This window comes from Physella acuta, unplaced genomic scaffold, assembly GCF_028476545.2.
Source record: "Physella acuta isolate Inbredline_101_S28 unplaced genomic scaffold, ASM2847654v3 ptg000058l, whole genome shotgun sequence".
Lineage (NCBI taxonomy): Eukaryota > Metazoa > Mollusca > Gastropoda > Physidae > Physella > Physella acuta.
The window spans coordinates 776,402-920,580 of record NW_026731578.1 but is presented as its reverse complement, the minus strand read 5'-3'; the positions used below and the strand labels follow the sequence as shown (position 1 = coordinate 920,580).

At 41.4% G+C, this 144,179-nt stretch overlaps 5 protein-coding genes and 1 non-coding gene across 7 annotated transcripts; 2 read left to right on the top strand and 4 right to left on the bottom strand.

Moving 5' to 3' along the window:
• Positions 1-6,262: 6,262 nt before the first annotated feature.
• On the bottom strand, positions 6,263-16,585 carry LOC131948336 (uncharacterized). The gene is made up of 4 exons (XM_059309915.1): positions 16,539-16,585; positions 14,762-14,945; positions 6,685-6,847; positions 6,263-6,510 (listed from the first exon to the last, which is right to left on the bottom strand). The coding sequence occupies exons 2-4, from the start codon at positions 14,936-14,938 to the stop codon at positions 6,404-6,406; spliced, it is 447 nt and encodes a 148-aa protein (XP_059165898.1). The 5' UTR covers positions 14,939-14,945; positions 16,539-16,585; the 3' UTR covers positions 6,263-6,403.
• Positions 16,586-24,889: 8,304 nt separating this feature from the next.
• LOC131948316 (uncharacterized) lies at positions 24,890-29,624 on the bottom strand. Its single transcript, XM_059309894.1, has 4 exons — positions 29,392-29,624; positions 28,996-29,256; positions 27,558-27,720; positions 24,890-25,761 (listed from the first exon to the last, which is right to left on the bottom strand). The coding sequence occupies exons 2-4, from the start codon at positions 29,170-29,172 to the stop codon at positions 25,664-25,666; spliced, it is 438 nt and encodes a 145-aa protein (XP_059165877.1). The 5' UTR covers positions 29,173-29,256; positions 29,392-29,624; the 3' UTR covers positions 24,890-25,663.
• A 6,396-nt stretch (positions 29,625-36,020) lies between these two features.
• LOC131948196 (keratinocyte-associated protein 2-like) lies at positions 36,021-41,061 on the top strand. The gene is made up of 5 exons (XM_059309739.1): positions 36,021-36,091; positions 38,389-38,543; positions 38,784-38,847; positions 39,994-40,060; positions 40,309-41,061. Exons 1-5 carry the CDS (start codon positions 36,088-36,090, stop codon positions 40,415-40,417), a joined length of 399 nt encoding a protein of 132 aa, XP_059165722.1. The 5' UTR covers positions 36,021-36,087; the 3' UTR covers positions 40,418-41,061.
• A 1,340-nt stretch (positions 41,062-42,401) lies between these two features.
• On the top strand, positions 42,402-52,672 carry LOC131947684 (4-hydroxyphenylpyruvate dioxygenase-like protein). 2 transcript variants are annotated; one of them, XM_059308958.1, is made up of 7 exons: positions 42,402-42,532; positions 48,623-48,857; positions 49,222-49,670; positions 50,271-50,441; positions 51,093-51,255; positions 51,598-51,731; positions 51,858-52,672. In XM_059308958.1, the coding sequence occupies exons 2-7, from the start codon at positions 48,657-48,659 to the stop codon at positions 52,009-52,011; spliced, it is 1,272 nt and encodes a 423-aa protein (XP_059164941.1). In that variant the 5' UTR covers positions 42,402-42,532; positions 48,623-48,656; the 3' UTR covers positions 52,012-52,672. The 2 variants fall into 2 exon arrangements, with proteins under 2 accessions (XP_059164941.1, XP_059164950.1); XM_059308967.1 differs by having other exon boundaries at positions 50,271-50,449; positions 51,101-51,255.
• Positions 52,673-55,118: 2,446 nt separating this feature from the next.
• Positions 55,119-122,407, bottom strand: LOC131947662 (uncharacterized). The gene is made up of 7 exons (XM_059308919.1): positions 121,858-122,407; positions 72,282-72,417; positions 63,636-63,732; positions 60,667-60,796; positions 59,510-59,665; positions 58,398-58,561; positions 55,119-58,111 (listed from the first exon to the last, which is right to left on the bottom strand). The coding sequence occupies exons 2-7, from the start codon at positions 72,380-72,382 to the stop codon at positions 56,183-56,185; spliced, it is 2,577 nt and encodes an 858-aa protein (XP_059164902.1). The 5' UTR covers positions 72,383-72,417; positions 121,858-122,407; the 3' UTR covers positions 55,119-56,182.
• Positions 122,408-133,358: 10,951 nt separating this feature from the next.
• Positions 133,359-133,431, bottom strand: Trnav-uac (transfer RNA valine (anticodon UAC)). Its single transcript has one exon. It is a non-coding gene; the product is annotated as a tRNA-Val (tRNA).
• Between the last annotated feature and the right edge of the window lie 10,748 nt (positions 133,432-144,179).

Genomic DNA, 144,179 nt, shown 5'->3' with positions numbered 1-144,179 from the left:
CTATGTCCCAGGAGGGACGACAGGCTAACCTAACATTTGACCAATATTTGACACATATTTAAGGACATCATTTAATCTTAGGAGCACGTTTACAACCGGATTCCCTAAATTATAATCGTCACTATTTATATCTCAAGTGTAGGCCTACTAGAATAACTATGCAATCTGTGTTGAATCCACAGTCGAAAAGGTTCTTTTTTTATTAACAAACCAGCAGGTAAAAGACCATCCAGATGAACTAAGGTAAGTGGAATCAAAGCTGATTGAAAATAGCTTTTGAAAGCCTACCTGTTACCTGTGAAGTTTTCTTTCTAAAAAATATCAAATTACTAAAGTATAATTATGCTTGGATATAATCCAACTCCAACAATTTTAATGAGATATTTTGATTTATCTGAAATTGCGTTGGTGTAAAAAAAAATATGAAATTTACTTTACAAATCAACAACCTTAAGCTTACTTCCCCTGACAGAAAAACAAAACTGGCCCGGCTTGTCTCCCTTAGCAAGTTAAATTCAAAAGTTTTTTCAAGTGTGATGAGTGGATCACTTGAGGTGTAGCCATTAACATAAGCTGTCGTGTTTGTGTCGAACTTGGGCGACAAGACGTCGGAGACATCTGCGAGAAAACGGTGACTCTGACGTACACTTCAGCACGCAGGAATTGATGACGTCATCGTGGTGTAGCCGTGGGAACAAGCAACAAGCAGTGACGTCAGAATATCAAAAGCCTCAAACAGCTGTTGTTGTGATGATCAAAGTTTACAAAGTGCAAACCATAAAAACTTTGTCGGCTTGCCAGATTAATGCCAGTTACATGCGCAGTTAAGGACTTGGTTGGAACTTGTCGACTTTTGAGCACTTAGATAGAACTGCTTGGTATTTGACTTGCGCAGGATTGCTGATATTTGATTTTGTGTATTTTTTCTCTTAATCACAACTGTAGTTTTAAACTTGTTTTTTTTTACATGTGCGTACTGTGTGTGCGTACTACACATGTGTGTGTTGTACATGTGTGGGTGTTGCACATGTGTGGGTGCTGCACATGTGTGGGTGTTGCACATGTGTGGGTGTTGCAAACATGTGTGTGTTGCACATGTGTGTGTTGCACAGGTGTGTGTGTTGCACATGTGTGAGTGCTACACATGTGTGGGTGCTACACATGTGTGTGTGTTGCACATGTGTGTGTGTTGCAAACATGTGTGTGTGTGTTGCACATGTGTGAGTGCTACACATGTGTGAGTGCTACACATGTGTGTGTGTTGCACATGTGTGTGTGTTGCACATGTGTGGGTGCTACACATGTGTGAGTGCTACACATGTGTGTGTGTTGCACATGTGTGAGTGCTACACATGTGTGAGTGCTACACATGTGTGAGTGCTACACATGTGTGTGTGTTGCACATGTGTGTGTGCGTACTACACATGTGTGTGTGTGTTGCACATGTGTGGGTGTTGCACATGTGTGTGTGTTGCACATGTGTGCGTACTACACATGTGTGAGTGTTGCAAACATGTGTGTGTTGCACATGTGTGTGTTGCACAGGTGTGTGTGTTGCACATGTGTGAGTGCTACACATGTGTGTGTTGCACATGTGTGTGTTGCACAGGTGTGTGTTGCACATGTGTGAGTGCTACACATGTGTGGGTGCGACACATGTGTGTGTTGCACATGTGTGTGTGTTGCAAACATGTGTGTGTGTGTTGCACATGTGTGAGTGCTACACATGTGTGAGTGCTACACATGTGTGTGTTGCACATGTGTGTGTGTTGCAAACATGTGTGTGTGTGTGTTGCACATGTGTGAGTGCTACACATGTGTGAGTGCTACACATGTGTGTGTGTTGCACATGTGTGTGTGTTGCAAACATGTGTGTGTGTGTTGCACATGTGTGAGTGCTACACATGTGTGAGTGCTACACATGTGTGTGTGTTGCACAGGTGTGTGTTGCACATGTGTGGGTGCTGCACATGTGTGGGTGTTGCAAACATGTGTGTGTTGCACATGTGTGAGTGCTACACATGTGTGAGTGCTACACATGTGTGTGTGTTGCACATGTGTGTGTGCGTACTACACATGTGTGTGTGTGTTGCACATGTGTGTGTGTGTTGCACATGTGTGGGTGTTGCACATGTGTGCGTACTACACATGTGTGAGTGCTACACATGTGTGTGTTGCACATGTGTGTGTTGCACAGGTGTGTGTGTTGCACATGTGTGTGTGTTGCAAACATGTGTGTGTGTGTTGCACATGTGTGAGTGCTACACATGTGTGAGTGCTACACATGTGTGTGTGTTGCACATGTGTGTGTGTTGCAAACATGTGTGTGTGTGTTGCACATGTGTGAGTGCTACACATGTGTGAGTGCTACACATGTGTGTGTGTTGCAAACATGTGTGTGTTGCACATGTGTGTGTTGCACAGGTGTGTGTGTTGCACATGTGTGAGTGCTACACATGTGTGGGTGCTACACATGTGTGTGTGTTGCACATGTGTGTGTGTTGCAAACATGTGTGTGTGTGTTGCACATGTGTGAGTGCTACACATGTGTGAGTGCTACACATGTGTGTGTGTTGCACATGTGTGTGTGTTGCAAACATGTGTGTGTGTGTTGCACATGTGTGAGTGCTACACATGTGTGGGTGCTACACATGTGTGTGTGTTGCACATGTGTGTGTGTTGCAAACATGTGTGTGTGTGTTGCACATGTGTGAGTGCTACACATGTGTGAGTGCTACACATGTGTGTGTGTTGCACATGTGTGGGTGCTACACATGTGTGAGTGCTACACATGTGTGTGTGTTGCACATGTGTGAGTGCTACACATGTGTGAGTGCTACACATGTGTGTGTGTTGCACATGTGTGTGTGTTGCACATGTGTGGGTGCTACACATGTGTGTGTGTTGCACATGTGTGTGTGCGTACTACACATGTGTGTGTGTGTTGCACATGTGTGTGTGTGTTGCACATGTGTGGGTGTTGCACATGTGTGCGTACTACACATGTGTGAGTGTTGCAAACATGTGTGTGTTGCACATGTGTGTGTTGCACAGGTGTGTGTGTTGCACATGTGTGAGTGCTACACATGTGTGTGTGTTGCACATGTGTGTGTTGCACAGGTGTGTGTTGCACATGTGTGAGTGCTACACATGTGTGGGTGCGACACATGTGTGTGTGTTGCACATGTGTGTGTGTTGCAAACATGTGTGTGTGTTGCACATGTGTGAGTGCTACACATGTGTGAGTGCTACACATGTGTGTGTGTGTTGCACATGTGTGTGTGTTGCAAACATGTGTGTGTGTGTTGCACATGTGTGAGTGCTACACATGTGTGGGTGCTACACATGTGTGTGTGCTACACATGTGTGTGGTGCCCATGTGTGGGTGCTACACATGTGTGAGTGCTACACAGGTGTGTGTGTTGCACATGTGTGGGTGTTACATCTTTGCCCTGTGTTACAAAAATGTTTTATCCTGGCAGTTACTAACACCAAACCTATGTTTGTGTAAAAGGAGAGTTTGTTTTTCAGACCTAACTATCCATAGGGCAGACTCAGGTCCGAACGTGATTCAATCGGGCTACCAGTTGAGCTCTCTACCACCCGCCCACACTGTCCCACTGTGCTGGTGTCATTTGTTGAATACACGGGATCCGCTTTATAAGGGCCTGCTGTTCTTAAGCTCGTATGAAGGGCCTGCTTACAGAAGCTAATGTCGAGTGTAAGGACCTGCTTACAGAAGCTAATGTCGAGTGTAAGGGTCTGCTTACAGAAGCTAATGTCGAGTGTAAGGACCTGCTTACAGAAGCTAATGTCGAGTGTAAGGGCCTGCTTACAGAAGCTAATGTCGAGTGTAAGGGCCTGCTTACAGAAGCTAATGTCGAGTGTAAGGGCCTGCTTACAGAAGCTAATGTCGAGTGTAAGGGCCTGCTTACAGAAGCTAATGTCGAGTGTAAGGGCCTGCTTACAGAAGCTAATGTCGAGTGTAAGGACCTGCTTACAGAAGCTAATGTCGAGTGTAAGGGCCTGCTTACAGAAGCTAATGTCGAGTGTAAGGACCTGCTTACAGAAGCTAATGTCGAGTGTAAGGGTCTGCTTACAGAAGCTAATGTCGAGTGTAAGGGTCTGCTTACAGAAGCTAATGTCGAGTGTAAGGACCTGCTTACAGAAGCTAATGTCGAGTGTAAGGGTCTGCTTACAGAAGCTAATGTCGAGTGTAAGGGCCTGCTTACAGAAGCTAATGTCGAGTGTAAGGGCCTGCTTACAGAAGCTAATGTCGAGTGTAAAGGCCTGCTTACAGAAGCTAATGTCGACTGTAAGGGCCTGCTTACAGAAGCTAATGTCGAGTGTAAGGGTCTGCTTACAGAAGCTAATGTCGAGTGTAAGGGTCTGCTTACAGAAGCTAATGTCGAGTGTAAGGACCTGCTTACAGAAGCTAATGTCGAGTGTAAGGGCCTGCTTACAGAAGCTAATGTCGAGTGTAAGGGTCTGCTTACAGAAGCTAATGTCGAGTGTAAGGACCTGCTTACAGAAGCTAATGTCGAGTGTAAGGGTCTGCTTACAGAAGCTAATGTCGAGTGTAAGGACCTGCTTACAGAAGCTAATGTCGAGTGTAAGGGCCTGCTTACAGAAGCTAATGTCGAGTGTAAGGGTCTGCTTACAGAAGCTAATGTCGAGTGTAAGGGCCTGCTTACAGAAGCTAATGTCGAGTGTAAGGGCCTGCTTACAGAAATTACGATACCTTGATGTAACGTGCACTTTGAACCCAGCTTAAAAAGCGGCGGATGGTTGAACTTTGAACTTTGGATCTTGGACCTGACTAGCTCAGCAGTTGACATAAGTCTGACAAATGGCACAATGTCAGACAAATGGCACAGTGCCAGACAAACGTCATCGCCTTTGATGAATGACAGATTACCACAAGCTTTGGCTTCTTGTCTCTCCTCGCGTGTGTCTGGGCCGTCTGCTCAAATTTGACAACTTTATTTTCACCCACTTTTAAGACAACCATTTAATTAGGGATTAATTTTTCCATGATAACCAGAAAAAAAATAATTACTTAATTAAATTAATGACTAAACTATTCAAAAGGTGGTCTCAGCCTACCACGTAAAATATATCAAACAAACGTTTCAACTGCGGCTAAAGATGACGCACTTCCTGTGGAAAGTTTTCCGACGATTTCAACCAGTGGTTCGTTCGGCCATGAACTTGTTTCACCCAGCTCTAGCCACAGTAAACAAATTTCTTACCCCATCTCGCCCCCCCCCCCCCCGTCAGTCCACCCCCGCACACGATCAACCTGCTATTTTGGTTTCAAAGGTAAACACACATCCCCATTATCTCTGACGTAATTATTGAAACAGAAACAAAAGTTTGTGAGCGATAACTCGATTCGTTCAAACATTGTGTACTGAGCTAGGTTTTCAGAGTAAAATGTATGATGCACACATGCTGTTCATAGAAGTCTGCTGTAGCGAGGGTTAGTTAGAGAGGACATGTTTTTATTCTTATTTTTAATTTAATCGCTTTTGTTGGTTTTCCACTTGGTGCATTCATCCCGCTTAAATTAACTTTTTTATTCAAACAGTTCTTAAATTGTAATTTATAATAAGAAAATAAGAGTTTATAGATTCGTTTTTGTTGTACCAACAAAAAAGAAAAAAAAAAGTCCATTAAATTCTTTTAAATCATAAAATTGAATTCATGCCTCTTCTTTTTAAGGGAGGTAACCACATAAATAGGTTTTGTTTAGTAAGGTGTGGGGTTACGGGTACTTACTAAGTACATTTAGTCGTAGTTCAGAAATAAAATTGACAACAGTTTCTATTGTCAGCAGTCAGGCGCACGGTGTGGATACCATTTTATCTAGCAGCATCATTTTAGGTCATCTTTACAAACCAGACATTATTTCTTTAAACCAGACATAGCTCACTAATTCTTTAACCCAGAGCCATAGCCCACTAATTCTTTAACCCAGAGCCATAGCCCACTAATTCTTTAACCCAGAGCCATAGCCCACTAATTCTTTAACCCAGAGCCATAGCCCACTAATTATTTAACCCAGAGCCATAGCCCACTAATTATTTAACCCAGAGCCATAGCCCACTAATTATTAATCAAAGACATAGGCTACTGATTATTTAGTCCAGATTAACCCACTACTTATTTAGCCAAGACAGATTAGTTTAGTGAATCACACATAATTATATTACTCAAAAAAGCTACACAGACATTTTGTTTTCCAATATATTGTAATGTATTTTATTTTATTCGATGATTAGCATATTTCTTCGATCAGATGACAAGTATAATGACGATTCAATCAACCGATATATTCTAGTGGTGAAGAATGGGACCCACCAATTCTCTTCTGACACGGATTTAGACAACTCCACCTAGGCTACAAGTGTTCGTCAGCCACGTAAAAATATTTTTGTCCAAAAACGGACAACCATTTCTGGGAGATCTTCTGGTCTTCTTTGTATTTCTTCATGTACTCACACTCCACTGGGGACATATATAATATATAAACATATATATATTATATAATATATAAACACACGGATAAATGGATTGTGTGTGCATGTTTGTATGTACACACATTGCACGTGTATTATTGTGTCAATGTCTTGTGTACGTGTAAGTGTAAGTGTACGTGTAAGTATAAGGTCAAAAACCCACCTGTGATGTCGGGGTAGATCGGCTTGATGCCAAAGATGTTAGGAAATGGTGATGGGTTCGGATGGTAGTTGGTGACATCTCGGAGGTTGGCCGGCCCACCTCTCAAGTCATGGAAGTCAGGATGTGTCAGTCCATCAGTCATGGGATCCCGGAACTGCCAGTTCTAAGCACGAGCAAACATTTGCAATTAGTGTTAACGTGTACAGATCATGTACCCACCCCACCCCACCCCTGTACCCACCCCACCGCTGTACCCACCCCCCCTGTACCCACCCCACCGATGTACCCACCCCATCCCTGTACCCACCCCACCCCTGTACCCACCAGACCCCTGTACCCACCCCCACCCCTGTACCCACCCCATCCCTGTACCCACCCCCACCCCTGTACCCACCACACCCCTGTACCCACCCCCACCCCTGTACCCAACAGACCCCCGTACCGACCAGACCCCTGTACCCACCCCACCCCTGTACCCACCTCAGCCCTGTACCCAACAGACCCCCGTACCCACCACACCCCCGTACCCACCCCACCCCTGTACCCACCAGACGCCTGTACCCACCCCACCCCTGTACCCACCTCAGCCCTGTACCCAACAGACCCCCGTACCCACCACACCCCCGTACCCACCCCACCCCCGTACCCGCCCCACCCATGTACCCACCAGACCCCTGTACCCACCACACCCCTGTACCCACCACACCCCTGTACCCACCAGACCCCAGTACCCACCAGACCCCCGTACCCACCAGACCCCTGTACCCACCACACCCCTGTACCCACCAGTACCCACCAGACCCCTGTACCCACCACACCCCCGTACCCACCACACCCCTGTACCCACCACCCCCCTGTACCCACCAGTACCCACCAGACCCCCGTACCCACCAGACCCCTGTACCCACCACACCCCTGTACCCACCAGACCCCTGTACCCACCACACCCCTGTACCCACCAGTACCCACCAGACCCATGTACCCACCAGACCCCTGTACCCACCACACCCCTGTACCCACCAGACCCCTGTACCCACCACACCCCTGTACCCACCAGTACCCACCAGACCCATGTACCCACCAGACCCCTGTACCCACCACACCCCTGTACCCACCAGACCCCCGTACCCACCAGTACCCACCAGACCCCTGTACCCACCAGACCCCTGTACCCACCAGACCCCTGTACCCATCAGACCCCTTTACCCACCACACCCCTGTACCCACCAGACCCCTGTACCCACCACACCCCTGTACCCACCACACCCCTGTACCCACCAGACCCCTGTACCCACCAGACCCCCGTACCCACCAGTACCCACCAGACCCCTGTACCCACCAGACCCCTGTACCCACCAGACCCCTGTACCCATCAGACCCCTTTACCCACCACACCCCTGTACCCACCACACCCCCGTACCCACCAGACCCCTGTACCCACCAGACCCCTGTACCCATCAGACCCCTTTACCCACCACACCCCTGTACCCACCAGACCCCTGTACCCACCACACCCCTGTACCCACCACACCCCCGTACCCACCACACCCCTGTACCCACCAGTACCCACCACACCCCCGTACCCACCACACCCCCGTACCCACCACACCCCTGTACCCAACAGACCCCCGTACCCACCACACCCCTGTACCCACCCCACCCCTGTACCCACCCCACCCCTGTACCCACCACACCCCCGTACCCACCAGACCCCCGTACCTACCAGACCCCTGTACCCACCACACCCCCGTACCCACCACACCCCTGTACCCACCCCACCCCTGTACCCACCACACCCCCGTACCCACCAGACCCCCGTACCCACCAGACCCCTGTACCCACCACACCCCCGTACCCACCAGATCCCCGTACCTACCAGACCCCTGTACCCACCACACCCCCGTACCCACCACACCCCTGTACCCACCCCACCCCCGTACCCACCACACCCCCGTACCCACCAGACCCCTGTATCCACCAGACCCCTGTACCCACCACACCCCCGTACCCACCAGACCCCCGTACCCACCAGACCCCTGTACCCACCAGACCCCTGTACCCACCAGACCCCTGTACCCACCAGACCCCTGTATCCACCAGACCCCTGTATCCACCAGACCCCTGTACCCACCACACCCCCGTACCCACCAGACCCCTGTATCCACCAGACCCCCGTACCCAACAGACCCCTGTACCCACCACACCCCCGTACCCACCAGACCCCTGTACCCACCAGACCCCTGTACCCACCAGACCCCTGTACCCAACACACCCCCGTACCCACCAGACCCCTGTATCCACCAGACCCCCGTACCCACCAGACCCCTGTACCCACCAGACCCCTGTACCCACCAGACCCCTGTATCCACCAGACCCCTGTACCCACCAGACCCCTGTATCCACCACACCCCTGTACTGACCAGACCCCTGTATCCACCAGACCCCTGTACCCACCAGACCCCTGTACCCACCAGACCCCTGTACCCACCAGACCCCTGTACCCACCAGACCCCTGTACCCACCAGACCCCTGTACCCACCAGACCCCTGTACCCACCAGACCCCTGTACCCACCAGACCCCTGTACCCACCAGACCCCTGTACCCACCAGACCCCTGTACCCACCACACCCCTGTACTGACCAGACCCCTGTATCCACCACACCCCTGTACCCACCAGACCCCTGTACCCACCAGACCCCTGTACCCACCAGACCCCTGTACCCACCAGACCCCTGTACCCACCACACCCCCGTACCCACCACACCCCTGTACCCACCCCACCCCCGTACCCACCAGACCCCCGTACCCACCAGATCCCTGTACCCACCAGACCCCTGTACCCACCAGACCCCTGTACCTACCAGAACCCTGTATCCACCAGACCCCTGTATCCACCAGACCCCTGTACCCACCACACCCCCGTACCCACCAGACCCCTGTATCCACCAGACCCCCGTACCCACCAGACCCCTGTACCCACCACACCCCCGTACCCACCAGACCCCTGTACCCACCAGACCCCTGTACCCTCCAGACCCCTGTACCCACCAGACCCCTGTACCCACCACACCCCCGTACCCACCAGACCCCTGTATCCACCAGACCCCCGTACCCACCAGACCCCTGTACCCACCAGACCCCTGTACCCACCAGACCCCTGTATCCACCACACCCCCGTACCCACCAGACCCCCGTACCCACCAGACCCCTGTACCCACCAGACCCCTGTACCCACCAGACCCCTGTACCCACCAGACCCCTGTACTGACCAGACCCCCGTACCCACCAGACCCCTGTACCCACCAGACCCCTGTACCCACCAGACCCCTGTACCCACCAGACCCCTGTACCCACCACACCCCTGTACTGACCAGACCCCCGTACCCACCAGACCCCTGTACCCACCAGACCCCTGTACCCACCAGACCCCTGTACCCACCAGACCCCTGTACCCACCAGACCCCTGTATCCACCACACCCCTGTACCCACCAGACCCCTGTACCCACCAGACCCCTGTACCCACCAGACCCCTGTACCCACCAGACCCCTGTACCCACCAGACCCCTGTACCCACCAGACCCCTGTACCCACCAGACCCCTGTACCCACCACACCCCTGTACTGACCAGACCCCTGTACCCACCAGACCCCTGTACTGACCAGACCCCTGTACCCACCAGACCCCCGTACCCACCAGACCCCTGTATCCACCAGACCCCTGTACCCACCAGACCCCTGTACCCACCAGACCCCTGTACCCACCACACCCCTGTACCCACCAGACCCCTGTACCCACCAGACCCCTGTACCCACCAGACCCCTGTACCCACCAGACCCCTGTACCCACCAGACCCCTGTACCCACCAGACCCCTGTACCCACCAGACCCCTGTACCCACCAGACCCCTGTACCCACCAGACCCCTGTACTGACCAGACCCCCGTACCCACCAGACCCCTGTACCCACCAGACCCCTGTACCCACCAGACCCCTGTACCCACCAGACCCCTGTACCCACCAGACCCCTGTACCCACCAGACCCCTGTACCCACCAGACCCCTGTACCCACCAGACCCCTGTACCCACCAGACCCCTGTACCCACCAGACCCCTGTACCCACCAGACCCCTGTACCCACCAGACCCCTGTACCCACCAGACCCCTGTACCCACCAGACCCCTGTACCCACCAGACCCCTGTACTGACCAGACCCCCGTACCCACCACACCCCTGTACCCACCAGACCCCTGTACCCACCAGACCCCTGTACCCACCAGACCCCTGTACCCACCAGACCCCTGTACCCACCAGACCCCTGTACCCACCAGACCCCTGTACCCACCAGTACCCACCAGACCCCTGTACCCACCAGACCCCTGTACCCACCAGTACCCACCAGACCCCTGTACCCACCAGACCCCTGTACCCACCAGACCCCTGTACCCACCAGACCCCTGTACCCACCAGACCCCTGTACCCACCAGTACCCACCAGACCCCTGTACCCACCAGACCCCTGTACCCACCACACCCCTGTACCCACCAGACCCCCGTACCCACCAGTACCCACCAGACCCCTGTACCCACCAGACCCCTGTACCCACCAGACCCCTGTACCCATCAGACCCCTTTACCCACCACACCCCTGTACCCACCAGACCCCTGTACCCACCACACCCCTGTACCCACCACACCCCCGTACCCACCACACCCCTGTACCCACTAGTACCCACCACACCCCCGTACCCACCACACCCCCGTACCCACCACACCCCTGTACCCAACAGACCCCCGTAACCACCACACCCCTGTACCCACCCCACCCCTGTACCCACCCCACCCCTGTACCCACCACACCCCCGTACCCACCAGACCCCCGTACCTACCAGACCCCTGTACCCACCACACCCCCGTACCCACCACACCCCTGTACCCACCCCACCCCTGTACCCACCACACCCCCGTACCCACCAGACCCCCGTACCCACCAGACCCCTGTACCCACCACACCCCCGTACCCACAAGACCCCCGTACCTACCAGACCCCTGTACCCACCACACCCCCGTACCCACCACACCCCTGTAACCACCCCACCCCCGTACCCACCACACCCCCGTACCCACCAGACCCCTGTATCCACCAGACCCCTGTACCCACCACACCCCCGTACCCACCAGACCCCCGTACTCACCAGACCCCTGTACCCACCAGACCCCTGTACCCACCAGACCCCTGTACCCACCAGACCCCTGTATCCACCAGACCCCTGTATCCACCAGACCCCTGTACCCACCACACCCCCGTACCCACCAGACCCCTGTATCCACCAGACCCCCGTACCCACCAGACCCCTGTACCCACCACACCCCCGTACCCACCAGACCCCTGTACCCACCAGACCCCTGTACCCACCAGACCCCTGTACCCACCAGACCCCTGTACCCACCACACCCCCGTACCCACCAGACCCCTGTATCCACCAGACCCCCGTACCCACCAGACCCCTGTACCCACCAGACCCCTGTACCCACCAGACCCCTGTATCCACCAGACCCCTGTACCCACCAGACCCCTGTACTGACCAGACCCCTGTACTGACCAGACCCCTGTATCCACCAGACCCCTGTACCCACCAGACCCCTGTACCCACCAGACCCCGGTACCCACCAGACCCCTGTACCCACCAGACCCCTGTACCCACCAGACCCCTGTACCCACCAGACCCCTGTACCCACCAGACCCCTGTACCCACCAGACCCCTGTACCCACCAGACCCCTGTACCCACCAGACCCCTGTACCCACCACACCCCTGTACTGACCAGACCCCTGTATCCACCACACCCCTGTACCCACCAGACCCCTGTACCCACCAGACCCCTGTACCCACCAGACCCCTGTACCCACCAGACCCCTGTACCCACCACACCCCCGTACCCACCACACCCCTGTACCCACCCCACCCCCGTACCCACCAGACCCCCGTACCCACCAGACCCCTGTACCCACCAGACCCCTGTACCCACCAGACCCCTGTACCTACCAGAACCCTGTATCCACCAGACCCCTGTATCCACCAGACCCCTGTACCCACCACACCCCCGTACCCACCAGACCCCTGTATCCACCAGACCCCCGTACCCACCAGACCCCTGTACCCACCACACCCCCGTACCCACCAGACCCCTGTACCCACCAGACCCCTGTACCCACCAGACCCCTGTACCCACCAGACCCCTGTACCCACCAGACCCCTGTACCCACCAGACCCCTGTACCCACCAGACCCCTGTACCCACCAGACCCCTGTACCCACCAGACTCCTGTACCCACCAGACCCCTGTACCCACCAGACCCCTGTATCCACCAGACCCCTGTACCCACCAGACCCCTGTATCCACCAGACCCCTGTACCCACCAGACCCCTGTACCCACCAGACCCCTGTACCCACCAGACCCCTGTACCCACCAGACCCCTGTACCCACCAGACCCCTGTATCCACCAGACCCCTGTACCCACCACACCCCCGTACCCACCAGACCCCCGTACCCACCAGACCCCTGTACCCACCAGACCCCTGTACCCACCAGACCCCTGTACCCACCAGACCCCTGTACCCACCAGACCCCTGTACCCACCAGACCCCTGTACCCACCAGACCCCTGTACCCACCAGACCCCTGTACCCACCAGACCCCTGTACCCACCAGACCCCTGTACCCACCACACCCCTGTACTGACCAGACCCCCGTACCCACCAGACCCCTGTACCCACCACACCCCTGTACTGACCAGACCCCCGTACCCACCAGACCCCTGTACCCACCACACCCCTGTACTGACCAGACCCCCGTACCCACCAGACCCCTGTACCCACCAGACCCCTGTACCCACCAGACCCCTGTACCCACCAGACCCCTGTATCCACCACACCCCTGTACCCACCAGACCCCTGTACCCACCAGACCCCTGTACCCACCAGACCCCTGTACCCACCAGACCCCTGTACCCACCAGACCCCTGTACCCACCAGACCCCTGTACCCACCAGACCCCTGTACTGACCAGACCCCTGTACTGACCAGACCCCTGTACTGACCAGACCCCTGTACCCACCAGACCCCCGTACCCACCAGACCCCTGTATCCACCAGACCCCTGTACCCACCAGACCCCTGTACCCACCAGACCCCTGTACCCACCAGACCCCTGTACCCACCACACCCCTGTACCCACCAGACCCCTGTACCCACCAGACCCCTGTACCCACCATACCCCTGTACTGACCAGACCCCTGTACCCACCAGACCCCTGTACCCACCAGACCCCTGTACCCACCAGACCCCTGTACCCACCAGACCCCTGTACCCACCAGACCCCTGTACCCACCAGACCCCTGTACTGACCAGACCCCCGTACCCACCACACCCCTGTACCCACCAGACCCCTGTACCCACCAGACCCCTGTACCCACCAGACCCCTGTATCCACCAGACCCCTGTACCCACCAGACCCCTGTACCCACCAGACCCCTGTACCCACCAGACCCCTGTACCCACCAGACCCCTGTACTGACCAGACCCCCGTACCCACCACACCCCTGTACCCACCAGACCCCTGTACCCACCAGACCCCTGTACCCACCAGACCCCTGTACCCACCAGACCCCTGTACTGACCAGACCCCCGTACCCACCAGACCCATGTACCCACCAGACCCCTGTACCCACCAGACCCCTGTACTGACCAGACCCCCGTACCCACCAGACCCCTGTACCCACCAGACCCCTGTACTGACCAGACCCCCGTACCCAAACGAGTTCGGTATACCTACACTAGGGGGACTCACCAATGTGTACGGGGGGGGGGGGGGGGCTATAACTGAGGTGGCTCACCATTTTGTACGGGGAGCTTGTGGTGGACTGAGATTGGGGTGACTCACCATTTTGTACGGGGAGCTTGTGGTGGACTGTAACTGGGGTGTCTCACCATTGGGGTGACTCACCATTGGGGTGACTCACCATTGGGGTGGCTCACCATTTTGTACGGGGAGCTTGTGGTGGACTGAGATTGGGGTGACTCACCATTTTGTACGGGGAGCTTGTGGTGGACTGAGACTGGGGTGACCCGTATGTTTGTCTCGAGCGTTCGTACGCGTTCATTGGCCAGCTCAAGAGACCGGGGTAGCTGGGTAAGGTTTGCAGGTTGCCGGGTTGTCTTCTGGGTGGCTTGGTCACGTGACGGATGTTATCAGTAGCCATGTCCGTGCTGTAGTGGGAGTCAGTGGCCAGGTTAGTGGGAGTCAGTGGCCAGGTTAGTGGGAGGCAGTGGCCAGGTTAGTGGGAGTCAGTTGCCAGGTTAGTGGGAGTCAGTGGCAAGGTTAGTGGGAGTCAGTTGCCAGGTTAGTGGGAGTCAGTGGCAAGGTTAGTGGGAGTCAGTTGCCAGGTTAGTGGGAGTCAGTGGCAAGGTTAGTGGGAGTCAGTGGCAAGGTTAGTGGGAGTCAGTGGTCAGGTTAGTGGGAGTCAGTTGCCAGGTTAGTGGGAGTCAGTGGCAAGGTTAGTGGGAGTCAGTTGCCAGGTTAGTGGGAGTCAGTGGCAAGGTTAGTGGGAGTCAGTTGCCAGGTTAGTGGGAGTCAGTGGCAAGGTTAGTGGGAGTCAGTGGCAAGGTTAGTAGGAATTAGTGGCAAGGTTAGTGGGAGTCAGTGGCCAGGTTAGTGGAGTCAGTGGTAAGGTTAGTGGGAGACAGTGGCAAGGTTAGTTGGAGTCAGTGGCAAGGTTAGTGGGAGTCAGTGGTAAGGTTAGTGGGAGTCAGTGGGAGTCAGTGGTCAGGTTAGTGGGAGTCAGTGGTCAGGTTAGTGGGAGTCAGTGGCAAGATTAGTGGGAGTCAGTGGCAAGGTTAGTGGTAGTCAGTGGCAAGGTTAGTAGGAGTCAGTGGTCAGGTTAGTGGGAGTCAGTGGCAATTTTTGTGGGAGTCAGTGGCAAGGTTAGTGGGAGTCAGTGGTCAGGTTAGTGGGAGTCAATGGCCAGGCTAGTGGGAGTCAGTGGCAAGTTTATTTGGAGTCAGTGGTAAGGTTAGTGGGAGTCTATGGCAAGATTAGTGGGAGTTAGTGGTCAGGTTAGTGGGAGTCAGTGTCGAGGTTAGTGGCCAGGTTAGTGGGAGTCAGTGGCAAGATTAGTGGGAGTCAGTGGCAAGGCTAGTGGGAGTCAGTGGTCAGGTTAGTGGGAGTCAGTGGCCAGGTCAGTAGGAGTCAGTGGCAAGGTTAGTGGGAGTCAGTGGCAATGTTAGTGGGAGTCAGTGGTCAGGTAAGTGGGAGTTAGTGGCAAAGTTAGTGGGAGTCAGTGTCGAGGTTAGTGGGAGTCAGTGGCAAGATTAGTGGGAGTCAGTGGCAAGGTTAGTGGAAGTCATTGGCAATTTAGTGGGAGTCAGTGGCCAGGTTAGTGGGAGTCATTGGTCAGGTTAGTGGGAGTCAATGGTATTTTAGTGGGAGTCAGTGGCAAGGTTAGTTGGAGTCAGTGGCAAGATAAGTGGGAGTCAGTGGCAAGATAAGTGGGAGTCAGTGGCAAGATTAGTGGGAGTCAGTGGCAAGGTTAGACATAGTGGTTAGGTTAGTGGGAGTCAGGTACATGTGTAAAAAATTAAAAATGTTTTAATTAGATCTAGATCTAGATATTCTACAAATGCTCATCTTTCATTCAGTCCCCATTTTTCAAAGCCTCCATCTTTTTCTCTTTATTCTGTGTAAAAATTCAGGGACATTAAAACACTCAAATATTTAGCATGCCACAAACACGTTTTTAACCTTTCCTAATTTTATTATTCATTCACTCTTCGTGGTGCTTTAATTAAAAATTTTTAACCCACCTTCGTAAGTATATCACTCAGTACCGGAAGAGAAAAATTCTGCGTTCTCTTTTCAAAACAATTTTCACCAAAAAAAAAAAATGGTGCGCAACAACGCCTAGTGCGTAGACCTAGATAAAATTGCTTTTATTTAGTAGATGTAGATAAAATAACTTTTATTTAATTTGAATGAACGTGGTTAGGCCTACTCTTCCGTATTTTTACTTTCTCGTAAACAGAGTATAGGGGAAGTATTGTAGTCATATATATATATATATATATATATATATATATATATATATATATATTGTGACCTACTTAGGTCGAGTCATTTTTATTTTGACATTGTATAATTCCTTATATGGAATGATTGTGTAACACCTGGGGTTTTTCCATTGACTATTAAGGTGTTTGAGACATAGAAAATTTCCATTAAAATCTGATTGAATGATTCTGATCAGATGATTATCCCAACCAATGGCGACATGAGTTGAGGATAACCTCCCCTGTCACAGAAGTCTTTAATTGCCCCGCACACTCGCAACACGAGGCAGTTTTTCTTGACCTAAAAGTCTACGAGGCCGTTTTACCTTAGTCAGGCAGCCGTCCATATTGTCCGGCTATAGACTCTGACCATTTGAACGTGAGAGTACTTAAGACCTGTGTGTGCCTTGCTTTCTTCAGTTGATTTAGTCTTCTAGTTTAATATTACTTGTCGCTAAGTAAGTCTGGAAGCTACAGCAGTGTTGTGTGGCCTGTAGCTGTTCTTAGGACAGTGTAGAAATCTGTGATAGTGTTTTTTCCTACATTGTGTAAGTTGGGTTTTTGATATTTTATACATTAAATATTTTATCTAGTTCATCTTTGTGTTTTGCCACATCTGAGTTCGCTGATTAAATGGTCGTATGTAGATTGGATGAGTGTTAATTACAATAGTATCACTAGCTCCCCTAGACATTAATTTCGAGCCCTAGTGGTCGTTGTGTTAAGTGTTCATCCACTTAGGCCGTAAGGCATTTGCATATGACCCCGAAAAAAGAATCCGGGGACGTTCTCCTTCTATTTGGCTGATAGAAAGGTTAACGTTACAAAGTGGGGTCTCGCCGAGATTTAATCTGTCGTTCCAGTTGTTGGTTATATCAGTTGAATATTAAGGTTAGTTGGACTTAGTTGTTTTTATATCCAGTAGCGCAGTGTTCTTACAACGCGCGCTCAGGCTAGAGTATCTAGGTCAAATAAGCAGACGTGTCACGTCCTACATTTAGAGGTCAAGTACACGGCCCAACGCTGTGTATTAATTTAAAGAATCTAGGCTTGTTGTGATTTTCAAGTTAGTGTTATGGAGTCTTTTTTGGCTAATCCTACTGTTGAAGATGTAGAAAAGTTGAGTAGAAAAGTTTTGGTTAGTGTTGTTAAGGAATTGAAATTGGATTATTCTGTTACGCAGAAATCAGAGGTGTTGAGAGATAAAATTGTTGTTCATTTCATTAATGAAGGAGTATTTGATGAAAGTTTGTTAGCTAGTGTGTTGCTCCGCGAGGAGAAATCTATAGAAGAGAGGGAGCTTTTATTAAAAGAAAAGGAGTTAGAGGCTAAAATTGCTTTAGATAAGAGGAGGTTGGAATTAGAGTTTGGTCAAGTTAGTGATGTCACTTCTCAGGTAGATCCAAAAAAGTTGTCAGTAGGGCAAGTGATTGCCAAATTTGTGAAATTAGTTCCTAAATTTGATGAAACAGATTTGGTCGTTTTCTTTAACTCGTTTGAGAGTTTAGCGAAGACATGTGAATGGCCCGAAACCTCCATTACTGCTTTATTGAGCTCTGTCCTTACTGGGAAAGCTGCAAAAACATACCAGGCACTCTCTCACGACGTTCAAAATAACTATAGTTTGGTCAAGACTGCCATTTTAAAGGCCTACGCACTGACGCCCGAGGCCTATCGGACAAAATTCCGAACACTCCGCAAGTTACCCACACAATCATATGTGGAATTTCTCTTTGAAAAGGAGAAAATATTCTCAAGGTGGCTACACTCTGAGGAAGTTTCTGAGTTTGAGAAACTCAGGTCACTTATCCTAAGGGAAGAATTCCTATCGTCCCTGCCTGAAGAGATACGACTACACATTCTGGATAACAAGATAACTGACATCCAGAAGGCTGCTGAGTCGGCTGACACATATATGTTGGTGCATAAGAAACCACCGGTGTCAGGAAACCGCCTCAACCCCGTGCTTCCCCTTTTTGGCAGCAATCATCCTGTTGGCCAACATTTGAAGGCATCACAGTCCAGAGAGAAACCAAGATCAACTCTCAATCGTCGAGCAGTATGCCAGTTCTGCAAAAGGTCTGGGCATCTTGTCAAGGACTGTTACAAACGTCTTCAGAATAACAGAGAGGTGGTGCGTACTTCCGCGCACTATGCTCTATCCCCTCAAGCAGCCAGTTCAACTATGAACTCTAGAATTGTAAAGGACTCTAACCCTAAGTGTCCGCAAGAAAGTAGTCAAGTCTCCACACATTATGTGCAGTCACATTTTGACTGTTCTCGCCACCATCCAGTTTCTTCCGAGTCTACCGATCTCGAGAGATCGAGAAAAGTTGACTTTTCATCTTTTATTGCCGAAGCCATCATTAGCAAACCAGGTGATCCGTTGTCTCAGAAGAATATCACCGTTCTAAGAGACACAGGAGCGTCACAATCACTCCTTTTGAAAAGTTCAATGGACATTACACCAGAGACGAACACCGGAAGGATTTCCATTATCCAGGGAGTGGGGACAAAATCTACTGTCGTCCCTCTACACAAGTTTGCCCTGAAACATCATCTCGTCGAAGGTGAAGTCATTTTAGGTGTGATAGATAGTATTCCTGTCCCAGGAGTACACCTACTTCTTGGGAATGACCTTGCGGGAAGCAAAGTATACCCCTGTACGGTTTCAGACCCTTTGTCAACAGTTCCAGATAATGATAATGAACTGTATCCTGCATGTGCGGTGACAAGAAGCCAGACCACACAATTGGCTGACACAACGTCTGAACCACACCCGCCATCATCGTCAAGAAATTCGACTCCCAAACTGGAGTCTATGCTTCCAGAAAACACAAGTCTGGGCTTACCCCTGAGGATATCTCAGGAAGACATCATTAAAGCTCAACAAGTCGACGCGGAACTCAAAGCAACGGTCGAAAAATCTCTATCATCTGACGATGGAGAATATTTCTCCGAGAACGGCCTCTTCTTTCGTCGCGCTATACCAGTGAATGCCTCACCAGCCGAACCATGGTTGAGTAAAAACCAGCTGTGGATCCCTCCACCTTATCGGCATGAAATACTTAAGCTGGCACATGACCATCCAATGTCAGCGCACCCAGGTGTCACTAAAACGACGGCGAAGATCAAAGAACTGTTCTTTTGGCCCAAAATGAGAAAAGATGTGTCGCGTTACTGTAGAAGTTGCACGAACTGTCAGTTGGCCGGAAAGCCAAACCAGACAATTCCTAAGGCCCCTTTGAGTCCGATTCCTGTATTAGAAGAACCTTTTTCTAAAATTGTCATGGACTGTGTAGGTCCCTTGCCTAAAACCAAGACGGGCAACGAGTACCTACTTACCTTTATGTGTTCAAGTACCCGTTTTCCCGAGGCGATTCCCTTACGGAACATTAAGGCAAAGACTGTAGTCAGAGCCATGACCCGGTTCTTCACTACCTTTGGATTACCTAGAATCGTGCAAACAGATCAAGGCAGCAACTTCACCAGTCACCATTTTCAGGAAGCACTAGCCAAGCTAGGCGTTACCCACATCACCAGCTCAGCCTACCACCCTCAGTCTCAAGGCGTACTTGAGAGGTTCCACCAAACCCTCAAAACCATGCTAAGAACGTTCGCTAATAGTAACACCCAATGGGATGAGTCTGTTCCTTGGATTATTTTCGCCGCGAGGGACTGTGTCCAGGACTCTTTAGGCTACTCGCCTTTTCAACTTGTGTTTGGACATTCTGTCCGTGGCCCCCTGAAGCTGATACACGAACGTTGGACAGGTACCAGTGATCATCCAGTGGAAAACTTTGACGATTTTCACGTGCGACTGAAAGCCGTGTGCGAAATGGCTCACAAGAACTTAAGAAAGGCCCAAGTTAGAATGAAAGAACTGTATGATAAGAGTTCTTGTAAACGAACATTCAATCCAGGCGACAAAGTTCTTGTGTTAGTGCCTAATCTGAACAATGCGTTATCCTTAAGATATTGTGGACCCTTTACTGTGCATTCAAAATTAAGTGATTTGAACTATGTTGTCAATACGCCCGACAGAAGAAAGAAACAGACAGTGTATCATGTTAACTCACTGAAAAAATATTATGATAATTGTAACAATTTTCATTCCACAGCTAAAATTACTTTACCTGTATGTTCAAATGTTTCTGATGATGTGATACATGATAAATTGAAACCCCCAAAATTGGTAAATTCTTCCTTTTTAGATAATTTGAATGTCCACCTTAGGCATTTTTCCACAGAGAAAAGCCATAGGTTGTCTCAGTTATTTGAGACATTTCCCTCTATTTTTGGGGATGTCCCCAAAGAAGCGAAGGTTCCACCTCATGATGTAGACGTAGGTGACGCAAAACCCATTAAACAACACCCCTAAAGAGTTAACCCGGAAAAAGCTGCTTTGATAAAAGATGAAATTGATTATATGCTCAAGAATGATATCATTGAGCCCAGTTTCAGCAACTGGAGTTCCCCATGTCTCCTAGTCCCGAAAGACGGTGGATCTTTCAGGTTTGTGACCGACTTTAGGAAGGTGAATGCGCTCACCAAAGCTGATTCCTATCCCTTACCTCGGATAGAAGACGTTATTGATAAAGTTGGTCAGGCTAAGATAATTTCCAAAATTGATTTACTTTCAGGATACTGGCAAATCCCCTTATCTGACCGTGCAAAAGAAATATCTGCTTTTGTAACCCCTAATGGTTTTTATAGATACAAACGCATGCCCTTTGGTATGCGAAATGCTGGTCAAACTTTCCAGAGGGTCATTAACTCTGTCATTGCTGACATAGACCAATGTGAGGCCTACATAGATGATATAGTTGTATTTTCTAATACTTTTGAAGAACATATTGTTCAATTGACTAACCTTTTTAGAAAATTGTCTGAAGTTAATTTTACTGTAAACTTACATAAAAGTGATTTCTGTAAAGCTTCAATTACCTATTTGGGTTATCAAGTGGGAACGAACCAAGTTCGGCCCATTGAAGCTAAAGTAGATGCTATTGTAAGGTTACCACCTCCCAAAAATTGTAAAGAGATCAAAAAGTTCCTTGGGATGGCTGGTTACTATAGACGGTTCTGTCAAAACTTTTCAGCTATTGCTGAACCTCTTACTGCATTATTGAAAAAGGGTGTTGAGTTTGAATGGTCAGATAAATGTCAAGAAGCTTTTTTAACCATTAAGTCATTTTTATCAAATGCTCCTGTTATGGCTGCACCAAATTTTAGCAAGCCCTTTAAACTTGCCATTGATGCTAGCAACTTAGCCATTGGCTCAGTCCTATTTCAAGAAGACAACATGGGAATTGACCATCCCATTGCCTTTTTTTCCAGGAAGTTAAATGAAAACCAAAAGAATTATTCTACTATTGAAAAAGAAGCTTTAGCTTTGGTTTTATCATTACAACATTTTGAAGTCTATGTCTCTTCTTCAACCAATCCAGTCAGAGTGTTTTCTGACCATGATCCCCTGAAATTTACCTCTAAGTTAGGACAGACAAATCAAAGAATATTGAGATGGTGCTTATATTTCCAAAATTTTAATCTGGAAATTTCACACATTAAGGGTAGTGATAATGTTGTGGCTGATTGTTTGTCAAGGATGTAAAATCTTGTTACACACATTGATCATGTGACATGCTTTGTGGTTCATTAGGACCATAAACAGGTTTTGTTTGAGTGTCACTCATATGAAAATGAGTGGTGTGAGTTTTGAATTTTTTTCAAAATTCCAATCCTGTTGAATATTTTGTTTATTTTCAGGTGAACCTTAATTAAAGGTAGTTTTTGATTATATGTAATCTTTTATAATAATATGTCTCATATGACTCAATTGATATTGTAGCTAGTCATTGAAATAAAGGTCTTACCCTGGCGGGTTTACCACTTTTAATATTCTCATGGAAAAATTGTAATACCCTTTTTTGAGGGATTTTGATGTATAATTACTTTTTGAAGGGTTACTCCCCTTTCACCAATTGTAAAAGTTGGAGTTACTTCTCTTTTATGTTCAGGGATATTTTCATCTGGTATTATGATTTTGATTGCCTACATTTGTAAAACATTTTTGTTATTTCATTGCCAGATTGGTTCCTTATGTATGTTTTTGTGGAACCTATCTGTCACTTCCAAAAAGGGAGGGGATGTGACCTACTTAGGTCGAGTCATTTTTATTTTGACATTGTATAATTCCTTATATGGAATGATTGTGTAACACCTGGGGTTTTTCCATTGACTATTAAGGTGTTTGAGACATAGAAAATTTCCATTAAAATCTGATTGAATGATTCTGATCAGATGATTATCCCAACCAATGGCGACATGAGTTGAGGATAACCTCCCCTGTCACAGAAGTCTTTAATTGCCCCGCACACTCGCAACACGAGGCAGTTTTTCTTGACCTAAAAGTCTACGAGGCCGTTTTACCTTAGTCAGGCAGCCGTCCATATTGTCCGGCTATAGACTCTGACCATTTGAACGTGAGAGTACTTAAGACCTGTGTGTGCCTTGCTTTCTTCAGTTGATTTAGTCTTCTAGTTTAATATTACTTGTCGCTAAGTAAGTCTGGAAGCTACAGCAGTGTTGTGTGGCCTGTAGCTGTTCTTAGGACAGTGTAGAAATCTGTGATAGTGTTTTTTCCTACATTGTGTAAGTTGGGTTTTTGATATTTTATACATTAAATATTTTATCTAGTTCATCTTTGTGTTTTGCCACATCTGAGTTCGCTGATTAAATGGTCGTATGTAGATTGGATGAGTGTTAATTACAATAGTATCACTAGCTCCCCTAGACATTAATTTCGAGCCCTAGTGGTCGTTGTGTTAAGTGTTCATCCACTTAGGCCGTAAGGCATTTGCATATGACCCCGAAAAAAGAATCCGGGGACGTTCTCCTTCTATTTGGCTGATAGAAAGGTTAACGTTACAATATATATATATATATATATATATGGTGGGTTATCGTCCTCAACGACTTACTGATAGTGTTTTAAAGCAAATATTTTCAGTGACAGCAGTGGTACTGTTGAATTCACAAATAATGAATTACTGAAAAGTAGAAAATAAAACAACTAAATAGCGGCGTATGATACGCAGCGGGTCGGCTCGTTAACATATATTTTGACAGTTTCAAGTTTGACACCTCCATACTTTATTGAGTACGGAACATAAAGAAAGCAGTGTAATTTTGGAAAAATGTGTGTGTGTGTGCGCGCGTGTGTGTGTGAACATGTGTGTATAAACATGATAACTTGAGTACCATTTCAGTTAAGTTGACAAAATATTTAAAATATAAGTATGACATTGTATACGAAGGTTTCCATCAACTTTTCAAAGATTTCCGGTAACCGCAAAGTGGTACTTTGCTCTATTTCCTTGGGTATATGATTACGTGAGTACTATCTCGACTAGACGAAATTTGAAATATAAGTATTGTAGGTAGGTTAGTGTCACCCTCCTGAGACATAGGCCGTTGACATTAGCTTTTATAAATATAAGATCTTGTAGTTTGATTACTCTCAAATTTTGAGTGACCTCCGATTTCCGGAAGTGCTACGTTACGATTTCTAAAATACCGAAAACGTAAGTACCGTTTCGAAGAGGTGAAAAAAATCATAATTATACATTTCTTATTCTCTGCTGGCAAATTTTGAGTGAGTTCCGGTGACCAATGAGGTATCTTCGATTTCTTAAAAAAATGTTATATCTCCCAGAAAATTTGTTTCTAGCTTTACACGTAGATCAAGACTCGATGACGTTGCCCGCCTAGCACCATGGACACAGGACCTTACACCGTAAACACAACACCCCACACCGTAAACACAACACCCCACACCGTAAACACATCACCTTACACCGTAAACACAACACCCCACACCGTAAACACAACACCCCACACCCTAAACACAGCACCCCACACCGTAAACACATCACCTTACACCGTAAACACAGCACCCCACACCGTAAACACAGCACCCCACACCGTAAACACATCACCCCACACTGCAAACTAACACATTGTTTACAGCAAGTCTCTTAGTTAGTACAATACACATTCCCAGTAGTCCTTGTGATATTTCAAATAAAAACTAGACACACACTAAGTGGAGTGTAGATCCAAATTTTAATACTTGGGAAGTACAAAGATGTTAAATGATACAGAGGTTTTCTCACAATATGATGTTACAACACATTATATCACAAAATGATGTTCTTATATGATGTTACAAAACGTTATGGCTGAAAATTATTTAGTAGGCTATTAATTATTTAATAGACTTGTATATGTTGAATACATAAAATATTTTTAGCGCTTTTGATGTTATATTTATAGAATATAGTAGCACTTTTGATGTTATTTCATATAGAATATTTTAGCGCTTTTGATGTTATATAATATTTTAGCGCTTTTGATGTTAATTTTATAAACTATTTTAGCGCTTCAGTGAGTTACTTTATAAAATATTTTAGTAATTATATTTATAAACTATCAAATATATTTACCATTCAAAAACTATTTCTATACAAATGCTTTATAAAGAGTATTGATGGAGGCGGGGGGGGGGGGAGTCCAGAAAGTGTCACAGTAATCTATATATATAAATATTTTTCGCCGTAGAGCGCCCTCTAATCTTTAACCTAAAAATATTTTTTGCCGTAGAGCGCCACCTAATCTTTAACATAAAAATATTTTTTGCCGTAGAGCGCCACCTAATCTTTAACATAAAAATATTTTTTGCCGTAGAGCGCCACCTAATCTTTAGCATAAAAATATTTTTTGCCGTAGAGCGCCACCTAATCTTTAATATAAAAATATTTTTTGCCGTAGAGCGCCACCTAATCTTTAACATAGAAATATTTTTTGCCGTAGAGCGCCACCTAATCTTTAACATAGAAATATTTTTTGCCGTAGAGCGCCAACCAATCGCGTGAAATTCTCTTGTCCTCAGCCATCATGCGGTTGTAACGAACGCCATCTGTTGACCAAACAATGCGAGAACGTTGTCCGTGTTTAGGTTATGAAAGCAGAGGCGTAGCGACCCTCCCCGGCGCCCGGGGACAAACTTTCAATTTGGCGCCCCCCTCGGGAGCAAATTTTCAATTTGCACCCCCCCCCCCCGTCAACTTTTCGATTTGCATCCCCCCTCAAACTTTCGATTTGCACCCGCACCCCCCCCCCCCTCAACTTTTCGATTTGCACACCCCTCTCAAACTGCAAAAATGCAGCTAAAATAACAATTTAATTTGTTTTTACAACCCATTTTGGCGCCCCATATGGTCGGCGACCGGGGACATATGTACCCCCCCCCCCATCGCTACGCCTTTGTATGAAAGTTTAACTATACCTAACTATATCTACAACACAACAAGGTGTAAACACATAGAGGTGTAAACACACTGAAGTGTCAATACATAGAGGTGTAAACACAACAAGGTGTAAAGACAACAAGGTGTCAACACATAGAGGTGTCAACACATAGAGGTGTAAACACAACAAGGTGTAAACACAACAAGGTGTAAACACATAGAGGTGTAAACATATAGAGGTGTAAACACATAGAGGTTTCAACACATAGAGGTGTAAAGACAAAGAGGTGTAAACACACAGAGGTTTAAACACATAGAGGTGTAAACACACAGAGGTGTAAACACACAGAGGTGTAAAGACAAAGAGGTGTAAACACATAGAGGTGTAAACACATAGAGGTGTCAACACATAGAGGTGTCAACACATAGAGGTGTAAACACAACAAGGTGTAAACACAACAAGGTGTAAACACATAGAGGTGTAAACATATAGAGGTGTAAACACATAGAGGTTTCAACACATAGAGGTGTAAACACATAGAGGTGTAAAGACAAAGAGGTGTAAACACATAGAGGTGTAAAGACAAAGAGGTGTAAACACACAGAGGTGTCAACACATAGAGGTGTCAACACATAGAGGTGTAAACACAACAAGGTGTAAACACAACAAGGTGTAAACACATAGAGGTGTAAACATATAGAGGTGTAAACACATAGAGGTGTCAACACATAGAGGTGTCAACACATAGAGGTGTAAACACAACAAGGTGTAAACACAACAAGGTGTAAACACATAGAGGTGTAAACATATAGAGGTGTAAACACATAGAGGTTTCAACACATAGAGGTGTAAACACATAGAGGTGTAAAGACAAAGAGGTGTAAACACATAGAGGTGTAAAGACAAAGAGGTGTAAACACACAGAGGTTTAAACACATAGAGGTGTAAACACACAGAGGTGTAAAGACAAAGAGGTGTAAACACATAGAGGTGTAAACACATAGAGGTGTAAACACATAGAGGTGTAAACACATAGAGGTGTAAAGACAAAGACGTGTAAACACAACAAGGTGTAAACACAACAAGGTGTAAACACATAAAGGTGTAAACACATAGAGGTGTCAACATATAGAGGTGTAAACACAACAAGGTGTAAACACATAGAGGTGTAAACACATAGAGGTTTCAACACATAGAGGTTTCAACACATAGAGGTGTAAACACAACAAGGTGTAAACACACCAAGATTTAAACACAAAAGGTGTGAACACACCAATTTGTAAACACACCAAAGTGTGAACACACCAATGTTTGAACACACCAAGATTTAAACACAAAAGATGCGAACACACCAAGATTTAAACACCAAGGTGTAAACACACCAAAGTGTGAATACACCAAGATTTGAACACACCAAGATTTAAACACAAAAGATTTAAACACACCAAGATTTGAACACACTACCTTGGAACACGGAAAAGTCCCTGTGTATGCCAACAGCCTCAAGAAAGGGGGCAGGCTCTGGTTTATAGGCTGTCACGTTATGAACATTGGCGGGGCCCCCCCTGAGGTCAACAAATGGCAGGGGCACCATCCCCTCCGTTGTGCGGTCCCTGAATTGGTAGTCCTGGTGAAACAAAGTTAAATTAATTAAATTGGTAGTCTTGATATGCCCAGTGTAAAACAAAGTTAAATTAATTAAATTGGTAGTTCTGATGTGCCCAGTGTAAAACAAAGTTAAATTAATTAAATTGGTAGTTCTGATGTGCCCAGTGTAAAACTAAGTTAAATTAATTAAATTGGTAGTTCTGATGTGCCCAGTGTAAAACAAAGTTAAATTAATTAAATTGGTAGTTCTGATGTGCCCAGTGTAAAACTAAGTTAAATTAATTAAATTGGTAGTTCTGATATGCCCAGTGTAAAACTAAGTTAAATTAATTAAATTGGTAGTCCTGATGTGCCCAGTGTAAAACAAAGTTAAATTAATTAAATTGGTAGTTCTGATGTGCCCAGTGTAAAACTAAGTTAAATTAATTAAATTGGTAGTCCTGATGTGCCCAGTGTAAAACAAAGTTAAATTAATTAAATTGGTAGTTCTGATGTGCCCAGTGTAAAACAAAGTTAAATTAATTAAATTGGTAGTTCTGATGTGCCCAGGGTAAAACTAAGTTAAATTAATTAAATTGGTAGTTCTGATGTGCCCAGGGTAAAACAAAGTTAAATTAATTAAATTGGTAGTTCTGATGTGCCCAGGGTAAAACTAAGTTAAATTAATTAAATTGGTAGTCTTGATATGCCCAGTGTAAAACAAAGTTAAATTAATTAAATTATCTCAAAATTATCTAACAACTGTTAATTTTAAAAGATGTGTTTTGATGAACATACTTTATACCCCGAATCAGGCATAAAATGAAAGGGGAGCCTTAAAGTCATGGTTGAGGGATGAAAAAAAAATGTTCAGTGACCATCTCCTGATACATAAAGTAGTCGACCGTACCCTATACAACTTCATGGGATCGTTGACGTCACTCGCGAGATACCCAAAGACATTGTAGCCGCATCAGTATACTTTGTAAGGCGTGCAAAACTTTCCACAGGACGATTTGTTCGGGCTCTTTGTACGAGAGGCAATTGTTTGTAGTTAACAAAGGAACATTTGCTTTTCCCTGCACTTTGAAAATGTAGTGTAGTTTCTATGCCAACTGGCAGGGCATATCGGAGCTATTCATATGTTGGTATCTCTGCCCAGACCCTAACTCTACAATTTTACTAATCTTTAACTGTAGGCTTACCGTACCAGCTACCCTTGGATAAATCAACTCTATACAGTATCCTATTTCCATAGAAAGCGGTCATACAAAAAGTATTCAACCACATGTTTTGATGTACATAATCCACTAACCATTTTGTAAGGATGATATGACCTTGACCTTTCGCACGGAGCTCCGTAAGTTATCCTTGACCTCTCGCTGGCGCTCATTGGCCAGGTAAACATCCACGGGTAGGTGGGGAAGGCGTTCAGTTGCCCGGGCAACCGTCTGGCAGGCTTGAAGATGAGTTGTTCATTCTCTGTAGCCATTGTTTTATTGCTCAGCTGGTTTAGTCAGTTATTCGATATAGGTCACTGTTTGCAGACTGTGTGTATCTCTTTATAAACGTTTTTCTAAAATTGTGATCAAAAGTAATTAACTTCTGAAGGAGTAGAAATAAGCTTCAAAAGTCATGAATAGCAAAATAGAAAAAAAAAAAACCTATAAGACTATAATAATAAGAGTAGCCTAGATCTCGAATATGTCACCTGTTATGCCTCTGCCTTATTTTAAACTAAAACTCCTTCAATATCTCTTATTTACACTGGCTCCAATAGTTGGCCTGCAGGTCTAGTAGGTCGCCCTAAAGGGCCCTAAACTTTAGATTCGTTTCGTTGCTCTATAATGTTCTTTTTGATCTGTAAAAATCTATTTTCCTATTTTCCTATTATTTAAAGAATTTTGATAAACAAAAACAAATGCAATACTGAACAAAGTAAACGGAAGTAAAATAAAACGAGGCTTTTGACTTTTGAAAACAATATGATAATTTAAAAATCGACTTTTAATTTGGTGTGCAGCAATGAGCAAAAAATGAAGGCCTTTAAAATAAGATTTGAAAAAAAGTAATTTATTTAGCCTGTTTGATGTTTCTATTCACAATAATAGTTATATTTATCTATTACATGTTGTGATGGGTGGGGCATATGAAGTTTCATACTAGAATTGTTATCATTGCTTGGACATATGAAATTTCATTTGATCTCCATCCCAGAGTTAAATATTGAAACCTTCATGGACACGTCTGCTAAAATATTGAGTTTGATATTGGTCACGTGATGATATGGTAGTCACGTGATGATATGCTAGTCACGTGATGATATGCTAGTCACGTGAGGATATGCTAGTCACGTGGGGATATGCTAGTCACGTGAGGATATGCTGGTCACGTGATATGGTAGTCACGTGAGGATATGCTAGTCACGTGGGGATATGCTAGTCACGTGAGGATATGCTAGTCACGTGAGGATATGCTAGTCACGTGAGGGTATTCTAGTCACGTGATATAGTAGTCACGTGGGGATATGCTAGTCACGTGAGGATATGCTAGTCACGTGAGGATATGCTAGTCACGTGATGGTATGCTAGTCACGTGATGGTTTGCTAGTCAAGTGAGGATATGCTAGTCACGTGAGGATATGCTAGTCACGTGAGGGTATTCTAGTCACGTGATATAGTAGTCACGTGGGGATATGCTAGTCACGTGAGGATATGCTAGTCACGTGAGGATATGCTAGTCACGTGATGGTATGCTAGTCACGTGATGGTTTGCTAGTCAAGTGAGGATATGCTAGTCACGTGAGGATATGCTAGTCACGTGAGGATATGCTAGTCACGTGAGGATTTGCTGGTCACGTGAGGGTATTCTTGTCACGTGATATGGTAGTCACGTGGGGATATGCTGGTCACGTGAGGGTATTCTAGTCACGTGAGGATATGCTAGTCACGTGAGGATATGCTAGTCACGTGAGGATATGCTAGTCACGTGAGGATATGCTAGTCACGTGAGGATATGCTAGTCACGTGATGGTATGCTAGTCACGTGATGGTTTGCTAGTCACGTGAGGATATGCTAGTCACGTGATGGTTTGCTAGTCACGTGAGGATATGCTAGTCACGTGAGGATATGCTGGTCACGTGAACATATACTAGTCACAACTTAATGATTTCCTTAACACCTGTGGCTGTACTCACCTGGCCAATACATATCTATAAAACGTCTCAAGACCCAATGTGAGACTTTGTCTCTGTAGGAATGTAAATTGTGTTTGAAATTAATAGTCCAATATCAGAGTTCCTATTTTAGATAAAGATTATTCTAAATTTACAAAATGGTCCTTATATTTGCATCGTCCCACTCTGACGTTTATATTTAAAGTTTATTTATTTGTTTCTGTATTGTAACAGAAAAAAAAAACACAATCTTAACAAAACTACACCTTAGAATTTCACTGTATGTTTTTCTTTCTTTCTTTTTCTTTTTTTTTTTTTTTTTTTTTTTTTTGTTTTTTTGAACACCTGTATTATTCAAACAGCTCTTTTGTAAGTCTATTGCTACTTTATTGGAAAGGGAAGCAACCTTGTAATTACTGTGTGGTATGAATGCTTTTTTCTCCGGGGGGGGGGGGGGGCACTTGAAATTTTCGGGGGGGGGGGGGCGGTAGACTTTCTTCGGGGGGGCGGACACTGTTAAAAGTATATATTTTCTATATAAATTATAAATTTCATTTCGTTCGGGGGGGGGGGGGGGCGGTAAAAAAATTTCGGGGGGGGGAGGGGCTTCGCCCCCCCCCCCAACCCCCCCCCCCCCCCCCCCCCGAAGAGAAGCCTGGAAGAAACTCTGTATGAATGTGAATGCTTGACGTGTTTAATAGTCTGATTATGGCGCTGCATGTGTGATGTATTGGTTGTAATTGGATGACATTTCACTATGTTAAATAGATCTCTTCCATTGTGTTGAATTTGAACTGAACTTTGGCAGTTGTTTAACAAATTTTATTTATTATCTTTATTAATTAAATTGTAATCAAAACTAATCAACATTGAGCAATATTTCTAAAATTATCGTGTGTGGGGGGAGGGGGGGGGGGTGGAAATGGGCGCTATATGTTAGAAAAGAAGAGTAACTTTTTTTTATGGATGACCTCCTATGTATGTGTAAGGTAGATACTCATAAGTTAAAACATTAGGCCGTCAATCTGTGAATATGTGTGACATTAGGGAACTTGAGGTCACAAAGTGTGACGACACTGACTTAGGAGTTTAAAAAGTTAAGTTAGAATCTTAATTTTAGCCGTGATTTCACGTTTGTTTAAAGGCTCTAAATTATAATAGAAATGTATAGGCCCTAATTTATATTGCTGTATTCAATATTGACCGAGCTTGGGAAACATTATAAAAAAGAAAACGCTGTTTTAGACAACTAGAACTGACATTTTTAGGTGGGTTGTGGGTTGAGGTGTGACGTCATGTTAGGGGTAGGGTTTTTTAGCGCAATTTCCATACTGGACAATTGCGATTATTAACTCGTCATTTTTGGTGATGGATGGATGGATGTGTCCGCAGCTTTAAGTCGTATCTCCTCCTCAACGAAGCAATATCGAGGACTAGTTCCAAAGCAAATATGTTAAGCAAGTTCCGATGATGATTGTGGGCCAAAAATATTCCCGGAATTCCTTCCTGGATTTCCCGGAAAAGCCAAAAAACCTCGAAAAAATGCAGTTTTTTGCCCATATCTCGGCAACCAGACCACTTAGCGACATTTACCAATCGATTCCTGCCATGATTTAGAACAATATTGCCGAAGAAAGTTTTCAAAAATATCCTTTCGTTCGGTCACAAAAAATTAATTAAGGAAATTGCGCTTAAATTGTCACTAGACTTTTTATTAACTTGTTTGTGATAATGTCTAACTATGAGGAGAATGAGATAAAAATCGTCAAAAATGCGTGACGTCATTTATAGGTTACCCAAAGCCTGGATTTTGTCATATTTTCCAAAGGGTTTATGGCTTATATTAGCCCTATACAGGCCCCTTGCTTAACTATTTTTAAAATATAGAGTTGTCTTTTTATGACTTTCAAATTGTAAACAGTACGCGACATACAGAGCCGGCGTTAGGGGGTGGCAAACGGGGCGACCGCCCCAGGCCCCGCGCTTGAAGGGGCCCCGCGCTTCAGCAAGGCCATTGTTGCCTGAATTAGTTTGTAAACTTAAATAACCTTTGCTGAATTAAATTTAAAAAAAAAACCAACTAAATGGCCGAAGTTGTTGGATGTTAAAACTGAGGCCACGGCTGATGTTAGTGAGTTTTCCTTTACATGGGCTGGGACAGACCGTTATTCTAAAGAAAGACATTAGTGTCACACATCGCTGGCACGGTCGACTCGCTATTGTCCTGAGGTGACTGGAGATGGCGGTCGCGAATTAGCCCCCGACCTGACATGGGAGGTAAAATCGGGAAAAATGTAAAAAGATACCCTATTGTTTGCGGACCGTTGAAGACGTTTTTTTAGTGAGCAGGCGGGGGTGCCTGTAGTAAACAGTCAGTGACCTGATGATGTCTTGCAGAGGAGGAGGGGGGGGGGGGGGGGTGAGCGGATGGGGACATGCCCCGGAATTCCAGAGTATTTATCCCTAAAATCATAATTTATACACTGTATGAGCATCTTTTTTGTAATTATGCATATTCACCACGATACGCTTGATAGGCATCCATACAGTCATTATGTTCATATTTATTTTATATATTGTCAGGTCATCTTTAAATACATTATACTTGTATTTATTTTTATATTTTTGAAGGGCATTTATACAGTAATTATGTCCATTTTCATTTTGGTAAACTTTAACGGTATTCGTAAAGTGATTAAGCACATGTTTATTTTAATTAATTGTAGGGACAGTGGCGTAGCGAGGTCAGGTGTCACCCGGTGCGGCACTTAATGGTGACACCCCCCTCCCATAGAGGCGTAGCGACCCTTCCCGGGAAAAAACTTTCAAATTTTCAATTTGCACCCCCCCCCCCCTCAAACTTTCGATTTGCACCCCCCCCCCTCAAGTTTTCGATTTGCACCCCCCCCACCTCAAACTTTCGATGTACACCCCCCTCAAGTTTTTCTCTATATATTTTGCTATTTTTTGCCTTGGTGTCACCCCCCTTAATGGTGTCATCCGGTGCGATCCGCACCCCCCTCGCTACGCCTCTGTGTAGGGATATTCAGTATAATAGTTAAGGCCATAGTGATTCTTGTTTTAAAATAGTGTAGGCACACTAAACAAATTATAAAGTCTATACTGTTTGATACATCGTACCGAGACTGTTTTATAGTAAAGTTCTCCTGATTTCTAAAACGTCTAAATTACCGGCAGTCCGAGCATGCCATCGCGAAACTCATAAATAACATGGTTCACTTTCTAATTATAGACACGGACCTTCTCTTGTGAGAACGCGGTCTTAACCTGTAATGTAATACGTGGACGCTCTATACACACGCACCTTCTCTTGAATGGCTGCGGCCAGATCCAGTAACGTAGTACCCGAACTGATTTTTTTTAGGGTTTGGCGTCCCATAGATTTAAATGTACAGTTATCCTTCACGGGCTTCACCTCCCCCCACCAACTGTCACCCCCCCCCCCCAGTGTTCCACCTTACTGAGCGTCCGTGATTACATTTGAGAGTCATTTCATTTGGATATCTATAGCTGTAAACAGTTTTTTTCACGATTCGATCTTATTCCGAAATCTATCAATGTTTTGCTATTTTCCCCGGCATCCACACACTTTGAATGCCCCTGTTAACCCTCGATAAATTGAGAAAATATCGATACTATCACCTGCCACTGTGGACCGATTTAACGTTGCTTCAAAGTGCCCGAAGGTATTAAGTCAGCCAAACAGTGCCTTCAGTACATTTGGAGTATTCGGGATTCCTTTCCCAATACGGCGATCGCCTACAGAATCTTGCAAACAGTTCGAGTCACAGTGGCAAGCGCCGAAAGAAGTTTCTCCAAACTGAAGTTGATCAAGAACTATTTGAGATCAACGATGTCCCAAGACAGGCTCTGCGGCCTGTCGATTCTGTCAATAGAAAAAGACATAGCCTCCAGTTTGGACTATGATGATCTATATATATAATTCTCCTCTTCGAGCCGTTAGAAAACAAGCTGCAAACGCTCTCCCTACCTCCCCACCCCTACATGGTTTTAGTGAGCTGTGTTCACTCTAAATGTTTACAAGCAGAGCCAACGATTTTAAACGTAGGGGGGGGGGGGAGGAGGGGGGGGAGGAAGGGGGGGGGGTTATGGTCCTTAACGAGCTACTTATAGTGTTTTAAAGAAATATTTTCAGTGTCAGCGTTGGTACTGTCGAATTCACAAATTATGAATTATTGAAAATTAGAAACAACTAGCGGCGTATGTTATGCCGCGGGCCGGCTCGTATCATATAATCATGGAATTTTCCTCACGAAAGGCAAGAAAAGTAGATCTTCGTTTGTGAACGTACTGGTAAGATTTTCATAAATAAACATTAATGTAAAAAAATCAGGTTTGAAGCTGACGTTCATCGACTCTTTAATGCGTGTCTCAAACTTATATCTGTTTTATTTTTTACTTTTCAAACAAAAAGCCTTAACAGAAAAAAGCAACGTTTCAAAAGCACTTTTAAGTAAACAAATTATTTGTTAATCAGTGTCTTAATGTTAATACGACATTGATAAACAGCTTAAAAATACCATATATATCGTTATAAATATTAATTCGCTTTGAGGAGGAAAAAAAAACGCCTCATTGTATATGTTTTATTTAATTATACACCAATGAAAAAAATATAAGGCCCCGCGCGGATGGTTGGCCATAGGCCCCGCGTACCCCTAACGCCGGCTCTGGCGACATAAGTGCGTAGTCGGGGAGAAGCCAATATCTTAAAATTTAAATTAACTTAAGACATTTATTTAGGACCCCCCCCCCCCTATATACACGCGCGCGAACTTTTCACTAACTACGCCCGTGCATCAAAATGCAATTTTTTACTGGACAGTTTACTTATATTCTTAAGTCGGCTATTCCGCTAAACTTGATGTACAAAGGAAACGTTCGACGCATCGTTTTATTTTTAACTGCAGACAGTTTAGTGTTGCTGTCTAGTGAGTACTCATTGTGTAAATATAAATTTTGAAAGTAAAGACCTGTGAGTAATTTTTATAAATAATATTTCAAATTCGCATTATAATTAGTTAATTTTATCAAAAAAATTTACTCTCGGACAATATCACAACGTATATTTATTAGTTTTTAAGAAAACATTATAAAATAATATAGTATCCCTAAGCGGAAGCAACACGTATAACTTCCACCGGTCTGCTAATATCAATAGTCAGTTGAAATTGTGTTATCGACCAAAAATGGGTAAATAATTGCCTTCTACGTTGTTACAAATGTTAATTATTGATTCGAGAATATTTGTATAATGCACCTGGCAGACACTAATCTTTGCTCCTAAATCTGAGATAAACAAATTCTAGATCTAGAATTCTAGACTTGTTGAGTCTAGTAAAATTTACACTCGGCCTCGGCTGCTGCAAGAGTACGAGTAACAGTAGATTGTAGAATAAGTGTAGGTAGATCTAGACAAGATCTAGCAGCAATAAATATATTTTTAGGCCCAGAGGCTAAAACAATGCCATTAAACAGTACCATTGAAAACAAGAGAATCTTTTTCAAACCAACTAGACACTAAATTTGATGGTTCTAGCTCATTTGGGGCTAATGTACAATGTACAGCATTTTAATTACGAAGCGACTACTCTGGTCGGCAAAAGATAGTTCTGCACATGCGCTGTGACCTTAATAGCTGAGCTAGGGTTAGGGTTCTGGGGTTTGTTTGTTAACACACGCATGCGCAGTACCATTGAAAACATCGCGACGAAGGAAAGTTGTAGTTTCTCGCTATTGCGCATGCATATCTTTCTCCGGCTGGAATCGGCCTTTTAATTATTGGTGCCTCTACTAGATCTAGAATATAGCAGTTGACCCAAAATTGGGGATTAAGGTTTAAAAGGATCGGGTGGGTGCGGTTAAAATGGAGGTATGCGGCGGTAAACATAATCAAAAGCAAACTCGTAACTTGGTTATGTAACCTATTTAGGGGCCTACTATATTTTTATTTTATAGGCCTGCATTTTAGCATAGGCCCAATGAATGAACCAAAAAGAATTGCGTTTGCAATAATGAAAAATACATAGGTTTAGACCTAAATCTAAACTTTTAAAATATATTCATATTCACGTGTTTTTTTTAAATATATTTTTTCAGTGTGTTTTAGCAATATTTAATTAGGACAAATTATAAATAGAAGATCTAGATATCATTGTAAAATGATCATACCCTCCTTCTTCACTGGGCTTAGGACCAGCACAATCTATTGCGCAGATAAAGTAGAGTTCATATGTTTTTTGTCCTCTGCATAATTAAGGGAAGATGTGGTCAGCACTTTGCCGAACCGCCTTTACTTTCCCTAACATGAGTTAGGTACCCATCAGAGCTGGATAGACTCAGGGATGTTCTACTGACTTGGCCCCGGATTCAAATGCAAGACATTTGGGTTAGCAGCGTTAATTAGTAATTTAGGCCTAGGCTAATAGAAATCAAATTGAATTTAGGCCTACTGCTCAATAAAAGCAAAAAATGCAAGTTATAAGTAATAAGATTAATCATAAAATCAACAAGAGTTTACTAAATCAACTGAGCATCCCGGATAAACTATCCAGCCCAATAGAGGTCGGTGATTTATTATTTTTTTAAAATTAGTTGTCTTTTTTAAGCAGCTAATATAAAAAACTGCCTCAGATATTTAATATCTGTTTTCGCAGACTGATAAATCAAATAATGAATCACCAACCAAATTATTTATAAGTCTAGAATCTGTCTACAAAAACTAGGCCTAGGTGAGAAAGTAAAAGAAACTAAGAATTTTAATTTAAAAAGATTTTTGCCCAGATTTGTGTGGAACTCGCTGGTCCTCAAATGTGTTCACTAGGTCAAACGCAATCTAAAATTAGATATTAGGACTGCCCAATTTTTTTCTGTCTAAGCTATTTGATGTTGTCATCCAGTGTTGTTTCAACACCAAACATTAATTTCAGAAATAAATGTTTTAAATTGATATCTTTGCAATTTGTGTAGACCTATGTACTAGCAACTAATCACATTTCTTTTTAGATTTTAATTTAACATAAATAATACCTTTTTTATTGAAACAATATGGTTACAAACCGACTTGGTTTTTTTTTTTTTTTTGGGTTTATCAAAAACAAAGACGACCATCTTATATTATATCTCTTTCATAATGGTGGCATATCAATCACATTCCAAAAATTAGCATAACTCGTCTGAAGACCAACAGAGCTTGAAAAGGCTAGTCAAAGTGAACCATAGCTCAGTAGTTGAAATAGTGCTAGTTGAGATAGATAGAGAGAAATTGTGTACAAATGAACATAGTAGTAATAGTACACAAATTGTTTTAAAAACAGAAAATTGAAGTATATATAGTTGTTCGTTTGCCAAATATGGGCCTACGTATCTGAATATTTATAAAACTAAGGGTTTAGGTAATTGTCAATGGCAACACAATAAACACATGGCTATTTATAAATATTTTTGCTGTACAAAACTGCTACATGTGATATAATTTACTTTATTTTCAGCACTCTCTACTGCCCCATCAGCTGCTGTGTCACTTCTGCTTAGCATACTTGTGTTTGCTTTAATGCAAATCTTCAAAGCTGACATTGCATCTAAAGAATATTTTACAATTGCTGGAGGATTTATTGGTTCCATTTTATTCATCACCTTGTTAACAGTATCCTTTTGACGTCAATAGTTTGTATTTGAGGATTTAAGGGTCACTTTGTTTTTTTTATAGATAAAAAAAAGTACCATACTATTTTGTTATTCAAATGGATATTTCTTGTGAGCTTTATTCCCAATTTTTTTACTATTGTAATTATAATTTTTTATGAATTATTACAAACACAGCGTGAGTGAATATTTTTAGTCATGTAAAACTGTGGTAATATTTTCTTCCTTAAAATGTATTCAGTTTACCAGCAATGTTGAAACTTTAGCATTTGGCAAAGGATTTCAAACAAAGCTGTTTCCTGAAGGTGAGGGAAGTTTTTATCTTTTTCATTCATTTTTTAATTATTATTTAGGCATTCAGGTAAAAACAAGTACCACACAAGCTGAAACAGTTATTAATCATGTAAACTGAAATATTTTTGTCTTGACATTTTGTCTTGTCCTTTAGTTTCAATGTCTATGTATTATTTATTACTGTTTATACATTACATTGATATTCTTAAAAATTCAGTTAGTGTCTTAACCAAGGTCTAAGTTGTTTCTTTTCTTTGTGTTCAAGGTAAAGTTCACATATTCCTCTGTCTTAAGACATGTCTTAACCCTTTGAGCCCTGGCCTCCCTGACCTAATTTCTCCCATTTCCTGAGCTCCCAGGGTCAAAGAAATTTTTACTTATCTGCTTATACTTGGCCTATAAGTTTTGAACCATTTAAGATAATGAAGCCAAATTTGGAATCCAGACTCAGGATCAAACAACAATGCAGCAAGATTTGGAAATTTCTTTATTTTTTTTTACAATGTATGAACAGAACAATGTGTATAAAACGAACACATAATTATTATTAACACGCAAGGGAGACTGAAGTTTTACAGCACCACGTGTATCAGAACGTACTTGAACAGTTTCATTGTCACTGTCAATTTCAATGTCATGGTGTTCAGTCTCAAATTCAACGTCACTATCATCACAATATAGACCAGGAATATTATCTTCTTCATCAGAATCAATAAGTAGTTGTATTGCCTGAGATGCAGTCATTCTACTTCTTTTGTTGGTAATTCGGTCTTTTGCTTCATCTTTTGCACCGACTTTATGTGGCTCAGCTTTTCGGTTCGGCGGAATTGCTACAAAATGTAAACACTTTCACTTTTCCTAAAATCTATTTTTAGAATCATAATCCCGCACTAAAAAGACATATGCGCAGTTTTAGTCAGTCTTCCGCTAATTATATTTAATTAGACAGTTTACCGGCCGCTAGGAATATGACGCTAGATCATCGGGCCGGAAAACCGGCTTTTCTGACATATATGCCTATTGTTGAAGCTGGTTTACTGGCCTGGCGGGCTCAAAGGGTTAAAAGTCCTCCTAATTTTTGTGATGTTAGCTAAATTCTGTTATGTCAATAGTGTTACTGCTGGAATACAGTCTATATTTGATATCATCTTTTTCAGTTGTAGCATGCTTATTTGTAGCAATGTTTGCTTCAGCTTTAGTACACAGAGTTTGTGTAACCACTTGGTAAGTGACTCAAGTTTTCTAATTAACCAGCTGTAACAGTGTGTATTTTTATAAAGGAAAGGGGAGGGGTACTTTAGTACAGAGGTAAAACTATTTAAGGGCAAGTCTAAATTTCTTTTACCATAATCATTTATATGTCTGAACCATTTTTGTTATTGAAAAAATAACAAGAATAAAGTTAAAAACTAAATTACTGGAACAGTTTTTTTTTTGTTATAAAATATATAGATGTTTCTTTCTGTTCCCAGCCTTATATTTTCACTTGTGGCTCTTTACTACATCAACCGCATTTCTCAAAATGTCTACACTCCATCTGCATCAGCAACAGCTTCAGTTGCTTCAAAGAAAAGGAAATGAGTACTTAATATATCAGACTAGTGGTTGATGAGTGAGTGAATGAGCTGAAATAAGTTAAATAAACTGTTTTAAATTGATCTTCTGATTGAGGGAGTGAGTTTCAACTTTAACTGTGTATCCAACTGTAGACCTGTCAAGGAAGTTTTATCATGTATTAAAATTATTTTCTTCTCTCTAAGCCTTGGTCTCTCGTCTTGTTTGTTTGGTTATAATTTAGTTTTAAGTTATGTTGAACATGTGCATTTTTTAAAAATTTCATCATGTGTGTGTATGTTTTAGAGGCTAATAATAATTAAAATAGGATTTAATATTGTGTATTTGTTTTAAAGGCTAATAATAATTAAAATAGGATTTAATTTCATGACTTGCTTGTGAAGAAGTTTTTCACTGTCTGATAAGTAATTTTATTACAGTACATAAAAACTTAATTTAGTGTCTAATTTACAAAAGATCTATGCACATTCACACAAATATCTAGAATAGTGACAATCTGAAAGTGAAACACATCATCAGCACATGATTACAAGAATGTATAGCCTTAAAGTTTAAATAAAGTTAATAATCAAAGTTGTGTCATGTACTATTTACAGTGACTAATCAAAGAGGTAACATCACATGAAGGCCAATAAAAGAACTAAAACATTTTTTGCTGCTAATTTTTTGTTTAGTCTTGATTACACTATACATTTTCTATTGTTGTTGGACCATTAAAATTTATGTTACATCTCAAAGAGACCTAGACATGCTATATCTAGAGTTTCTTCCATGCATCTCTTCGGGGAGAGGGTGGGGATGGAATTTATATAGAAAACAATACTCTTCCACACCCCCTACCCCCCCCCCCCGGAGTAAAAAGTCTGTAAGATAAAGTGGCTATTTCTGGCTACCTAAGCTAAATGCAGCTGCTGAAATAAAGTATATCTGGACATTTCACAGGTAGTATTATTATTGATAGTCAGCTGGTGCAAAATCATGATGCTTCAGTTCATCATCAAATGCTTAATTTCATCTGGTATGTGGTTTTTACAGTTCAGTTGATTCAGAAATGTTAGCTAACCCCTTTTTTTGTTGGCAGTGGGTGCAGTGTTTCTTCTAGACTTGTTTCTCCTGGGGGGGGGGGGGGCACTGTTAGAAGTATATATTTTCTTATATAAATTCCATTTAGTTTGAGGTGGAGACAAGTGGAATCTGTTAAAGTAGTTATACTCAATAGCATTGCCATTAGAGACCTCTTTAATCTCATTTAATTTAATTAAAACTAAATTAGTTCAGTTCAATGATCTTTTAGTGATACCTAAGATTCAAGATTACAAGTAGAAAAGTGCTATAAACCGTGCCTTGTTAATCCGACTAGTATTGTGATTTAGTAGCCTTTAGTGTGTAATGCAAAGAGGGGGGGGGGGTGACTTATTTAAAAAATATTGGACCCATTGTATATGTATATATTATATAAAAGTTATTTATTTGAGTATAATATATATCTAGGTCCTATATGTATCGGTTCCCTATTTTAGTACACATACTTAAATGCCCCTCTGTTCTTAATCCACCCATGAATCATAGCAAATAATCGTGAAAATATCTCACTATTATCTACCAAACAATTTTCCCACTTTGCCTTGTGCACACTTTAAAAAAATTGAGTGAGAATAGTCTGGTTCTTAACACTTATGTAATATATGTACGCTACTAAACTGGGTTAAATCTGCAAAGCTACCGTAATATTTCATAGTAGCCGCCGTAATAATTTTATCCCTTTTTAAGTACAGGCCGGTGACTTTTAAAGAGCATCTGATATGACCTTTACAGTAGGACTAGAATCCACATTCCGTTACTTCAATTGCGTTGCGCAGAGGCTTGTAATAGGACCAAAAACAGTTCGAGGACTGTGATGTTTCATTCCTTCCCTCAAAGAAAAGGCCTTTGTTTACGTTTTTTGACCTCGCAACCTAGAACACAGAGCTTACGAAACCCGCGACCTTGTGTGACCTTGTGTTACATGAGTAGGCCGGTACACACGACACGTGTTCGCAGTCGAGAGGTAAACATACGCGCTGACCATTATAACGTGTAGGGGTCAGAGGTCACCATTACATCTTGTGAGTGCTGAACTTGGTAAGGAAAATTTTACAACTCGTAGTCTATTTATTGAATAGAACCTCAGTGTTTATGATAGGCTAGTTTTTGGGTCGATGTTTCAATGTGTAGGCTGATCCAAGGACTCAAGTACTACCGACTACACTAAGGTGGGGGAGGGTCAGGGTGTCATGACGAAAATAGTCACGTCTGTAGGCCGTTCGCTGTGTTGGACAGTGTTGAGGGCAGTGAACCGATAGTTCGTATTTTTTAAAACTAGGCGTCTGTTATACACAAGAAGGGGGAGGGGGGGGGGGAGATAGACTTAGAGAATACTCTTTAAAATTATAAAAAGTTGAAACATTTTTCAATCAATTTTTTTCGCATAAATATATTAAATAGTCTAGTAATAGACTGATATTTTGTCATGATTATCATTGAAAATTATAAATGTGTAGTAAGTTTAACTAATTGAACAAGGTACCTAAGATTTAAAAAAATTAACGAAATTTGGCAAAGTGTTTTTTAAATGCGTAGATCTATAATTTATTAATTTTGAATCGAGGCTAATGTAAATAAACATGAACTGTTGTATTCCTCTTGTTCGTTTCTTTTCTCAGTATAGCCTCCCTTTGATAAGGCTATTTAACATTATGGGTACAAAAATAAAACCATTGCACAATTGCAATGTAAATTTTTTTTTTTTTTTGCTAGGCTTTAGCCCGAGTTTTGCTTATTAAATAAAGATATAGAAAGAGGTGGTAGATTTATATAATGCAGTGCCTGTCGATGACGCCGGCAATATGGAATTTGTAGTTTTAATAGTAAACCAGAGTTGTCGACCAAGGGTTTCTTTCAATCGACGTTCAGTCGACGTTCTCTGGTTGGGGGGGGGGGGGGGGTGAGACACTGCACCCCCAACTACGTAGAGGTGTCTGAAAGAAATTCTGCGCTGACTTGAACATCACACAGTTGACCATCACACTTTTGATACTGTTGACCATCATGATGTTTTTACGTGGTAATATTTCTGCTCACAATAAGAGACTTTAAAAAATAATTATTTTAAAGTTACTTTAAGTCGTGCGGCGTCATAACAGCCAGTGACAAAACGACCCCGACATAAGACCCCTGTCTAATAGACCCCGTCAAAAGAGTCGGCATCAAATGTATAGGCTTACGACAAATAGGCCCCCGTCATTTAGGTTCCCGACTAATAGGCTCCCGTCATTTAGGCTCCAGACAGATAGGCTCCTGTCAATGAGTGTCATTTTGGCTTCTCGACAAAAGGGCCCCTTTCAATACGGTTTCCGTAGAGACCGTCGAAACTGTCTCATTGAATACAACACCTTTAAAGTTGGTTTAGCCTCCACCCTTAAATAATACAACGTGTGCAGCTGTTGTTCTACAGGCCATATTTTTTTTGTATTTTGTATAATATAAAAAATAGTAGGTCATAAATTTGAGGTTCATCTAGCTATGGCTTCCATCAAATGAGTTGGTTGTGGGCTGTTCCAACTCAGTGTGTTGGGAGATAGATCCACGCTGTACATTGACCTGCTTGTAGGTTATCAAAACAAAACGCCGTTTATCCTATAAACATCTTGGTACGTCTATGTCATACATTTAAAGATATGTACTCGCATCGAAGCAACATAGCTTCCCCGTTGTAAATAGAACATCAAAATTTTAAAATTGGTGGAGTTTATCTGTTAAGAGCTCGATTTGTTTATGAATTGCTGTTAGTTTTTCATCCAGGCATTTAAAAGAGGTTATAGTGGTAGTTGGTAGTATAGGTGGCAACTGAGTGTGGTAGGTGGGTTGGACAAAATGGTTGCATCTATGTCGAAAGTCTTAGTCATACGATTTATTTGTCGGGAGCCAATATATATTGAGCTAATTTGTCGGGAGCCAATATGTCGTGATCTAAATGTTGGGAGCTCATTTGTCGGGGGCCTGTAAGTGGCGAATCAATGTGACGTGAGTCTTTATGTCGGGGGCCTTCGGACGTGGCTATTTTGACTGGGCGTTTTTTTTTTTCGGTTAACGGAAAAAGTCATAGGAAAAAAAATCAAAGAAAAAAGTCACAGTTTTTGCTAAGTCTCTTCTTCTTCTGCGTTCTTAATTATTAGTGTTGGAGGGGATCGAGATTTATCTGCCAGTGGGTTGAACTCGAGACTTTGTTCGAATCTATCAACCATGAGCTTTTTCCAACTCGACCACGCCTCCAACACAATTAAGCGTTACGTGTCAACTGGTTATGCGCCATGAGGCCATTGACTCCGATTTCAGCCTGCTTTTCTTTTTTGGATTTGCTTCCATAGCCTTTGTCCAACCAAGAACAAATTACAAGGGAGCAGCTGTTTAATTTTGGAGTTGTCTCTACTAGAAGAGTGGGTGTCCCCAGCTAACGAGGGTTCGAACTCGAGACTTTTCGGTTTAGCAACCATGAGCTTTACCGACTCGACCACGCCGACCCTTTGCTAAGTAAAAAGTCACAGAAAAAAGTCACAAAAATCTTATAAGAAATATTTTGATTCAATTGTAGAGAATTGTAAAATTTTGGGTATTTATTACTATAGGCGTTGTTGGGTTTTTTTTTCTTTTTGGTAGCATAATCATAAACTTTAAAAGCATTATGGTTTATAACAATAAGTAAAAATACTATAAAATATTTAGCACATCAATCTTCACTTTTGTTATGCATTTAGTTGAATACGCGGCAGAGAAATTTATTATAAAAGAAATGTAGGCACATCATTGTGTTTTGCATTTTTTTGCCATAGGCCTTTCCTTGGTTGGCTTCTCCTCAGTGGGCCTTGTCCGTTAATATTGTGTGTTGTTGACGTTTTGCGTCATTGACAGCCTTTGATTACTTTGAACCGTGTCGGCTTTCTGTTTTGATCCTGTGCTTTTTTATGGAATGAGCATGATAAATGTGAACTATTATTGCTATGAGTTGAGTACAGCAAGTCACATTAACTACGCCTCTAGGCCAGGGATCGGCAACCTGCGGCTCGCGAGCCGCATGCGGCTCTTTTGATGTCAAGATGCGGCTCTTGAGTTCCATGCACAAATATAAAAAATTATATCATTTCATTTTCAAAACTCATAAAAATATTATACTGTAAAGAAAAATAACTTTAAACAGGATAAAAACACAGAGAACCAGAGTTTCTTCCAGGCATCTCTTCGGGGGGGGGGGGGGGGGGGGGGGGCGGCTTTGCCCCCCCCACCCCCCCCCCCCCCCCCCACCCCGAAATTTTTTTACCGCCCCCCCCCCCCCTTAACCCCGAACGAATTGAAATTTATATAATTTATATAGAAAATATATACTTTTAACAGTGTCCGCCCCCCCCACGAAGAAAGTCTACCGCCCCCCCCCCGAAAATTTCAAGTGCCCCCCCCCCCCGGAGAAAAAAGTGGAAGAAACACAGCAGAGAACAATGAGAGTAGGTGAGGTAGAAAGTATATGGACAGCTGACAGCCGCTTGGGCACCAGCCCCAACCCCACATCTGTGTTGTAGCCAGCAAACAATTCCTTGCTTGCCACTGCCCAAGTGCCAACTTTTTTCGATTATCGTTAAATGTTATTTTATTAAGATTGCATTCATCTACCTGTCAGTATGCATTAATTTGACCTGAGTCAGAGGCGTAGAGGGGGGGGGACATATGTCCCCGGGCGCCGACCTGAGGGGGGCGCCAAATTGAAAGTTTGAGGGGGGGGTGCAAATGAAAAGTTTGTCCCCGGGCGCCGGGAAGGGTCGCTACGCCTCTGACCTGAGTGACGAAGTATTTTAGTTATTAGCTTCCTACGGTTAAGCCGGGTACTGGACTGTTGGGTACGTGTAGGGTGGAGGATAAGCCTGGTGAGAACGGAAGGACAGAAGCGACCGATACAGTAATCAAACCGTTACCCAAACCAGTCAGTCGGAGCTTGCCGTGTTGAGCGCTGTCTGGTTATGAGAGACACCTACTGAGCCGGTGGTGTCAGTAAAGAAAGAAAAAAAATTTATTGGCTACTAAAGTGGATTGGGATAGTCGTATAGTTATATTATAATTGTATTATTTAATTCCTTTTTATCTCAGCAGAGCTAGCTAAAACAGTTTTTGTGCAAAACATTTGTATGTTTTTATATGAATCAACATTAGTTCATATTTAACGCTACTTATTTCAAATCAAAAATCAAATTTATTCATATAATCCTTATCAAATACCAAAATATTGGGGAAAAATAATGTTAGTGGCTCTTTAAAAACTAGAAAATTGTGTAAATTGTAATTTTTGGCTCTTCCGGCTCAAAAGGTTGCCGACCCATGCTCAAGGCCCATTCACGCTAATCTAAAGTTAGTATTTAAAAAACACCATGAAAACCGAAAAGGTTGGAACATTCTATTAAATATTATAAGTATAACGGAATTAAAGCCTACATACTTTATACTAAATATTTTTACGTGTGTCATACATACCTATACAACATACGCACATATATCTAAAATCTTTACATTACTTTTGAATCGTAAGAGGATTTGCACTTTCTAAATACATAAAAGTATTCCATATAAAAATATAAATACTTAGTTGTTACTTTTTTCCTGTGACTTTTTTCTGTGACTTTTTCCTACAATCAATTTGTCACGGGCCAGTTTGACGGTGCACTTAAGTACCTTAGTTCTATAAACTACTGGATGAACTTCCAATGATTGGTTTTATTATTAGAACACATACATCATACATTTGTTGACAGTATTTCTTCACCTTGAACATTCTGTCGCGTTGCAAAAAATCCAAAAGAACACTAGACATCTATTTATAGAATGTGTGCCCCGGGCCGTGTGAATACAATCCCAAGACCTCACCTCTTTACGTACATCCTAGCATGTCAATAGGATGCGCAGTGGTTCCCAAATTGGTATTTTAGGTGTAACGTTACATAATACAATTTACTAGATTCTGCATGCTGCAGTACTGCACAGGGGTTCCCACTACGGCACTACCACATACTTATTTCTGCATTAGGTGTCATTAATTAATGTAAAACAATTTGTATAAATTACCAAAGTAATTTACTGATTTTATAATTATCAAAGTTTATAAAACTATAGAAGTAATTATCAAAATAAATTAAGAGTAAATTAACATGATGTAATCGTAGTGAGCCCTGTTGAAGCCAAAAATAAACTGTCATGGGAAGGGTTCGTGTATATCAGGGCGTGGTAGATCTTCCCCCCCCCCCCCCACCCCCCAGGGGACAAGTTGGTACCAGGCTGTTTTATCCGACTTTTTATTTGATTTACATTTTGTCTAAATAAATATTTAAATGTCCATAAAAACAGCAGATATCTTTAATGTCCCATCACCGTCCCATCAGTCTTACGTCACCATCAAGTTTGGGTCAATCGATCGTTGGATTAGACCTGACTCCCCCCAGGTAAAAAAAAACACACCTGTCTTAATCCGTTTCCCTGTTTCAAATCCGTTTGATTATCATAAGTGACGTCTGCTGCTAATTATGTAACGATAGTTTATGAGAACATCTGACGTAGCTGTCAAGCTGAGGGACCATCCCCCCCCCCCCCCCTCAGTCACACCTCCTCACTACCCTCTGACTATAAAAGCATACACATTGTCAACTCTCTCATTAAACTGAGTGTTTTCTTGTAATTATAACCATCTTTTTGTTTCTAATTTTTACAACCAAATAAAGTTTTACAGTTATAATATTTGTAACTTTCATCCAAAATTATACCTATTGTATCTGAAAACTGCTTTAAATACGTTTTCAATTTATTTTTTAAAATAGATCTCGAACTCATATATTTCTAAACATATATTTTCAATCTTTAATCTAATTAATTCGAAATTAATTAGTTAAATTGTTTTCTGTAGACTTTTCTGTGACTCTATCTTTGAAAAATCATCTGGTAACTTAAACAATTCAATATTAATTAGTTACAAATTATAACGTTAATTGATGTAGGCCTATTTATTATTTAAATAACTGTAATCGACTTTAACTTATCTAAAAATTCTCTTGTTGGTATAAATACTTTGACTGATTGAGTTTGAAATCAACGTGTTAGTTTAATTAGTGGCATGTTAATTTAAAATCCCATTGTAAACCCCAGCCCCCACTTGGCCGGGCTGTGTGTGCTACTGGTGATGGCGTGTTTCCCCTGTGTCCACCACATCGAGGTCGGCGTCACTGACGGACCTGGAGCCATAGAAGTTCTCAAGCTCCAGTACGGCTTCAAGGTCAAGGCCGTCCGGCACAGCCAGGTGGCTGACCAGTGGCTGATGGTCAGGAGTGACACACGTTTCCTGATCACAAGCCTCAAGTCTCAGGACCAGTCTCTCATACAGGTACCTCAACTCACAGATAGGGGTAGTCTGACCATAGCGTTGTTCTCAGGACCAGTCTCTCATACAGGTAGCGGAACTCACACATAGGGGTAGTCTGACCATAGCGTTGTTCCGTTTCCTTGGCGAATATTGATTTTTATACGATTTTTTGTTTTTGAAATTAGTCTCTAATTTATAATGTAACATTAATGGATTAGTTGAAGTTTTTAAATTTAACTCCTGATTAAATTTCGGAGGGGAAATCTGAAATAGATTTGTAACATTTAAACCTTAAAAAAACAACTTTAAAAACCAGGAACATTTCTGATAATTATTATTTAAAAATTGGATCTATTAAATAGGAATAATTTGCTACCATTCCCAGAACGACAACTACGCCATTAACTGGGCCTCCCGCCCAGCAGAACCCAGCCCTCTGCCGGAAAAACCCTCAGTGTTCAACATCGCCTTTCAAGTCAAGAATATTGACGTCTGCATTCAACGTCTGCAAGCTCAAAACGTGGCGTTCCCTAAGACGCCTAGAACTGTGACTGATACTTCCGGCTCCGTGAACACTTGCGTCATCAAAAGTTGTGTAGGTGACGTTTACCACACACTCCTAGATAAAAGTAGCTACACAGGCAGCTTTCTTCCCGAGTTTATCCCTGTGGGTAAGGATGACGTGAGTCAAGAGTCAGGCGTCAGTGGCGAGTGTGCTGACTCACTGACGCAGAGTTTTGATCACGTGGCCCTAGCTGTAGAGATGAACAAATCCATGTCGGTGATTGAGTGGTACGAAAAATGTTTCGGGATGAAAAGATTTCTCATCAACAGGTCAGTGGAACCGACAGGACTGTAGTGGGCAAATTTTAGCTGGGTCAGTAGTGGGCAAATTTTAGCTGGGTCAGTAGTGGGCAAATTTTAGCTGGGTCAGTAGTGGGCAAATTTTAGCTGGGTCAGTAGTGGGCAAATTTTAGCTGGGTCAGTAGTGGGCACATTTTAGTTGGGTCAGTAGTGGGCAAATTTTAGCTGGGTCAGTAGTGGGCACATTTTAGTTGGGTCAGTCTGTAGTGGGCAAATTTTAGACGGGTCAGTCTGTAGTGGGCAAATTTTAGCTAGGTCAGTAGTGGGCAACTTTTAGCTGCGTCAGTAGTGGGCAAATGTTAGCATTTCAAAGAAAATAAATTATGCAAAACACTCATATATTGTCAATTATTAATCAGTGAATACTGACGAGCAAAGTTCCGCACGATGAAATGCCACACTATTAGTAGATTAATTCTAATCAAGGACACACCCAATTTTTGTTTAAAAAATTAAAGTGATTATATGACAATTACCTAATTATGACCTAATATTGACCTAATCATTACCTAATTATGACGTAATCATGACCTAACCATGACCTAATGAGCACGCCTCTGTGTTATGCAGGCAAGAAATACCAGATGAAGGTCTAGTGCTGTCCACTGACAACGTGGGACTACGTCTCAGGGCCATGGAGTACTGGAAGTGTGCCGAGGTGGGTCTCACCACCCCCCGGGACGACGGGGTCCTGGGGCGCCTCTCCTTGGTGGTAGCGGAAGGTTTACCTCCCGTCCCTGGCTCCTCAGGTGAGTTACCTGTCCCTCACCACACTCACCTACATACAGGTAGGCCTCACCTACCCAGACACACACACACATACACCACATACACAAACACACACACGTGAATGAATCAAAGGATGTAACAGTGGAAGAAGAGAGGCGGGCGCCGAATGAGCTAGACAAAGTACTTAAACAGCTAAAGTTAAAATCTATAATTCTCCCCATGACCTGTGACCTCCACCAATTCTCCCCACGACCTGTGACCTCCACCAATTCTCCCCACGACCTGTGACCTCCACCAATTCTCCCCATGACCTTTGACCTCCACCAACTCTCACACGACCTTTGACCTCCACCAATTCTCCCCACGACCTGTGACCTCCACCAATTCTCCCCATGACCTGTGACCTCCACCAATTCTCCCCATGACCTGTGACCTCCACCAACTCTCACACGACCTTTGACCTCCACCAATTCTCCCCACGACCTTTGACCTCCACCAATTCTCCCCACGACCTGTGACCTCCACCAAATCTCCCCACGACCTTTGACCTCCACCAATTCTCCCCACGACCTTTGACCTCCACCAATTCTCCCCACGACCTGTGACCTCCACCAATTCTCCCCATGACCTGTGACCTCCACCAACTCTCACGTGACCTTTGACCTCCACAGAAGAGAACCAGATCGAGTCCTGGATGAAACAACATGGCGGCGCCGGCATCCAGCACGTGGCCGTCCTGTGTACGGACATCAAGAGTACGGTCAGTGATCTCAGGAGGTGTGGGGCAGCCTTCGCCAAACCTCCCCCAGACACGTACTACACAGAGGTAACTATCTCACTTACCTCCCCCAGACACGTACTACACAGAGGTAACTATCTCACTTACCTCCCCCAGACACGTACTACACAGAGGTAACTATCTCACTTACCTCCCCCAGACACGTACTACACAGAGGTAACTATCTCACTTACCTCCCCCAGACACGTACTACACAGAGGTAACTATCTCATTTTACTAGAGGTAGCTATCTCACTTCACTACTGGTAATTGTCTCACTTAATCACATTAAGGTAATTGTTTTTAAATACACCCGCCTGTAATGTTTTTATTATTTATTCGTGCTGTGATATTTGCATTATCGTTGAGTGATCTCCTTGTTTACCATAGATTGGTAGATTGTACGATATACAAGAAGCGGGGGAGGAGTTGTCTGTCTTGAAAGAAAATGGCATCCTTATCGATACCGAGGCTGATGGTATTCATGCAGTAACACACACTTCCGGCGAGGCCAGAAGAGACGGGTAACACGTGACTTTATATTCATACACCTTCTCTACAATAAATTAACAGCTTGTACTTGTGTTCTACGTCATCAAATATGTGTTAGTTTCGGCATGATTTGAACCAGCTTTGAATGTCTTCCCCAGCTATCTCCTGCAGATCTTCACCCAACCCCTGCTGAAGAAAGATCCGTTTTTCCTGGAGTTCATCCAACGTGAGGGAGCCACGGGATTTGGCTCTGGTAATGTGGCGGCCCTTTATCGCTCAGTGCAGGCTTATATAGTGGGCCAGCAGAACTAGAGGCAACAATAGGAACGGCCCGGAGCCAGCAAGACTCAGGGTTGGGAGCCAACAAAACTAGGGCCCAGGGAGCCAACAAAACAGGGGGCAATAAAAACTACAAGTCAGAAGTCAGCACATTAGGAACCAGCCAAACTTACAGCCATGAAAATATAAAATATTCACTTCATAAGCGGAGAATAAATATTTGTATGAGTTTTAGATGGTAAAGATTAAATATATAACTTGATTTATCATTATCATTTTAAAATCTGATGTTTAGCTTGAAGTAGATATCTATCTTGATGCAAATACACAATTTGAAACCAATACCTACCTTAAAGAAAATATTTAGTTTGAAACAAACTTTAAGAAAAGCTTAAAGAAAATGTTTAGCTGCACTATCGCTGTGATTCCATGTCTAGTTGATGTCATGACTAGCTAGTTAGACCCAACTATCTAGCTTGCCAAGATGTGACTAGTTACATAACTTTAGAGGCTGGCCAAGTTTGTAAAACCGTCTGTAGAGTCTCATAACGTCAGCTACTTCTGATGACTTAAACACTTTGTTTTATAAATCAAACAACCCTTGTTAGATGTCTTCAAATGTATATATCTATGTAAAAGAATTATGTGAATTGCATTATTTTTTCAACGCTCAATAAATTATTTAAAAAGTTTATCTTTCAATGTTTTGAAACCTTAAACATGCATCTGAAAAAAAAACATTATTTTAAAATCTGTTTTTGACAACTGTGTGATTATGCCAGGCCTGCGCTTAGAAACTTGGCTTATATTCTCGGTGTAGCTGCTCTTTGTTGTAAACTTATCCGTCATGATTGGTGACTCGGCCCCCCATGAATGGTGATACATACCCATGATTGGTGATACATACCCATGATTGGTGATACATACCCATGATTGGTGATACAACGCACAAAAAACTAAAATCACATAAAACTAAAAGTACCCACCAATCACATAAAACTAAAAGTACTCACCCAATCATATAAAACAGACTCTAATTGGAAGAACGTTTATTATGGTTAATTACAAAATGGCGCACATGATAACGCGATAGATTAATTAATACATGAGAAAACTATAAAATATGTTATAGTATCAATACATACATAAACTAATAAACATCAAATAGAGGCGGTCGTTAAGTTAGGGTGAATTATTAGCTTTACAAGAATTATTAAAATCAATGAAACAAAATAAGCCTGAAAAATTGTTGCTAACAGATGAACACAAAAAGGATATAATTATAAGGCCAAATTAATCTAAAATATTTCTGTGGCGTTTTATCATGCAGTAGACTGTGTTAGCTGGGGACGAACAAATGTGTAGTCGCATCACACACTGATGGTGTGTCATTTAGCAGGGTGGGTTTCTGGGATAGTGGAACACAGAACTCCGTGAGTTCACGTCACTAGCAGGTCACTCCATCACACTCCTCAATCCCACACTCCCCAATCCCACACTCCCCAATCCTATCTTATTTTACAATTATACATGACATAATTTCAGTGTAGCATTTTAAAAAAAAACCTTTATTATAAATAGACTAGGCTTAGCGAAGAAAAAGTTGAATGCTGAAATTTTCCAATCCTACAAAACTGAAACGTTGGTAAGGTGCGCCCCAGGTATATTGAGTCATCATAAAGTTGACAGGGTCATGACCTTGAGAGCTGACACATTCATGACCTTGCTGTCACGTTCATGTGCACATGCCATGTGTTACGTCACTGTCACATGTACCATCCCGTGCCATTACTTAACGATCAACTCACCTGATTGTGTCTTACGTTGAATTACCTTTTAACGCCTTTAAGGCCAATAAGCCGTGATTTTAAAAAAAAAATTAACGCAATTAATTAAAGCAATAAGCCTGTCATGAAACTTGATCTCAGATAAAGATTTGGGATTATAGTCTAGATATTTGATTGCATTTTTTGCTGACATCATCTTTCTCAAACGTGAACATCAAGTCTATAAATAGCTTTTTTTTTGTCTGTGAAAAGGGGCGGAAATTAGTTGGAATTTTGTTTTCGAAAAACACTTGATACTCTAGCTTTTGTTTAATTAATGAATTAATAATGCTGTAAAGTTACACTTGCCTTATCAGGTAGCACTGTAAGTTCTTTATACAAATGTGGACATTTTACACACATTCACGCAAGGACAACTTACGGACGTTGGCTGGAGGTGATATTGGCCAGTGTGTACTATGTCCAGTTAATGCATTTCCATTATATATATATATATATATATATATATATATATATATATATATATATATATATATATATATATATATATATATATATATATATATATATATATATATATATATATATATATATATATATATATATATATATATATATATATATATATATATATATATATATATATAAAATATATATATATATATTATATAATATATATATATATATATATATATATATATATATATATATATATATATATATATATATATATATGACATATTAATGCGATTAGCTGTATTCCCTTGTAATTAGGACTAGCAACAATATTTGTTACTATGGTCAAAAATTTTGTTTGACATGACAAGTGCCGCTGATCTACTCACAAGGACGCATGCAACTCATTCTGGACGCATGTAGATCATTAAGGACGCATGCAACTCATTCTGGACGCATGTAGATCATTAAGGACGCATGCCAGTCTTTATGGACGCATGCAACTCATTAAGGACGCATGCAGGTCATTTTGTTTACATGCTTGCAGTAAAACGTGTTGAACTGGTCTGAGAACTTCAAGTAAATTTTTTGTACTTTAGAATTTCGATGACTCAGCGATCGATTAACCAATCAGGAAGCTCCAAAATGTCACGGTTCATCAGGTCAGGCTAAGCCCTATCAGGTGATGGGAATAATTTTTGCCGTTTGTTGTCGGAAAATTGGTTTCTGCCACGTCTTGTGTAAATGTGGGTCAGATACGTGACCTTTAGGAGTTTTAATGACCAGAACATTTGGACAACAGCAAGGTCAATATCTGGATTATACAAGAGTCAAACACTGACCTTAGACCCATTCCCTTCTCCCCCCCCCCCCCCCCCCGTATCTACCTAACCGACTTAAGAGTTGAACACCTCTAGGTAAATAAATGATGTGCTGACGTAATCATGTCATTGTGACCTCGTCTTCCTGGTTCACTCGGTGCATGAGATGACACCCATTGGCTGGGTAGGGTCAAATAAAGTTGGTCTAGTCGGTGGGAGGGGCTGTCAAGACTTCCGGCTGTCACAGCTTTATCGGAGTGTAGTTGGCTTGGGAAAAATGGGGAGCTGATGTCAAATTACACAGGGATGTGTGAAGCAGGGAAGTGTGTGAGAAACTGTACATATCCAATGACTAAATACAAAGTAGACAGATACTCAATGCTAAAGGCTAAAGGTTATCTACTGCGACTTGTGATGGCTTGTGTCAGTTCTACATGTCATTGTTTACAAATACATCACAGAGTTACCATCCTTGGTTTATAAAGCACTACCAATACTACATGGCAGTAAAAAATATGTCGCATAAACGTTTGCCTACAGTAAAATATGTTACTTAATCATCTGTATAAAGTAAAAATATGTGACATGATCATCCGTCTACAGTAAAATATGCTACATAATCATCTGTATAAAGTAAAAAATTGTGACTCATGAGTTTTGTAAATGGGTTAATTACAGGCGACTAGCTCTAATTATTGAACATGTCAGTGTGACAGGTGACACTTGGCAGAGATGACACTTGGCAGTAAAAGGCAGTATAAGCAGACAAGAGGAGAAACAGACGGAGTACATTGGGCGCTACAGCAGAGGGTTATGATCAGCGAGAGAAGCAGGTTATTCAAATATCAACATGGTTAGTAGTAACATTCAACTAACAGGCGTCGTTGCTATGATACAGGCTCGCAGGTTCTGTGTCGTCACACGGTGCGTGACGTCACGGGGTCTGTGACGTCACATGGTTGCTACAGACCTCTAACTACGCCAGGGTTGGCCAGGAGTCCCTGTGGCTATTGTTAACATGAGCAGGTCAAAAGGCGCACTAGGTCCACACGAAGGTCCACTGTGGACTGGTCAAATTTCGCGTTAGGTCCTCATGAAGGTCCACTGTGGGAACAGTCATTGCTTGCTCACGTGTAGAGGTCAGAGGTCAGAGTCGCCCCAATGAGGAAACTGATTGGTTGGCCGAATGAAGTAAGGCGATTGTCTGTTGCAGTCATACCCGTAGGAGCTGGGGCGACAGTCGGGAGGGGGCGGGGTCCGGGGCGCCATGTTTCTATTACAGTCCTCCTGGACATAGACGTTTCCATTAGCCAGGCCTGTGCTAGAGGTCATGCGACGTCCAGGCTTTGGTGAACGTGTCGTCAGGTCGGGGCTGGAACCGTAGCTGCCGGCGTGTGGCGAGGGGGGCTGCGGCCCCTCCTGTTGGGCGTTACGCCGCTGGTTGTGTTCACGCTTGACCTGCCGGGGTCGTGACCTCACGCCGCCATTTTGTTGATGTTTACCCTTATCTCGGGGCGTGGCTTGTTTCTTGGAGTTGTCGCCCTTGTTTCCTTTAGGGTGGCGGGTGTACGCCGGCGGTGGGTCTTTGCCGTTTTCTAGAGAGGCGGGTCTGGGTACGGTGTGGGGCGAGCCCCTGGGGTCGAGCTTGGGGCTGTAGCTGTAGTGGCTACTGTGGCGTCGGTACGAGGTCGGCTCGGCCTGCACCGCGTCCACAATGGAGAAGTATGAAGGCGGCGGGGTGGGGGAGGGGTGGATGAAGGAGGTCGAGTCGCAGATCTTGAGGTCGAATTCCTGCTCGAACGCCAGCCCTCGCCGGTCTTCCGGTGTCTGGGATTTAAACAAGGGGTTGTCGTACTCTTGTAACACCGGCACGTGAGACTCCTGTCGGGACTTGGTGCTCCCGTTACTAGACGGCCGGTAGATGCGCTCCCCTTGTTTATGTTTAGCAGGAGTTGTGTCGCCTGATCTGTGAGTTCGCTCCCCTTGTTTTGATCTGACGGAATTGGAGTCACAATGCGATTCCGAGGTGTCGGATTTGATAAACGGGCTTTTTTTGTCTTCCTGGGTTTGTTTTCGTGAGAGGCTAGCGTAGTTTTGGGGCTGGTATTGGAGGCTCTCGGGGACGGTGTTGGGCTGGGGGGTGATGGGCTGGGGCGTGACGGGCTGGGGGGTGTTGGAGACCGAGGACGTCTCGGTGGTGCAGGAGGGCGACGTGTTCCCGAGGATCTCCATCTCGGTGGGGGGGTCGGGCCAGGGCTGGCTCTCCCAAGACTCGGTGCTGACGGAGCTGTGTTGTAGACTGGGGCGGGGGTGGGAGGCTGACCCCGATAACGACGACGACGATGGCGGGTCGTCGATGAAAGGGTTTGTGTTCCGGCTAGACGATGACGTCTGTTCGTCGCTCTTATCCTGGTTCAGGTTCCGGCCGGGGCTGACTGGGGCTATCACGACCGGGTCGTCTAGCACCATCAGGTCGTTCGACTCGTCGGGTATCGAGTTTAATGCTTTGCTCTTGGACGGGCGGGAGGGGAGGGGGTGTGACGGTGACGTGTTCTTGTCACGTCGCGGAGGCACGGGCGGTTTGATGACGTCACGCTTGTCGCCAGACGGCGTGACGTCACACGGTCTGTTGATAAGGTCACTTACAACGTAGGCCCCGCTGCGGTCGTCGAAGTGCCACGAGCGGCGCTGTGCCGCCTTGTTCTGCAGCTTGACGTTGCTCCTCCTGCTGACGTCATAGGTCCTGGAGTAGCAGTCGTGCGTCTCCACGACGTGAGTACTGCGGTGGCCGCCGTAGTGGTTGCTCTCGGCGTTGGTGGAGGCGAGGAACAGGTCGGGGGAGGACATGTGTGAGCTCAGGCAAGAGTCGCTGCGCTGCAGGAACGGGGCGTCGCGCGACTCCTTGCCGCCCCCCATCACGCCGTACAGGGTGGAGGGGGCCGGGGCGCCCGAGTACTGCCCCGCCGTCTCGCTGGTGGACACCAGACGGTCCTGAACGCTGGGCTCACGGACACGGAGGGAGCTCTGACGGGAGAGGCTCATGATCTGGCCGGGGTAGTTCTGCCGGGGCTGTCGGAGGGAAACGTCACAACTTAGAGAACACGAGAAGGGAACATTATCTATCTATCTAAACGATAGACTTTTTTTATTTAAAAGAAGAAATTATTATTATTTTTTTTTGTTATTTAAATTGACATATTACGTACAATATAAAGAAAGAAACAATACTACTAAAAGTTTTAAATTTTTTAAATCCTTTTAAATTAAAAAAAAAAGTATAGTACATATATTCGATGAAAGTAAATGAAGGGACAAAAGCAAAAAAGTATTACGTCACCGGAAGTTGTCATCTTACCGCATGGATCGGGTTGGCTATGGCCATGAGGATGCCGCAGACGATGAAACCCGTGGCGGATATGGTTGTCACGGGAAAGGCCCAGTGGACGGCTCCATCGCCCCCTTTAGCCAGCTCTATGATGATGGCACCGTACATGCCCACACCGATCATACCGAAGATACCTGGACAGGTAACAATAATATATTGGTTAGATACCTGGACAGGTAACAATAATAGATTTGTCAGATACCTGGACAGGTAACAATAATAGATTGGTCAGATACCTGGACAGGTAACAATAATAGATTGGTCAGATACCTGGACAGGTAACAATAATAGATTGGTTACATCCTGGACAGGTAACAATAATAGATTGGTCAGATACCTGGACAGGTAACAATAATAGATTGGTCAGATACCTGGACAGGTAACAATAATAGATTGGTCAGATACCTGGACAGGTAACAATAATAGATTGGTCAGATACCTGGACAGGTAACAATAATAGATTGGTTAGATACCTGGACAGGTAACAATAATAGATTGGTCAGATACCTGGACAGGTAACAATAATAGATTGGTCAGATACCTGGACAGGTAACAATAATAGATTGGTCAGATACCTGGACAGGTAACAATAATAGACTGGTCAGATACCTGGACAGGTAACAATAATAGACTGGTCAGATACCTGGACAGGTAACAATAATTTACATCAATGTTAGGTAACAATAATAGATTGGTCAGATACCTGGACAGGTAACAATAATAGACTGGTCAGATACCTGGACAGGTAACAATAATAGACTGGTCAGATACCTGGACAGGTAACAATAATTTACATCAATGTTAGGTAAAAATAATAGATTGGTTACATCCTGGAAAGGTAACAATAATAGATTGGTCAAAATTCTGGACAGGCAACAATAATTTACATCAATGTTCGGTAACAATAATAGAATGAGCAAATTCTGAAAGGTAACAATAATAGATTGGTTACATCATTTTTAGGTAACAATAATAATTTCTAACTGAAAACATTATGGCCAAAAACCGCTGTGATGGCCAATAACCGACATTATAGCCAACAGCACCTGTGATGGCCAACATGTACAAAACCTGCCCCTAACCTGCAGCTATGGCGTTCATCTCCGGCCATTTTGTCTTGCTCTCGCTCCCGTCCTCAATCTCGTACATGGTGGCGCAGTTCTCGTAGAAGCCAAAGATGAGCGAGAAGAGGGTGAAGATGAGGGATAGACACATCATCGACTGGCACGCCATCTCGTCTGTGGAGACACAACAACAACATCATGTTTTAAACGTATAAAATGTATGTCTTCAACAGATGTTTTAACGTATGTCTTCAACAGATGTTTTTAACGTATGTCTTTAACAGATGTTTTTAACGTATGTCTTCAACATGTTTTTAACGTATGTCTTCTACAGATATTTTTAACGTATGTCTTTAAAAGATGTTTTTAACGTGTGTCTTCAACAGATGTTTTCAACACGTGTTTACCAACTAGTATCTGATAGTATCTGTAAGTGTAATTTTTAAAACAGTCTCTTCATTGAATGTGGTCTACAAAAGATGTGCTCACTGAACATTTTATTGATGGATAGAAAAAAAAAGTCCTAATGCCTTGACTTCTTTCTTCTTCTTCTTCGTTCTTAATTATGAGTGTTGAAGAGGATCGAGATTTATCTGCCAGTTGGTTTGAACTCGAGACTTTGTTCGAATTTATCAACCATGAGCTTTTTGCCGACTCGACCACGCCTCCAACACAATTAAGCGTTACGTGTCAACTGGTTATGCGCCATTGAGGCCATTGACTCCGATTTCAGCCTGCTTTTCATTTTGGATTTGCTTCCATAGCCTTTGTCCAACCAAGAACAAACTACAAGGCAGCAGTTGTTTTAATTTTGGAGTTGTCTCTCCTAGAAGAGTGGCTGTCCCCAGCTAACGAACCTCATCTGCCCGAGGGTTCGAACTCGAGACTTTTCGGTTTAGCAACCATGAGCTTTACCGACTCGACCACGCCGACCCATGCCTTGCCTTACTAGCTGTGAATTTTGGCAGATTGGTGAGCAGCTTAGTGTGAAAGACAGGTGCGTGGACACAGTGGACAGTATGTTACAGACTTGTATTATGCAAACGTTGTATCTTACAAAAACGTCTGACAGAACGTTGTATGACATACATGAGGTAATGTTGGGCAGACTCGTACAGTCCTTGATGTCAAAGACAGTTGTATGACAGACAGTGACAGACAGTTGTATGACATACATGAGGTAATGTTGGGCAGACTCGTACAGTCCTTGATATCGAAGAAGTCCTTCCCCTCACACACCCGCCACAGTCCTATACTAACATCCACCTTGTCGAACAGGTTGTAGTGTCCTCTGTATTTCTCCACCTGTGTTTACAACAAATGAGTAATTATTAATATAATTGTAATTAACAGCGGGTTTATTGGTAATCAATAACAGCCGTATATACCAAGGGTCGGCAACCTTTCGAGACAGAAGAGCCAAAAGTTACAATTTATAAAATTTCCCAGTTTTTAAAGAGCCACTAACATTTTTATGTTAATATTTAATATTTGGTATTTGATTAGGATTAGGTGAATAAATTTTAAACAAATAGGTTTAGGCCCCTAAGTATGAAATTATATCTAGTTATTTCGCACAAAACACGAAATTATTTTAGCTATCTCTGCTTGTATAAAAAAAATCAAATTATATAGCTATGGCGCTATCCGCCCCTACCCAATTTAGAAGCTAATAACCAAAATGCTACGTCACGCAGGTCAAATTTATGAATGCTGACATATAAAGAAATGCAATCTCAATAAAATAACATTCACTATTGAACGATATTCGAAACAAAGTTTGGACATTGGTAGTGGAAAGCATGGAACCATAGCCACGGGGTTGTCAGTTGTCCATAGACACTCTACTCCACCTATTCTCATTGTTTTATTTTTATTTTATTTAAAGTTGTTTTAGTGTTCGAAGGTGTGTTTTGTTTTACAGTATAACATTTGTTATGAGTTTTGAAAATGATAAATAGATCTAATAATTATTATAATTTATGCATGGAACTGAGGGGCCGCAATTTGACATCAGGGGAGCCGCATTCGGCTCGCGAGATGCAAGTTTCCGACACATACTCAAACAATATTATGTTGTCCCTTAATTTCATTTTTATTTTATTTTTATTTTTTTTTTTTTGTTCAAGAATATTACTTTTTAATGCCATGACTGAGTACATCAAAAACAATACATAGTTTTCAAAATCAAAGTGCTCAAATAATTAACAGGACTTATGACAAATATTATCCATTAAATTTTTTTTTTTTTTTTTTTTAAATAGTAATAATAATTTATTTGATGGTTTAACACAGCATCAAAAACATGAACATCAATTGCTTATAATATAGTAATTAAATGGAGAGAATGAAATGGCCTATTACTATGAATTACCCTATACTATGAAAATTATCTTTTTTTTTTTTTTTTTCAATTTATTTTTTTCAATTTTTTTTTTTAAATTTTCTTTTTAAATTTTTTTTTTATTACTTTTATTTTCAAATAGAAATAATTACATCTGCATATACAAATGTGTGTGAGCGTTAGTCTGTAACATAATTCAAACATTTACAAAAATTATCATTACATGCAGAAAATGGTGAACAGTACTAAAAAAGGATTTTTTTTTTTAAATACTTTTATTTGCAATTAAAACAAGTACATCAACATCAAATTTTTTAACATAATTTTGAACACCAAATGAAAACGAAAGGTTTTGCAAATGTACATAATGAATATTTACATGATGTCATGTATTTGATTATAAAAAAAAAGCAAAGGATGACAGTAAAAGGGGTGAAGGTCAAATGAAAGTGTCAGAATTCTGGGTGGGGAGAGGAAAGGAAATATTTCAGAGAGGGTCAATGGTTTATAAGAAGAAATCGTTAAGAAAGCGGTAGTGTCCCCTCTTTAAAAATTCAGCCGGTCATTAATCTAATGCTTTTATACATATTTTAGAGAAAATTAATTATTCAGAAATCCAATAATTACCACTAATGGACAAAATATTACTTAAAAACGTATTAATAACTATGTAAAATATAATAAATAAAACAATCATTTCAATTTATATTGTATTATTATGTTTGTTATCATGAAAACATTCAGGAAATTTGTTGCTTCCCTTGTTTAGTATGAATGTTAAAATGGGAAACAACTAAAAAAAATTGTTCTCTAGTTCAGGGGTCGGCAACCTTTGGAAACGGAAGAGCTAAAAGTTAAAATTTTGCCAATTTCCCAGTTTTAAATAGCTACTGGCATTGTTATTTCAATATTTTATTATTTGATTTGGATTAGATAAATAAATTTGATTTGTTATTTAAAATAAATAGCTTTAAATATGAAATAATATTTATTCATATAAAAACATACCCTTGTTTCGCCAGAATAATGAAATTAGTAATAAAAAAAATAAAAATATAGGACTATCCCAATCCACTATAGAAGCTGTTAATTTTTTATTATTTTTTTTACGGACAACACCGTCTCAGGAGGTGCCTCCCATTAGACAGGCAGGCCTCAACACGGCAAACTCCGACTAACTGGCTTGGATATCGGTTTGAATAACTTGCATCGTTCGCTTCTATCCTTTGGTTCTCACAGGGCTTATCTTCCACCCCACAGAGCCCAGGGTAAACTCGCACCCCGCTGTCCAGTACTCAGCTCGACGGTAGGAAGCTAATAAAAACTACGTCACTCACGTCAAATTAATGATTACTGACGGATAGGGAAATGCATTCTAAATTAACAGTCCCCATTCAACGATATTCGAAACAGTCGGCACTTGGGCAGTGGCAAGCATAGAATTATTGTCACGTGGCTGGCTACAACACGGTTGTGGGGCTGGGCCTGGTGCCCAAGCGGCTGTCAGCTGTCTACTCTCTACTCCACGTATTCTCATTGTTCTCTGATGAGTGTTTTTTATCCTGTTTAAACTTGTGTATCTTTACAGTATAAATTTTGTTATAAATTTTGGAGCTAGAGAGCCGCATCGTGACACCAAAAGAGCCACAGGTAGCCGACCCCTGGTATATACAGCAGAAATTGTGGTCGATTGATTATTGCTTGGTAGTTAAGAAATTTAATTTGTACATTTTATCTTATCCTAATGAGCCTAATTTACCTGGTGTAGCTACACGCGTTACCTGATAGTCTGCTACTCACCTGGTGTTTTTTCATCCAAAACGGGCTGCTGAATCCCAGTAGAAAAACAGCGAACAGCGGCACAAGGGCGATAAATGCTGTTCGATACAAGAGTGATCTGAAAAGGGAGTTAACAACGTAAACTTTAATATGATATTTAAATTTATCGGTTGTGTCCCATTACATGATTTTTATGAATAAAATTTATTAAAGCAACATTGACTACATAAACATTTGTTTCGCTGAGAATCGTTAAAATATCTTGTTGAAAAAAACACGTTTATATTTGTAATAAATTATTTTGATTCTTTATATAAGTACATAATATTGAGTCACTAATAATATTTAATTCTCTAATCATGTTCAATTTATAGTTTTAATTTAAATGTATCGTTTATTTTGGCAAACAAAACATTGATTTAATAAAGATATGTAATTGAGTATCAGCTAAACTAGTACCATTCTATGAACAGATAACCAAAAAACATATTAAATAAGCATTTGACCAGTCAAAACATTAATATTTGTTTAACAGCATTATAACAGCAAATGTTGTGAACATGGTTGCAAATTGGTAGGTACCTATAGAAACATCTGAGTAATACTGTCTCCGTAGAGCTAAACTGATAAATTTTAATTGAATTAAAGTTGTTAGTATTTATAAGTGTTGGGAGTATAAATAAAATAATCACTAAAGCGAACCTTTCAAATTGGAACCACGTGACTGAAAGAACAGTTTATTATTAAATAAAAGGCATAGTGGGTAAAAAATGTTAATTTAGTTTCAACCTCGCCAACCCCCCACATAACCACACGTCCACACATTCACACGTTCGAGAACTAACATTCACACAACCACATTCCATCAATGTTTTATCCATCTAACAATCACACCGCAACATAAATGGACACTCTGCTTCATTTATCGGACAGCTAGACCATACACTCAAAGAACCGACAGACAAAACAACTAGACCATACACTCATACAACTTACAGACAACACAACTACACACTACACTATAAATTTCCTCAAAACGCCACCCCACCACACCCCTATCCCTACCCCACCTCCATCCCACTCTCTGAATGAAACTTCCGGCTTAGACACAAGCTGCTCTGGCGATGAAATCACGTGGTGCTCTACCGCCCTTAAGCGCTGTCCGCCATGCTTTGGTCAGCACCCCCCCCCCATCTCAACCCCCCCCCCCCCTGGTAAAGGCTACACTTGTAGCACGCACGGCCACCAGATTGATAAACGGATTATCGCTGTGACGACGGATTCCCTCACGTGATATTACTTAGCCAATCGACGCTCGACTAGAACTCTCGATCACTTCTCGCCAGTCCATTAATTCCTCATCCCCAGCAGGGTTGTCGCCCTTGTCTCACTCGATCGACGTTCGATCACTAATCCGTAACTCGATCACTTAACGCGAGTGAGTCCCCTTGTTCCACCAAAATGTCTGGCCCATCTTTAATCAAGTTCGGTTCACGTCGCTACCTACAAGCTCGGGCTGGGGGAGTCGGGGATGTGGGGGGAGGGGGGGGACTCGCCGGGTGGGGTAGTCGTTTAGGGGGGAGAGAGCAGTTTTTTTAGGAGTCGTGAGAGAGTTGTATGGAAGTGTCAAAACCACACGACTGTCACACAGCCACACGACTGTCACACAACCACACGACTGTCACACAACCACACGTCTGTCACACAACCACACGACTGTCATACAACCACTCGACGGACACAGCCACACGACCGCCACACAACGACTCGCCACTTAGTCAGCAGGCCATACATCAGACAGCAGACAACAAACTCCGACATCGTTAGTCTGCCTTCGTTGAGTCTCATTTCAGACAAACAGAAAACCACACATCCCCACCCCACATCTACACCCACATCTCCTAAACCTAACCTACATCTCCCTCCATCTCCGCACCCACATACCCACCCACCTGCCCACCCACCTCCCCACCTCCCCACCCACATCTGTAAACAACTCACGACAGTTGAAAGCCCTAATGGTTTTGAACTTTCCTGGCAAATAAACAAAAAACCTGCCCGTCCAAAACCTCCCTGCCCAGCCCGCTACACTTTCTAACAAAAACACAAACACAAACACCAACACCAACACTTTATTTTTGTTTTTGTCTGGATGTTAAAAGTCCTAGATACGCCACCCAGGGACAGATCATAGCAAAACGACAGACACATTATTTGTGCTGAACTCTACTTCCTCTGATATTCTATCATCGATGGACCTGTGTTTGGCCGTGGCATTACTCGAGAGACTGGCGCTGTCTGTAACTTATAGCCATTTTAATCTGGTGACAGTGAACTGGAGACCAACATCAGAAACAGCTAAAGCCCACACCAGAAACAGCTAAAACCCACACCAGAAACAGCTAAAACCAACATCAGAAACAGCTAAAACCCACATCACAAACAGCTAAAACCACACCAGAAACAGCTAAAACCCACACCAGAAACAGCTAAAACCAACATCAGAAACAGCTAAAACTCACACCAGAAACAGCTAAAACCCACACCAGAAACAGCTAAAACCAACATCAGAAACAGCTAAAACCCACACCAGAAACAGCTAAAACCCACATCAGAAACAGCTAAAGCCCACACCAGAAACAGCTAAAACCCACACCAGAAACAGCTAAAACCCACACCAGAAACAGCTAAAACCCACACCAGAAACAGCTAAAACCAACATCAGAAACAGCTAAAACCCACACCAGAAACAGCTAAAACCCACACCAGAAACAGCTAAAACCCACACCAGAAACAGCTAAAACCCACACCAGAAACAGCTAAAACCCACACCAGAAACAGCTAAAACCCACACCAGAAACAGCTAAAACCAACATCAGAAACAGCTAAAACCCACACCAGAAACAGCTAAAACCCACACCAGAAACAGCTAAAACCCACACCAGAAACAGCTAAAACTCACACCAGAAACAGAAAAAAACCCTCAGCACAAACAGCTAAAACCAACATCAGTAAAACCCACATCACAAACAGCTAAAACCCACATCACAAACAGCTAAAACCCACATCACAAACAGCTAAAACCCACATCACAAACAGCTAAAACCCACATCACAAACAGCTAAAACCCACATCACAAACAGCTAAAACCCACATCACAAACAGCTAAAACCCACATCACAAACAGCTAAAACCCACATCACAAACAGCTAAAACCCACATCAACTTAGATGAAAACAACACGACAATGACTTTGAAATCCCAACCGAAATAAAAACTGTTTGCACTGAATAATTCTACACCAAGCCATCATTAAAGCGACCGCTTCCCTTCTGTTTTTACTGCAAATGAAATGTCAGTCTTCAAACTTTAAACTTGTCCTCTGTTGCTCATTTTTACTCAAGCTAAAGTGTCGAAATGCAGAATAAATCGAGAAATCCCCTTAGCCGGCTCAGAGCTTTCAGCATCTAGTGATCTCAGCGGCTTTTAAACCTGGCGTTTGATCCGATCAATGGGTGGGGACGTAGAGGCCGGCCTGACCAGCGCGCAACAACACGATCGCTTCTCTTTTATCTAGTCCATCCGCTCTTTCGTCTCAGGAACATTTCGCCATTCAGCTGTTAGTTATGTCCCCTTGGCGAACTCTTCGACTTTAAATGGTGAGTTTGTTCTGGTCTGGGCATCTTCGCTTGTCTCCACTTGATTGTGGCTTTATAATCCCACAAAAACAGCAGTCTTCTGAGACATCAACATGCCGAGACACATCAGTCTACTTAGACACATCAGTCTACTTAGACAGACCAGTCTACTAAGACACATCAGTCTACTTAGACACATCAGTCTACTTAGACACATCAGTCTACTTAGACACATCAGTCTACTTAGACACATCAGTCTACTTAGACACATCAGTCTACTTAGACACACCAGTCTACTAAGACACATCAGTCTACTTAGACACATCAGTCTACTTAGACACACCAGTCTACTAAGACACATCAGTCTACTAAGACACATCAGTCAACAAAGACACATCAGTCTACTAAGACACATCAGTCTACGGAATATCAATACACGCACACATTGTCAGGAATGTGGCCAAGAAAATTGATGACTACAGGTAAAAATTGCAAATTTTCCAAAAATTTCCATACAACAAAGCTCCCAGCGATAAAATCCTACACATCATTTCAATCAAAACTTGATATACTTCTATTTTTATTGTGAATCTTTTTTGTATTGATTAAATCTTCATTGTAGTTTAGTTGTGAATGAATTTATGTCTGTATATCTGTTTATTACGTGTAACAACCAGCATTTGACGCTCTGATTTTACATCACCAAATGACGTCTGGTATAACATCACCAAATTGACTTCAGGTATAACATCACCAAATGACGTCAGGTATAACATCACCAAGTGACGTCAGGTATAACATCACCAAATTGACTTCAGGTATAACATCACCAAATGACGTCAGGTATAACATCACCAAGTGACGTCTGGTATAACATCACCAAATGACGTCAGGTATATCACCAAATTGACTTCAGGTATAACATCACCAAATGACGTCAGGTATAACATCACCAAATGACGTCTGGTATAACATCACCAAATGACGTCAGGTATAACATCACCAAAATGACGTCTGGTATAACATCACCAAAATGACGTCTGGTATAACATCACCAAACTGACGTCTTATATAACATCACCAAACTGACGTCTGATATACCATCACCAAACTGACGTCTTATATAACATCACCAAACTGACGTCTTATATAACATCACCAAACTGACGTCTTATATAACATCACCAAACTGAGGTCTGATATACCATCACCAAACTGACGTTTTATATTACATCACCAAACTGACGTCTTATATAACATCACCAAACTGACGTCTTATATAACATCACCAAACTGACGTCTGATATAGAATCACCAAATGACGTCTGATATAACATCACCAAGTGACGTCTTGTATATCATAACCAAGTGACGTCTGGTATAAAATGGATGACTAATTTTGATCTAGTAGAAGGCCATGTAGTGTGAGTGTAGTGTGGGTCTAAACAAAACGTGTTTTGACAGCAAGTTAAGTTGCGTGCTACAAGTTAAACCGGATGTGACGTCAAATTATTTGTACACGTCTGACGAACAAAGAGCCGTAACCCCGTCATGTTGCTCAGCTGAAGAGAAAATATTTGAAAGCGTTTTTTTATTTTTTCCCAAAACGTCTGGATTTGTTGCTGGGATTTTTTGAACACGCCTTTTCTCTGCTTTGTTGGCCGAAAGGGTTTGATACTAGTATTACATATCTTGTACCAGTATACGAAGTTTAAAAAAAACTTATCTTTACAAGTGTGATTACTTTATGCACTGAATCTGTTTCATACATCACGAAATGTAAATAAATATAAGCAATTTCATGTTCTAAAAATATTTTTGTCAATTCCCCCCCCCCCCCCCCCCCCGCTATATACTTTTATCACCAGAGTGTAGACAAATCTAGGAATATCATGTTGTAAATATATCGTGCTCCCCACTTTTTTTTCCACCCTAATGTGAATAATCAAGTAACTCATGATCTAAAAATAGATTTCATTCTTCCATTTCTACCCAGATCACGCAACTGTAACTGATCAAAGGAATATCATCTTCTAAAAATAGACTGTTCCCTACTTCGTCTTTTATCTAACCATCTTTTCTATCCTCTCAATGTCTTTCCACCCCTTCCCCTCACCACTATACCCTCTCAATTTCTTTTCACCCCTCCCCATCACCCCCACCCCCCACCCGCCGGAAATGAGTGTTATTTCTCCATGTTTTTAAAGCACCACACGGAACATCGAGGGTCAGGGGCCGGTAGTCTGATGGCCATACCGGGTACTCCCCGGGCCATGCAGGATACTCCCAGGGACTTGCAGGATACTCCCAGGGCCATGTAAGATACTCCAGTCCTCTCTGTGATTCCAGGCTCGTAGATCAGAAGTTCGTCTGCTCCAGTCACGGAACTGTTGACCATCCACTTAACGGCCGTCCTGCACTCGTGGTGCCTGAGTACCCCGCATCGTGGTTTAAAGTTCAATCAATGACGTTTTTAAAGCACCGAGTCACGGGTTAGTTTTCACAACACTCACTGCTGTCTGGGGTGGAGGGGGGGGGGGTGTCACGGGCAAGTTTTCACAACACAATTCACTGCTATCTGAAGTGGAGGTGGGGGGGGGGGAGAGTCACGGGCAAGTTTTTTCACAATACAACTCACGGCTGTCTGGGGTAGGGGAGGAATGGTGAAGTTTCCATAACACCACCCACGTCTAGGGACCACACCCCCGTCTATTTTTAGCTTGTTGTGTGCATCAAATCTAAGCTTGGACCTGTGGTACCTCACACAAATTGCTCGAATGATATCTTCAGATATCTGTACAAGATCTATATCTGTGTCTAGAAGGTAACTATCTTCAGATATCTGTACAAGATCTATATCTCATGTGTCTAGAAGGTAACTATCTTCAGATATCTGTACAAGATCTATATCTGTGTCTAGAAGGTAACTATCTTCAGATATCTGTACAAGATCTATATCTCATGTGTCTAGAAGGTAACTATCTTCAGATATCTGTACAAGATCTATATCTCATGTGTCTAGAAGTTAACTATCTTCAGATATCTGTACAAGATCTATATCTCATGTGTCTAGAAGGTAACTATCTTCAGATATCTGTACAAGATCTATATCTCATGTGTCTAGAAGTTAACTATCTTCAGATATCTGTACAAGATCTATATCTGTGTCTAGAAGGTAACTATCTTCAGATATCTGTACAAGATCTATATCTCATGTGTCTAGAAGGTAACTATCTTCAGATATCTGTACAAGATCTATATCTGTGTCTAGAAGGTAACTATCTTCAGATATCTGTACAAGATCTATATCTCATGTGTCTAGAAGGTAACTATCTTCAGATATCTGTACAAGATCTATATCTCATGTGTCTAGAAGTTAACTATCTTCAGATATCTGTACAAGATCTATATCTCATGTGTCTAGAAGGTAACTATCTTCAGATATCTGTACAAGATCTATATCTCATGTGTCTAGAAGTTAACTATCTTCAGATATCTGTACAAGATCTATATCTCATGTGTCTAGAAGGTAACTATCTTCAGATATCTGTACAAGATCTATATCTCATGTGTCTAGAACTAAACTATCTTCAGATATCTGTACAAGATCTATATCTCATGTGTCTAGAGCTAAACTATCTTCAGATATATGTACAAGATCTATATCTCATGTGTCTAGAACTAAACTATCTTCAGATTTCTGTACAGATCTATATCTCATGTGTCTAGAACTAAACTATCTTCAGATATCTGTACAAGATCTATATCTCATGTGTCTAGAACTAAACTATCTTCAGATATCTGTACAAAATATGTATCTCATGTGTCTAGAACTAAACTATCTTCAGATATCTATACACGATCTATATCTCATGAGTCTAGAACTAAACTGCAATGTCCAGATACTTTTAGAATTATTGAAATAATTTTTTTATAAAATACAAATTATTTGTTTCGATAATTTAAGATGTCTAGATAATTAAAGTGTGACAACTTGATGGCTGGATTATTCGTATGTGTCTACGTGAGTTTTTAAATTATCTGAATGTCTAGATTACAATGTCTAAAATACTATTGTACAAATCTCCCTACTATTGTGACGATATGTTAGATCTAATACAATGTAAAACCGCTCAGTCTATATCTCGTTACAAAAAATATCGCCATCACAGTGAGGTGGGGTCAGAGGTCAGGCCATAGGTCAGCCTCTAATGTCCAGACAGCCATGTAACAATGGGGTGTAAACCAGGGGTCGAGCCCTACGGCCGGGATCAATAAGATGTTAAAAGGTCCATAATGGGAGAGGGCTGGGGGAGGGGGGGAGTGACCTTTAGTCTACACTGTCTGGAATCATAGAGAAACCTGGGACTACGCGTCATGTGTCGTGTACAAAAACATAGGACTGTGTACACATCATGTGACAAGTCTCGTGTACATGAATCTGGGACTGTGTACACGTCATGTGACAAGTATCGTGTACATGAACATGGGACTGTGTACACGTCATGTGACAAGTATCGTGTACATGAATCTGGGACTGTGTACACGTCATGTGATAAGTATCGTGTACATGAACATGGGACTGTGTACACGTCATGTGACAAGTATCGTGTACTTGAACATGGGACTGTGTACACGTCATGTGACAAGTATCGTGTACATGAACATGGGACTGTGTACACGTCATGTGACAAGTATCGTGTACATGAACTTGGGACTGTGTACACGTCATGCGATAAGTATCGTGTACATGAACCTGGGACTGTGTACACGTCATGTTATACACGACCGTCTGGGCATATGACCCCCCCCCCCATTAACTCACCACCTGGTTCAGATGACCCCCCCCCCCCCATGAACACCGTCTGGGCATATTACCCCCCCCCCCCCCATGAACTACTCACCGTCTGGTCTAGTTGACCCCCCCCCATGAACTACTCACCGTCTGGTCTAGTTGACCCCCCCCCCCATGAACTACTCACCGTCTGGTCTAGTTGACCCCCCCCCCCCCCCCCCATGAACTACTCACCGTCTGGGCCATATGACCGTCCCCTGGAACTCCGAGAAGGCGTCACTGTTCTCCTCGTCCGTGTACTTGCCATTGACCACCTCTGTCCGTATGTCATCCATAGTGCCGTGTCCAGCTCAACCACATCCTGATCAAACTGTTGAGAGAAAAATAAACTAGTCTAGATCAACCACATCCTCATCAAACTATTCAGAGAAAAAATAAACTAGTCTAGATCAACCACATCCTCATCAAACTATTCAGAGAAAAAATAAACTAGTCTAGATCAACCACATCCTGCTCAAACTGTGAGAGAAAAAATAAACTAGTCTAGATCAACCACATCCTCATCAAACTGTTCAGAGAAAAAATAAACTAGTCTAGATCAACCACATCCTCATCAAACTGTTCAGAGAAAAATAAACTAGTCTAGATCAACCACATCCTCATCAAACTATTCAGAGAAAAATAAACTAGTCTAGATCAACCACATCCTCATCAAACTGTTCAGAGAAAAATAAACTAGTCTAGATCCGCTTTATAGCTATGCCATTCTTTAGTACGCTTTATTTTAATAATAGCTAAGAGAAGAAATTTCTTTTAAATTTCCTTAGAACAAAACTATTTTAACGAGCTTAATGCGCAACTCTTTTACAATCGTTTAAGAGAAGCAGTAAGTCATGGAAGTGGATTGAAGGTTTGCCAAGCTTTCACTGCTCTCGTAGTGTTTTTTTTTATCTCTATGCAACAGTAGGTGTTAGTTACAGTAGAACTAAGGGGTCTGGCGGTATAGTGGTTCCGCCCCTGGTCTAGATACTCATGCAAGTAATTAAACATCTGAATGACTAACTGTTCGGAGAAAAAACGTGGGAAAAATAGATCAGTCTAGATACTCATTCAACTAATTAAACATCTGAATGACAAACTGTTCGGATAAAATAAACCAGTCTAGATACTCATTCAACTAATTAAATATCTGAATGACCAACTGTTCGGAGAAAAAACGTGGGAAAAATAGATCAGTCTAGATACTCATTCAACTAATTAAACATCTGAATGACAAACTGTTCGGATAAAATACACCAGTCTAGATGCTTATTCAAGTAATTAAACATCTGAATGACAAAATGTTCAAAGAAAAATAGACCAGTCTAGATGCTTATTCAAGTAATTAAACATCTGAATGACAAACTGTTCGGAGAAAAATAGACCAGTCTAGATGCTTATTCAACTAACTAAACATCTGAATGACAAACTGTTCGGATAAAATACACCAGTCTAGATACTCATTCAACGAATTAAACATCTGAATGACAAACTGTTCGGAGAAAAATAGACCAGTCTAGATGCTCATTTAACTAAATAAACATCTGAATGACAAACTGTTAGGATAAAATACACCAGTCTAGATACTCATTCAACGAATTAAACATCTTAATGACAAAATGTTCAAAGAAAAATAATCCAGTCTAGATGCTTATTCAAGTAATTAAACATCTGAATGACAAAATGTTCAAAGAAAAATAGACCAGTCTAGATGCTTATTCAAGTAATTAAACATCTGAATGACAAACTGTTCGGAGAAAAATAGACCAGTCTAGATGCTTATTCAACTAACTAAACATCTGAATGACAAACTGTTCGGATAAAATACACCAGTCTAGATACTCATTCAACGAATTAAACATCTGAATGACAAACTGTTCGGAGAAAAATAGACCAGTCTAGATGCTCATTTAACTAAATAAACATCTGAATGACAAACTGTTAGGATAAAATACACCAGTCTAGATACTCATTCAACGAATTAAACATCTTAATGACAAAATGTTCAAAGAAAAATAATCCAGTCTAGATGCTTATTCAAGTAATTAAACATCTGAATGACAAAATGTTCAAAGAAAAATAGACCAGTCTAGATGCTTATTCAAGTAATTAAACATCTGAATGACAAACTGTTCGGAGAAAAATAGACCAGTCTAGATGCTTATTCAACTAACTAAACATCTGAATGACAAACTGTTCGGATAAAATACACCAGTCTAGATACTCATTCAACGAATTAAACATCTGAATGACAAACTGTTCGGAGAATAAAATACTTAAAAAAACTTTTTAAAAAACCACGTTTTTCTTGTGGACTAAAAAGTAGAAAATAACTATTTACATACATTTGATGACAAAAAAGTTGGGTACGTTCACCATCAAATTTCCCGACCCATCTGCCCGACCCACGTTTTTTGTCATCAAATGTATGTAAATAGTTATTTTCTACTTTTTAGTCCACAAGAAAAACGTGGTTTTTTAAAAAGTTTTTTTAAGTATTTTATTTTCTCCTTTTTAGTCCGTTGCTACACATGAAAAACGTGGTTTTTAAAAAAGTTTTTTATATAGTTTATTTTCTACTTTATCTAATGACTTGATTAAGTATGACTTGACTAAGTGTTTATAAATACACGGACTAAAAATCTTGAGCGACCAGGATTCGAACCTGGGTTGTCGCGGCCACAACGCGAAGTACTAACCACTATACGATCACGGCCAGCGCGCTCACATCGATTGGGGCCGAAGTAACTGTCAATAGGCCTCCAGTCTTGTCGGTATCTTTAGAAATCATGTCCTCAATTTTATGGTCCTTTGGGCGTAATTAAATTAAGCTAATTACGGTCTCTAATTGCTAGTTTTTATGTTTGCATCTGAAATTGTTAGGCGAAAGTAGCCTGCATGCCAAATTTCAGAACTATAGAACAATCAGAAGTGGGCTAATTTTCGATGTCAATTTTAACAACAAACACACGCGAAGCTGAGTTGATAAAAACGTGTTAAAAATAGACCAGTCTAGATGCTCATTTAACTAAATAAACATCTGAATGACAAATGTTCAGATAAACAAACTAGTTTCTACTCTGTATTGAGTTATATTTTCAATACAGAGATGCAACTAAAGGGACACCACCCTAACGTTCGACAACTCGCCTCACTCTAAGCCGAGAGTTGTCCGTGTCTCAAAGGGCCGCTATGTTCGAGTGCTGGCCCAGATTTACGGACTTAAGGTTTGGGTTTTGACAGAAATAAAAGTTCTGAATAATGCGGCGAAAACTTGCGCGGACTAGTCGGATCAAAATATTTCGATAAAAATGTCGGAGACATCGAATCGATGATCGAGTTAATCTCAGACAAACACATCATCGGCAAAAGTTGGAGTCAAACAGTGAAAGGTTGGCGGTAAATACGGACACAGATTTCAGTTAGTTGGGTCTAATCTGATAGAAATAGATTTTAGTGAGACCTTATCTGACGGTTTCATGTACTGATAAGAATAGATTTCAGTCAGAGACTTAAATCTGTAGCGAAGCGATAAGATTTTTCATTTATGATCAACCTTTTTATAATTATTTCATTAAATGTATACATATTCATTGTATTGAAGATATCTTAAAATAAATGGCTAAAATGTTTCAAAAATCATCTTCACAATCCCAGCGATTGAAGAAGGTTGTCAGAATAAAGTCGGATATTCAAGACACTATGTTTTTATCTAGGCATAAGTCTTAATTATAGCACAACTAACAAGAGGTCTGTAAAGCCGATCAATTATAAGTAATATTTTATAGAGCATTTTAGTAATATTTTATAGAACATAATTAGTTTAAAATTTACATAGATTACTACCAAGTTAGACATTTTCTAAAAGAGAAATAAAACTAAATGAAGTTTAGTCTATGGTTAAACATGTCTGTCAGTGACACTGTACTGTAGGTGCATTGGTTTCGTCTGACTGGGTGTCTGCTAGATTGTGTCTTATGATGTCTGTCTATTGTCGCCTAGATACGACTAAAGGAAGGGAAAGTAAGTGATGGACAGATAAGTGGCAGACAGACCACAAAACTGGAGCTCAATGAATAGAACACCGGAACTAAGGAAGTCTTGAGTTTCCGGGGAAAAAATATTTTCTAGGCATGGTGGGAAAATATATTTGCTGAGCATGCTGGGAAAATATATTTGCTGAGCATGCTGGGAAAATATATTTGCTGGGCATTATGGGAAAATATATTTGCTTTTATTAACGCCCCGAGCACAAAATGGATGAGGACAATGTAAGCGACAAAAAGTTTTTAGATGTATCGCCGTGTAATTTGATTGGTTGAAAAAACTTTCTGTGCAAGGATGCATGCGATATCTTGTGTAGCTAATGTAAACATGGGATATCTTGTGTAGCTAATGTAAACATGGGATATATTGTATAGCTAATGTAAACATGGGATATCTTGTGTAGCTAATGTAAACATGGGATATATTGTATAGCTAATGTAAACATGGGATATCTTGTGTAGCTAATGTAAACATGGGATATCTTGTGTAGCTAATGTAAACATGGGATATCTTGTGTAGCTAATGTAAACATGGGATATTTTGTGTAGCTAATGTAAACATGGGATATTTTGTTTGGTGAAGCTAATGTAAACATGGGATATCTTGTGTAGCTAATGTAAACATGGGATATATTGTATAGCTAATGTAAACATGGGATATCTTGTGTAGCTATTGTAAACATGGGATATATTGTGTAGCTAATGTAAACATGGGATATCTTGTGTAGCTAATGTAAACATGGGATATCTTGTGTAGCTAATGTAAACATGGGATATCTTGTGTAGCTATTGTAAACATGGGATATATTGTGTAGCTAATGTAAACATGGGATATCTTGTGTAGCTAATGTAAACATGGGATATCTTGTGTAGCTAATGTAAACATGGGATATCTTGTGTAGCTAATGTAAACATGGGATATATTATGTAGCTAATGTAAACATGGGATATCTTGTGTAGCTATTGTAAACATGGGATATTTTGTGTAGCTAATGTAAACATGGGATATTTTCATCAAACTCATCCACCCCCACTAACCACCTTCATCAAACGTGGCCACCCCCCACAAACCACTACCACCACTGACCTACATACACATCCTAACCAGGCAATATCGGGCAGTAAATTCTCTCAACCGAATCGATAGTAGCAGTATTGCGGGAGATGGGGTTGTGGTGGGTTTGGGGTGGGGGGGGGGTGAGAGAAGGGGGGAGGAAGAACAAAATACGTTCAGGTGGGTAGGGATTGTTAATTAACGCCTTGTGTTAACACGTTTTTGTAGGACTATAATGTCATAAAAACGTCAAAATGTAAGAGTCGAACGACAAAATTTATAAGATAAACGAAAAAGTGTAAGCTAAAGGCAAAATTGGTTGTGGGATTTTAAACAAAACATCTTTGGCTTCTAATATTTTTTGTGAAAATAATTTTGTATTGATTGTTTAGTTTTAAATTACCATATATACAGTATTGGGTCTACTATATATATATATATATATATATATATATATATATATATATATATATATATATATATATATATATATATAGCTTAGAGATAATGTAGTTACACTATAAATATTGTTTCTTTATTCGCTAAGAATAAAAATCGTTAGCCTTATTTTATAGTTTACTTTCCAAGTGCCGTCACTCGCCTGCCGCTGATTGCACTCAATTACCCCCCTTACCAAAATCGAAAAAAAAAATGCCGCAGTCAAACGCGAAGGATCGCAGTAATTCTAGAGGGGCGCCAGGAACAAAAAAATGTCTGATTACATCCAATAATCGGGAAAATCCAGTTTTGTTACATCGCCTGGAAACTATGGGTCGCCAGGAAACTAGGGGTCGCCAGGAAACTAGGGGTCGCAACCCCAATCACAACACAGGCATGGATTCACTCCCTTTATTGTTTCTATACCGAGTTGTCCACGCATTAATGTCTCCATTTGATCAGTGGCGACTGAATCAGTGGCGACTAAATCAGTGGCGACTGATACAGTGGCGACTGAATCAGTTGCGACTGAATCAGTGGCGACTGATATAGAGGCGACTGATATAGTGGCGACTGATTTAGAGGTGACTGATATAGAGGCGACTGATATAGAAACGACTGATATAGAGGCGACTGATATAGGGGCGACTGATATAGAGGCGACTGATATAGTGGCGACTGTTATAGAGGCGACTGATTTATTCGAGTAGAGATGTTGACATTGAAGTCATTTCGTTAGAAATCAGCTGATTAGCAGTGGTTAATATCAAGTGAAACATGACATGTGTAGTACTTTTAAAACGCTATAATTGAACATTTGTAGTGCTTTTCTATTGGACATTTGTAGTAGCCTATTTTTAGAATGCTACAATTTGTCACTTGTAATTCTTTGGATGTTTGTGGTATTCTTAGCATATTGCAATGGGACACTCTTATTTCTTTTAGAAAGACATAATTGGACATTTGTATTACTTGTCGAATTGGACATTTGTATTACTTGTCGAATTGGACATTTGTATTACTTGTCGAATGCGTGTATTACGTAAAACCATCAAAGAAAAGAAGGCGGTGCCTTAGTGTTCAATAAATCGATACATCAGGACTAATAGCTCAGAACTCGGACAATCGGATAATCCCTGACGGTAGAACTGGAAATCATTTTCTTCGGTCCTGACCGCCCGGACAAAATAAATTTGACGTTTATGAAAATTTATGGAGGAATATAAGTTTGTGTGTGGGCTGGTGGCTTTTTTGGTGGTTAACTGACCCGTGGGCTACAGGATAGTGGGCTACAGGATAGTGGGCTACAGGATAGTGGGCGACAGAATAGTGGGCTACAGGATAGTGGGCTACAGGATAGTGGGCTACAGGATAAAGGGCTACATGATAGTGGGATACAGGATAGTGGGATACAGGATAGTGGACTACAGTATAGTGGGCTACAGGATAGTGGGCTACAGGATAGTGGGCTACAGGATAGTGGGCTACAGGATAGTGGGCTACAGGATAGTGGGCTACAGGATAAAGGGCTACATGATAGTGGGATACAGGATTCTGGGATACTGGATAGTGGGCTACAGGATAGTGGGCTACAGTATAGTGGGCTACGGGATAGTGGGCTACAGGATAGTGTCTTACATGATAGTGGGCTACAGAATAGTGGGCTACAGGGAAATGGGCTACAATTAGTCAAGTCTATAGTTTCAATAGAATAAACATTGTGATTTCTTTTTGGGTGAGTATGGATTTCCAACAGACGATGATGTAATATGTTGTTAATGACGTCATTAGCAACGGTCCTAATCCCTAAGACATATCCGTGTCGGCTAGCGGATATGGACTTGAGGATTTATGTGTGTGTGTGAGGGATTCAAACTTTTTTTGTTGTGAGGCTGTGGATTAACTGTATAATTCGGACATTCGTATGGACAACTCGCCTTCCTCCCTCATACACACACACACACACACTCCCCAGTAATTAACTCTCTGAATTTAGGCCCAGGTTTACACAAATGCGCAATTTTCTTTATCGACCAATCACCATAAACAAGCAAATACAAATAAATGTTGATAGATTGTACGTGCTGGTCTGTCAATGCAGAGAAACCTGGCCACAAATGCTATTTATATCTCTGGGGGAGTAAGGAAAATAACGACCCAACAGGTTAATTGGTTTGTGTGTATGTGCATTTGTAAAAACATTCAATACAAACATTTTATACAAACATTCATACAAACATTCAATGCAAACATTCAGCCGTGTGAAGGGTACTAAAGATGGTAGGCAGGGTGGATGGTAGATGGTTTGACATATGGTAGGCAAGATGGATGGTAGATGGTTTGACAGATGGTAGGCAAGATGGATGGTAGATGGTTTGACAGATGGTAGGCAAGATGGATGGTAGATGGTTTGACAGATGGTAGGCAAGATGGATGGTAGATAGATCAAACTTTAAAGAAAGCTTATTTTGATGCCAGCCCATCCCGCCCTCGCATTTCAAACGTATCTCATTTTTCCGTTATCTCACCGACGTGATTACTTTATCTCACCAACGTGATTACTTTATCTCACCAACGTGATTACTTTATCTCACCGACGTGATTACTTTATCTCACCGATCTGGTTATTTACTGACCCCGGCCCGTGAGCCGTCCACAATGACGTTATCGAACAATTGGCTGGAAGTGACCTTTCAACACGGCGCCGGAAGTCGGGGCGTGACGTCATTGATAACGGGTTCGTTTGTCGGACAACAACGTTGTTTGATACAGCCAGTCATGTCTAGCTGCAGCCAGGTCTAGCTGCAGCCAACAGCTCGCTAGCTAGAACCAAGAAAGACAGGAAAGAATGAAACAGAGAAAACCTCTGAGACCGAGACAATGTAGCGGGCACGGGCGAGAGTCTTAAGGCGGAATTTGTTTCAAAGATAATTTACATGCCAGGGCTTTGGGCACGATCCTGGCGCCACATAGCAGAGGGGTGGGAGGGGTGGGCTGCAAGTGGAGGGGAGGGCGGGGTGGGAGGGGTGGGGACGTGTGGGCTGCAGGATTACAACTAGCGAGTGGTTTTGACAAAATGTCTTGCTTAGAACGTCAGACAGAAGAAATTTATTTAGTGGAAATGTTTTTTTAATTAAATGGCAATTGAGTGCATCTCAATATCTATTTTTACCTGATATCTATCTTGACCTACAATTGAAGCTCATTAAAACTTCACTCAATCGTCTAAACTCTGTAGCAGAAGTAAAAAAAATATAGATCTCTATTTATTTGGAAACCTATTTAACGGCAACTTTTTTTTGCTATTTCGTTTTAAAAAAAAAGAATTTATCCAATTATCTTTTTCAATCAGATAAAAATCTTTCAGCGTTCTCAACGGACATTTGATTCACATCGAGGCTCACGTGAGCACAATTAAATGCAGATTTTAAAAGATCTCATGCGCTACACATACAAGTAAGGTTTTTAGGCTCAAAGCTTATACGTAACTTTGTTGTTTAGGCAAAAATATATGTGGGAGTTAGTTCATTGGGCATAGACAATGTATGTTAGTTTATTATGTTAGTACATAGATAGGTTATTTACTTAGGTATACAAAATGTATGTTTGTATTTCAGGCAGACGTGTCTATCTTTCCGCCCCCCCCCCCCACCCCCAAATAAAAGATAAATGTACCCCCCCCCCCCCAAACTCTGAACCCAATTGTCTGACGGCTCCATGGCGCAATTAGAAGCTCGATCATGGCCCCCAGCGGCCCCCAAATTGTGCGCCACAGTGGAGGCGATAATGATGATTTCCTGGCGATTTTCTGTCGATGTTCTGAGGCTGGGTATGATCTAATTCTAGACAGAGTTGTTAGCCTGTAATGGCTCCAGAGGACGCCTTGACAGACTGTCAAGGTCCAGTGGAAGAGCTTGTCAGTCTGTCATGCTACATCGCTGCTGAGTCCTGGATTTGATACCAAAAAAAGATTCCAGAAAATAATTGCAATTTTTTTTTTTTTGGCAGATTTGAAAATAGTTGTCAGTGTTTTCTTTTGTCGTTTTTTGTTGCCCTTAACCTAACCGGACCGTTTTTATCAACTTAACCGGTCAGTTATGACCATGTAACCGGTCAATCATGAGACGACCCGAGATCGGCTTGTTGAGGATTACATTAATTTCTTGACTTGGAAACCAAAAACGAAAGTAAAAAGTTCCATCACGGAGTTGTCAACTGAGTTTTATGTAATTACCGTATTTTAATTACCGTATTTTAATTATTTTTTGTTCCGGTAATTATCCCATGTCATTAGGTTTTTAAAACTTAAAAAAATTATGACAACAGAATCGTTTCTTCTGATCGGGAAAATGTGACGCATGAGTGAGCAATGATGTTTTGATGATGGAAATGGAAGCCATGATTATGTTTGCGTGGTGGGCGTGGGGTGCGAAAGTCAAATCTATATCCGTTCTTGAGATGGGCGGGGCTTGTGAAAGTCAAATCTATATCTGTTCTTGAGGTGGGCGGGGCTTGTGAAAGTCAAATCTATATCTGTTCTTGAGGTGGGCGGGGCAAGTGAAAGTCAAATCTATATCTGTTCTTGAGGTGGGCGGGGCGTGTGAAAGTCAAATCTATATCTGTTCTTGAGGTGGGCGGGGCAAGTGAAAGTCAAATCTATATCTGTTCTTGAGGTGGGCGGGGCAAGTGAAAGTCAAATCTATATCTGTTCTTGAGGTGGGCGGGGCAAGTGAAAGTCAAATCTATATCTGTTCTTGAGGTGGGCGGGGCAAGTGAAAGTCAAATCTATATCTGTTCTTGAGGTGGGCGGGGCGTGTGAAAGTCAAATCTATATCTGTTCTTGAGGTGGGCGGGGCAAGTGAAAGTCAAATCTATATCTGTTGTTGAGGTGGGCGGGGCGTGTGAAAGTCAAATCTATATCTGTTCTTGAGGTGGGCGGGGCAAGTGAAAGTCAAATCTATATCTGTTCTTGAGGTGGGCGGGGCGTGTGAAAGTCAAATCTATATCTGTTCTTGAGGTGGGCGGGGCGTGTGAAAGTCAAATCTATATCTGTTCTTGAGGTGGGCGGGGCAAGTGAAAGTCAAATCTATATCTGTTCTTGAGGTGGGCGGGGCAAGTGAAAGTCAAATCTATATCTGTTCTTGAGGTGGGCGGGGCGTGTGAAAGTCAAATCTATATCTGTTCTTGAGGTGGGCGGGGCAAGTGAAAGTCAAATCTATATCTGTTGTTGAGGTGGGCGGGGCGTGTGAAAGTCAAATCTATATCTGTTCTTGAGGTGGGCGGGGCAAGTGAAAGTCAAATCTATATCTGTTCTTGAGGTGGGCGGGGCGTGTGAAAGTCAAATCTATATCTGTTCTTGAGGTGGGCGGGGCGTGTGAAAGTCAAATCTATATCTGTTCTTGAGGTGGGCGGGGCAAGTGAAAGTCAAATCTATATCTGTTCTTGAGGTGGGCGGGGCGTGTGAAGAACACACACTACAGACGCATCCTGGCGACAGGCGACACACAGTGTAACACAATTACATTCCGGTACACATTCCCCACATGTACACATAGAATACTTCTCTAATGTACACAATGATTATGTACAATTAAACAAAACTAGGAGGTTTAAGTTTTGTAGAACTTGTGCTATTAAAAATTCTCCAAAATATCCTGTTTGAACGTTTCTACCACCTAAGCCACTGTCTTCAGTGTCTCAGCGTATTTCTGTACAATCTTCATTCCCCAACTCGAGCCGGGTACTACACAGCTGAGTTAACCACACCCACCATTCATGCTGTTGTAGCTCTTACAAGTGTAGCTGACACTGTCAAAATGTCTGATAGATTAATACTGTATTAGAGTCAAAGTTCGTTGGCAACTCTACTATTGCCACAACTCTACTATTACCACAACTATTACCACAACTATACTATTGTCACAACTCTACTATTGCGACAACTCTACTATTGCCACAACTCCACTACTCTCACAACTCCACTATTGCCACAACTCCAATATTGCCACGACCCACTATTACCACAACTCCACTATTGCCACAACTCAGACCTTAGTTTAAACCCCGGGCCAGCGCCCAGTGAACTGGAGATGAAGGAAACCACTCATGCGTGAAGCTCACACAACCATCTGGAAACCGCGCGTGCTGTCCTAACACGGCCATCACGTGATCTCGTCCAGCCAATCAATAGGATACAACATGGTGTGGGATGTTTGTTGATCAAACACGGGACTGATGAAAACTTGGACGGGTCAGCACTGGAAAAATGGGCCAGTTCTTTACTGCGCTACAGCTGTGGGGTTACTTCCCTTACTATCGGGGGTCTCAGAGCTCATCGTCCTTAATCCTACACTAGACATCAGCTGAGTATGTTATCATTACTTGTACAACACATTAATTTAAAATAATTGTCCTTAATCCTACACTATACACCAGCTTAGCATGTTATCATTACTTGTACAACACATTAATTTAAAATAATTGTCCTTAATCCTACACTACACATCAGCTGAGCATGTTATCATTACTTGTACAACTCTAAAACTTAAAATAATTGTCCTTAATCCTACACTAGACATCAGTTGAGCATGTTATCATTACTTGTACAACTCATTAATTTAAAATAATTGTCCTTAATCCTACACTACACATCAGCTGAGCATGTTATCATTACTTGTACAACTCATTAATTTAAAATAATTGTCCTTAATCCTACACTACACATCAGCTGAGCATGTTATCATTACTTGTACAACTCATTAATTTAAAATAATTGTCCTTAATCCTACACTACACATCAGCTGAGCATGTTATCATTACTTGTACAACTCATTAATTTAAAATAATTGTCCTTAATCCTACACTACACATCAGCTTAGCATGTTATCATTACTTGTACAACACATTAATTTAAAATAATTGTCCTTAATCCTACACTACACATCAGCTGAGCATGTTATCATTACTTGTACAACTCATTAATTTAAAATAATTGTCCTTAATCCTACACTACACATCAGCTTAGCATGTTATCATTACTTGTACAACTCTACACAATACATCGACTAAAATAATTTTCCTTAATTATACACTGTAGAATATATTTTCTTTAATTCTACAAAACTCATGGCTGTCCTTTATTCTACACTAAAATAAGAGTCCTCACCTCTACACTCACTACACATCAACTTTAAGGGATTGGCCATAGTACTTCATCACACATCAACGTAAAATGATTGTCATTTATTCTACATTACGTATCTTCAACTTTACAATCATCAACTTTAAAGCATTGTCCATAGTACTTCATCACACATCAACGTAAAATGAATAGTTCTAAAGTATAAAATTTTCTTGTATAGGTTTCATGAAACAAAAGATTTCAAACTCAATTATTTAAACCTAGTACATGTGGGTGTGGGGGGAGGGGTTGGAGTTTGGGGGTGGTTCTGTTCAAACATTTTGCAGTCTAAAAGTCCGAACATGGACACGACTAAAGTTTTGAACCTTCCGTCCTCTCCCCACCACCCCCCTCCCCCACCCCCAGGTTTCTAAATCCCTGCGAGAGACGTAATGATTCATCTGAAGAGATTACCATATAGATAGGATCCATTTGTGAAGTCTGTTGAATGTACTCACTACCCCACCCTCCCCCCAGCTCGGAAATTCTAAACTTCTCACAAAGTGTATGCTACAAGTCAATTTATTTAGCATTAGGTATTCCCATCTATTTAAAGGCCTTCTGTTTGTAAGTCCATCTATTCTATAGGCCCGCCGTGCCTGTACCCTGTGTGTCTGCCCCCTCAGTCTCTGCCCCTCTGCCCTTCTCTTGATGCCTCTGACTGTAATGTGACGTAACCTGTTTTTAAGTCCCCGTGAATCGAATCAACATTGGACCCAATCACGTGGGTTGTGGCCCTCTATCTCAGTGGGGGGAGGGGCGGGCCAGTGGGGGAGCGGCGGGCCAGTGGGCGAGAGTCAACACAGTAGTAACAGAGAGAACTTGACCCGGACAGACTGCATTCACGGCACCACGGGCTGGGGGTCGGGTGGGGGTGACTGGTCGGTACGGTATATGGTGGGGTGACTGAATGAAGTAGAGAACCCGAGCTATCGTATCGAGGTTTTAATTACAGCCCTGTACTTTAATGCCCCCCCCCCCCTCCCTCACTGGTATCACCGGTTTTATAATCTGGTACCACCCTTATATCACCTATATAGGGCCTATTAACCTTGTAAAATTATATAGCCATTGTATCACCTTGTATCACCCTTATATCACACGTGTAACACCGGTGTACATAACCCGTGGTAAAAGCAACTTGATCATGTTCCATGTTTTATGTATAAATTACGATCAACTTACTTCAACTCCCCCCCACCCCATCACCACCCACTACAAGAAAATGGACGAGATGTGAATTATTGCCTCAAGACAGACGTCATAAACACGTGCAGTAGGCTCACCTACAGTCGTGTGGGTGTGCTACCCACGGGCAAATAACGTGAGATATGTGTTACCCACGGGCTGATAACGTGGGTCAGGTTATGGTACCCACGGGCTGATAATGTGAGATATCTGGGACCCACGGGCTGATAACGTGGGTCAGGTTATTGAGCCGGTGGGGTGTGGGGGAGGGTCAGCCCTTGATCTCTCCCCACACTTGAGATACAGGAACTCCTGAAGATCATTGACAGGGCAAATATCTGCTGACTCGGGGAAGGAAGCCGGCGTTTGATGGCACTAGAGGGGTGGGGGGTGGGGGAGGGGGAGGGGGAGGGGGAGGGAGGGGAGAACTAGAACGATGTGTAGACAGAGGAAAGGAAAGAGAGACAGCGTAGGAGAAGAAGCAAAAAGAAGAGATGAAAACTGGGTAGAGTGATAAAACGAGATTATAGAGTGAAGAATGTGAACGTGAGAAAAGTGTTCCAACACGCGGGTAACCAACTGATCTCCTGTATTTCCCGACAAACCTATCCCGTCTAGTGAATGTAACCATCTACAAACATCCAGGTATGGATCTGGTTTTCACATTCACTTTTACAGCAACCTTTATCATCAAGTGAACATCATCATGTTCTTGAGGAATTTTTGTCACACCGTGTTGATGGGGATGACATTTTGTATATGACATCGTTTAATTCGTGTCAAGTGGATTTCATAACGGAAATGACATTATGTGTATGACATGTGTATGACATTTGTATGACATGTGTATGACATGTGTATGACCCGTGCAGGGCATTGTAAAATAACGGTCAATTCATTGTTACAAGTCTCTCTGTGTTCCTGTGCTTCGTGTAATTTACCAGTACACGTGTGTAATGTGTGTAATTTACCTGGTAATGAAAACCGCTTACATCACCGAAGCAATCACGTGACACGCCACCCGTCCCCACACCAGAAATTTGCACACGTCACCAATCATCATATCGATATCTACCTCGTCAAACTCGCAATCGATAAGTCAAGGGAGGTAAGTAACGACGGTACTCGGCAGCCAACAACTGTGGCAATCTGAGTAGTGGCCCTTTGTGTCTCAAGAGCTAGCTCAAGATTCTCTGTTCATCTGACTTCTCATTACACATTTGATTCACTCTTTGTTTGGCTTTATGATTACAAACATTTATATAAGATGAAAATACTGACCTTATATAAATATATCTATCTGCGTAGGAGGGGGAAGGGGGAGGGGGGCGACAACAGAAGCCTACGTACTAAATTACAACGACGAAATAGGAAAAAACAATTGTTTTTTTTTAACACACAACAGTATCAGTTAACAGCGCTGATAAAATATGAGGAAACAATGATTTCATACAGACCACTTTCCCAGAATGGCGGCCTACGCCGGAAAAAGAGAATGGGCTCAACGTCAGGGGAAATTACTCCATGTGATGTCTGATTCACATGGCAGGATGGCCCAAGGGGAGACAAACCACACATTTCCAATATTAAAAACACGCTCAGGTGTGGGGAGAGAACCGTGTTTTTATACCCGCGTTCATTCAATAAATGATTCCTCGTAATTGTTCAGTGATTGAGTTAATGTGGCGTTAATTACAAAAATATGTAAGTGTGAAAACACCATAACAATTATACGGAGTTATGGTTCCTGACGACGGTTTGATAGAGAAAATACATAACGCTGGTATAAACATTGAAAAAGGACTTCAAAAATAAAAACCAGCAAAAATACAAACATATATGCAAGATAAAGACATACAAATATGCAACATAAACAAACACACATGTATAGAATAACACCAATGTACAAACATACAAGTAAAGATATACAACATACAGATATACAAAAAATGCAAAACAATTACACGCACAACATAATAAAATACAAACAAACAGAAAATACAGATACATGTACACAAAAATACAGGCACAGAAAATACAGACATAACATCATACACAATACAAACACCAGTATGCTAGGGGACACACACACAATCACAAACACAACACTACAACAGTTGATACACGCATTTGACTGATTGCCACCAAACATTAATTAATTTTTTGGTGAGCTACTGATTCCCGCTATATTTGGTGGAGCTGTCCGTCAGATAAGATCAGCAGTTTCTAACACTTACCAAAGATAATTCGATTTAAACTTAACGACGGGCCAAGTTTACCTTCAAGGAGCGTATCATGCATCACGTGAAACACTTAACTAAACAGCGAATCACAAGCGGTATATGTGTGAATATCCTCAAAACTATTATCGGCATTCTATTTTAAGGTTTGAGTTTTTCCCAACATTTCACTTTAATTCCCAATCTTTGTCAGTTTTTTTTTGCTCCTGATGCAATTTTCTGAGTCATCCAATATGGAGAGGATGATATGATGAGAGCTGATCGCTTAATTCATCTCTTGATCAAACATTTCAGCTGAAAATCATCTTTTTTATACATAGGAGGCGAAAATATAATTATTAAGGCAACGACAGACAATTTAACTTTTTTTTCTGACACGTTTCTCTTTGGATGTACAGGCTGAGAGGACATTGTCATGTGGAGACATTTGGAGAGCTTTAGCGTTATAGGGCGTCGTTAAATCAGGTGGTGACGTGTGGTTGCTAGTAGCCTACTTTAGGGCTAGTCAGTAGGTCAGGGTTAGTCATGGTCAGGGTTAGTCATGGTCAGTAGGTCAAGGCTGGTCATGGTTAGTAGGTCAGGCTAAAGGTCATCATTTTGAGCAACTGTCAGCCTTGAGGTCGTTAGCCTGAATATTTGTCACGTTAGATGACATCAGCTAGAATATTTGATGACATACACAAAAATTATCCTCACCCAAAGTACAAGATACATAATAGGCTGTAGCATGGGCTCACGCAAATAGTTCACAGAGCCACACAAATATTCCAGAGAGTCACACAAATATTCCAGAGAGTCACACAAATATTCCAGAGAGTCACACAAATATTCCAGAGAGTCACACAAATATTCCAGAGAGTCACACAAATATTCCAGAGAGTCACACAAATATTCCAGAGAGTCACACAAATATTCCAGAGAGCCACACAGTTATCCCAGAGAGTTGCTCAAATAAGCACACGGGGTCAAAAGGTCACCCACAAGACTGCCAGCCTCAGCCCAACTCCGGCACTGGGTGAGTTCTCCAAGCTGATTGGTGCTCAGCCAGCACGTGACACTGTAATTATGTAAGACTTGCCATTAGTACGATATTTGTAACACAGACGAGATCAACAAACTTGTTAAAGACACGGCGACACTGACGTCACGAAACTTGTTAAAGACACGGTGACATTGACGTCACGAAACTTGTTAAAGACATGGTGACATTGATGTCACAAAACTTGTTAAAGACATGGTGACATTGACGTCACAAAACTTGTTAAAGACATGGTGACATTGACGTCACAAAACTTGTTAAAGACATGGTGACATTGACGTCACAAAACTTGTTAAAGACATGGTGACATTGACGTCACAAAACTTGTTAAAGACATGGTGACATTGACGTCACAAAACTTGTTAAAGACATGGTGACATTGACGTCACAAAACTTGTTAAAGACATGGTGACATTGACGTCACAAAACTTGTTAAAGACATGGTGACATTGACGTCACAAAACTTGTTAAAGACATGGTGACATTGACGCTACGTGACGACACAGATAGGGCTGCTCGATCGGCAACAAGCAGAATTGATCTGTTGACTTTAGTCAGGATTGATTTGCTAGTCTCTGGTTTGTTTGCCTGTATGTCTGTGTTTTGTTGGCAGGTCTGTTTGCTCGTGTGTGTGTTCTTTTTGTTGTTTGCTTTTGATTGTGAGATTTAACAAACATAATTTTTAAAAATCTTGAAATGTAAACTCGTAAAATGAAACATTTCTAGAGACGCGTCAAACATGAATGATGTACAGCGCACCATAACTTGCATTCAACTGAACAAATTCTGAAAACGTAACAAATATTAACCGGCAATTGAAAATTTGTTTTAATTTTTCTTTAATTAGAAGTTCATTAAAAATTATAGCCAACACATCAATAAAATATCAACACATCAACAACATATCAGCAGATGAACAACATATCAACACATCAACCAAATATCAACAGATGAACAAAAAATCAACAGATGAACAAACTATCAAGCAGCAGAAAGCTGCAACCGTTGCTCCGTCTACCCAGTGCCGCCATATTGATCGGGCTGGTGACATTTAAATATCGATCACTGACATCATGATAGCAGCATGTTTGTTGGCATGTCACGTGTCATCAAGTGTGCAGCAGTGTCAGCGTTTGGTGCATGTGTCAGTCAATGGCAGCGTTTGGTGCATGTGTCAGTCACTTACAGAGTACAGTGTTATATCAGTCCACTACAAAGTACAATGTTGTATCAGTCCTACAAAGTACAATGTTGTATCAGTCCACAACAAAGTACAATGTTGTATCAGTCCACTACAAAGTACAGTGTTGTATCAGTCCACTACAAAGTACAATGTTGTATCAGTCCATTACAAAGTACAATGTTGTATCAGTCTGCTACAAAGTACAGTGTTGTATCAGTCCTACAAAGTACAATGTTGTATCAGTCCTACAAAGTACAGTGTTGTATCAGTCCTACAAAGTACAATGTTGTATCAGTCCTACAAAGTACAGTGTTGTATCAGTCCTACAAAGTACAATGTTGTATCATTCCTACAAAGTACAATGTTGTATCAGTCCTACAAAGTACAATGTTGTATCAGTCCTACAGAGTACAGTGTTGTATCAGTCCACAATATAGTACAATGTTGTATCAGTCCTACACAGTACAATGTTGTATCATTCCACTACAAAGTACAATGTTGTATCAGTCCCCTACAAAGTACAATGTTGTATCAGTCCTACAAAGTACAATGTTGTATCAGTCCTACAAAGTACAATGTTGTATCAGTCCAGTACAAAGTACAATGTTGTATCAGTCCTACAAAGTACAGTGTTGTATCAGTCCTACAAAGTACAATGTTGTATCAGTCCTACAAAGTACAATGTTGTATCAGCCCTACAAAGTACAATGTTGTATCAGTCCTACAAAGTACAATGTTGTATCAGCCCTACAAAGTACAATGTTGTATCAGTCCTACAAAGTACAATGTTGTATCAGTCCTACAAAGTACAATGTTGCATCAGCCCTACAAAGTACAGTGTTGTATCAGTTCGCTACAAAGTACAATGTTGTATCAGTCCACTACAAAGTACAATGTTGTATCAGTCCTACAAAGTACAATGTTGTATCAGTCCTACAAAGTACAATGTTGTATCAGTCCAACAAAGTACAATGTTGTATCAGTCCTACAAAGTACAATGTTGTATCAGTCCACAACAAAGTACAATGTTGTATCAGTCCAACAAAGTACAATGTTGTATCAGTCCACTACAAAGTACAATGTTGTATCAGTCCTACAAAGTACAATGTTGTATCAGTCCTACAAAGTACAATGTTGTATCAGTCCTACAAAGTACAATGTTGTATCAGTCCTACAAAGTACAATGTTGTATCAGTCCTACAAAGTACAATGTTGTATCAGTCCACTACAAAGTACAATGTTGCATCAGCCGTACAGAGTACAATATTGTATCAGTCCTACAAAGTACAATGTTGTATCAGTCCACTACAAAGTACAATGTTGTATCAGTCCTACAAAGTGCAATGTTGTATCAGTCCACTACAAAGTACAATGTTGTATCAGTCCGCTACAAAGTTCAAAGTTGTATCAGTCCACTACAAAGTTCAATGTTGTATCAGTCCTACAAAGTACAATGTTGTATCAGTCCGCTACAAAGTTCAAAGTTGTATCAGTCCACTACAAAGTTCAATGTTGTATCAGTCCTACAAAGTACAATGTTGTATCAGTCCTACAAAGTACAATGTTGTATCAGTCCTACAAAGTACAATGTTGTATCAGTCCTACAAAGTACAATGTTGTATCAGTTCGCTACAAAGTAAAATGTTGTATCAGTCCTACAAAGTACATTGTTGTATCAGTCCTACAAAGTACAATGTTGTATCAGTCCTACAAAGTACAATGTTGTATCAGTTCGCTACAAAGTAAAATGTTGTATCAGTCCTACAAAGTACATTGTTGTATCAGTCCTACAAAGTACAATGTTGTATCAGTCCACAACAAAGTACAGTGTTGTATCAGTCATACAAAATACAATAATGTATCAGTCCTACAAAGTACAATGTTGTATCAGTCCACAACAAAGTACAGTGTTGTATCAGTCCTACAAAGTACAATGTTGTATCAGTTCGCTACAAAGTAAAATGTTGTATCAGTCCTACAAAGTACAATGTTATATCAGTCCTACAAAGTACAATGTTGTATCAGTCCTACAAAGTACAGTGTTGTATCAGTCCAACAAAGTACAATGTTGTATCAGTCCTACAAAGTACAAAGTTGTATCAGCCCTACAAAGTACAATGTTGTATCAGTCCTACAAAGTACAATGTTGTATCAGTCCTACAAAGTACAATGTTATATCAGTCCTACAAAGTACAATGTTGTATCAGTCCTACAAAGTACAATGTTGTATCAGTCCTACAAAGTACAATGTTGTATCAGTCCTACAAAGTACAATGTTGTATCAGTCCTACAAAGTACAATGTTGTATCAGTTCGCTACAAAGTAAAATGTTGTATCAGTCCTACAAAGTACATTGTTGTATCAGTCCTACAAAGTACAATGTTGTATCAGTCCACAACAAAGTACAATGTTGTATCAGTCCTACAAAGTACAATGTTGTATCAGTTCGCTACAAAGTAAAATGTTGTATCAGTCCTACAAAGTACAATGTTGTATTAGCCCTACAAAGTACAATGTTGTATCAGTCCTACAAGGTACAATGTTGTATCAGTCCTACAAAGTACAATGTTGTATCAGCCCTACTAAATGCAATGTTGTATCAGTCCACAACAAAGTACAATGTTGTATCAGTCCACAACAAAGTACAAAGTTGTATATGTCCTACAAAGTACAATGTTGTATCAGTCCTACAAAGTACAATGTTGTATCAGTCCTACAAAGTACAATGTTGTATCAGTCCTACAAAGTACAATGTTGTATCAGTCCTACAAAGTATAATGTTGTATCAGTCCTACAAAGTACAATGTTGTATCAGTCCTACAAAGTACAATGTTGTATCAGTCCTACAAAGTACAATGTTGTATCAGTTCTACAAAGTACAATGTTGTATCAGTCCTACAAAGTACAATGTTGTATCAGTCCACTACAAAGTAAAATGTTGTATCAGTCCACTACAAAGTACAATGTTGTATCAGTCCTACAAAGTACAGTGTTGTATCAGTCCTACAAAGTACAATGTTGTATCAGTCCTACAAAGTACAATGTTGTATCAGTCCTACAAAGTACAATGTTGTATCAGTCCTACAAAGTACAATGTTGTATCAGTCCTACAAAGTACAATGTTGTATCAGTCCAGTACAAAGTACAATGTTGTATCAGTCCTACAAAGTACAATGTTGTATCAGTCCTACAAAGTACAATGTTGTATCAGCCCTACAAAGTACAATGTTGTATCAGTCCACTACAAAGTACAATGTTGTATCAGTCCTACAAAGTACAATGTTGTATCAGTCCTACAAAGTACAATGTTGTATCAGTCCACTACAAAGTTCAATGTTGTATCAGTCCTACAAAGTACAGTGTTGTATCAGTCCTACAAAGTACAATGTTGTATCAGTCCTACAAAGTACAATGTTGTATCAGTCCTACAAAGTACAATGTTGTATCAGTCCTACAAAGTACAATGTTGTATCAGCCCTACAAAGTACAATGTTGTATCAGTCCAGTACAGAGTACAATGTTGTATCAGTCCACTACAAAGTTCAAAGTTGTATCAGTCCACTACAAAGTACAATGTTGTATCAGTCCTACAAAGTACAATGTTGTATCAGTCCTACAAAGTACAATGTTGTATCAGTCCTACAAAGTACAATGTTGTATCAGTCCTACAAAGTACAATGTTGTATCAGTTCGCTACAAAGTAAAATGTTGTATCAGTCCTACAAAGTACAATGTTGTATCAGTTCGCTACAAAGTAAAATGTTGTATCAGTCCTACAAAGTACAATGTTGTATCAGTCCTACAAAGTACAATGTTGTATCAGTCCTACAAAGTACAATGTTGTATCAGTTCGCTACAAAGTAAAATGTTGTATCAGTCCAGTACAAAGTACAGTGTTGTATCAGTCCTACAAAGTCCAATGTTGTATCAGTCCTACAAAGTACAATGTTGTATCAGTCCTACAAAGTACAATGTTGTATCAGTCCAGTACAAAGTACAATGTTGTATCAGTCCTACAAAGTACAATGTTGTATCAGTCCTACAAAGTACAATGTTGTATCAGTCCACAACAAAGTACAATGTTGTATCAGTCCTACAAAGTACAATGTTGTATCAGTCCTACAAAGTACAATGGTGTATCAGTCCTACAAAGTACAATGTTGTATCAGTACTACAAAGTACCGTGTTGTATCATTCCTCACACAAGTTCAATGCTCTATCAGACCTCGCTACAAGTGCAGTCCTGGTATTATCCCAGACTCCAACATTTTTCTATTATCACATGCTTCGTATGATTGCAGTAATTATATTCCCGGTATTTTTTAGACGTTTATTTTTCTTGAAATGAGCCGAGTCAGCACAATGAAAGATATTTCAAAACTCCTTTCCCAGCATGCATCAGTTTACAGTATTATCCTTTACACCAGCCTCTATTGACCCCTCACTCCCCTCCCCCTACCATATCTGCCCCATCAAGTGCCCTCTCTGCCCCTCGTAAGTAATGGAAGTGCAGAAAATCTCCGTGTAATTCTGTCCACCAAGCAGAAAGTGATGCTAGTTTCAACGTCAAATATTTTAATATCAGAAATTTTATTTATATAGCACACATTTATTCTCACACATCTTAATACCACACATTTTTAAACCGCACATTTGAATAACACACATTTAAAGCCACACATTTTAACACCACACATTTCACCTCACACATTTTAACCTCACACATACCAACATGACTCATTCCAATCTTATTTCCAGCCTCCATATTTTCGCAAATAAAACTTAGGTCATGAACAAAAATAGATTAAGGGGACATAACTGTTTAAACTTTCTATTGATTCTCTCTCCTGGTGATGTTTATCTAATTGGAAAGATGGATGGAGATGTCCCTAGTGTTGAATTAGGGCTGTTAAGAGATTGGGGGTTGGGGTTATAAAGTCAAAGGTTAAGTTCCCTTGAGGGGTTACCGTCTATGGGGGTTGTACATTGTCACCAGCACGTTTAAAATTAATTCATACTGGAAGTCAAAGGCTCAAAGTGTTGAGGCAAGGAATTCATGGGCACAAGGTGTAAATAATTCATGGGCACAATATGTAAGAAAGTCATGGGCACAATATGTAAGAAAGTCATGGGCACAATATGTAAGGAAGTCATGGGCACAATATGTAAGGAAGTCATGGGCACAATATGTAAGGAAGTCATGGGCACAATATGTAAGGAAGTAATGGGCACAAGATGTAAGGAAGTTATGGGCACAATATGTAAGGAAGTAATGGGCACAAGATGTAAGGAAGTTATGGGCACAATATGTAAGGAAGTTATGGGCACAATATGTAAGGAAGTTATGGGCACAATATGTAAGGAAGTAATGGGCACAAGATGTAAGGAAGTTATGGGCACAATATGTAAGGAAGTAATGGGCACAAGATGTAAGGAAGTTATGGGCACAATATGTAAGGAATTAATGGGTACAATATGTAAGGAAGTAATGGGCACAATATGTAAGGAAGTCATGGACACAATATGTAAGGAAGTCATGGGCACAACATGTAAGGAAGTCATGGGCACAATATGTAAGGAAGTCATGGCACAATATGTAAGGAAGTCATGGCACAATATGTAAGGAAGTCATGGGCACAATATGTAACGAAGTCATGGGCACAATATGTAACGAAGTCATGGGCACAATATGTAAGGAAGTCATTGGCACAATATGTAAGGAAGTCATGGGCACAATATGTAAGGAAGTCATGGACACAATATGTAAGGAAGTCATGGGCACAATATGTAAGGAAGTCATGGCACAATATGTAAGGAAGTCATGGGCACAATATGTAACGAAGTCATGGGCACAATATGTAACGAAGTCATGGGCACAATATGTAAGGAAGTCATTGGCACAATATGTAAGGAAGTCATGGGCACAATATGTAAGGAATTCATGGGCACAATATGTAAGAAAGTCATGGGCACAATATGTAAGGAAGTCATTGGCACAATATGTAAGGAAGTCATGGGCACAATATGTAAGGAAGTCATGGCACAATATGTAAGGAAGTCATGGGCACAATATGTAAGGAAGTCATTGGCACAATATGTAAGGAAGTCATGGGCACAATATGTAAGGAAGTCATGGGCACAATATGTAAGAAAGTCATGGGCACAATATGTAAGGAAGTCATTGGCACAATATGTAAGGAATTCATGGACACAAGGTGTAAGGATGTCATGGGCACAATATGTAAGGAAGTTATCGGTACAATATGTAAGGAAGTCATGGGCACAAGACGAAAGTACAGCCGTAAATATAACATGATTAATGTGGATCTTTGAAAAAATGATGGATGATGGATTCATCGAGATTGTAAAGGTGGATTATCCGCCCTATAGTAAATCCCCAGCCCTGTGTCAGGTCACCATTATAATGGTGTTCACATTTTTGCGTTGGATTCATTTACCCACCAGACCCTAAGTGTATCCAATTAGAACTTGATCCCGCTATACTAAAGTTTTTTTTTCAATTAGAACTTAATCCCGCTAGACTACACTAAGTTCTTTCAATTAGAACTTGACAGGTTATAACAACAACACGACAAAAATGTTTTTAATTGGAACTTGACAGATGAGTTTAATTAAACTCGACAGAACCGTTCTTCCTAATGAATGGTCGCGCTCTTGATAGACACGGCTGAGAAAATTTGGAGTGGACCTTGTTATTGTACTGTATTTCTGTGTTCCATGTATTAATATTTGATTTTTAAAAACTTCATGGATTGAAAGAATTTTTTCTAGTTAATATTATATAGAAGACAATACATTAAAAACTGAAGCGGTAAAATAATCGGTATCGCGGCCATACACTTTGCTGTATCGATATCTGGATGTAATTTGACGATGTTTGTTGCATGCGAGTACTTTAATTGTGATATCGATACACGAGCGGCTACATCGCATCACGTGACAAAGTTTATTTTGTTTTCTGTCAACATCAATATTGACACGATATTGACGTCGATATTTCTCCCGAGACAAGTCGAGTGTCCTCCCTTTGTTAAAATGAGCCACCAAATATTTATACCACAAAGGGATGTTCGTGTTATTTAGAAACTACTAGAGATTTAGCTCGTTTAGAATCTGGTAAACTTTTTGTTTACTAGTCAGAAGAAGAATTTGACGAAATGTGTGTGCTAGATATTAGGAGAGTGCTTGATCGTTGAGATTCTGGGAGGAATTTCTAAATTTAGAAAATATTGGAGATTTTGTAATTATGGGAGCTCGGAAGATTTTTGTAATGTAGTAACTACGGGATATTTTGATCTCTGTAATGTAGGACCTAGCAAACATTTGTAAAATTAATACACATATGACTACGCATATATATCACAAACACGTACTACATGTGCACATATAAATGAAAACCACACCTTAAATACCTGAACATATGAAAGACAACCACACCTACTACATATGCACCTATGACTGACAACCACACTACATATACATGACTCTACACACAAGAAAACTTGAAACAATTTCAGATGAGGTTGTGCTACAACCCCACACAGATGATGTTGTTCTACAACCCCACACAGATGAGGTTGTGCTACAACCCCACACAGATGATGTTGTTCTACAACCCCACACAGATGAGGTTGTGCTACAACCCCACACAGATGATGTTGTTCTACAACCCCACACAGATGAGGTTGTGCTACAACCCCACACAGATGATGTTGTTCTACAACCCCACACAGATGAGGTTGTGCTACAACCCCACACAGATGATGTTGTGCTACAACCCCACACCATCTCCTTCCAATCTTCCTCTCAACCACCATCCAACACGCCCAACCCATCAACCCCATCGTATCCCCCACCCCCACCCCACCCCCACCCCATTACCCCTCCAAAAAACTGGCCATTATCGTGCTAAAGATGATCATTATCACCAGAGCCGTATCAATCATCTCTAACGATATCGATCTCAGCTCAGAACGCGATCAGGTTATCGATTAGGAGTAAGCTGGGGTCAATACAAAAATAATTTGAAAACAAATTGACAAACTGTAAGAAATGTTTGGAAAGGAACCACGCACGGCGGGTTAGTGACAAAGTAAACCAAACATAAGTTTTCCTTCTGTGAGAAATCTTTTGACTTTCGACTTCGTTCAAACTGTCGGTCAACAAGTTGTCATATTCAATCTGATGTTGACAGCTGACCACCGAGTTAACATATCTAACGTGAGAATAACACCAAACTTTGACAAAGTTCGATAGAAACAATACCTGTACTGTTTAGAAAATTGGCTCGACAGTTACTTGTTAGCCTTGTTAGTTCGGAAATATTTTTTTTAAATTTCTCGTCAATCGGAATCGGTATAAAGCAAATTTTAAAAAAAATTAATCTCTCGCACTTTCCAGTTTCTCTGATTGTCCTATAGAGGACATGTCTGTCCTGAGTTTCTCTGATTGTCCTAGAGAGGACATGTCTGTCCTGACAGGTGAAACTAATAGTCTTTGTCTGGGTTAGCTGTCTGGGTTTCTCTTTGTTCTCTGATCAAAGTTTGTATCAGAAGTAATTGATCACAACACGGTACATGGGATGTGGTTGGGTGATGGGGAAATTGTTTTTTTTTGTTTGTTAGCCAGCGTTTTGATGAGGGTGTCCCGGCTTTCAGAGGTGTCATTAGCCGTACAGCTGTCGCAGCTGTGATTGTATCTTACAGCTGTGGCAGCCGCGGACCTGCCTGAGACAATCATCACGTCATTATGTAGCTGGTTGGTACCGTGTCACCGCAACCCCTCAAGTCAGCTGTTTTTATGTGTCACCAACATTTCCCATATCACACTGACTCACCATATATGTATGTTTCAACATACATCCCAATGTTTTAATTTAGTCACATTCACATCTCGCTATATACGAGATTCTTACGAGAGCTCCATATAATGCGTCTGATTTCTCCCACACCCCACACCACCACAAACCACCCCACACCACCCCCCGACCCACCCCCGCAAACTTGTAAAATTATAATCATTATGATAGAGTGAAAACGCTTCGACATTTTGAAGAAAAAGAAAATTTCCATTTCTACAATTACTCTACTATTAAATAAAATAGCTATGTTCCTGGTAAAAAATAAATAGAACGCACTATAAATTGTTGAAAAACAAGTAGAACGTACTGTAAATTGTTGAAAAAGAAGTAGAGCATCCTGTAAATTGTTGAAAAACAAGTAGAACGTACTGTAAATTGTTGAAAAAAAAGCACGTACTGTAAATTGTTGAAAAAGAAGTAGAACATCCTGTAAATTGTTGAAAAACGTAGTACGTACTGTAAATTGTTGAAAAACAAGTAGGACGTGCTGTAAATTAAAAAAAAAGCACATACAATTGTTGAAAAGCAAGCCGAACATTGTGTCAATGATGTATTTTCTGTCAGGTATCTGTGTGAGCCAATGGGTCAGTTAACCTACTTGTAGCAGACGAACACGTTACCCGTGGCCATCTGATACCATTGATCTCGCCCATTAGACTGAGAAGAAAATCAACTTCAAATATATCGACTGTAGGCGCGCAGAAAAATTTCCTGAAAATAGCCAAAGGGAAGCAACCGCTGAAAGGGGAAGTAAAAAGTCCAGATTTCTTTGTGCAAGCTGAAATTATGAGGAGGCGTTTGGTTTTTTTTTTAAAGTTTTGTTTATCTCAAGTTTCAGACAGCCGAATTAAATCTTTCCAGAAGTGGAGTCTTGAAGATGAAATGTAACGGTTTTAAATAATGTAGAGGCTTAAAGGAAACGTAGCTAAATGTAACGATTTGTAGAGCACAGAACAAAACGATGTATCAAATTGTAGCGACTTAAAGTTAGATAAATTTAATCATAATAATTGTTAAGATTTTATATTGTGAAATTTCACCACACACAATAAATAAATAAAATATCGATTAAATTAAATTTAAGAAGATCTAAACTCTTAATTTTGAATAAATATTGCCAGAAAAAAATTCTACAAGATTTCTTTCAATTCCTGTCAATTTTCTCGATAATTTTAAAACCGCAGGGTTTCTAATTATGATTGATTAAAACAGCTTTACTGAGAATCCCAGTCACCAGCAAACAGCAACAAAAACGACACACATAAATCATACAAAAATCCACATATAAACTATACAAAAATCTACATATAAACTATACAAAAATCTACATATAAACTATACAAAAATCTACATATAAACTATACAAAAATCCACATATAAACTATACAAAAATCCACATATAAACTATACAAAAATCCACATATAAAGTATACGAAAATCCACATATAAACTATACAAAAATCTACATATAAACTATACAAAAATCCAAATATAAACTATACAAAAATCTACATGTAAACTATACAAAAATCCACATATAAACTATACAAAAATCCACATATAAACTATACAAAAATCCACATACAGGAAAACATTTTAAAAAAAACACTCAAAAACCATAAAAAGCAACAAAAATGAATTTGCAGAATGACTCAAAATAAAGCTCCACTCAAGCTACATAAAAAACGCCAAACATAAAGCGCCCTGAACATCGGACAAATAGTCACACAACTAAAAAAAAAAAAAGTAAAAAGCCATTACAATGAAAACCACATCACTACTATGAAAACAAGTGTAGGAACAGGAAACTAAAATTATTTTAATGTGACACGTTTTCTGTCATTATTTTGTTTTTATATTTGCTGCTTTTTCTGAACTACAAAATCTGTAAAACCTTTTTACTAAAACCTTGAAGTCAATAAAATCTCACAATTACTAAAAATCGTTGTGTAATCTATTAAAAGTATATTTGAATTTTGTGACTTCTGTAATAAGTTAATTAGAATCTGTCATTGAAGTGCACCAAACATGTATCAACTTGTGTAGTCTGTATCTATCCTATCTCACTTATAATCTTTGCACCAATCCCAGCCCAATCTACTTTGTTTGCGCCAATCTTAGCCTACGTTGAATTCAAGGGTATGGCTAACCTCAACAAAAGGTCATTAACCTAATGAGAAAATAATTAATTTGACATTTAGATTCACGCTGCAAGAAAAACTTGATTGGATATTCTCATTAATTAATTTCGCATTATATACACATTAGGCAGGATTTAAAAATACTTTCCACACATTCGTCATCAATGATTTTCTTATCCAATTATCTAATACGAAACTTCTAATAATTTCCCATTTCTTATTTATTTTTCCCCTTGAATAAATATCAAAACGATGTGAAGTTGTTTCCCTTGATTATCAGGAAAAAATGTTATCCACTTGCAGATTTTTATACGCCAAGCTGGCGATAAAGTTAGAGAGTTCTCGTCCTTTGTCTGACGCAGGTTCTAGAGTTATTCCTGACAGCGGAAGTAGACTCAAACCATCCTAGACCTACCAATAACTAAACTTACATAAGCACTTCACACCAGTGAAATAGACTAGGGAACTTTTTTAACCAAACTTGCGTTACAGCCAGTTAGAAATGTAGTAAAAGACTGTTGACATTTGATGAATGTGGTCATTTAACATGGGAGCTATTCACATTTTTAGTGCATAAATCTACGCTAAAAAATCTTCACATTTGTGAAGGTCGAACAACAGCAACTCACAGAACCAGAGTTGTTTCGCATTACATGCAGTAGTTTGTAACCGAAGTTATCTCCCCATTAACTGCAGTAGTTTGTATTCGAAGTTATCTCCCCATTAACTGCAGTAGTTTGTATCCGAAGGTATCTCCCCATTAACTGCAGTAGTTTGTAACCGAATTATCTTCCCATTAACTGCAGTAGTTTGTAACCGAAGTTATCTCCCCATTAACTGCAGTAGTTTGTAACCGAATTATCTTCCCATTAACTGCAGTAGTTTGTATCCAAGTTATCGGTCCTTTGAGGTATTAGTTAATCAATTTCAGTGAAACAGCGATAACACTTAAGATCTAAAGTTCCAAAATTTGTAGAGAATTCTACTGTAACGTATGTTCCCCTATAAATTACTGAACCGGTATGTTCCCCTATAAAGTACTCTAATGTTCGTTCTCCTATAAATTACTCTAATGGATGTTCTTCTATAAATTACTCTAATGGTATATTCCCCTATAAATTACTCTAATGGTATATTCCCCTATAAATTACTGAACCGGTATATTCCCCTATAAAGTACTCTAATGGTATATTTCCCCATAAATTACTCTAATGGTATATTCCCCTATAAATTACTGAACCGGTATATTCCCCTATAAAGTACTCTAATGGTATATTTCCCCATAAATAAAAAGTATCAAAGAAACAGGACCGAGTGGTTGAGAATTTGATGGCGACTTTCTATCTAGAATAAGATTTTAGCATTCGAATAAACTAATCAACTCAACGTATAATACAACGGGCAGAACAGTGTTAGAAATAACAGAACCCTATTTTTAAACATGTCATCTAAAGTTTTAGAGATGCTGTATGTAATGTTGTGTTACAGACTTATATCATTCAATATTGTTATGTTTTGCATCATCTCATATATCAACGACGATGGAAACTCTCTATTCAAGTATGTTACTAATCTGTGCCTCTCGTAACTTCTTTGGGGCTATGATTGCAGGTGTATTGTGTCTACCACTGACCTTCCTGATTTCTGCTATCAAGTCAAGGTCACTGTAACCAATGAACTTTCATCACATCCTATTTTCCATTGAACTCACGCTTTGTCGGTGGAAACCATTTCAATTTCATGTAAACACAAGAAGGACGAACAGGTTGGTATACAAACAGGTTGGTATACAAACAGGTTGGTATACAAACAGGTTGGTATACAAACAGGTTGGGACAACAAACAGGTTGGGATAGCAAACAGCTGACTGTTAATCTATTGATCCCTACCAGACATACATGAGAGGTGGGAGGTTGGAGGTGGGTGGGGGGGGATAGGTTCATTACATTCACGCGGCTATTCTCCTGCTTACATGTGTTAAATAGAAAACAAAGTTGATCTAGAATGTTGACTGGGTCTCTTTAAATATCGATTATGCCACTCTACACGGATACAGAGACCCGTTAAATTAAGACTTTCTTCCATCAAATATTGACCGTGTATTGACCGAGCAATAATGAATTGTGTTGGCGATTTATAAATAGATTAAACATAGGCATGGGACTATAAATATTGACATGGGACTATAAATGGACACGGAAACATAAATATTGACATGGGACTTTAAATATTGACACGTGACTATAAATATTGACATGGGTCTATAAATATTGACATGGGACTATAAATATTGACATGGGTCTATAAATATTGACTTGAGTCTATAAATATTGACACGTGACTATAAATATTGACATGGGTCTATAACTTTTAACATGAACTAAACGTTGACATGTTACTATAAAATATTAAATCACCAATGTGAAAGTGCTAACTATTTAAGATCGACTAGGTAATAATCAGAGGTACCCGTTTATACAGGACCAGTGTCCATTGACCACAGCTACAATCTAACTAGGTCTGGAACCGCAGCCATAATTCAGCATTAGCTTGGAATACCAGACAGGACTGACCAATGGTCGTAAATGGCTACCACCCCTGACCAGTGGTCGTAAATGTCTTGTAGTTGTTCCCTAATGACCGCCGTATGTAAATTCTATTCAGGTCGATCGTTGCCGAGCTGTGACGTCATAAAATAACCTTGACCTCCATGAATTGATCGAGTTAGTCCTGATCACGTGACTATAGCTTGTCTGGTAATTTATGCAAATGATATTTCCGTCCAGAAGAAAAAAAAACTGAAAATTTTACTTTGCCTCAAGATATTTTATTGCCTTCTTAAAAATTTTCTTGTTTCTTTTCGTGTCATCTGTCTCATGAATTCTCTCAACACTAGCGTCTGCTAGAGCCAATGTTATCTCTGGGTGGGCCACACTCCAATATCTATTTACATGAGTCGTTTTTAGATTTACACAATACGGTCATGACCTTACAGTTATGACATCATACTGACCTTCACCCTATAGACATGCCCCCCCCACCCTCATTTTATAGTAATGACCTCCAGCTGACCTTCATCCTATCGTCATGATCTCCAACTGACCTTCATCCTATCGTCATGACCTCCAACTGACCTTCATCATACAATAATGACCTCCAGCTGACCTTCACATTACATTCCTACCAAGAGATAATGTAACAATGTAGCCTGAAGAAAGACCACATTCCGTTAGAATCTGGTCACGTGTCTAATGTTAACTGCCAGTGCCACGTTATGGTGTCAGGGTGTCGCAATGGTGTGGTCGTTAGAACAAGGTTAAGGTGATTTGTTATGTGCTGTGAGAAGGTCACTATGCCGTCTGGTTACAAAAAAAATTGACCTTTAATTAAAGGAGGGGGGGGGGGTCGCTGTTGTAGCCGTAAAAACAATGCTGGAGAGATTCACATGTTTTACAGACATTAATGGAGGGAGATTCACATGTCGTACAGACATTAATGGAGAGAGATTCTCATGTTGTACAGACAGTAATGGGGGGAGATTCACATGTTGTACAGACATTAATGGAGAGAGATTCACATGTTGTACAGACATTAATGGAGAGAGATTCACATGTTGTACAGACATTAATGAGAGAGATTCACATGTTGTACAGACATTAATGGAGAGAGATTCACATGTTTTACAGACATTAATGGGGGGGGGGGAGATTCACATGTTGTACAGACATTATTGCGGAGAGATTCACATATTGTACATACATTAATGGGAACAGATTCACATGTTTTACAGACATTAATGGAGAGAGATTCTCTAATTGAAAGATTTGGTTTAAAGCCTAATAGTTAGGATGTAGGCTGTACCTCAGAAGCTTTTAAAACTATATGTATAGACGGACTCTACCCTTTCTCTCTCACACAGACACACACACAACTGATGTAAACGTGTGTGTTGTATAGCTCCACACACACACACACACACGTGCACACGTATACGTCATCTACCCTCCCCCACTTCGCCTTGAACCGCCCCCCAACCGCCCCTTACCTAGAGCCTCCTACCTCACTCTCGCCACACACATGCCATCCACCACTCACCCCCACCCCTCCACCCCCTCGCTCAGACTAAAGCAGTCTTTCACCTGTTGTAGCTGAAGCGGAACAAAAATCTGGCACACGGTGAGGGCAGCCAAACAGGTAAATAGTGAGGGCTGTTGTTCTACGTGAGTAGCCTTCAGTGTTAGCTCACACCTACACTGGCGGCTGGGGGGTGGGGCTGGGGGTGGGGGAGGGATATTGACCAGGAAATCGATGGGAAAACAAAAGTGGAAATGAATTAATTAAAGCTGAAAGAAACCAGGCCTTGATAAATTATTGTATTTAGGCGAGTGACAGTGGTCTTGGCTATATTCAACAGGCGGTCTGTGGTGTCGTGTATAGAGGCTACGTCTGTCCTTGTTGGTCTGTGTGGGTTTATAGGGGTCTATGTGGGTCTATTGGGATAGGGGTCTATGTGGGTCTATGTGGGTCTATAGGGGGGGTCTATGTGGGTCTATGGTGTGGCGTATAGAGGCTATGTTTGTGTTTGTGGGTCTGTGTGGGTCTATGTGGTTCTGTGTGGGTCTATGGTGTGGTGTATAGGGGCTAAGTCTGTCTTTGTGGGTCTATAGGGGTCTTTGTGGGTCTATGTAGGTTTGTGTGGGTCTGTGTAGGTCTGTGTGAGTAGATGTGGGTATATGGGTAGGTGTGGGTCTGTCTGGTTAGTAGTTGTAAAATCTTCGAATTTTTCAGTGATATATTTTTTTAAATATATATTACCAATTGCAATAAGGCAATAAAAAAGCAAAAAAAAAATCTAGATTCGATATATTTTTGAAACACTAAATACAGCCCACAGATCATGTTGTTTTGTAAACAAAAAAGACACTAGTTGAATCTCAGCAGGCAGAACAACATACCAAATTGTTTACACATAGAGTGGTGACGCACTTAGCTCATAGAAACAATTAAAGGACAGATAGATTTCGATCGATTTCCACATTTGGTGTAATCACACGGTACTAGCGGCACAATTACACTGTGGTAATCACACGGTACTAGCGGCACAATTACACGGATGTAATTACACGGTACTAGCGGCACTATTACACGGATGTAATTACACGGTACTAGCGGCACTATTACACGGATGTAATTACACGGTACTAGCGGCACTATTACACGGATGTAATTACACGGTACTAGTAGTACGATTACATTGTGGTAATGACGCCAGTGGGTGAGATACACAGATTAACATCTGTTGCAACCAACACTATCTGCAGATATCTATCTATACAGCGTCAAGTTTAGAGTACCGCCTAGCTGACATAGACAGTGTCAAGTTTAAACTACCGGCTACCTAACCCCGCTGAATTGTGTCCGACGCTAATGTTTTATTTTTTACTTTTCTCGAGTTAATTAATTTCTGTAGGAATATGAATTTAGGTTCAAAATGTTATCGGAAATCGTGCGTGCCAAGTCATGTGACTGGGGTATTTGTTGACATCTCTTTAGTAGGTCAACCTGATTTCTTCTAAGTGCTGAGTTCTCCTTCAGTCCTCCCATGCACCATGGGTAACTAGCAAGATGATGTAAACTGGGGGAGGGTAGGAGTGACGTAACGGATCAATTCTAGCTTATGTATTTAGATGCTGGTGTATTTTTGTCAATTTTTGACACACTTGATGTACTTGTAGTCACTGACGTCAATGAATTCAGCACCAAATGTACACAGCCGAGTCAGGAATTCCAATCGAAAGTTTGTTGTGAGCAGGTAAAACAAGATGAGCGACGATGTTTATAAAAATCATAAAGTGAGGGGACAATTACAAAACACCAACATTAACAAATTGCAATTTGGTTTTTAAAGGTGTTCATATTGAAATACTCGTTTGAAATACACCAGTTCAAACTTCACCAAAACGTGAACCAGTACAAACAGCAACATCAACACATAAAACAACTCAAACAACAACATCAACACAAGTTCGAACATCACCAACACGTGAACTAGTACAAACAGCAACATCAACATCGACACATGAAACAACTCAAACAATAATATCTACACTAGTTCAAACATCACCAACACGTGAACCAGTACAAACTGCAACATCAATACATGAAACAACTCAAACAACATCAACACAAGATCAAACATCACCAACACGTAAACCAGTACAAACAGCAACATCAACATCAACACATGAAACAACTCAAACAACAACATCAACACAAGTTCAAACATCACCAACACGGGAACCAGTACAAACATCAACATCGACACATGAAACAACTCAAACAATAACATCTACACAAGTATAAACATCACCAACACGTGAAGCAGTTCAAACAGCAACATCAACACATGAAACAACTCAAACAACAACATCAACAAACTGAAATTTAGTCTATAAAGGTGTTCATATTGAAATACTCGTTTATCAAGAGGTTCATATTGAAATATTAGCTTATGAAGATGTTCATAGTGACAGTTTCGTTTATGAAACAGCTCAGTGAGACAACAACATCAACACGTGAACCTGTTCAAACAACATCAACACGTGAACTAGTTCAAACAACAACATCAACACGTGAAGCAACACAAACAGCAACAACACATAAACTAGTACGAACAACAACATCAACACATGAACTAGTACAAACAACATCAACACATGAACCAGTACAAACAACAACATCAACACGTGAAGCAACACAAACAGCAACATCAACATGTGAAGCAACACAAACAGCAACATCAACATGTGAAGCAACACAAACAGCAACATCAACATGTGAACCAGCTGAAACAACATCAACAACATCAACAACATCAACACATGAACCAGTACGGACGACAACATCAACACAAGAAACAGCTCACACATCAACAGGATCATCTTAAATTAGGCGACGACGCTGTCTAACCTTTGACCTTTTCAGGTTGAGAAAACCCTCCAGAAAAAAATGACGCTGATGATAATTAGAAAGTTTTTACCCAATTAAAGAATTACACTGGATGAATTGATTCCTGCCGATAACTTGTGGAGGGGGTGGGGGTGAGATTAGGGGGAGGGGAGGGGGCGTTGTGAGATTTACTTGGCTTCATCAACAAAAATATCCTCTACTCCATTTTTTGGGAGATGGGAGCGATGAAAATAGATGATGGCGATAGAAGGACGGATGGTCGTGTTTTACGGTTTATTAGCCGAGTGAGATGGTGGGTTCTGTTCAAGAAGAAAAAAGTTTAGGGGGAAAAAGTTTAGATTAAATTAAATTTCCATTTTCTTGTGGGCAGAGTGAAGGGGCGGCGGGGAGTTTGTTGCCAGAAGAAATTAAATGTGGTTTTCTATCAAGAAAATTGACTCAGTTGGATTTATAAATGACTTAGTTTAGCTCCAAAATGACAGTGTTGATGCGCTATAGTCTCAGAGTTAGTGATTTATTTATATTTAAAAAATTTACTTCCTGAATAACTGTATACAGATTGATAAAATATAAAAGTAATTTATTATTCCACCATAGTTCAGTGACAAAGACGGATTAAGGAGGAGAGACCCGAACAAGAGACCCCCGAAATTTTAGGGACCTCAAAATTTTCTAGTAAAACTGTAGGTAATCCCCAATCCTTGTGAGACCTTCAACCTTTGACCTTAAATCACTGACTGGCCTTCATTCTCTGACTTTTATCCTTAACCTCTGACCTCTAACCTTTGAACACCTGACCTTGAATCTCTGACCAACACGAGAAAATACATCCAATAAAAAATAGCCCCTAAGATGTATTTAAAATAAAATTAATTGGGAACATCAGGTCTATTGAAGACCTACAATAAGCCAAAGACTATCACATGTATTAAAAGGTCGGAAATTAATTGAGATATTTCTGATGTATTACAAAATCTAAAATTATTTAGGATAGTCTGAAGTATTACAAGATCTGAAATTAATTAGGATATGTCTGATGTATTACAAAATCTGAAAATAATCTGGAACTTTTTCCACCCGAATAAAATCTAGCAGCCTGTAAAAATGGTTCCAGCCTCTAAAGTCTTGTATCAGTTAGGATTACACTCAGTTTTCCCGCCGCGCGTGGATCAGCAGACGACGGGGTTTCCCGCCATTTTTACTCTTCTACGCAGAAGTAATTGGTCAGCAAATGGCCCTCTCGAACATGGAGAGAATAAAATTGTAATCAGCCGATGGATGGGTCTGATACAGAATGTCGTAAACACGATGGACTGGACAGGGAGTGGACGCCATAACGACATCAAAACTACGTATCTCGACACCAACTACAATTCATGGGAAAATGTCATCAGAATATTACTCTCCTTCGTCCGCCGATGTTACACTTACTTTCGCTAAACCAACTCGAATGTAAAGCCTTTATTAATCTCCTCCCTTCGTCCGCCCATGTTACACTTACTTTCGCTAAACCAACTCGAATGTAAAACCTTTATTAATCTCCTCTAGAAAATGTATTCAGAGCCCACTAAACTACAAACATCAAACTTGCATTAGGGTCAACCAAGTTCAGCGCCCACCCCCATTCAGTCTCTCCCCCTTCCCCCCACCTCCACCTAACAACGAAGATGCTACCACGAAGCTTGAAAAGCCTGGAGATCTGAAAGCTTTTTGCGAGGTTTCTGTCGTTTTTCAATAATCAATATTTGGTAAAAATAATGAAATAACGTATCATTATATGCTTTTTGCCCAGCATAGGATAGCTAACATAAGTGGTGTACGTAATGGGATAAAACATTTGATATGGTGTGCAAATAGTATAACATGTGATAAATATTTTAGGTTAGCACTACGCAAAGTGCTTATATTTTATGATAAAAAAAGAAAACAAATGTGAATAGTTTAGGATATCACATCCCAACAATTAAATGTGAATAGTTTATGATATCACATCCCAACAAAACAAATTTGTATAGTTTAGGATATCACATCCCAACAATACAAGTGTGTATAGCTTAGGATATCACATCCCAACAATTAAATGTGAATAGTTTAGGAAATCACATCCCAACAAAACAAATGTGTATAGTTTAGGATATCACATCCCAACAAAACAAATGTGTATAGTTTAGGATATCACATCCCAACAAAACAAATATGTATAGTCTAGGATATCACATCCCAACAAAATAAAATGTGTATAGTTTAGGATATCACATCCCAACAACACAAATGTGTATAGTTTAGGATATCACATCCCAACAAAACAAATATGTATAGTCTAGGATATCACATCCCAACAAAATAAATTGTGTATAGTTTAGGATATCACATCCCAACAACACAAATGTGTATAGTTTAGGATATCACATCCCAACTGCTGGCGACCACCGTTGGTCCACCGTCGATATCAGACCACACGTAAACAACAAACTCATCAACTATCGGAAGTCAACACTGATTGGGCTATTTGGCGCTTCCGGTCACGTGGGACATTTTCTGTATTTCTGGTCACGTGGGGTCTAATGTTTTATGAAGATAAACGATCAGTCGGCTGATCGGGGGAGGGGGGAGCTGGCCATATCGTGCAGACAGCAGTAAACCCTAATCCTAACGCTAATCCTAACGCTAATCCTAACCCTAATCCACTGACGGTAACACTTCGTGTGGGGTCAGGGTTGTAGCATTCAATCATCCCGTACGTGGTGTCTCCCCTCCCTCCCTCTCCCCTCACATCAACCAGACTCTCTGATATGGTCAATCTCTGACGGGGACAGCCTGTGTACTTTAAACAGCACTGTACGACAGGCTGTATGAAAACATTAAACAGCACTGTACGACAGGCTGTACGAAAATATTAAACAGCACTGTACGACAGGCTGTACGAAAATATTAAACAGCACTGTACGACAGGCTGTACGAAAATATTAAACAGCACTGGACGACAGGCTGTACGAAAATATTAAACAGCACTGTACGACAGCCTGTGTGCTTTAAACAGCATTGTACAGACAGTCTGTATGAAAATATTTAACAGTCCTTCTTAACTGCTGTGTGGAAGATAACTCTACTTATTTTTTTCGCATCAGTGTGTACTAGTTACATTCACTTCTGTAGTACATTTTGTTTAACAAAAACATGATCTTAGTGCAAAAAAGTGTTGTTGGATATAGGGCCCCTTAAACGGCTTCTCTCCCCCTACCCCAAGGTATGGGGGTAGTTTAACCCCTGTGTTGCATACCCAAAATGATTTAAAGACTTTAATCATTGGCAAATTGGCGGATTATAGGGGAGAGAAATAGGTGGATTATAGGGGACGCAAATTGGCGGATTATAAGGGACGAATATTGGCGGGTTATAGGGGAGGAAAGTTTGTTTACAATAAAGGAGACACAGCGGTGGATTATTAGGTGTAAAGATGTCTTAATAGGGAGCTGGGATTGATGGGGAGCTGGGATATATATATATATATATATATATATATATATATATATATATATATATATATATATATATATATATATATATATATATATATAATATATATATATATATCTATATATATAAAGCAAAGTGGTCAAGTGCCCGATAGGGCACTTCCCGGCGCCGCAGGCGCGTCAAATTTGGCACGATGGTGCATTCGGGCGATAGAACACGAAGGCCGGTGACGGTTCGCCGAAAAGTCTACGGAGAAGGGGTCAAAACTGACCTCGACTGACCGGCGCCTTATATGGGCTATATTACGAAAAAAAATTTCCTCCGACGACCCCCCTTGAAATTTTGTGAGGTGGTAGGAGAACACCTTGGGGTGTCACAAAAAACTCGCCATGTCCGGGAAAAATCGGGAAATGGGTCAAAACTGACCAGTCGTATTTCCCTATATAATCTTTGTATTTTATGGGAAAAACAGAGGGTCATTTCAAAACGGATTTTAGGGCACTTACCCTGTTTACATCTGGCTAATTTTTGGCATGCGTATAGGTAAATGGCTTGGCCGTAGGGCGGACCTGTCGGTTTGACTCAAAGCACTCGACGAGGGCTAAAAAGTGACCGCGAGTGAAATTCTCTTTATATGAGCTCTATTACGAAAAAAAATTTCCTCCGACGACCCCCCTTGATATTTTGTGAGGTGGTAGGAGAACGCCTTGGGGTGTCACAAAAAACTCGCCATGTCCGGGAAAAATCGGGAAATGGGTCAAAACTGACCAGTCGTATTTCCCTATATAATCTTTGTATTTTATGGGAAAAACGGAGGGTCATTTCAAAACGGATTTTAGGGCACTTACCCTGTTTACATCTGGCTAATTTTTGGCATGTTTATAGGAAAATGGCTTGACCGTAGGGCAGACCTGTCGGTCTCACTCAAAGCCCTCGACGAGGGCTAAAAAGTGACCGCGAGTGAAATTCTCTTTATATGAGCTCTATTACGAAAAAAAATTTCCTCCGACGACCCCCCTTGATATTTTGTGAGGTGGTAGAAGAACACCTAGGGTTGTCACAAAAAACTCGGCATATCTGGGAAAACTTCGTAAAGCGGTCAAAACTGACCAGTTGTATTTCCCTATATAATCTTTGTATTTTATGGGAAAAACAGAGGGTCATTTCAACGCAGACTTTAGGGTACTTAAGCTCAGTATAGCTGGCTAATTTTTTGCATGCTCATAGGTCAATGGCTTGACCTTTAGGGAAAACTGTCGGTTACACTCAAAGCCCTCGACGAGGGCTAAAAAGTGACCGCGAGTGAAATTCTCTTTATATGAGCTCTATTACGAAAAAAAATTTCCTCCGACGACCCCCCTTGATATTTTGTGAGGTGGTAGAAGAACACCTAGGGGTGTCACAAAAAACTCGGCATATCTGGGAAAACTTCGTAAAGCGGTCAAAACTGACCAGTTGTATTTCCCTATATAATCTTTGTATTTTATGGGAAAAACAGAGGGTAATTTCAACGCAGTCTTTAGGGTACTTAATCTCAGTATAGCTGGCTAATTTTTTGCATGCTCCTAGGTCAATGGCTTGACCTTTAGGGAAAACTGTCGGTTACACTCAAAGCCCTCGACGAGGGCTAAAAAGTGACCGCGAGTGAAATTCTCTTTATATGAGCTCTATTACGAAAAAAAATTTCCTCCGACGACCCCCCTTGATATTTTGTGAGGTGGTAGAAGAACACCTAGGGGTGTCACAAAAAACTCGGCATATCTGGGAAAACTTCGTAAAGCGGTCAAAACTGACCAGTTGTATTTCCCTATATAATCTTTGTATTTTATGGGAAAAACAGAGGGTCATTTCAACGCAGTCTTTAGGGTACTTAAGCTCAGTATAGCTGGCTAATTTTTTGCATTCTCCTAGGTCAATGGCTTGACCTTTAGGGAAAACTGTCGGTTACACTCAAAGCTCTCGACGAGGGCTAAAAAGTGACCGCGAGTAAAATTCTCTTTATATGAGCTCTATTACGAAAAAAAATTTCCTCCGACGACCCCCCTTAATATTTTGTGAGGTGGTAGAAGAACACCTAGGGTTGTCACAAAAAACTCGGCATATCTGGGAAAACTTCGTAAAGCGGTCAAAACTGACCAGTTGTATTTCCCTATATAATCTTTGTATTTTATGGGAAAAACAGAGGGTCATTTCAACGCAGACTTTAGGGTACTTAAGCTCAGTATAGCTGGCTAATTTTTTGCATGCTCCTAGGTCAATGGCTTGACCTTTAGGGAAAACTGTCGGTTACACTCAAAGCCCTCGACGAGGGCTAAAAAGTGACCGCGAGTGAAATTCTCTTTATATGAGCTCTATTACGAAAAAAAATTTCCTCCGACGACCCCCCTTGATATTTTGTGAGGTGGTAGAAGAACACCTAGGGGTGTCACAAAAAACTCGGCATATCTGGGAAAACTTCGTAAAGCGGTCAAAACTGACCAGTTGTATTTCCCTATATAATCTTTGTATTTTATGGGGAAAACAGAGGGTCATTTCAACGCAGACTTTAGGGTACTTAAGCTCAGTACATCTGGCTAATTTTTTGCATGCTCCTAGGTCAATGGCTTGACATTTAGGGAAAACTGTCGGTTACACTCAAAGCCCTCGACGAGGGCTAAAAAGTGACCGCGAGTGAAATTCTCTTTATATGAGCTCTATTACGAAAAAAATTTCCTCCGACGACCCCCCTTGATATTTTGTGAGGTGGTAGAAGAACACCTAGGGGTGTCACAAAAAACTCGGCATATCTGGGAAAACTTCGTAAAGCGGTCAAAACTGACCAGTTGTATTTCCCTATATAATCTTTGTATTTTATGGGAAAAACAGAGGGTCATTTCAACGCAGACTTTAGGGTACTTAAGCTCAGTATATCTGGCTAATTTTTTGCATGCTCCTAGGTCAATGGCTTGGCCTTTAGGGAAAACTGTCGGTTACACTCAAAGCCCTCGACGAGGGCTAAAAAGTGACCGCGAGTGAAATTCTCTTTATATGAGCTCTATTAAGAAAAAAAATTTCCTCCGACGACCCCCCTTGATATTTTGTGAGGTGGTAGAAGAACACCTAGGGGTGTCACAAAAAACTCGGCATATCTGGGAAAACTTCGTAAAGCGGTCAAAACTGACCAGTTGTATTTCCCTATATAATCTTTGTATTTTATGGGAAAAACAGAGGGTCATTTCAACGCAGACTTTAGGGTACTTAAGCTCAGTATATCTGGCTAATTTTTTGCATGCTCCTAGATCAATGGCTTGACCTTTAGGGAAAACTGTCGGTTACACTCAAAGCCCTCGACGAGGGCTAAAAAGTGACCGCGAGTGAAATTCTCTTTATATGAGCTCTATTACGAAAAAAAATTTCCTCCGACGACCCCCCTTGATATTTTGTGAGGTGGTAGAAGAACACCTAGGGGTGTCACAAAAAACTCGGCATATCTGGGAAAACTTCGTAAAGCGGTCAAAACTGACCAGTTGTATTTCCCTATATAATCTTTGTATTTTATGGGGAAAACAGAGGGTCATTTCAACGCAGACTTTAGGGTACTTAAGCTCAGTACATCTGGCTAATTTTTTGCATGCTCCTAGGTCAATGGCTTGACATTTAGGGAAAACTGTCGGTTACACTCAAAGCCCTCGACGAGGGCTAAAAAGTGACCGCGAGTGAAATTCTCTTTATATGAGCTCTATTACGAAAAAAATTTCCTCCGACGACCCCCCTTGATATTTTGTGAGGTGGTAGAAGAACACCTAGGGGTGTCACAAAAAACTCGGCATATCTGGGAAAACTTCGTAAAGCGGTCAAAACTGACCAGTTGTATTTCCCTATATAATCTTTGTATTTTATGGGAAAAACAGAGGGTCATTTCAACGCAGACTTTAGGGTACTTAAGCTCAGTATATCTGGCTAATTTTTTGCATGCTCCTAGGTCAATGGCTTGGCCTTTAGGGAAAACTGTCGGTTACACTCAAAGCCCTCGACGAGGGCTAAAAAGTGACCGCGAGTGAAATTCTCTTTATATGAGCTCTATTAAGAAAAAAAATTTCCTCCGACGACCCCCCTTGATATTTTGTGAGGTGGTAGAAGAACACCTAGGGGTGTCACAAAAAACTCGGCATATCTGGGAAAACTTCGTAAAGCGGTCAAAACTGACCAGTTGTATTTCCCTATATAATCTTTGTATTTTATGGGAAAAACAGAGGGTCATTTCAACGCAGACTTTAGGGTACTTAAGCTCAGTATATCTGGCTAATTTTTTGCATGCTCCTAGATCAATGGCTTGACCTTTAGGGAAAACTGTCGGTTACACTCAAAGCCCTCGACGAGGGCTAAAAAGTGACCGCGAGTGAAATTCTCTTTATATGAGCTCTATTACGAAAAAAAATTTCCTCCGACGACCCCCCTTGATATTTTGTGAGGTGGTAGAAGAACACCTAGGGGTGTCACAAAAAACTCGGCATATCTGGGAAAACTTCGTAAAGCGGTCAAAACTGACCAGTTGTATTTCCCTATATAATCTTTGTATTTTATGGGAAAAACAGAGGGTCATTTCAACGCAGACTTTAGGGTACTTAAGCTCAGTATATCTGGCTAATTTTTTGCATGCTCCTAGGTCAATGGCTTGGCCTTTAGGGAAAACTGTCGGTTACACTCAAAGCCCTCGACGAGGGCTAAAAAGTGACCGCGAGTGAAATTCTCTTTATATGAGCTCTATTAAGAAAAAAAATTTCCTCCGACGACCCCCCTTGATATTTTGTGAGGTGGTAGAAGAACACCTAGGGGTGTCACAAAAAACTCGGCATATCTGGGAAAACTTCGTAAAGCGGTCAAAACTGACCAGTTGTATTTCCCTATATAATCTTTGTATTTTATGGGAAAAACAGAGGGTCATTTCAACGCAGACTTTAGGGTACTTAAGCTCAGTATATCTGGCTAATTTTTTCGCATGCTCATAGGTCAATGGCTTGACCTTTAGGGAAAACTGTCGGTTACACTCAAAGCCCTCGACGAGGGCTAAAAAGTGACCGCGAGTGAAATTCTCTTTATATGAGCTCTATTACGAAAAAAAATTTCCTCCGACGACCCCCCTTGATATTTTGTGAGGTGGTAGAAGAACACCTAGGGGTGTCACAAAAAACACGGCATATCTGGGAAAACTTCGTAAAGCGGTCAAAACTGACCAGTTGTATTTCCCTATATAATCTTTGTATTTTATGGGAAAAACAGAGGGTCATTTCAACGCAGACTTTAGGGTACTTAAGCTCAGTATATCTGGCTAATTTTTTGCATGCTCCTGGGTTAATGGCTTGACCTTTAGGGAAAACTGTCGGTTACACTCAAAGCCCTCGACGAGGGCTAAAAAGTGACCGCGAGTGAAATTCTCTTTATATGAGCTCTATTAGGAAAAAAAATTTCCTCCGACGACCCCCCTTGATATTTTGTGAGGTGGTAGAAGAACACCTAGGGTTGTCATAAAAAACACGGCATATCTGGGAAAACTTCGTAAAGCGGTCAAAACTGACCAGTTGTATTTCCCTATATAATCTTTGTATTTTATGGGAAAAACAGGGAAATTTTAACACAATTTTTAGGTTACTTAATGTCTGTACATCATGCTAAGTTTTTGCATACACTACTATAGATGACTAGGCCGTATGGAAAAGCTGTTGGTCAGACTCAAAGCCCTCGACGAGGGCTAAAAGATGGTCTTGAGTGAAATTCTCATTATATGAGATATATATATATAAATAAATTGACGAACGATCCCCTTCATATTATGTGACGTCGTAGACCGACCCTGGAGGGTAACAAAAAAAACTTTATTCCCGTCGGAAACAGCCATTATAGTCGTTAAATATGTTCATATAACGTAATTTCTTATATAAGCAAACAATATAAGTAAACAATGACATACGTCATACGTTCAGTTTTCAAGGGAGGTAACGTTTTTAAAATTATTATTTTTCAAATAATTGTATACTATTTTAAACAGAAACAGAAAATGACGAAGTATAGCATTTGTTTTAGTACAAAATTAAGTTGTTAATTTAGTTAAGTATCCTAAATAAATTAATTAATTAATTTCAAAAGGCAATGTAATATAAACTATGAGATATAATGTTCATGAAACCTGTGTAGTTCTAATTCCATTTTAGTTATACATTGCGTACTTTCCAAAAATTCTCTATGAACTGTATTTAAATTACGAACAAAAACATGTTTTTTCTAAAGTTAGCATTACTGTTTAAATTCAACTTATTAAAGCACTCCTCACCCAATCCATCGCTAAATAATTAAGTATTCAAATTCTCAAATGTTTTTTAAAAACCTAAGCGAAGCTAGGCAGTATGCCTAGTATATATATATATATATATATATATATATATATATATATATATATATATATATATATATATATATATATATATATATATATATATATACAAAATGCCTTTAAGATTGAACGTCCGCCTCCCCCGTTCCTCTCCCTAACAAAAAATCGTGCTAGTACCTATGGTCCCATACAATCGTTCGGTCAATAAATGTCTAACTAAAAGTGCTGAGTCAGCGATGTGTGGGATACATAGGACTCTAGCAGAGAGTCCCTATGTCCGGTATAGTCCCGGGGTAAATCAAATGTTTTGAGAGGTTGTGAAATATTGATGAGCCGAGAGAATTCCCTCCCAATCACGACATTTTATTCGCCCTACGACCAAATCAAACGACCAGGGGAAGTAAACTAACCAAGTGGCGTTAATAAATGTCACTTAATTAGAGAAGCTTGTCTCCCTTTGATGGGCGGCTTGTAAAAAGGGGAGAGAAAAACTAATTGCATGACACTAAAAACGGTTGATTGTGTACGTGTCAGTGATGAGGGGGGGGGGGGGCTGTAAGGCACGTGCATGTGCGCACAGTGTGAGCATGGTGGTGGAGTAGATAGTTGACTGGTGTGTGAGCGGTATAGAGGAAGACATTTTGTTTTGTTTTCGTTGATTTAATCCAGGAATAGATTCTTACATCGTAATGGAGGGGCGGGGGGTAAATATACAAAGTATGCAAACGACATTTCGTTGTTGTTGTTTTTTATCAATACGACACTTTCTCCCGATTCTACAATCAAGTTTATCCCCCAAAGTTCTGATATCATAAGAGATTTAAATATATCGTCTTCGTGGGAAAATGTCATAGTTGCATATATCAGGCGTCGAATAGGTCATACACACCTGAATATGGGATCCAAGAAGAGAAAGTGAGACTTACTTACAGCAAAGGACTTGATTACAAAACGTAGGTGTCACTTACTAATGAGTTGAAAAATACCTTATGTTATAAGCTAAAAACGTCTTAAATATCTGTTTAAACTGGTGATAGGGAATGTCTGCATGTAAAATGTCTGCCTGTAAAATGTCTGCCTGTAAAATGTCTGCCTGTAAAATGTCTGCCTGTAAAATGTCTGCCTGTAAAATGTCTGCCTGTAAAATGTCTGCCTGTAAAATGTCTGCCTGTAAAATGTCTGCCTGTAAAATGTCTGCCTGTAAAATGTCTGTTCTAAAATGTCTGCCTGTAAAATGTCTGTTCTAAAATGTCTGCCTGTAAAATGTCTGTTCTAAAATGTCTGCCTGTAAAATGTCTGTTCTAAAATGTCTGCCTGTAAAATGTCTGCCTGTAAAATGTCTGTTCTAAAATGTCTGCTTGTAAAATGTCTGCCTGTAAAATGTCTGCCTGTAAAATGTCTGTTCTAAAATGTCTGCCTGTAAAATGTCTGCCTGTAAAATGTCTGCCTGTAAAATGTCTGTTCTAAAATGTCTGCATGCAGCTCGCTGAAACATAAACAAAGCGCTGACGTAACAACATGGCTGCTGTTTACCTGAAGTTCACCTGGCCTGTGTCCAATCAACCATCAGGTTAAAATAAAAATGTGGCTTGCTATGTAACAACAAAAGTATTCGCTGTACAACTTGTTATATAACTTCTACAACAAATCTACTCTCCAAGACGTTATATAACAAAAAAACTATTCGCTGCATAACTTGTTATATAACTTACACAACAAACTATTCGCCAAGACTTGCTACATAACTTGTACAACAAAACTATTCCCCAAAGATAAGGTCTCACTATATAACTTCCACAACAAATCCATTCCCCAATAGATCCCTTCAAGTTCTAGAAAACCTTAAGTATTTTTTAGCTATAAACAGAGTTTCTTCCAGGCATCTCTTCGGGGGGGGGGGGGGGGGGGGGGCAAAGCCCCCCCCCCCCCCCCCCCGAAAAAATTCTAAGGCCCCACCCGAACGAAATGAAATTTCTATAATCTATATAGAAAATATATACTTTTAACAGCCTCCCCCCCCCCGAAGAAAGTCTACCGCCACTCCCCCCCCCCCCCGAAAATTTCAAGTGCCCCCACCCCACCCCGGAGAAAAAAGTCTGGAAGAAACACTGGCTATAAATCACTCGCAATCACCAACACAAGACCTCCCCTCGACCGAATATCTGCATCAGTAGAGGTTTAAAGTTTGTAACCAACTATTGAAACGAATAATGTTTAGTCTGCTATTGTGTTGGTATTTCACTGGCTCCTTCCCTTACCAACTTTATGGCGTTTGATTCAAACAAAATGTTCGAGTTGTCGACTTTCTTCTTATTCTAACCTTTCCTAAGGTTATGTCTAACCCAAACCCTCTAGCTAGAGGCAAGCTTTATGTTTTTGTCTAACCCTAACCCTAAGCTAAACTTTGCCGTAGCTTAGACGGCCCAAACCCTCTAGTTAGTGGCAAGCTTTATGTTTTTGTCTAACCCTTAACCTAAGCTAAACTTTGCCGTAGCCTAGACGGTCCCTACCATCTGACGTCAGGTGAGATGAGTTGAACAGACTCACCTAGAACTGGTTCTGTAATCACGGTAAAGGTAAGTGTTTACACCGATGATTCAGTCTACCTGCGCGGGTGTGTGTGTGCGCGAGTGTGCGTGTGTGTGAGTTGTTGATGCGCTGGTGTTAATGTGTGTGTGTATTCGGTTCGTCTTGTTGTGTTGGTGATGTGTTGTATGTGTGTATTAGTGCTGTGTACAACTGTGTTGTGTTGGTGATGTGTTGTATGTGTGTATTAGTGCTGTGTACAACTGTGTTGTGTTGGTGATGTGTTGTATGTGTGTATTAGTGCTGTGTACAACTGTGTTGTGTTGGTGATGTGTTGTATGTGTGTATTAGTGCTGTGTACAACTGTGTTGTGTTGGTGATGTGTTGTATGTGTGTATTAGTGCTGTGTACAACTGTGTTGTGTTGGTGATGTGTTGTATGTGTGTATTAGTGCTGTGTACAACTGTGTTGTGTTGGTGATGTGTTGTATGTGTGTATTAGTGCTGTGTACAACTGTGTTGTGTTAAAACTTGAGCGATGCTAACACTGTATGTGTGTTATATGATGTGTATGAGTATGTCGTGGATTGTAATTACGTTTGTGTGTTGTGTTAACAGAAACATAATGTATGTTTGGGGGTTTTGTGTGTGTTGACTTGCCTATTTATGTATTTGATTACACTCCCACAGTCACCTTTGTTTCCTCTTTGATTTGTTTTCCATGTGTTTGCCCATTGTTTTCTTCACATTTTCTCTTTGTTTTCCCACGTTTTCCCAGTGTTGTCCCTGTGTTTTCCCTTTGTTTTTCCTTTGTTTTTTCTGTGCTTACGAACGTCAGCGGACAGAACGATGTGGTTTTCTTTGAACGATCTTTTATTTTCTTACAATAATAAATTAGATTTGGGCTTTTAACACTTGAACAACATAGACATCGCTCCCCGGGGGGGGGGGGGGGTAGAGCCAATAGCACCCCCACCCATCCGTACCCCCTCGCCCTATACAACACGGCCAGACAGAAATAAGCGGAGAAGAAAAGTACTCACATCTAAAGGCGCGATATATCCAGTGCACCTTATCCATTGTGATCTAGTCACGTGATCTCCCAGCAGTACCTGCCTTAGCGTGATATTCCTGCAGGTACCTGCTATAGCCTGACAGACCTGTAGGTGACTACTGTGACGTGGTCACTTTGCAGGTAACTAATATCACGTGGTCAGTAACGAATATGACGTCACGCTATACTTGAGCTAACTAAGCATGTTATGAACACACATCGATCTCTAGGATTCCACTCTTTTATGTTGATCCACACATTAATTATTTACGTTACATTTTAAAATACAAAACATATTTTCACATGGCCTATTACTCTACACAGAACCAGGCACTTTCAGAACTAGGAGGCTATCGACACGTTACCGCCAACTCCGACTCAAATCACAGTCAGAAACCACATAAACACGTGAATAAGGAAATAAACTAATTTCTAAAGTCAGATCCAACTTTTAATCCAGTCCAGTATTTTTTCACAGCGTAACGCAGCCCCACCTTCGTTAGGTTTCACTTCCGCCTAGCCGTCCGTGTGCGTCTCGTCTTTCCCCCGCACGGTCGGGCTGTGAGTGAGCGAAACTTGGCGAGGGCACGTGCATCAGGGGCCGTCGCTTCAGACGTCTTGGTGTACAGCTGTAGAGAGAGAGAGGCGCTCCATCTGTACAGCTGTAGGTAGAGAGAGGCGCTCCATCTGTACAGCTGTAGGCAGAGAGAGGCGCTCCATCTGTACAGCTGTAGAGAGAGGCGCTCCATCTGTACAGCTGTAGGCAGAGAGAGGCGCTCCATCTGTACAGCTGTAGGTAGAGAGAGGCGCTCCATCTGTACAGCTGTAGGTAGAGAGAGGCGCTCCATCTGTACAGCTGTAGGTAGAGAGAGGCGCTCCATCTGTACAGCTGTAGGCAGAGAGAGGTGCTCCATCTGTACAGCTGTAGAGAGAGGCGCTCCATCTGTACAGCTGTAGGCAGAGAGAGGCGCACCATCTGTACAGCTTTAGAGAGAGGCGCTCCATCTGTACAGCTGTAGGCAGAGAGAGGCGCTCCATCTGTACAGCTGTAGAGAGAGGCGCTCCATCTATACAGCTGTAGAGAGAGGCGCTCCATCTGTACAGCTGTAGAGAGAGGCGCTCCATCTATACAGCTGTAGAGAGAGGCGCTCCATCTGTACAGCTGTAGAGAGAGGCGCTCCATCTATACAGCTGTAGAGAGAGGCGCTCCATCTGTACAGCTGTAGGCAGAGAGAGGCGCTCCATCTGTACAGCTGTAGAGAGAGGCGTTCCATCTGTACAGCTGTAGGTAGAGAGAGGCGCTCCATCTATACAGCTGTAGAGAGAGGCGTTCCATCTGTACAGCTGTAGGTAGAGAGAGGCGTTCCATCTATACAGCTGTAGGCAGAGAGAGGCGCTCCATCTGTACAGCTGTAGGTAGAGAGAGGCGCTCCATCTGTACAGCTGTAGGTAGAGAGAGGCGCTCCATCTGTACAGCTGTAGGTAGAGAGAGGCGCTCCATCTGTACAGCTGTAGGCAGAGAGAGGTGCTCCATCTGTACAGCTGTAGAGAGAGGCGCTCCATCTATACAGCTGTAGAGAGAGGCGCTCCATCTGTACAGCTGTAGGCAGAGAGAGGCGCTCCATCTGTACAGCTGTAGAGAGAGGCGTTCCATCTGTACAGCTGTAGAGAGAGGCGCTCCATCTGTACAGCTGTAGGTAGAGAGAGGCGCTCCATCTATACAGCTGTAGACAGAGAGAGGCGCTCCATCTGTACAGCTGTAGGTAGAGAGAGGCGCTCCATCTGTACAGCTGTAGGTAGAGAGAGGCGCTCCATCTGTACAGCTGTAGGTAGAGAGAGGCGCTCCATCTGTACAGCTTTAGAGAGAGGCGCTCCATCTGTACAGCTGTAGGCAGAGAGAGGCGCTCCATCTGTACAGCTGTAGGCAGAGAGAGGCGCTCCATCTGTACAGCTGTAGAGAGAGGCGCTCCATCTGTACAGCTGTAGAGAGAGGCTCCATCTGTACAGCTGTAGGCAGAGAGAGGCGCTCCATCTGTACAGCTGTAGAGAGAGGCGCTCCATCTATACAGCTGTAGAGAGAGGCGCTCCATCTGTACAGCTGTAGAGAGAGGCGCTCCATCTATACAGCTGTAGAGAGAGGCGCTCCATCTGTACAGCTGTAGAGAGAGGCGCTCCATCTATACAGCTGTAGAGAGAGGCGCTCCATCTGTACAGCTGTAGGCAGAGAGAGGCGCTCCATCTGTACAGCTGTAGAGAGAGGCGTTCCATCTGTACAGCTGTAGAGAGAGGCGCTCTATCTGTACAGCTGTAGGCAGAGAGAGGCTCCATCTGTACAGCTGTAGGCAGAGAGAGGCGCTCCATCTGTACAGCTGTAGAGAGAGGCGCTCCAGCTGTACAGCTGTAGGCAGAGAGAGGCGCTCCATCTGTACAGCTGTAGGCAGAGAGAGGCGCCCCATCTGTACAGCTGTAGGCAGAGAGAGGCTCCATCTGTACAGCTGTAGAGAGAGGCGCTCCATCTGTACAGCTGTAGGCAGAGAGAGGCGCTCCATCTGTACAGCTGTAGGCAGAGAGAGGCGCTCCATCTGTACAGCTGTAGGCAGAGAGAGGCGCTCCATCTGTACAGCTGTAGGCAGAGAGAGGCGCTCCATCTGTACAGCTGTAGAGAGAGGCGCTCCATCTATACAGCTGTAGAGAGAGGCTCCATCTGTACAGCTGTAGACAGAGAGAGGCGCTCCATCTATACAGCTGTAGGCAGAGAGAGGCGCTCCATCTGTACAGCTGTAGGTAGAGAGAGGCGCTCCATCTGTACAGCTGTAGGCAGAGAGAGGCGCTCCATCTGTACAGCTGTAGAGAGAGGCGCTCCATCTGTACAGCTGTAGAGAGAGGCGCTCCATCTGTACAGCTGTAGACAGAGAGAGGCGCTCCATCTGTACAGCTGTAGAGAGAGGCGCTCCATCTATACAGCTGTAGAGAGAGGCGCTCCATCTGTACAGCTGTAGAGAGAGGCGCTCCATCTATACAGCTGTAGAGAGAGGCGCTCCATCTGTACAGCTGTAGAGAGAGGCGCTCCATCTATACAGCTGTAGAGAGAGGCGCTCCATCTGTACAGCTGTAGGCAGAGAGAGGCGCTCCATCTGTACAGCTGTAGAGAGAGGCACTCCATCTATACAGCTGTAGAGAGAGGCGCTCCATCTGTACAGCTGTAGGCAGAGAGAGGCGCTCCATCTGTACAGCTGTAGGCAGAGAGAGGCGCTCCATCTATACAGCTGTAGAGAGAGGCGCTCCATCTATACAGCTGTAGACAGAGAGAGGCGTTCCATCTGTACAGCTGTAGAGAGAGGCGCTCCATCTATACAGCTGTAGACAGAGAGAGGCGTTCCATCTGTACAGCTGTAGGCAGAGAGAGGCACTCCATCTGTACAGCTGTAGGCAGAGAGAGGCGCTCCATCTGTACAGCTGTAGAGAGAGGCGCTCCATCTGTACAGCTGTAGGCAGAGAGAGGCGCTCCATCTGTACAGCTGTAGAGAGAGGCGCTCCATCTGTACAGCTGTAGGCAGAGAGAGGCGCTCCATCTGTACAGCTGTAGAGAGAGGCGCTCCATCTATACAGCTGTAGAGAGAGGCGCTCCATCTGTACAGCTGTAGAGAGAGGCTCCATCTGTACAGCTGTAGGCAGAGAGAGGCGCTCCATCTGTACAGCTGTAGAGAGAGGCGCTCCATCTGTACAGCTGTAGGCAGAGAGAGGCGCTCCATCTGTACAGCTGTAGGTAGAGAGAGGCGCTCCATCTGTACAGCTGTAGGTAGAGAGAGGCGCTCCATCTGTACAGCTGTAGGCAGAGAGAGGCGCTCCATCTGTACAGCTGTAGAGAGAGGCGCTCCATCTGTACAGCTGTAGGCAGAGAGAGGCGCTCCATCTGTACAGCTGTAGGTAGAGAGAGGCGCTCCATCTGTACAGCTGTAGAGAGAGGCGCTCCATCTATACAGCTGTAGGCAGAGAGAGGCGCTCCATCTGTACATTTATAGAGAGAGGCTGCATCTATACAGCTGTAGGAACAGAGAGAGGCTCCATCTTACGCTCCCTCCTTCTCCCAGTCTCTCCTTACCTCTCTCAATCTCTCATTTCCCCAATCACTCCTACCCTCTCTGTATATCTTCCGAGTCTCTTCTTCCCCTGCCTCTTCAATCCTCCCTCCCACTCTATTCACTCCCTTCCATCCCTCTACCTTCTCTCTGTCCCTCCCCCCCCCCCTTTATCCTTCTCCCTATGCTACGCTCGCCTCCCCCGACCCCCCCCCCCCACTCCGCCCCTAACGTCTATACCTACATATTAACGTACATTACCCTTGTTCAACCTACCCACTCTCTTACTCCTAAAGCCTCCTTTTTAATCATTTATATCCTCCCTCCCCCCCATCTTCACTCTCTCTCTCCTCCGCTTATGTAATGTAAAGCATGATGAGATTATCAGCCATGGACGGGTATCACGTGATAAGTGTGTACAGTCAGGCATGACAGACTGGCTCACCTAATCGATACCCAGCGATTACCTGCATGTAACCACACACCCCACACATACACCACACACCCCCAGTCGCGGTGCAGCCGTTTCACATTTCAGCCGTAACATTTTTTAAGCAGGTTGTTGTTGCTGTTGTTTTTGGTGTGTTTACGGTGCTGTTGTTTTTGTTGTTGTTGTTATTGTTGTTGTTGTTGTTGTTTTGTTGTTGTTCTTGTGGTTTTTGTTGCTGTTGTTGTTGTTTTTGTTGTTGTTTGTCCGTCCAGCTGTCTGTCTGTCGTGCTGTCTGTCATGCTGTCTGTCATGCTGTCTGTCCAGATGTCTGTCCAGATGTCTGTCCAGATGTCTGTCCAGATGTCTATACAGATGTCTGTCCAGATGTCTGTCAGATGTCTGTCTGTCCAGATGTCTGTCAGATGTCTGTCTGTCCAGATGTCTGTCCAGATGTCTGTCCAGATGTCTGTCAGTTGTCTGTCTGTCCAGATGTCTGTCCAGATGTCTGTCCAGATGTCTGTCCAGATGTCTGTCAGATGTCTGTCTGTCCAGATGTCTGTCAGATGTCTGTCTGTCCAGATGTCTGTCCAGATGTCTGTCATGCTGTCTGTCCAGATGTCTGTAGAGATGTCTGTCCAGATGTCTGTCCAGATGTCTGTCCAGATGTCTGTTAGATGTCTGTCTGTCCAGATGTCTGTCAGATGTCTGTCTGTCCAGATGTCTGTCCAGATGTCTGTCTGTCCAGATGTCTGTCTGTCCAGATGTCTGTCCAGATGTCTGTCTGTACAGATGTCTGTCCAGATGTCTGTCTGTCCAGATGTCTGTCCAGATGTCTGTCAGTTGTCTGTCTGTCCAGATGTCTGTCCAGATGTCTTTCCAGATGTCTGTCCAGATGTCTGTCAGATGTCTGTCTGTCCAGATGTCTGTCATGCTGTCTGTCCAGATGTCTGTCCAGATGTCTGTCCAGATGTCTGTCCAGATGTCTGTCCAGATGTCTGTCAGATGTCTGTCTGTCCAGATGTCTGTCAGATGTCTGTCTGTCCAGATGTCTGTCCAGATGTCTGTCTGTCCAGATGTCTGTCTGTCCAGATGTCTGTCCAGATGTCTGTCCGTCCAGATGTCTGTCCAGATGTCTGTCCAGATGTCTGTCTGTCCAGATGTCTGTCCAGATGTCTGTCTGTCCAGATGTCTGTCTGTCCAGATGTCTGTCCGTCCAGATGTCTGTCCAGATGTCTGTCCAGATGTCTGTCTGTCGTGCTGTCTGTTGACCAGCAACACGCCGTGTGTAAATAAATCTGTAACTGTTTATGTTACTGCACATGTCCGAGCGTGGTTGCCATGGTTACCGGAAGTATCGTAACAGTGTTCATCCAATGTCTGATTTCTAACGTCGTAAAGCACCTTATCTCTGGGCTATATTGCTATATCAACGATAAGACCTCAACAGGGTAAGGTTCGAAACTCATCTGCAATGTGTATAATCTCACTCAGAGACTAGAATATGTACAACCTTAGACCAGACTAGAATGCGTACAGCCTCACTCAGACTAGAATGTGTACAACCTTAGACCAGACTAGAATGTGTACAACCTCAGACTAGAATATGTACATCACTCAGAGACTAGAATGTGTACAACCTTAGACCAGACTAGAATGTGTACAGCCTTCGACTGGTCTAGAATGCCATGAATGAGTTACCTCCCCTTGATCTAACTGTTCACGGCACCGAGAACTCACCTATCTACCTGCACGTGCGGATGTTTCACCCCCCCCCCACCACCCCCACAGCTCCCCAGGTTTTAAAACGGTTTAGCCAGGTGAAGATAAAACAGGGGCGGGTTTGTGGGGGTGGGGGGAAGTATTCTGTTTTTGTTCTGTTTCAAGGTCAGAGGGTAAGGTCAACTAATGTTTGACCGGGGGGGGGGGGGAGTGGGCTGCTGTGTTTTGAGATTCAGATATTCTGGAATATCTGCAAATTTTAGTTAATTGCCTGAATCAGACAATTTCTCTAGTTGAAGATCTCTTAAGTAGCAAATTTGATTGTGTTTATATATATATATATATATATATATATATATATATATATATATATATATATATATATATATATATATACATATATATATATATATATATATATATATATATATATATATATATATATATATATATATATATATATATATGCATCGTTTAAGTTTAAACATACTGCTACATTCTGTACATGTCAACACATTTGCTCTATGTTCAAGTATTATTACACACCATATGAAACTCATACACAACTGCAATCTTCTGATGACCGTGTTACAGACTGAAGAATTAACTAGACTAATTAATTAATCTGGCGTCACGTGATATCTTATCAGCCAGGTGAATTAGGTCAGGTTAAGACCTAATGATGGCAGGTATCGAATTGTCTTATCAGAAATTAGAGCCTGGTTTTCTAAGGTCGAGGTCAATAGTTTACACAGATAGTGCTATCCGTTTTACACAGATATTGCTATCAGTTTTACACAGATAGTGCTATCTGTTTTACACAGATGGTGCTACTATAATCAGTTTTACAAGACAGAAGCATCGTTTAAAGATAACCAACTTTCTGGTTTGATCATAGTATTTTGCTGATTTTTTTAACGGTATTTCTCTTTACGAAAATGATCTGCAACAAATTGTGAGTTTGAAAATTTTAGTCACTTACTTCCAAGCAATATTGTGCCCGTGGTTGACTTATGGGATAAGGGGTCATCCATAAATGACGTCACACTCGTAGGGGGAGGGGGGATCCGTAATTTTGTGACGATGTGTGATGAGGGGGAGGGGGGGGGGGGGGTTCAGATGTTGCGACGTCACATTTTTGCATTATAAAAAAGCAATGTTATTTATGGACGACCCCTAAATGTTTACGCCTAGCTAGCCCCATTTCCCAGTTTCATCTGTTTTCACGGGAACAGACGGGAATAGACAGAAATACACTGGGTGGACCACAGCGACACCTCTACCACACAGTTATCACACAGCTACCATACCGCTCCACACAGCAGTCCCCCTTCCCCCCCCCCCCCCCCCATACCTCACTTAAGATGTCCCTAAGACCGTTCTAAACTGATTGAGTCGCCTTGTATCAATCATAAAACTGAAACAAACTTTATGCACTATTATCATGCAAATGGTTGATTGACAAGTGTACCATTTTAACTTCGCCCTCCGCGCCCTATACCCCCCCCCCCCCGATAGTATCAGTCTTACCATACGTCTGAAGTTTGCTGTTATTTGCGTAACTCTGATTGGTCAACTCCCCTGACGACACGTGATCTAGTCTGGGCCAATCCCAGACGGCGAGCTGGTGGAGAAGCGATGAAATCAACTCAGATATTATTACACGACTCTACGGAAAGCTGGGCATCATTGGGTACAATGGGTGCTATTCTAGATCGACCGTACAAGGGTCGCTCGTCTAGATTGACCGAATTGGGTGAACTCTGCTCGGCCTAGTTGAGTCAAGGTAAATGGAACAATGCAACTTAATAAAGTGTGACGTAAGAAAACATAACATCCATCAATAACAAAGTCAAGTTTTCCTAAAAGTCTCAGCAAACAAATGTCCAATGTTGTAGGCAACTGATCATACGTTACGTCATGTCCGTTCACTGTGTTTGACCATCTACTTGAAGCCCGATATACGTCTAATTTAGAAAATTGTCCGTTTGTTCATCGTCCTTTTGCTTGTCGGTGTTTCCTTTAACACCTTATTGATCATACACGTGATATAAGTTTTTTCACGTGGTTTCAGAATTGGACCAATCAAAAACTATTTTAAGTTCTTTGTTTTTTTATGTAAAGTTGGTCATAAATAAATTAATCAAGACCTGTCATTAAGAACAACAAAACATATTATAAGACAAATTAAGTGCAAGAAAGTGCGTAAGAAATATTAAATTTATTTTTAAAAAATTAAAAAGTTGAACTACTATATAGAAATCGTTGGTTCTATGGTGTAGCGGTTATCACGTCTGCTTAACACGCAGAAGGTCGCGAGTTCGAGCCTCGCTAGAACCTATGTTTTTACTAAATTTACGGTGTCTTATTTACAATGTGTAAAAATAGCCCGTTTTTTTTTCTTCAAATATTGAAGCAAAAGAAATTTACGTGATTTCAAATTATGTTGACTATAATTGAAGTCACTTTTCGTTTCACTAACTGCTTTAATCAGCAAAATGACAACTTTGAAACCAACTGTTGCTAGACTATATTTTTTTTTAAATCTCTTTTTAAATTATTTTTTTCCTTGGTTTAATTTTGTTTTTAATATTGAAAGAATTTTTGGATAACTTTTTTTCCATGCTTATAATTTGATTTTATTTAAAAATTTATTAAAACAGCAACCTTAAAGTTTTAGTTAAAAAATTTTTTTATCAATAGTTGAAGTTGGTGTGGATACATGTAATTTTCTGTATGATAAAGTTTGATGCCGTTTATCATGATGTGACTTCAGCGATAACTTCAATTGTACACCACCACCAACCCCACACGTGTTATATGTAGTTTTTACAACTTATTGAAGCCCCTCCCAAACACACACACACATACACACACGCACAAAGCTATGAACATTCATATAGACACCCCACAAAGTTTTAGACACAAATTGAGTGTAGGACATTTATCTAAGCCCTACAAAACAGCCATGATAATGTTTTTACCAATCGATAGTTAATTAATTTTACAATTAAAAAAATAACAATTAGACGGGAATAATGTCTGGGTTTCAATTTGTTCGTTTTCTTTCAATTATTTTTTTTATTCATGTAAGGCTTTAACATGTGATGGAACATCGCTCGATACGTAGATCACACCACATACATCATATCACAGCATCCATCATATCACATCCACGAACATCACATCGATGCTAATCCATAGCATCCATCATATCATATCCATACTCATCCATCACATTAACATTAATCATATCACATCAATGTTAATCGCATCTCATTTTGACCATATCAGCATTATATCTGAACAAACAGATTTGTAATGTTTGGATTAAACAGTGATTGACAATAATGGATTCTACACAATAACACCATCACACGTAGTCAAACTAGCGAAAGAGAAATTTTCGTTATGGTAACTATGACACAGTGACGACAGTTGGATGGTCACAGTATGACAATACACGTAACTATGAAACAAATAGGTAGGACAATACATGCGAGTAACTATGACACAAATAGGTAGGACAATACATGCGAGTAGCTATGACACAAATAGGTAGGACAATACATGCGAGTAACTATGACACAAATAGGTAGGACAATACATGCGAGTAACTATGACACAAATAGGTAGGACAATACATGCGAGTAAATATGACACAAATAGGTAGGACAATACACGCGAGTAACTATGACACAAATAGGTAGGACAATACATGGGAGTAACTATGACACAAATAGGTAGGACAATACATGCGAGTAACTATGACACAAATAGGTAGGACAATACATGCGAGTAACTATGACACAACAGGTAGGACAATACATGCGAGTAACTATGACACAAATGGGTAAGACAATGTTAGGCTATTTGAGCCACACTACAGTGCACATCGTTGGGCGACTACATCAAATCCAAATGTTTTGTACAATAAAACAATCAACACGACACGTTAGTTATGAAGGTCGGATGTTTATCATCTGATTTTCTATTCTTGTTTTTGCAAACCCACTCAACATATTTGATGTTTCAGACCTCTAATCTATCAACCTTTGCAAGTGTAGACAGAGCACCTGTGAGCACCACACCATCAGTCCGAGGGGTAGACTGAGACCAACCCCAGGTAGACTTAGACCACCAATGAGCTCCCCACCCCCCAGCCCGAGGGTAGACAAAGCCTACATATGAGCGCCCCACCCCCAGCCCGAGGGTAGACTGAGCCCACCTATCAGCGCCCCCCCCCCTTCCCAGCCCGAGTGTAGACTGAGACCACCTATCAGCCCCTGAGCTCGATGCTTTGATCTATTTAATCCACAAGTTCCAACACTTGGGGTCAACCACGGCACTCAAGGAAAGGACAAGTCGATCTCAGCACTCGATAGGGCGTCGACACATCCTAGACACGGGGGGGGGGGGGGGTCTTACACTGAAGTGAGGGGCAGGGTGGGTGGGTTGGTGTGGACGTTCCAGAAAATATTCAGCGTATCAATCTATTTGATCAAAACTTCTAGAATCCTCCATTAAAATCATAACGCCATTACAACTAACCCGGCTCAACCACTGGCATAAAAATGTTGAACATCAAACGCCGGCCCGTCGGCCAACACTTGTACCAAGCCGCAACGTCGGCAAGGGAAGCTATCCTTTTTCTGCCTGTGAAAGGTTGAAATGGGACGTTATCCTTTCTCAGCCTAGAAAAAAAAAGATTTATAGAGAAGCAGGCCAAAAAATGTCATCCACACAAAAAATTAATTTAGCTAAAAACTTGGTGTAGAAAAAAAATCTGACATTTTAGATTTATTATTAAAAACATTGCGTAATCTTTATATTTTTATCTCCCTTAAAGCAGTGTCTTATTGTCTCCCTTGATACATTTCTAAAAGTGTTGGTAAAAGGATAGTATAGTAAACAACTGACGCAATGGAAACCACAATGTTGTGTTTTACCTTCTGTCAGATGTCATACTGTGTATGACCTTACATTATGAGTGATGTTTACGTGTATTATCCCGTGTTACATTATGTGTGATGTTTACATGTATTATCCCGTGATGCTCTCTGGTATTTTGTTATCCTAGGATAGGGAAATGTATTTGCTTACTACAATACTAAAAGCTTAAAGATAAGAATAAAAACCTACAAGATTTTAAAAATATAATTGTTATCTACAACAACGACAAAAGAATTGCGGCGAATTCGATTTTTATTATATTAAAATACTTTCTATATAGTTTTTATTCAAGAAATTAAAAAAAAAAGTAGGTTCTAGCGAGGCTCGAACTCGCGACCTTCTGCGTGTAAAGCAGACGTGATAACCGCTACACCATAGAACCAGTTAATTTTCTGGCTGACAGACACAAAGTCTTAAGACTTATTCCACTATCTTGGTTATTTGTCATGTACTCTTGCAATAAAGGGAAGTAATGTCAGTGTTTGTCTAATTGTTTGATCAATATTTTTTTTAAATAAAATGTTCATGTTATTTAAGACATCTATTCAGTATTTATAGTTTCTCTAACCTTGTAGCGAGATTAGACTTCTCTTTATTAATTTTGTAAGGAAATGTAATTGTTATTATTCAAACACTTTAATTTAACATTTCCGTCTATTTTATTTTTTATTGGAGAGGCATATTTAAGCGCGCAAAACAATTTAAGTTCATAGTGGGGAAAAATGCATAAAAAAGTTTTAATAACAAGCTTTATGTAATGATGCACTAAAAAGGAGAAAATAAATGATTTTCTTTAAATATATAATAATGCACTACTGTTTAAATAACTATAAAGAACGAGCCGACCCGCGGTGTGTCATACGCCGCTATTTAGTTGTGTTTTCTACTTTTCAGTAATTCATAATTGGTGAATTCGACAGTACCAATGCTGCCACTGAAAATATTTGCTTTAAAACACTAAGCCCCCGCCCCTTCTTCCCCCCCCCCCCCCCCCCCCGTGATAGCAGCCTCCTCTTAGTTACCTCCTCTAAGTTTAAAATCGTTTCAAACTAAATTATCTGACCCTAATAGCCGTCACCAAACCCGGCTCTACGATTGTAAAATGTAAACATTTAGCGTGACGTCACTTGACGTCTGCTGTGTCTGGTCACTTGACGTCTGTTGTGTGTGGTCACTTGACGTCTGCTGTATGTGGTCACTTGACGTCTGCTGTGTGTGGTCACTTGACGTCTGCTGTGTCTGGTCACTTGACGTCTGCTGTGTGTGGTCACTTGACGTCTGCTGTGTGTGGTCACTTGACGTCTGTTGTGTGTGGTCACTTGACGTCTGCTGTGTGTGGTCACTTGACGTCTGCTGTGTGTGGTCACTTGACGTCTGCTGTGTGTGGTCACTTGACGTCTGCTGTATGTGGTCACTTGACGTCTGCTGTGTGTGGTCACTTGACGTCTGCTGTATGTGGTCACTTGACGTCTGCTGTGTGTGGTCACTTGACGTCTGCTGTATGTGGTCACTTGACGTCTGCTGTGTGTGGTCACTTGACGTCTGCTGTGTGTGGTCACTTGACGTCTGCTGTGTGTGGTCACTTGACGTCTGCTGTATGTAGTCACTTGACGTCTGATGTGTGTAGTCACTTGACGTCTGCTCAAACCGGATATTTCACCCCTTCCAAAAATCAACTGAGATCGAAATGAGACGGACTGAAAAGTACCCATAATTCCAGCTAATGGTGGCTGGAAGCTTTTGATACCCGGATGTTTCCAGTAGGACAATGGCGGGCTTTTTGAGTGTGTTGACGAATAGTAAAGATGGCGGCCTTTTAAGTGTGTTGACGAATAGTAAAGACGGCGGCCTTTTAAGTGTGTTGACGAATAGTAAAGATGGCGGCCTTTTAAGTGTGTTGACGAATAGTAAAGATGGCGGCCTTTTTAGTGTGTTGACGAATAGTAAAGATGGCGGCCTTTTTAGTGTGTTGACGAATAGTAAAGATGGCGGCCTTTTTAGTGTGTTGACGAATAGTAAAGATGGCGGCTTTTTTAGTGTGTTGACGAATAGTAAAGATGGCGGCTTTTTTAGTGTGTTGACGAATAGTAAAGATGGCGGCTTTTTTAGTGTGTTGACGAATAGTAAAGATGGCGGCTTTTTTAGTGTGTTGACGAATAATAAAGATGGCGGCTTTTTTAGTGTGTTGACGAATAGTAAAGATGGCGGCTTTTTTAGTGTGTTGACGAATAGTAAAGATGGCGGCTTTTTTAGTGTGTTGACGAATAGTAAAGATGGCGGCTTTTTTAGTGTGTTGACGAATAGTAAAGATGGCGGCTTTTTTAGTGTGTTGACGAATAGTAAAGATGGCGGCTTTTTTAGTGTGTTGACGAATAGTAAAGATGGCGGCTTTTTTAGTGTGTTGACGAATAGTAAAGATGGCGGCTTTTTTAGTGTGTTGACGAATAGTAAAGATGGCGGCTTTTTTAGTGTGTTGACGAATAGTAAAGATGGCGGCTTTTTTAGTGTGTTGACGAATAGTAAAGATGGCGGCTTTTTTAGTGTGTTGACGAATAGTAAAGATGGCGGCTTTTTTAGTGTGTTGACGAATAGTAAAGATGGCGGCTTTTTTAGTGTGTTGACGAATAGTAAAGATGGCGGCTTTTTTAGTGTGTTGACGAATAGTAAAGATGGCGGCTTTTTTAGTGTGTTGACGAATAGTAAAGATGGCGGTTTTTTTAGTGTGTTGACGAATAGTAAAGATGGCGGCTTTTTTAGTGTGTTAACGAATAGTAAAGATGGCGGCTTTTTTAGTGTGTTGACGAATAGTAAAGATGGCGGCTTTTTTAGTGTGTTGACGAATAGTAAAGATGGCGGCTTTTTTAGTGTGTTGACGAATAGTAAAGATGGCGGCTTTTTTAGTGTGTTGACGAATAGTAAAGATGGCGGCTTTTTTAGTGTGTTGACGAATAGTAAAGATGGCGGCTTTTTTAGTGTGTTGACGAATAGTAAAGATGGCGGCTTTTTTAGTGTGTTGACGAATAGTAAAGATGGCGGCTTTTTTAGTGTGTTGACGAATAGTAAAGATGGCGGCTTTTTTAGTGTGTTGACGAATAGTAAAGATGGCGGCTTTTTTAGTGTGTTGACGAATAGTAAAGATGGCGGCTTTTTTAGTGTGTTGACGAATAGTAAAGATGGCGGCTTTTTTAGTGTGTTGACGAATAGTAAAGATGGCGGCTTTTTTAGTGTGTTGACGAATAGTAAAGATGGCGGCTTTTTTAGTGTGTTGACGAATAGTAAAGATGGCGGCTTTTTTAGTGTGTTGACGAATAGTAAAGATGGCGGCTTTTTTAGTGTGTTGACGAATAGTAAAGATGGCGGCTTTTTTAGTGTGTTGACGAATAGTAAAGATGGCGGCTTTTTTAGTGTGTTGACGAATAGTAAAGATGGCGGCTTTTTTAGTGTGTTGACGAATAGTAAAGATGGCGGCTTTTTTAGTGTGTTGACGAATAGTAAAGATGGCGGCTTTTTTAGTGTGTTGACGAATAGTAAAGATGGCGGCCTTTTTGAGTGTGTTGACGAATAGTAAAGATGGCGGCTTTTTTAGTGTGTTGACCAAGTGTGTTGGATAAATAGTTGGAGATTGACTAAAGTTGAAACAACCTTGGCAACCCATAGCAGACGAGACGTGACGCCATCTGTGAGAGTGATACCCACGGTGTGGGACCCATTGTGTGGGACCCATCGCATGGAACCATGATGTGGGACCAATGGTGTGGGACCCTTTGTGTGGGACCCATCGTGTGGGACCCTTTGTGTGGGACCCATCGTGTGGGACCCTTTGTGTGGGACCCATCGTGTGGGACCCTTTGTGTGGGACCAATGGTGTGGGACCTAACAATTCCAGCAAAGGTTTACTTTGCCACATGTTAAATTTGGCGTGGTCGGATCGGTAAACTTCATGGTTTCTAAACCGAAAAGTCTCAAGTTCGAACCCCATGAGCTAATGAGGCTCGATAGCTGTGAACAACACATTTAGGGGAGAATACTCTAAAAATCAAACAACTGCTGCCAGGTAGATTGTTCTTGGGTGGGCAAAGGCTATAGAAGTAATTCAATAAACAAAAGCAGGCTAAATTCGGAGTCAACGGCCATATGCCACGTAGCATAAAATGCTACACTTTTTGGAGAAAATTGCTCCCAATATTGAATATAACGAAAAAGAAGTATAGAAGCAATACAATTCAAAACTCCCTCATCCGTGTAACTATTATGTAACACCATGTAGAAATCATTGAATCTCCCGATATTTTGATATTAAAAAGCAGTTTTAAATGAATGTAAAGATGGTCACAATACAGTTAGGGAAAGGTAATAGTCATGAGTATGTTTTCATTAACGAACATTTTTATACTTTGTGATTGTATAATGCACGGTGTAAGAGTGTACATGAAAATATCGCAATTTACTTGCTGTCAAGTTAAATTTTAATACAGTGTATTTTCTAATTGTGTGTATATCCTAGCGGTATGAATTGCAATATGTGGGTAGGGTTAGCTGTCTCGGTTTGATTTTAACTTCAGCATCTTCGATCTAAAGGTCTGAACATGGTATGGCGGTGGGGGGGGGGGGAGGGGCGGGTCCGAACTAGCCACGGTCAGTAAGTCACATCTTTTAATTAGATTGACCATTTCTACACTTTAAAGTAAAGCTTTCGTTCAGGGTCGATTTTGGGGTGGTGGTGGGGGAGGGGGGATAACTGACTGCAGTCAATAATCAATGAGTGACCACAGTCGCCTCTTTTAACTAGATTGACCTTTGCTACCGTTTAACGTAACGTCTAAATGTAATATAGGGATCTAGTTCGTCGGAAAAGCGGATATTATATATATATATACATATACATATACATATATATATATATATATATATATATATATATATATATATATATATATATATATATATATATATATATATATATATATATATATAATGTGTTTATTCCATTGTCAGCTGAGATCCCCAAATTTGACCTGATTCAAACTATCCATTTATAAAAAAAATTGTTTCAACTACACAAGTAACATACACTCGTGTATCATCTGCTGGTATATCTATAGGACTATGTTTAAGGAGACATTTTTAAAATTGAATCTGAAGTCAACCCCCCCCCCCCCCCCAACTCACCCTCATTCCCCCCCCCCCCCCCCCCCCCACACACACACAAAAAGACTCGTTCATCTACTGCTAGATTGACTTGTTATGTAACAATCAAGCTCATGAAAGCCCCCATGTTCCCATCCGACTTGCCCCGTGTTAACCCCTCCTCAATAAAGATCACATCCGGTTGACCTTGAAGACCTTCATCATTGGAGATTAGCCCAGAAGGATGTTTCTATGATTTGATGGATCAGACTTCCGGTTTCTGCCGTGCGCAGCTGTCATATCGGGCGGGACTTTGCGTTCCTATTTGCTGTCGGAGAAAATCAAGATAAATCTTTGTTGAAAGCACACGATATAACGTGATCGCTAAATTCGCGAGAAACGTTGTCACAAAGTGACAAAGATAAGGTTAAGACAGCTGACAAGTGGGATTGACTACCCGCAGTTTTACGTACACAGATGTGTGGCTACAGAGATCTTTGGCTACCCGCAGTTTTAAGTACCCAGATCTTTGGCTACCCGCAGTTTTTTTGTACCCAGATTTTTGGCTACCCAGATGTATAGCTATCCATATGTGTGGTTACCCAGATCTTTGGCTACCTGCAAACAGTTTTATGTTCTCAGATGTATGGCTACCAAGGGTATAAAAATGTCTGTGCCCTGTATTACGTGATCGTGAGTAGACCTTTGTGATGCTTTTAATTTGAAGATTTATTCCCATTTATCTTTTGGGTTTCCGACCTTATGTTTTTTTTTCTACATAGAATCTAGTAGCAATAGGTTTCTATATACGAACTTGACATTCTGATGTCATTTCGTCTCCATGTCTGTTATATTTTATGTGTCTTGGTGTCACCATGTCTGTCATATTTGGTGTGTCTTTGTGTCACTATGTCTGTCATATTTGGTGTCTTAGTGTGTCACCATGTCTGTTATATTTGGTGTCACCATGTCTGTTATATTTGGTGTCACCACGTCAGTTATATTTGGTGTCACCATGTCTGTTATATTTGTTGTCACCATGTCTGTTATATTTGATGTCACCATGTCTGTTATATTTGATGTCACCATGTCTGTTATATTTGGTGGAATAAGAGACTCTGGGAGGGATACGGGAGGAGCGGCAGTTGTAAGGTTTCTGTGTGCGATCTTGTGTGAGAGGGTGCGATGGGTGTGGTGATTGTGTGAGAGGATGCGATGGGTGTGGTGATTGTGTGAGAGGGTGCGATGGTTGTGATGATTGTGTGAGAGGGTGCGATGGTTGTGATGATTGTGTGAGAGGGTGCGATGGTTGTGATGATTGTGTGGGGGTGTAATAAGGATTAAGTGTAAAATGTTTATGTGAGTATTTTTGTGTGGGGCGAGGTGTGGATCGTTTATGAAAGTATTCTGTGTGAGTTGTGTGAGATTGATCTGTGAGGGATGAGGGTCGGGTGGGAGGGTGTGTGAGTGTGTGTGTGTGTGTGTGAGAGTGTGTGTGTGTGTGAGTGTGTGTGAGTGTGTGCCCAGATCTCCGGATCTCGTGTCTCCATTAACTCCCCTGACCACGTAAGCTGTGATCAAGTAGGGAAACCAAGGGAGATAATTACATACGTGAGTTGTAACATTTTAACCTCCATTTCTTAGGGCTAATGACGTCACTCGACATGTTTACCTGACAGGAGAACAAAACGCGAACACAGCTACACCACGCTAAACACGGCTACATCACGCTAAACACAGCTACATCACGCTAAACACGGCTATATCACGCTAAACATAGCTACATCACGCTAAACACTGCTACAATGGCTACATCACGCTAAACACGTCTACATCACGCTAAACACGGCAACATCACGCTAAACACGGCAACATCACGCTAAACACGGCTACATCAAACTAAGATACAAATGCCACACTAAGACAAAGCTACACCACGTCTAGCAGTTTAAAATAATGGCTGCACTAATGCAGCAGTTCAGCTCGCACATTACCCCCACTCACCGTACCGGCCATTATTAAAACCAGTTTTCGCAAGATGCTCTCCCTTTATGCTGGAGAGTTTACTTTTTAATGTGGCCATTTCCTATCTGTAATCATTAACTTCCATTACGTGAATCGCTGGGCGAGGCTATTCGGTGCAGCGAGGGGTGTTAGCATCAGATGGCTGGCGCGCACAAACAGCCGTCACTCACGTCGGTTGGAAAAATGTTTTTCATCGATCTTTAAACACAAGAAACGCAAAAAAGAAGATAAAAATATGAGCGAATAGATAAAAACAAATGTGAAAACAATAATCGTTAGATTAAATAACATACATATAATTTTATCAGATTTAACATTTGAATTACGCCCTGTTGTAATAGTTATAAGCATTAAATGGTGTCAATATTTCAAAACGGCCAACATAGTCTTTCAATGCCCTAGAAAAAAAAAACCTTCACTTTATTATTATTTTTTGTTTTGTTTTTTGAGGCTAGACGATTTGTTGTTTTTGTTTTTAGGCTAGACAATTTGTTGTTGTTGTTTTAGGCTAGACAATTTGTTGTTGTTGTAAAGCTGTTGTTGTATTTTTAGACTAGACGATTTGTTATTTTTGTTGTTGTTGCTGTTTTTATTTAGGCTAGACAATTTATTGTTGTTGTTTTTTTGTTGTTATTGTAAAGCCGTTGACCTTTGTCAAGCTACAGCGTTCTGCCCTTTAAAAAAATGGTTGCTTCTGTTCCTTTCTCTCAATGTAGCGTTGAAATCAATTAAATATAGTCCATCTTAACTCTACTCTAAGTAACACTAATAGAAGACTATAGAAACTAAACATAAATTATGTCTATATTTATCTTATTACATCGTACCGCGTGGTCGGGCTGTTAGCCCGAAGGTCACAAGTTTGGATCTCGTTTTGACTGAAGGACGACCTTGAGTCCACCCTTAACTGATTCACGTTAGGAGTGTAAAGGTGGCTGGACAAAATGCTGACCACACTATCCCTTCACATGCCGTGGTCAAGATATATATATGAACTCTACTTCATCTAACTAATGTATCGCTAGGTCTAAAGAGGAGCTTTACTTTATTTATCCTATCACAGACAGTAAGCAAGTTTTCCAACAGTAGTCTTCACAAAATCTATTTATTTTTCTATTTTTAATCTTGGGTTTTTCCCATTTGTCTCGTATTTGCGGATTCCATCAAGTGACAATGCTTGGGTCTACTGGGCAGGGGCGGTAACTGTGTGAAGCACCCTCGGCATTAGCCAGCGAGCACCAGTGTGGCTTGAATGAAATTTTACAGAATGTCAAGAGCACTCTAACGAGCCTGCGATCTTTCACCGAGAGTTCTTTCCCTTAGTGTAGGCAAGTCTAGCGTTCTCTCCCTTAGTGTAGGCAAGTGGTGAGTTCTCTCCCTTAGTGTAGGCCAGTCTCTCCCTTAGTGTAGGCAAGTCGTGAGTTCTCTCCCTTTGTGTAGGCAAGTCGTGAGTTCTTTCCCTTAGTGTAGGCCAGTCTCTCCCTTAGTGTAGGCAAGTCGTGAGTTCTCTCCCTTTGTGTAGGCAAGTCGTGAGTTCTCTCCCTTAGTGTAGGCAAGTGGTGAGTTCTCTCCCTTAGTGTAGGCCAGTCTCTCCCTTAGTGTAGGCAAGTCGTGAGTTCTCTCCCTTAGTGTAGGCAAGTGGTGAGTTCTCTCCCTTAGTGTAGGCCAGTCTCTCCCTTAGTGTAGGCAAGTCGTGAGTTCTCTCCCTTAGTGTAGGCCAGTCTCTCCCTTAGTGTAGGCAAGTCGTGAGTTCTCTCCCTTAGTGTAGGCAAGTGGTGAGTTCTCTCCCTTAGTGTAGGCCAGTCTCTCCCTTAGTGTAGGCAAGTCGTGAGTTCTCTCCCTTAGTGTAGGCCAGTCTCTCCCTTAGTGTAGGCAAGTCGTGAGTTCTCTCCCTTAGTGTAGGCAAGTCGTGAGTTCTCTCCCTTAGTGTAGGCAAGTGGTGAGTTCTCTCCCTTAGTGTAGGCAAGTCAGCAGATCGGTTTTTATTTAGGCTAGCCACAAGATGGGATTCCTTTTACAAGAAACCTACGTTTTAATTTAGCCTAGCTTGAAGACAGTTTTTTTTTTTAAATTTACAATATTCTCAAACGAATCCCACCAAAAATAAAAAAAAGTGTTAACAGAATTCAGCTGTGCTGACGAGAGAAAAGGTATACAATTTTGCAATCTTTCATTTGAATTTAACTGGATCTAAATGTCTCCCTAATGAATACACCCACAAAGAGCTGTGTTACACCATAAAGACCTTACTCACACATGATAAAATGACGATGTAATTGTTACAACTTGACACCAAATGTCGAAACTTTACCCCATTCTTAAGCTTAATCAAATATTTCCAGAGCAACTCCAACATCAGCTAGCCATTAGACAGTTGTTTTCGTAATTTCGTTTAATTTAATATTTTTTCACGGTTTTTTCTATAATATGTTAAAAACAATTATTTCAGATAGATTAATGAAATTCCACATGTAAGTAAAAGATCTAATTCTTTACCTTCTGTCAAATTTTGAGTAATTTCTGTTGACCGGAAGTACTAATTTACGCTATTTCCGATTTCTCAAAAAACGCACGTAAATTTATAAAGTACTAATAATATTGCGCACTATTATGCACATTTTATTAGGCGTTCACTTAGTGTGCAATTCTTTTTTTTTTTACGAAATTCCATTCTATTATAAAGTTTAAGTAATTAAAAATGGATTACAAATATTGTCTATGTCCTGAGTTGCCATCCCTCGTAGTTTTATATTAGAATATCCGAGAAAGTTTAGGGGAGATCACTCCCGGTTTATTTTGTTTTGGTTTTGTTTCATTGTGGTTGGGTTTGTGTTTGCGTTTGGATTTGTGTGTGATTTCGTTTGCTTTTTTGTTTGCGTTAGTGTTTGTGTTTGTGGTTGGGTTTGTCTTTGCGTTTGATTTTGTGGTTTTGCTTGTGTTATGTTTGCGCTTGTTTTGTGTTTTGGTTGGTTGTGTTTAGGGTGGGCAATGCCGGGTATATGCTGATTACTAAACACACAAGTCATGGTCCTTTGCAGATAGTTTTTTCAGAGATGCCAGTGCAGGGCCTGACCGGGACGGCTAGTTAATGATAAAAGCATTTACTAAAGACAACTAAGCATGTCGTTTAACATGTACGCCAAACATTTTGTGACCTACCATATCAACATTTCTTAACATGTAGGTTTGCTAAACCCTCAATCTAACCCTAACCCAAAGCCTAACCATTAACCCCTAAACCTAACCTTAACACAAACCCTAACCCTTAACCCTAATTTGTTATTGATTGAAAGTAATAATTAGTAAACTGTACGTATAGTGTATAAAATAAAGGTAGTATTTAAAATATCCGTGTTTTACCTACAATATTGCGCTTTATCAATCAATGCTAATTTTATTATTTCATCAATAATGTCATTTTCGACTTCCGCAGAATTTGCATTCTCGTTTCACTAATAATATTATTCTAACAATAATTGCGTCTTGGAGGTCCGTAGATTGTGCATTAACATTTTTATTAGCGTGAGTTGAATTTATTTTCAAATTACCTCCCCTGGCATAACTATTAAAAGATTATAATTAATTAGTGTTTCCGACACTACTGTTATTTTAATTGTCCACGTTTTAACTTTCTCGTATATACGAAGTATAGAGAAAGTCTTGTAATCGTGCATTAAAAAAAATTGAGATTTGTAATCGAGATTTTTACAAATCTCGACGTTTTACATCTCACTGATACGGAAAAACATAATTTTGCAATCTTGTCCGTATGTCTGTGTGTCTGTCTGTCTGTGTGTCTGTGTGTGTGTAAACACGATAACTTGAGTACCGTTACAGCTAGGTTGCTGAAATTTCGTATATAAGTATTTTATCAAAATCGTAGATCCGTATCAACTTTTGAGCGATTTCCAATAACCGGAAAAGGTACTTTTTATACTTTGAATTTTTCAAAAGCCTATAACTTGAGTACTATTTCAG

What these genes read in the sequence shown, in the direction of transcription:
- LOC131947662 (XM_059308919.1), bottom strand. Translation starts at nt 72,382, where the DNA reads ATGGATGACATACGGACAGAGGTGGTCAATGGCAAGTACACGGACGAG. An exon ending in ACGGTCATATGGCCCAGACG is followed by an intron (nt 63,733 to 72,281) that starts GTGAGTAGTTCA and finishes CTCCCTTTTCAG; the next exon opens with ATCACTCTTGTATCGAACAG. An exon ending in TAGCCAACCCGATCCATGCG is followed by an intron (nt 58,112 to 58,397) that starts GTAAGATGACAA and finishes TCCCTCCGACAG; the next exon opens with CCCCGGCAGAACTACCCCGG.
- LOC131948336 (XM_059309915.1), bottom strand. Translation starts at nt 14,938, where the DNA reads ATGGCTACTGATAACATCCGTCACGTGACCAAGCCACCCAGAAGACAA. An exon ending in CAAGCTCCCCGTACAAAATG is followed by an intron (nt 6,848 to 14,761) that starts GTGAGTCACCCC and finishes GCTCGTGCTTAG; the next exon opens with AACTGGCAGTTCCGGGATCC. An exon ending in GATCTACCCCGACATCACAG is followed by an intron (nt 6,511 to 6,684) that starts GTGGGTTTTTGA and finishes ATATGTCCCCAG; the next exon opens with TGGAGTGTGAGTACATGAAG.
- LOC131948196 (XM_059309739.1), top strand. An exon ending in TATTCATCACCTTGTTAACA is followed by an intron (nt 38,544 to 38,783) that starts GTATCCTTTTGA and finishes AAATGTATTCAG; the next exon opens with TTTACCAGCAATGTTGAAAC. An exon ending in AACAAAGCTGTTTCCTGAAG is followed by an intron (nt 38,848 to 39,993) that starts GTGAGGGAAGTT and finishes CATCTTTTTCAG; the next exon opens with TTGTAGCATGCTTATTTGTA.
- LOC131947684 (XM_059308958.1), top strand. Translation starts at nt 48,657, where the DNA reads ATGGCGTGTTTCCCCTGTGTCCACCACATCGAGGTCGGCGTCACTGAC. An exon ending in AGGACCAGTCTCTCATACAG is followed by an intron (nt 48,858 to 49,221) that starts GTACCTCAACTC and finishes TACCATTCCCAG; the next exon opens with AACGACAACTACGCCATTAA. An exon ending in CAGACACGTACTACACAGAG is followed by an intron (nt 51,256 to 51,597) that starts GTAACTATCTCA and finishes TGTTTACCATAG; the next exon opens with ATTGGTAGATTGTACGATAT.
- LOC131948316 (XM_059309894.1), bottom strand. Translation starts at nt 29,172, where the DNA reads ATGGCTACAGAGAATGAACAACTCATCTTCAAGCCTGCCAGACGGTTG. An exon ending in CATATCATCCTTACAAAATG is followed by an intron (nt 27,721 to 28,995) that starts GTTAGTGGATTA and finishes TTGTTTCACCAG; the next exon opens with GACTACCAATTCAGGGACCG. An exon ending in GGACTTTTCCGTGTTCCAAG is followed by an intron (nt 25,762 to 27,557) that starts GTAGTGTGTTCA and finishes TTTGGTCAACAG; the next exon opens with ATGGCGTTCGTTACAACCGC.